The following is a 144,179-nucleotide window of genomic DNA, read 5'->3' on the forward strand; positions in this document are numbered from 1 at the left end:
CCTGCATTTTCCACCATTCTTTCCAAATTTTACAGAAAATATGATTGATTAATTACAGAACTAGTCGTGCGAATCGATGCAATGTTAACTTTTGGAGTTCCCCTGGGGGTTGTTTAATTTGGTTTTGGTGGCTTTCTTATGAATAATTTCTAATCATTTCTTTTAAATTTTCAAAATTCAAGCATGTACTTAATGGATTGTTTTGCTATTTTTGTCCCCAATATACTACAGCACTAAATCAACCAATGCATTTTTGCTTGTTTCGCACTGATACATACTTCAATACACTTATGCTTACAATTGTCACAGACAAGACAAGACAAATAACACTCACAATCACACCATTAGGGGGTTTAGAGTGTTCAACCAGCCTGTTCTATATGGTTTTTAGAAGATGGGGGAGATATATATATATATATATATATATACATATATATATATATATATATATATATATATATATACATATACATACATATATATATATACATAGATAGATATATATACACATACATACATACATACATACATATATATATACATATATATATATATATATATATATATATATATATATATATATATATATATATATATATATATATATATATTTATAAATTGAATAAAAGATGTTCAAAGCATTCTTGCACTACTCATTACCATTTCACCAGCTTTAAGTAGATACCCACATTGTGTTTATGTGCAAACTTCATTCATCCCTTGGCTTCAATATCTCACCAAGTGGGGAAGATAAACTACATTCAAGTATATGTTAACAAGATATAATTGAAATGTTAGGCGCCACTCTCATTCTCGAACATTTGACATGCTGATGGTGTGGTGGTAATTTGATTTAAGGAAACTTTGTACATATTTATTTTCTCAGTTGCCCTCGCCAAGCTCAAATTCCGAAAAGGATTTTCTCCCATTTGTTTCTCCTGTCTTTTTCTGGTTTTATTTTTCATTCCTCTCTTCCCTTTTGCCCTCTCCAAAAAGCCCACTCGCATGCAGACAGGATCACCAACCAATTTAAACAGCGAGGTTTTCGGCAGCCAAACGCTGGCCAACAGGAGTGCTGTGGTCTCTGCACTACTTTGTCTGTGGTCACACAATTAAGGACTTAGGTGTGGTGATAGGAGGAATGTGGGAATCGGATCCTGGCAGCCCACTCCCTACAAACTCACCGTTTCTTTCTTCCGCTCCACCACTAACTTCCTACAGTCATTTGTTCTTGTTCTAGGGCTCTCTTTTTTGCCCCCATTCACTTTTTGTCTGACAAATCTTCCTACGTATTTTGTTCTCCTTGCCTAACTTTCTTTCTGTGTGTATCCCAAAACAGAATTATCTGCATATAAAGTAGATGACAAAATTCCAATTCTCAATACTCTTGTGTGGATTAAGAAAACTCATTGTGTAAGGAATAGTAACAGCTTAATCAACAAGACACTAGTGTAAACAGTTAAATATTTTGCTAAACAATAGCATGTGTTATTTTCATTAAATCCTAATTATTAACACATCCCGGTGCAGAAAGCCACGTTAACACAATCTATAAACACACAATTCAGAGAGTATAGTGTAAATCTGTGGTCATCAACTACAACCAAATTTGTTTTGCTGGTTTTCTTCCCTTCCACCAAACGATGAATCGTAATACAAAAGTGGAAATTTTCAGTTGACCAAAAGTTACAGTATGTGTGTACTATACCATTGCAAAATGGACCTCATGCACACACCTGCAGATACACCCCCACACCCCCCATGGCTACTAACTTCAAGGCTAACTGGAGAGGAATGGCACTTTTTAATGCATCACCTGCCCTCTAGAAGCAATTCAAGAAAATACTCTCCACAAACAGCATTGCCATCCCACAGCAAGATCATGTTGGCATTTGACCCATAAAGTTTCCTCATTATCCCCGAGGCTGTCACCAACTTTTGATCCATATTCCATAAAAGTTTGCGATTTATCAGCTGCAATTAAATCAATTATCATCTCTGAAATCAGATTTTGACAAATTACCACAGTCGATGAGCAGGTGGTCTCGGGCCACTGGGGCATTCGGACAGGCAAAATGAGAGAGGGGACAGATAGAGTCATCCTTCATGGTAAGTGGGATGGTCCTGACGCCGACTGAGATAGACCCTGTGTTGTAATGGCCCTCTTTGCCTTGACTTCCACTGGCCTCAACAAACGTGTCGCCTGAGAAGCAGACCTGGGTCAATCAGCAAGTGAATAGTTTTGATCCTAAATGAAATGGCTGCCATTTCAAAATTACAAAATGATTAATGGAGCAAATTTATAAAATGTCTTTTCATTACTCATGCCACAAATTCAATTCATTTGTGTAAAAATAACACCTAAATGGACATTTGTGTTTCGAACCCTGTGTAGATGGGAGACCATCACCCTAACACGCTGTGGTTCTTCTATCATTGCATGTTGCAATCTTTTTGCAAGGAATCAGTTGGGTCAGACAAAGTCAAATCTTGTACCAAGCGAATCACAACATGACAAATTACTGGCAAGGACATTTTTGGAATAAAAACTACACCATCAGGTCATTTCTATTTAAAAACATTGGGCACTATTTTTGTGCCATGCACAAATCAAGGCCAGCGCAAGACTCTCCCAAGGGAAGGGGCATTTTAGACCAGGTCTTGATCATTCCATGGAAACACAGAAGCAAGCGCCTTAGATAGAGAGCAGGATGTGCTTTTCATATGTGTAAACACTGGCAACTATGTCACGTCAATAAGCAAGCCTTTCAATAATTGTTATTTGTCAACATATAATTGAATAACAATTCTGTAGTGTATGGGGGCCTCATAAGTGTTACCCTAGTTCCTCCAAATGACTCCCTACAGCCCTGGCCTAGCTATCTTTGCAGCTTGTTCAATGGTTTGCCTGATACAAACAAACCTAGATTACCCACCCGTGATTTTATGAACAATAACTACTGTAAATTGCAGGAAGCTGACAGACCCAAGGCTCCCCTGCTAACTGGGGAAAGCTATACGCCTTCTGTAATTTCACAGTCACCAGCTGCTGGGTGGTACATCCTCCCTACTCATTGTTGAATAGAAGCATTTTAAAAAGCGGAAGATAAATGAAACTACTTTACCTGTGGGGCAGAATGGGCATCTCACAATGCTTTTGATAAAAAAACAAGGGTGGCCAGTATCTTCATGCTGTTTCAATTCCTTTGTTGAGCCATGGGATGACTTACAGTACTATGTTCTCCCTCAGACGAGTTAAGAGCAAGTAAGTGAGTTTTATTGATTTGTATTACTTCCTAATGTTGCCTTGTGTAATGGCATCTACGCCCTAATAGTAAAGGATGCGTGCAAAGGGGATAGAAAAAAAAAAAAACCGAATACGTCTTGAGCTGAGTTTGACACATAGGAACAAGAAGAGGGAATTAAAGGCAAAGACTAAGACTTGAGGGCTGTGGTGGATTGTGGGCTCAGGCTCCTGCTGCCTCAGCAGTGAGCGGGTTGGTCTCGCCTGAGGTGATGTGTTTTCCTCAGGAAATATCTTCAGAGGCTTGTGGGTCAAAAGAGCCCAGCTTGACTCTTCTTATAGCTGTTAAAGTTGTGATGAGGACCTAAACTGGACCTCAAATAGAACCTTATTATGACATGGAACTCCTCTCATAGCAGAGTTTTGCATGTCATCAAGTGTTTATTGTGTGTGCTGAGTAAGATAAATAGATCAGACAAGTTGCGTATTAACATGTTAAAGCACATTTCCCTGTTTACATTCACACTCGTGAAACATCTGCTAATGTTTTGATGTTTTTCTGTCGTAACCACGATGTTGGAGATATATACTGAACATGCTCTCATTTTGGGCCAAAACATACATCTGCAGTAAAGAAATGCATTTCTAAACTTCCACACCATCAGAACAATTAAATTCCTTCAATTCTTGAGTTCTCAGATCTTTGACCCATCTGTCCAAAGTATTTATGGTCTATTTAGACCTCAGTTGAATTTAAATGGAGAAAAAACCTACTTCCATATTAAATAATAATAATTTGAAAAAGTCATATAACAAAAAACCTCTTCAACCACACATAAAAAAATAAATAAACACAAGCAAAGGTGTCCCCCAGCAGAACAACAGGATGTGCATGCATGCCCTCAACTTTTTAACTCGGAATCATAGAATAAATCAACATTTAATTAACCATCCTGGGTACAAACAATCACAAATCGGAAATCACGCGGTATAAGATTTGAAGCCCAATCTCAAAACTATGAGGAGAACATATGAACACATTTTCTTTCAACATATGACAACAATGTGAATGGTGATCTGACAGCAAAACGCATGAAGAAGCGTTGTTTCACAAGTGAAGGTACTATTTAATGTGTCACGTCTTTATCAAGCAAGTAATTGGAGATTCTTCTTGCACAGCTCTTAACAATGTAACAAGACAGACAATAGGAAATTATTAGGAACTCTAGCAAGAGGAAGTGGTGAGTTGATATGACCCAAACTATTAATCTCCTCAGGGACTTTAATGTGACTTTACACTGTAAGTGTTTCTCTATAAATATGCTTTGACCAGGAAACATATACAGATTTATCCAATCATGTTCTAAAAATACGTTCATGTAGACAATAGGAGGTGGAAGTTGCTCATTTAGGACAGACAGGAAGCGGTCTGGTTCAGTACCAGGTAGGGACCAAATCATCAAAAACAAATGTTTATTATATACTGTATGATACATTAAAGTTTTGTTTACTACTACTACTACCAGTACCACAACTTAACAACACCACTACTACTTCTACATTTTATAATCTGGTGCATTTTATATATGAAATAGATTTTAAGATAGGCCATTTATTGAAGGTGCTGCTTTATAATGGTGCATCTCATAGTGCGGAAAATATTTTTTTCACTCATTTGTTATGTGTTTGTGCATTGATGCCAACCTTTCTAACACAATGTAGCATATTATCATATAATTTTAACATTATTTGCATGTTCTTTCAGTCCGGTAACTCCTGGCTATCTCAGAAAGAGATTAAACAAGTCCAGACGAAAGCTTGATCGATGTGCGGCTGTGCTAAAAAGGAAGCAACAAGTGTGTAAGTATGCAGGGTGTGAGGAGGGAAAGGGGGCTGGGACAGTTATTTTGGAAGCAACTTGACGGAAATGTGTCCCAGCCACAGAGGATGCAGATAATGTTGTCAAGTTACAGAAACACACAATTGGTCAATTTACATCCATATAGGTTGTCGCCACATTCTGTGAAGCACATGAGGATTATGTTACCTCACATAATTTTATTAGTATTATTATCATTATTATAATCATTATGAACCTGGTACTGTGTGCAGAGATTGCTATTAGATCTAAAGTGTTTCTAAAGAAGAATGCGTTTTGATAAAATGTCGATGGGAAAATAAACAAGGAATACAGAACAGTGCAAAATTAAGGTAATCTTTTGAGGTTTTGTGAGGCCATATTTCATGTTACTTTGGTATTTTAAACATAGATGGTTGATTTTCCAAGTTGTAAGCTCATGTAAGCTTTCATTTGACTTGAGGAGAGGGATCATCAATCTCTACAAGAAGTCATAATTGGGGACGTTTTTTTTGTCTTCCATTTAAAAATACTCTTGGTTTCTCATTTCAGAAGTTAAAGGTCTTCACGTGTGGTCTCACCTAAAAGGAAAGAGTTAATATCACAGCTGGAAGGTGGTGAACTCTGTGGTAAGTGCCAAAGCAGAAACAAAAACTCCACCCACATCCACAGCCTTCACAACGTCTGTATATTTCACTCAACAACATGTTTTCATTCAGAGCAATTGAGGAAAAATGTTTCACATTCATCTTGTACATCGAAAAAGCCATGGAGAATGTTTGCTTGTAGACCAACCTTCACCAACCACCATTTCTTCATATCCAGCCTCACATCATGTCTTCTGGTCAAACCACAATGTTATCCCTGGGTGGTTAGTTACACTGGTCTCCTCCCACAATCGTTTGACCATTACAGGAGAAGACGCTGGTTTGAAATGCTTCCCATTTTAAAACATCAGTCTTCCACTTCACCTTCTTGTATACCACCCAAGGGTGAGGTATCTTCCAAACCGAATGGCCATGGCCAAATAATGAAGGTGACGTCACTGGAGAGAAAAGGGGGCCCTGCTCACAAATGTTCAAACTGTAGTCTAAGTTTTACCTGCCAGAATTTGACGAATGTGTGGAAGTACTTCCGTCCTAACCTTTTACTCTTTACAGGATGGTAACACTGATACACAGATAACACTGCATATTCTATATTTTATTTTGAATGCATGAATGGTACATGAGTCAGTCAGCAACTGGGTTTTGGTCAAGCTAATTTGAAATTCATATACAGTATTTTAGCACCAACTGGTTCTGTTCGAATTCACAAATTAATTCATTTTCCTCACGTGTAGCAGGAGGTGCTGGATCCTATCCCAGCCAACTATGGACACCGGGCAGGGGACACCCTGAATTGGTGGCCAGCCAATCGCAGGGCACAAGGAGACCATGTTTTTGGGATGTGGGAGGAAACCAAAGTACCCAGAGAAAATCCATGCAAGCCTGGGGGAAAACATACAAATTCCACACAGGACCTGGGATCAAACCGTCGACCTCAGAACTGTGAGTGCTGACGCGCTAACCACTCAGTCACTGGGCCGCCAGTAATTTGCACATATGTAAAAAAAGTATACACAAACACTGTTTATGGAGTGTGATGTCAAATGAAATCACATCCTGCAGTGGGAGCTTAATTTAATCACGGCATTCACTTGATAGTATTTTCAGTATGATTTGTGGTAAATAATTGTAGACTTTATAGAAATATCTAACAATGCATTTATAATGTGTGGTATGCTACCTATATCGGGATGAAGGAAGTCAATTAATTCATGAATACTTTAGCATGTTTACAGTAAATTGAGGGGAAGATGGCTATTGATTGAACCTTCTAATACAGCATCAACTGCCTCCCTCTAGATGGGAAACCTTCGTTTACCAAGAATAATGCCCCTGGAAAACATCATTTAATGATTATCGCCAATTCACAGACAATATTTATTCGTACTCGTGAATTATATTTTAATCAAAAAAGACACGACTTCGTCATCATCAGAATTGGAAAAGAAGCAAAGATTGTGTATAGTGTGTTGGTGATAAAAATCTGAATATCTCTATGCTCTGCTGTTGTGGCCAAAGAGGAAAGAAAATGTGAGACAGCAAAATAAAATGACCTCATCTTTGCAGTACCAAGATGGTCACCCCAATGGTGACCCAAACATACAGAGCATCTCACAAGTCAGCAATTCACAAAAGTAATTTTCTTCCATGAGCCACAAACAACAAGTGATAATGCAGAATCGGTGAAAAATTCTTCAAAAGTATCAGGAAAAAGCATTTTATCATCATTTTTGTCACCATGTAAGAAAACAAGCACAATATTTCATTGCTGCTTGACAGTAAAACTGGTTATTGAATTGTTTATAGCTCAGCAACCTCTTCCATGTAGACTGCTTTCCTATCAGGAACATGTGTGCTCATCAGGCTATTATGTCTACTTAGGGTGGTGAATTACCGGCACCCCATCAGCTAAGCAACGTCTGAATAGAATAAAATATGAATGCACTTTGCAGCTGATTTTATACCTCTTAAAAACCCATCCAGATAGATGACTGTGTGAAACATTTCTAAGGCCAACTAATGTTGGAAATATTGAGCTAAGTAATTGAGGCCGTTTCATCAATAAGCTCCGGAAGGATAGATCATTACAGCATATGTGATTAACACCCAAATTGAAGCGTAGCGTGGAAAGGCATGCAGATAAATGGGCTGAAATGAATTAAGTGAATGGCGCATCCACTGGTAGAATGTTGCTTCGTAGAAAATGCCAATCAAATTCATTTCAAATGATTGCTTGATACAAATTGCTGTTAAAATTGCCTCCCCTGCAGGATAGAAATGGTAAATCATCAAACTAAGAAACATTTTTCCTATTCAATCAAATCAGTTTATCTAAAATTCGTCACAGCAACATTCTGAATCATGTGTAGTTTGATTTTTTTCAGATCACAATGATAAACTTTGACAATGTTAACCACAACAGCAATTTTGTCAATGCTTTACACCTATCATTTCTGTCAGAATATCTGTCATTGTTCTCAGTTGCATCACATTTGAATTTGCAGGTAAGCTTATAAAGTCTCCAATGAATTGTATTAATTGTCATACATTTGAATTTGCAGGTAAGCTTATAAAGTCTCCAATGAGTTGTATTATTTGTCATATTTTGTACACTGTATTGAAAAGACAGGAAAGGAAAGAAAAATATGTACTCGTACAATCAGTGGCAATAAACGTTCTAATTTGCATGCCACTTGTGGCATCACTTGTCTTGGACAACATTAAATTGGGACGAAGTACCATGGGACTGGATAATGACAAGTCTTCTGTACCAAGTCATTTTAAAAAAAGTTAAATTATACAGACTTAGGGCAGAATAATAAGTAAATCACTCTATGCACATATGCATGTTGGCTTTTGTATGTGCTGAAAGGCGTACGCCATTTGTTCTCTTCTGGGCCCCTGGAGTAATCAGTCGTTCAACAGAGGTGGAGTCCGGCTAATTTTCCTCCCCTCCTTTTCCCCTGCTCATTCTCAAGACGGATGCTTGGGGTAATAAGGCTAATCAATACACTTCCTCATGGGGTTACCATGCCCCAAGACGCTATCATCATTTGTCATCAGGAATGCCACTTTTTCTTATCAGGCATCACCATCTTGTTTGCATGCTTGCCGCTGTCTGCATCATACAAAGGCACAACCTTCATGTAATATAAACATACAGTACCAAATGTAATTATGACAAAAGATGATTGAAACAATTCAAGTGTTACGCTGTATACACACCCTACAGCTTAGTTATACAAACTACATTTTGTATATCATGTCACCGAGAACAGTAACAGCATGCACGCTGAGAAGACCTCTAACAAAGAATAAACACACATCTACACAGTAAGGAAAAGAAACATGGGAGCTGTTGACAAGTTACACATGCACAGTAGTGTCATGATCCATACAGAGAAATTAATCAACAATGACAACAGCATCAGGGAGTTCTTTCTATCAAGCTCCACATGCTGTTATTTGCCCTGTAAGATTACCCCAGGGTCCCAGGGCAGCTAGCTGACAAGCCCCTCTTAATTAATTAAGTATCTCACCAATGGGAGCAGATCTCAAAGGTACTTTGCTACCCGATGTCAACATGTTGTGTGATTTTTTTTCTTTCTAAGATCATGGGCTACATTATACCATCTGAAAAATGTCTAAATCGGCATTGTATATACTGTACATCATTTGTTGTGTCGGGATGTCAGACAGGCAATGTTTTTTCAACCTACACATTGATTTTTTTGTTAAACAAAGCAATTCGCTCATTACATGACACCTTTTGTATTGTGCTATGTACATTATGGACCCTAAATTTTCTGATAAGGGTGATCCATGTGAAAAAAATGTAAGTCAGGAGTCTTGCCACAATCCTTCTGATGACTAGACAGGAACAGGATCCAGTTCATGCTGTAAAATTTCAGCAAGGACTTGTCTTTGATGGTTTTATTCCTCTGAGACATAGATGCCGATTGGCTGTGGGGGTGGTTCATCCCCACGAGGCAGCAGCAACGGGACATGGTGGGCGGTTGAGGGGAGTAGGGCGACACAATTGTTTGCTTCCAATAATGATCAGGGGAAACAAGTTGATATGGGCGCCTTTGATGGATGACTAATTTATCAGTAGCTGTCTTGTCTTAATGATAGCTAATGATGTTCTGGGTGCCTTGGCCTGGGCCAACTGTCCATCATTTATGTTGTTTTGGTTGTTGTTTTTCCTCACATTTATAATATGAAAAATAACAAACTTTGTCTCTTTATCTGTACTGTTTGTCATTTACCTGGATGCACGAATGACTTTAAAAAAATATAATTTTAATTACCCAATTTGGAAAAATATTTGATGACATTTTGTTTTAGCTATGTCATTTGAACTCTGAATGCCACTTGGAGAATATCCAACTATGCATGGGAACAAAAATGTTATCGCTATTTTTCATGTTTGGATATTTAAACTATATACTACTTGGGTTGAATAAGACCGCTAGAACAAAGTTTACTTCTAGACGTGCGATGATGACAGCTTTCTGTCGCAGTTGTCCCAAGACATCTCAGCTATTGTTCAATTAGCTTAGTTTTCGATTCCCCACTGGACAACAGGTGAAGTAAGAACAATTACTCAACATCCTCTCACATTCTACATAATATTCAGTTGATTTCTTGAACTTTGTGTTTTTGTATTAAATTAAACTCTCCAATGGATACATCAATGAATCACTCTATTGAAACGAATATTGTACATTGTAGTGGACGTAGTAGGGGAAATACACAGGACCAAAAACTTTTGGAAATTGAAAAACATCCCTCTCCTGCCTTTGAAATGAGTGCTGGCGATGAAAATATGTAATATAAATAAAGGAGTGGATGCTTTGAAAGCCAAAGCCTTCCTTCCTGGCCAAGTCCTGAATGGGGGGTGCACCTACTTCTGAGCCCTTGCTCTTGAATTCCCAAAGACAACTCTGTCATCAGGGTCCCAACTGTTATATTCAAACACGCAATGGCCGGGCCCAATTGGCCTGCCTACACTCTCGAGCTTTCCAGCTCTTTGTCACTTTCGCCCCCTCAACCGTTTAATGTTGGACAGAAGCCTTTAGTCAATGTATCTTGGTCTAAATACCCTCGGACACGTCCAATTATTTCACATGTGGCGTGTATGTGGTCAGGAAGTGATATGACTGAGATCCCTCCATATGCTAAGCAATGCTTCTAATACCACAACCTGACCGGCAGATGTGACGACAGGTGGCAACCCAACTATAAAATAAGAATTGCCATAGAAACCAGAGATTGACTCAGTCAGATATTAGAAGAAAAGTATGGCTCACTTTGTGGGTGTCAAATATTTCTTCATCCTAATATGAATTTAAAAATGTGTCTTGGTAGACTTAATAATGTTCTGATAATTTACACTGTCTGTTGTGTATTAATAATGATTAAAAGTTCATCTGTACTATTTATAGGGGTTGCAGTGCATGAGAGTTTATTGGAATATCGAATATTTTCTCTATCTTCAGTAAAGAAAATTTTATAGCAGACAGCTTCAATATAATACTGAGAATGTCTTTTCCACTGCTGCAGATATCATGTTTAATAGTAGAATGTCTTACTATACTCCATAATGCAAATTGTTTAGTGGGCAAATTTGTTGTAACATTCTTATGCCCAACATACAGTAGGTCAAGTTTGTTGATTTGAATTATGTGACCTCAATTTTTTTCCTGCAATTCAGGAAGGATGAGGGCATAGAGTGTTTCCGTAAAGAAAAGGCCAAGTACATGCGAAATCCCCCAAATTACTTTTGCATCACACAACTACCTCAAACCGGGACAGAAACTAGTCTCTGTTTCGGTTGTTGGTAGAAACTTGACTAACAATTTGTGGCAATTGGCCACAAAAACTGTTGTGGCAGTTTGTATTCATACTTTAATTTTGCAAAATATTTGTAATATGTAAATATGTGTTAACTTAATTTGTTAACATATTTTTCTTTTTTTAATCAATGCAAATATCATTAAATGTCTCTAATGTTATGGGGTAATTGTTATGTATTCAATATTCAAAGAGTACATTTTAAACAGACCATTAAAGAACAATGGTTGTCCTTTCATTCTCATGGGAATTAAAAATTGAAACATTTTTTAGGATTATGCCCCATACTAGATTTTTTTTAAAGTTTAATTACAGCTCCTGCATATAATATAAATTATAATCATAATTAATGCTATTTAGACAATGAGTTTTCTTTTCATGTTCCTATTAAAGGATCCTGAGTGCAATCGTGAGGCAGCAGACGTTCAGATGCCGTACCAAATCATATCATGTTATATTTGTTGGATTGATCAAACCCTACCACAACTTATACTTCGTCACTTTCATTCATTTTCTGAACCACTTATCCTCACAATTGTGCTGGCGCCTATCCCACCTAAGTACGGACACCAGGCGGGGGACACCCCAAATCAGTGGCCAGCCAATCGCTGGGCACCATGAGACGGACAACCATTCACACTCACACTCATACCTAGGTGCAATTTAAAGTGTTCAACCAGCCTACCATGCATAATTTTGTATGATGGAGGAAACCAGAACGCCTGGAGAAAACCCATGCAAGCTCATGGAGAACATGCAAACTCCACACAGTGAGGGTTAAACCTTCAACCCCAGAACTCTGAGGACGATGCGCTAACCCCTCGTCCACCGGGCTGCTCTTCAGTTTCATTGATAATCAAATAATAAGTAGGAAAATGTTTTTGAATAAAATGATTTGCAGTTGTCATTAATAGCTTATTGAATGTGCAGTATAAATGGTGCATGAGCCCCCACTTTTGAATGCCAAAAATAACATTGAAAAGTAAAACAAAAGAGACAAAAAAACTCAAAAGGCCTTTATAGCTTCCTCTAAGACGAAACCATTATAGTGAAACACAATGTATTTGGTTCTGAGTAAAAATGTGTGAGGAAGCGTGTGGTAATCAAGTGAAAGAAAAAAAAATGCTCTGTGAGAAACAGACGTAAAAAATGAACCAGGAAACGGCAGATCAAAGCCTCAGAGCCAGGCTCCTGTTTGTTTTTCACCTTACCCAGACCTCACAATAAAAGACGCTAGAGTCACACTACAGACAAAAAGGGCAAATGACGCAAGGAAGTGCTGAAATCGGTTACGTCCCATCCTGAAGATCCCATGCCACTATCCCCATGTTAGGAAAAAGGCGCCAGATAGTGTTTAACAGGAAAAAGGACAAGCAGCACAATAAATTCCACATCAGAGGAAACTTTCAATGGTCTGAGCCCCTGCATCGTTACGCACAGTGCATATGTGTTTATAAAATAACATTATCCTTTTGTTTAAATACATCAAACTCAGAAATGGGAACTATGAAATAATTGTATTTCTGTGTGACCATGTGTAGGGGCTGTGTGTGCATGTGTGTGTATGTATGTCATCAATAAAGGAAAAATTGCGTCAACACAATTCCAAGAAGTGGTACAGAGTGAGCTTACTCTGAAAAATAACAAAAAAAACTGCAAAACTTGGCAAATGTTTTTTTTTTCCTTAATACCTCAATCAAGTAAACACTGGATAGTTTGCTTTGATCTAAATAGGAAAATGAACAGAGAATGGAGTATGCAATGAAGTATACAAACATATTTTTCGGGACCTAAGTCACTCTGGAATAATGAAACACTAAATTATTAATCATCCAACAAGGCAAGCCCCCTTAAACCGGGCCCCCTAACGTGCAGATATCACCCCCCTAATGTCTACCCCTGATTAGGATATGCCTTTAATTATGTCACATAATTATGTTTTATAAACTGCTCAGGAGTTTAAGTTGCAGCCCTGGTCTATCTGTGAAAATAATTGTCGAGAAATAATGACTCACTTTTGGTGAAATTAGCTTCTGAATGTCAGCATCATTTTCTATTGTCCGTTCTCTGACTTAAACCAGTGAGGTTAGACAGCAATGTCTTTGTACTGAATTCCATTTGCCTCAGCAAGCATGTGAATTCCAGAATCAATAGTATCTTGGCTCCATTTGACTCTGACCTCAATCTTTTAATAGTCTTTTGATAAGGAGACAAATTAATTCTCCTTAATGGCGCACGGGGGTCAATGGACTTTGATCCCATTTAAGGTTTTCCATTTAGTGTTTGTGCGCATACGTGTGGTCACATTCATGTGTAGGCATATGTGTGGGTGGTTGCGTGAGTGCGTGGGTGTGCACATGTGTGCAAGTTTCGGTGTGTGAACAGTCTACCTTCCTAGGATCACTGAAATATTCCTCTTTATATTTTATTTATATCAACTATTATCTGCAAGATTAATTTAAAACTAAGGTTTATGTCAAAGATGATATATTTTGTCATTAATACAACATTGTGTATATATATATATATATATGTATATATATACATACATATATATATATATATATATATATATATATATATATATATATATTATGGCATATATTAGAGTACAATGTTGTATTAATGACAAAATATATCATCTTTGACATAAACCTTAGTTTTAAATTCATCTTGCAGATAATAGTTGATATAAACTCACTCAGCTTCTCTTGCTTATTTGCACATGCAGTTATAGAAATAGTACATGAATCTAGCTCATTTACATAGATATGTACGTATATTATATATATTTTATATATATATATATATATATATATATATATATATATATATATATATATATATATATATATATGTACATATCTATGTAGACGAGCTAGATTCATGTACTATTTCTATAACTGCAACATGCAAATAAGCAAGAGAAGAATATATATATATATATATATATATATATATATATATATATATATATATATATATATATATATATATATATATATACGTACATATCTATGTAGATGAGCTAGATTCATGTACTATTTCTATAACTGCGTGTGCAAAGAAGCAAGAGAAGCTGAGTGGGCTCGTAAGATGGATTGACTGGGAACTTATTGACATAGAAATAAATTCAAGTTTGTGGAAGCTTGCCTGACACGATATTGAAGCTGGCTCTCTGTGCCACTTGTCTTCACAGTCTCTTTTTATTGATCACATTCTCTCAGCCTTTTCCAAATGAACAGGGTTCATGAGTTCATTATTATAAGGATGGAGGTGTAATTGGCTTTTAGGTATATAAGAGGCAATTTGCACTAATCTTTCTTGTGAAGTGGGCCACAACGGTCCTGCAATTTAAGAGTTATCAAAACAGCCAATAACCTCAACAAACAGATATACTGTAAAACTAGTGATTTTTGAACACGTGTAATTATTGAAAATATGCAGTTTATATCTGACAATTTATGTTTATTGATGCAGTTATTGTCAGATGGACAGACGGACAGATGGATGGATGGATAGATGGAGTGTTGCCATCTGCAGACGAAAGTGGAGGACCACTGTCAGACCATATCCGCCGAAGCAGCCAAATTCAATTGGCCCTCAACAATGATAATCACTTCTTTCATTTTATGTTAAAAACATATATCGTTCAAAGTTGATAATATTGAGTTACTTCTTTTTTAAGTGATTATGTGCACTCAATGTGTATTCCAGTCCCCAAACGCTCCCCAGTGATAGCTCCATAGGTTCCGTTTGTGATGAAACGTGTTCATTTCAAGTACATGCCAATATGTTGCCAAAAGATGACCATTACAGAAGACCTATTTAAGTTTAACCATGGATCATTGGACACATTTTGGATGATTGGACAAATTTAAAAAATATACATATCCAGATTTTGCGTGACTCAGCTGCTATACTAGCACCGACAAAGGTTGCCAGAGCTTTGTCAAATTTTTATCACAGTTTATTGTTAAACTGACTTATTCCTGGTGCAGAAACGTATGGGCTCAATCATAACCTTTATTCTCCTAACTCATAACACCTGAGAATATGACTGCTAGAGAATATGTATATCGTCTTGTATAAGATTACGGAAGATAAAAAACTGGAAAAATAAAGAGCAAAGGTTGTAAGGAGAGGGAATGATGAGTGAAGTCCCAGGCAAGCCAGAGACTTCCTGTGATGAAAAGGTCAGTGGCACCTGTAAATCTGAGCAGTTACAAGAAAATCAGATCTTGGGCCTTAAATGGAACTATATTCTCTCCTCATCCTGCATGTTGTGAACACATAAGCAGTACTAAATCAATATTATTCATAAGTGTTTGCTCTATCAAAGTTTGATTCTCTAAGAAATATCGTCAAAAGCTGAAGGTAATCAAATAACTTTGCTAACTAAACTTATTTTTAATGAGAGAAAATTATACAATTTCAGACAATAAATATTCATACTCCTCAAGAACATGTAAAAAGCAGCAAAAAACACATCTTCAATTGCATGTGTGCATACGACTAATGAGTGTATGTGCACCGCCCGTGTAGATTTACTGCCTACTCCTACAGGACAGCTGCAGTGGGCAGGGTCAAGGCTGCTTCCTCTGCTTGAAACCCAAAAGGATCCAGACTGCAGATAGATACCTGGTCAAATATGACAGAAGCCCCGCCCCCTTTAATGTCCACATCACACTACCATATCAAAGTGATATGCAATATAACTTCAGAGGGACAGAACATTATATATACACATACACCATAATGCAGTACGTAGTATGTTTGGTCAAAACAAGAACTCGCTTGCTTAGAACACAATGGTGTCATGTTTGCTAAAGTAAAGTTCCCATCAAAGTTTGTTTTTCTTCATCAATAGAGACCCCTGCCCACTGACTTGAATGTCACTGGTGATTGCTGTGATAGTGTGGGGGCAAAAGGATGGTAGAATGTGCTACATTGAAGCAGGCAAGACTTTTCTATGATCTGTAGACAGAAAAAAAGATTTTTGTTTGATTGGCTGGAAACCAGTTCAAGGCCCTTAGTAAGCTGTCATAGGCTCCAGTAACTGCAACCCTTGAGAAAATAAGCAGTATGGAAGATGGATCTATGAATGAAACCCGATTTCACCACAAAAAAAGGCAAAACATCCAGGAAACCATATCGACTTGATACATATCATATACTAATCCTCAAGCGAATTAAAGATAAACAAAACTAATATGACAATGAGGACAAGAGGTGGGTGGCTGGCTGCTGTGGATGACACTACTATGGGAAACAAAAAAAAGACCTGATGATATAGTAACCCTAAACCAACAACAAGGGAACCATCAAATCTACTTTCCCTTGTATAGCAGTTTCTACTTTCAAAGTAGCCCATTGACAATTTTTCCTCATTCACCTAGTGATGATTCAGCATCAGGAGCCATTGGGCGTTCAACATTTGGATTCGGATACAACAATTCAACCACCGAGCGATTCCACCCCGTAACATATACCTAAAGGACAACCTAATTTTAATCTGAGTGTTTGAGGAAATCATAATTGAAGGTTGCTAGGTAGGTTCACAGGGAACAGCAGAGTATTCATTAACCTCACCCAGTATTAATGCCTATTTATTTTCATTGATGTACGACAGAGGACAGCTTGTTCTGCAGCTCTGAAAGATATTTAAAAAAGAATTTCAGGTGGTTATCTGGGGTAATCTTCGAAACTTTCAGGAATTTATTTGTCTGAGCGCTATGGTTTTTACCCACTACAATTGGTGATAGTTCTAGCTGCTAGTCTGCACCGCAGTGCCTAGTAACATACAGTAATCCTAAATTGTACTGCACATATCAGTGTCAGCATGCCTGTCATATGTGCACACAACTCTGGCCACTATTCTGTGACAGGAGCACATTGTTATTTTGGAAGTGGCATGTGTTTGTCTAATAGAGGCTCAGGTTTCTTGGGCTTCCAGCTCAAGTCTGCAAAGCAGCTATGATAAATGACAACCCCATAGACGTCCACTACCCCCACCCGCCAAGTCCTTCCCGTATATTTATGAGCATGGTTGATAACACCTGAAAGGGACTGACTTTGAAAATTATCGGACTGTTGAAGCGATGTACTCATGCAGCACTTTTTTGTCCACTTTGGCCCAGGCAAAAGAAATTTGTGGGATGTTACTTGCAAGTGAATATGAATATGAAATGTTCTGCATTATTTACTAATTGATAGAGCAGGTTAATTTCCTTGACAAAAGGTCAGACACTTTGATATTCAAGTGGTTAAGTTGGTGGATTGGACTTCGACATGCTGAATGTTTACAAATTTAGAACCTTACGCAGTCATGGGAATCTGGCCAATTAAGCACATTACTACTGCTTTATTCTAATAGAGAGTGATTTCATTTGCAGACGTCCACATTAAGCCCGATGAATATTCATGAAACCTCTTCTCCCAGTCTATCAAGTGCATATTAATTCAAGAAACGTGTGTCTGGATTGCAAAAATCGTGACCACATATCCGCCTTGCCTAATATGCAGATGAATGCTCTCTTCAGCCTTGCACGAGCCACAGAGGTACGTTTGATATTTCATTCATGTGAATGATGGTGAGGGGCTCAGAAAGAAAAATGAATGTTGAAAATAAACAAAAACTAGCCTCAATACCCAAGTGTGAACTCTCCAGAGGTTATGCATAATTATCCTGTAGTGCATCTTACCTACGTATCTCTCATCCCCTGTCAGCGCTCAACACACACCACCAGACACATAGGACCAGAGATACCAACACACGTACTCTTTTTCACCGTCTTTCTCTTTCTCTCTCTCCTCCTCCTCTCACTCTTTCTCACACACACATACCAAAGCTCCATCTTAACATGTAAAGCAGAGCATCAGCAAAGAGCTCTGTGGTCAACCACAGCTTCCGCTGGGGAGATATCTCCATCTTGTTTTTGACCCAGGTTACACAGGTGTTAATTGCCCTCCTGAGTTGGCAGAATTTTCAGGGTAAAAGGTGTTGCTATCCTTGATGGATCAGCACTGGAGCCACTAGTGACTCTTTACTTTCAACTTGATGTGGACTCTGCATACCGTGTGTCTCATTATAGCTAAGATGAAAATTATATTCGATTCAATTAGTTTCCTTTTGGGATGGTTGCCTCTTCAGGTTATTGCCAATGTAGGGTATCACATTGCTGACTTTCGGTTTGATTCCCACTCAATGCCTAATTCATAATAGCCCCGAGATTGATAGGTTTCCAGCCATTTACAGGGCACAATCAGGCAAACAACCATTGATAATCACACTCATACATAGGAGCAATTTAGAGGGTTCAAACAGCCTATCAGGCATTTTTTGGGGGGGGGAGGCGGGGTGGTTGTTAACCGGAGTCCCCAGAAAAAAACATACACCAGCCCGGAGAGAACATGCAAATTCAACACTGTAAAGTGAGGAATCCCACCATGGATTGAACCCTCGATCTCAGAACGGTGAGGCAGACGTGCTACCCACTTGTCGAAAACAAATTGACAATAAGCGAAGCTTTATCCTCAGGCATAAGTCAAGAATAAAATAAATCATCCCAAGTTAACAATAGGTAAAATACATGATCCGGTAGTGAAGGTTAAAAGTACTAATACAAAATAGTTGAAAAGCTATTGCATTAAAAAAATAAAAATAAAATAAAAAAAAGCCATGTAACCTTATGTATTCTTTGTGCTCACCTATTGTACATAACATCAAGAACAATAAGTGAACCTTTATGTAGTTGCCTAACAAAAACAACATTAATTTTCTGAAAACTATTGTCAAAATCAACTACAAATTATAGTGGAACTTTCCAAAGCTTTTAGATATCTTCAAGACTACACATAAAGATACAAGTATAGTGTAATGGCCTCGATGTCTGCGGCCTACACACTTAGATGGTTCCCTGGCCATTCTGGGTAATACTTGCACATGAGAGCACACTTCACTCATCCAGCAGAAAAAAAGCTCCTATGAGTTACAGGTAATAAAACAAATGAAAATGTACACTCACTCTTGGAATTGTGTGAATGGGGAAAAATGAATTATAACTTTAAACCGTATGTATCGTATCTAGTATTTGTCTTTTTGTTTTTTGTTTATCTATTCTTTTGCATATAATGCATTTCAAAGTCATTTTAATCTTATTACACACAACTACTCAGACAAACAAACAGTCCTCCTCTGACTTGTATGTTAAAAATGCTGGGTGGCAATTTGTTTAAGAGCAACTAGTTGTAAAAGCAATAATAAAATATAATTGAATTTGTTATATTATTTTTGTTACAATATTTTATTATTTACTGTGGTTTATGTTCGATCTTCATTCAAAAGTGTGTTAAGGATGAGATTTTAAAAAAATGCCTAGAGAAAATGGTAGTATTTCATTGAGATCATTTAACGACACAATACTGCCATCTAACGGGAAAAAAGGTTAAAAACACAAATACTATTCATACCTAGTCGTGTTACAAAATGTGATTTGTTCAGAAAATAGATAATGAATTTTGGCATAAGCATTGATCTAATTCACAAGTATGTGCACTCAGAAGAATGCTTTTCTGAGCATCAGTAAGACAAATATACCAACTAGTATTTATCCATATAAGACAAAAGAAGACACTCCCAAAAGGCCCAAAAATATATACACAAATGATTTATCTTTATCAATTATCTTTAGCAATATTGATGACAGTGTGTGGCAAATTTAACAGCAGGTTCACCCCCAGAGAACACTTTGGTCAGCGACTACTATAATATATATATATATATATATATATATATATATATATATATATATATATATATATATATATATATATATATATATATATATATATATATATATATATATATATATATATATATATATATATATATAATTTTGTATTAACATTAAAAATAAAAGTCAAAAACAGGAAATATTCAGTTTTGTTAATTTTTAGATTAAAAAATAATAATATAATGCTATTTTGACTAAAAACAAATTGGAATGAGTTTTTTTTTTCATTAAAACTGTTTTTTTTTTCTTGTTCAGACCACACCATTGTAGCAGATTCACCTGAAAATTCACATCCAGTTTAAAAAATAAAAGAATAAGCAGAGCTATAGGTTTTTTTTTTAGATTTATTCACTGCCTATTATTGGTCAATAGTATGTTATATGAAAACTATGTATTCTTATTTCAATTTGCAAAGGTAGAAATATTCCAACCAGGCTTCATCAGTATGCCAGTATAATGATGAAGTTATGATGGTAGCATATTTTATCAACTTCAATTATATGTATATTTGTTCTAGCATGTCATGGGAGAAAAAAAAGTCCCTTTTTTGTTTTAACTGGTCAGAAATTTTAACTAATTCTCTGACAACTTTTCCACTGAACATGGATATTTGACTCTATAACTTTTAATGGCAGTGAATGTTAATCATTCAAATAAAAATCTACCCTTTTCACACTACCTTTACTGAAGCATTGTTAGTAAACACATACAATCTTATTCTGCTAGTTTTGTATATCAGCGTGATGATTACACAAATTTAATTAGGGCAAAGCTTAAAAAAATACTGAAAATATATCTGTAGTCCTTCTGGAAGACTCAAGTACACACACAATTGGATAAAAAAAAACTCATGACAAATTAAAAAGGTGACACATCTGACCCACAATGTAGGTTGCGGGAAGGTCACCAACTCTCCCCTTATGTACAATCCTGTCTCTCCTTTTGGAAAAAAAATATTTTATTGACACTGTGATTAAATGTAGATTTGCAGCAATAAAACAGGTCAGAAGGTGAAAAATATATGAAGGTGTCATCTGAAAAATATCAAGGGGCTCATAAAAGCACATAGATGGCAGTTGCCACTCCCCTGGCTTGTATCATGACTTCCAATCCCCCCCATCAAGCTTTATATTTTTCTGTATACTTACAGAAAGTATGTGTAGCAATATAAATTAGCAGTATTCAATGGACAACTCAGATTTTCACAATGGTCAGTTTTTCTGCTATTTTACGTCATGTTACTTCTTGCAGGCTTTTCCATCTAGTGGGAGCGGCCTTCACTGCCAACGGGGTCCTTAGGGAGCGTGGCTGCCCATGTGGGACCCATTAAAGGGGGGTTGCAGTGGGTGAGAGAGTACAAAATGTGACGGTGGTAGGTCAAAACGCTTTGTGACCAAGGAGGGCTATCATTTATTGTAATTCAGGTCCTGTCAAGCTGAAGGAGAAGGAAAGTGAAGTAGCGTGGCGTGCCCCGGTTCTCATCTGTCTAGACCCCATTTAGCATTCGCCCCTCACAGTGCTTGCATGAAACAGGGGAAGGAATCACACTCTGTTTTCCAGATTTGACCGGGGAAAGATGTTGTACACACAGAATTATTTGTCAGCCACTCCCAGAATTAATTTTGCATTGACAAACAAATATGTACATTGATGTTGCGATCAATGGGCTACTCTGTGTGTGTGTGTGTGTGTTTGTGTGTGTGTATGTGTGTGTGTGTTTGTGTGTGTGTATGTGTGTGTGTGTATGTGTGTGTGTGTGTGTGTAGAATATAGCGGTTTGGTTTAGAACAGGGGTAGGGAACCTATGGCTCGGGAGCCACATGTGGCTCTTTTGATGGGTGCATCTGGCTCTTTGCTAACCTGTGACCTAAAATATGGAAATTTCTGGTGACAGAACTGAGTTATTACATCTAGAACTGCTTTGATCTTCATTTTTTTGCAGTAGACTCTTCTGGAATGCATCCTCTCATTGATGAGCAACAGCGTAAGATTCTTTTAAAAATTATTCATTTTTTCCACTTTAAAAGTGGTGAAATTACTAAAAAAAAATGAAAAGGCACTCGTTTACATGTATGTATTTTGACTTTTAAATTCGTAGTATGGCTCACAAGGAATAACATTGGAAAATATGAATTGTTTGTGGCTCTCTTTGTCAAAAAGGTTCCCGACCCCTGGTTTAGAATGTATGATGAAATGAATGAATTTCAACTACATGAGGAGGAAATTGAAAGGAGAAACCCCAAGGAAAAAACAAGAACTGTAAGAAGCTGAAATGTAATGAAGCCTGCAGAAGACATTTGTATCTTCATTCTAGGCCTATACATATATTTATAGAAGTGGCTTTCATTGTGAAGCTTTCTTTAGAAGCCACAATTCTTGTCAAATAGGAAGCACATACTTGATGGGTTAAGATAAAGTATCATCAAAGTGATCGAGTAAATACATTTGTTAAAATCTGAGAGTGATTAAATGTATACTCATGTTATACTATAATCACAATATTTGCCATTTCAAGAATTCCCACTAGAGGGTAGCATATCTTTCAATAAGAAAGTGGAAAGGCCTTAATTGTTCTGCTGTCATTCTCAGGCTGGGAACACCTTTTTCCCCTTTAAAGAAAAGGGGAGAATACTTACATGAAAAAATGAAATGTAGGCATTCAACATGCTGCACATTTTAAAATGACAAATTATGTTTCATAAAATAAATTTCAATTGCTGTTTCCACATGGCCTTAGACCATAATGGTTATGGTACAAGTTTTTAGTTGGATTTCTTTTGTATTTCAGATAGAAGCTTTCATCATTTTTATACGGGCCTCAAAGAGAAAGCAGTGAGCAATTAAAGTGTGTTGTTTTTTCCACATGGGGGCAGTGTTTATCCCTAAAAAAACCAAACAAACAAAACCTAGAACAAAAGATTACTTCATTAAATACAATTTTAGCGCAAAGCATTACAATAATTCAGTACGTGTCGAAATTTAGCATCACGACGGAAAGGCTTTGTCAAACTTTGTTTCCATCTTGTGATGCCTTCAAGCGTAATACATCACTGGTGTCGCATCCTTGTTGACCTCATTCTTCAGTCAAGGGAGGTTTGGGGGAAAACCAATAGACTTCCAACCAAAAATAAGCTTTCTCCTTCACTGGCTTTGAAATGGGATTTTAAAGACAAGAGGATGGCACAGACACACTCTCTAATTAGACTGTAGGCCATATAAGGCCTGAAGTTGCCTGCACACATGCACCATACACACACAAAACTCACACAAAAAATAAAAATTAAAAATGGTTAGAAATGTTTGTATCTATCCAGAGGGTAATATATACAGATTTGTCTAATGTTGTAATTCATTTTTCACAAATTGAAAGACTTGAATACTACTTCACTTTTTGCGTGTGTCTATAGTTTGTGTTTGAGTGAAAGGCTGGCTGTTTTTTTTTTAATTATTATTTTTATCTATGGGCTTTTTCAGTAAAGTGTCAATGATGAGCAAGGCAGCCCTTGCCATCTTTTCTCATGCTGATGTTCCACCCCACGACCCCCACAACCACAAGAGCTTGTATCAAAGATACAAAGGATGGCTTTACGCAGGCCTGTAACCCTCCGTCTCTGTCCAGTCTTTTTTTTTTTTTACAACAAACACATATACACACACACCCATATACATAAAGTCCCATTTGAGTGCCTAATCACAGTCTTTCTTGTCCTGTGCTCTGGTGAATTGATTCACTTGGTGACATGGACACAGAGTAACATCGTTCACTAAATACGAGAAGCTTTTCTGCATTTCTGTTTCCTTCACAACTTCCTCAATGAGTAAATTCAAACATTGCCTCTTTGTTGCATTATGATGTGAGGTTCACATGAAAAGACTGATTTGGCTGTGTTGTCGTGGTACACAGTGGCTGGATCGCATCATTATTTAGCAATGTTCAACTCTTAACAATGTGGGTATACATTAATGGGGACCAAGATTTTGACAGTATTTGATCAAATATCGATTTCAATTTTGTTGCATTGCTTTTAATGAATGAGTTCAGAAATGTATTCTAATACAAAACACATAAAGGGAAAATGTCCAGATAGAAATGAATTGAAAATAATGTTGCAGTTCCAGCATCATACTTATTACAATCAAGAGTAGACAAAAGTATAGTGTTTGGATATTATCATACATGCTTCAAAAGTCATTCAAAAATAAATGGAATGATTATTGTGCAATTTTGATCTCTTCCTTTATAAAATACAGTTTAGAAAATAAAGAGAAAATAGGCATTCTTAATTCCTGATTTGTCAAAAAGTAAGTACTAAGTAAGAAATTCAAAAACCCATTAATAGTGAGACATTTTGGGGTAGTTTTCTTTCTTTGCCTACACGTTTCCCTCTTCTTTTTGTACATGGCAGTTCACAAAAGAGAACGTATTTTGGTTGTAGCTGGAGGCTATTGTTGTCAAAAAGACAGACAGACACACACAGACACACACACACACATGCAAGCATGCAGTACAATCCCCAAATCTCCCTCTTCATTAAAATACATCAACACATGAAGCATAAAATTCTCCATCTAAGAGCAATTTAAAGGAATACTATGGCCCGTTTTAAAATCTCATTAGCAGGGCAGCTGCACGTTGCACCCCATGCTGATGACCGGGGCTGTCTTTTTGTTTTGGTTTGTGTACGAAGATCCCCAAACACAAACGTTAGCTCCTACCCGTAACCATTCCTTAATTTGAATAACTTAGCACCCTAAAAAGAAAAAAAAATGCATGAAAGAAAGAAAAGGAGATAAGAATAGGGAGGGGAAAAAACTGGGGAAAAAAAATCACCATTTCACCCGCCTAAAATTTGAGCCGAGTGAAATGCATGATCTTTATAATAAGGATGAGCAATATTCAGGCATGTAGATAAATGTTCCAGTCCAAGTGTCAAAATAAAGCAACAAAGCAAAAGAATAAACAACAACAAAAATTAATTTGACTCAAGTCTTTGTTCTAACTCGGGTTCACATTAATAACATCATGTCTCCAAATACCCTGATTAGGTTGTTAACTAGGTTATAGTGTTGCTTTTCCATCTGTAGTTATTCCCACAGAGATTATATTCATTGATGAATGATAATTATGACTGCATGGCATTTTTGAAAATTAATATGAAAAGTAAAATCCAGTGTTTATTAAACTACAATTTTACATTTCTATAACACATATTTGAGTTTGAGTACATTTAATTTCCTAACAAATCATTTATTCAAAAGTGTTTTTATGAACTTACATATTTATACCTTGAATTAGTAAATATCTTACCAGAAGAAAGAAATGAAATGTGGTGGCTCCTAATTTTCAGGGAGAGTAATTCTAAATCTATAGTATTACATTAGTCAGTCATTACTTATTTAGTTTATACATTGACATGTGCTGCTTGCTGTCAAAGAAAATATGTGAAACTGAGTGGTGTACACCCACACTACTGTCTTAGATCATTTACCTTATGATAATAATACACTCCTTGAGAATATGTTACAATGACAGAAATATGCATTCATATGATGGCCACTTTGTCACCACCTTGAATACACTTCATTCTGGCAGTGCCACTATGAATTTAGTGTTAAATTATCAGCGTTGAGAGGTGTTTGTATAATTAAGTAGAATTCTACAAATACAAAATACATAAGAACAGTCCCTAAGCTTGGAAGCTGTATTTTTAGGATCATATAAGGCAAGATGGAAAGGGACCCGAATAGCATTTTGGCACTTATAAACCCATCATTTTTTTCCGTTTTTTTTTTTTCTTCATACATCTTTTGTCCTTATTTTTTTATTTTGTTGATTGGTTTTCGGTCTTCTCTGTTAGCTTGTGGAAAAACCTACAGAATAACATGTGTTCAATTCAGTTATGACAAAATGCTGTCTGCCTTACTATAATAAATAATTTAACTAATTGCTTTCTAAAAATGATCCACTCAATTTGCAGTTAAAAAACATTTATTTTTATTCACAGTGCTCTAACATTAACAAAACAAATGGCAATCAAGCTTTCATGCATGCATTTTATTAGTTGAAAATGCACTGCCATGAATTAGCCGTCCCAATTTGACATGCTGCATATAAAATGAAAGAAAATGAAATATATTCAAAGCTATGTCAACCCTCCACCTGTTCCAAATGTACACCATGCACCAGATCTACTGATACAGCCTGATGGAGGGTATATGTGCCCCAGACAGGATATTGGCTTGGACATTTCCTTCTTCCACTCATCACGGCCCTGATCCGCCTCCCGTTCATATTCGCTGCAGAAGACAGAAAAGATAAAAATGTGAGTGAAGCTAACAGGCTGCTGGAATCACTTTCACTGTCCTGCTTTGGATTTTGAGACCGTTTCTGATTTGATCCTGAGACCTTGATTATTGTTGCAACCAGACAAGACATGATGTTCATCTCCATGTCTGAGGTGCAGCAAGAATTATGAAATATATTTTTCCTGCTCTATGCATGCTTGCTGATTTCCTATCTTAATACTATATGATTTAAAATTAAATTTAAATTAAATTTCATTAATATTCTGCATTTTAATAGGAATAATATGCAATGAATCAATACATTTTAATTGTTACTTATAAGGACCCATCCAAGCTATTTTGAATTCCCATTTCCAATGCCTGTATTGAATTTACTGACAATATAGTTGCCATATTGCATATTTTCAAATGTAGCTCATTGCTGTCAAGAGGTGAAGTCATTGTCAATCCTGTTTAAACAGCCATATGATATTTTGGAGTGTTTGAACAAAGCTCTTTTAAGTACAAATGATCTAAAAACATTTTAATTATGCTATAAATAACATTTGCAAAGTAATTCAACAGTGCATGATTATTTGCATTCAGTGTGCGTCGTTAAAATGCTTGGTTGTGCAACAATCATTTGACTTATGTGCGCATGCATGCCAGTGGATGTGCCTTCCACATGTGCAAGCATATAAGCAGCATGCATGCATGCATATTTCTTTTCATATGAATTCCTCTGTTGTCATGTGAGTAAGAAATAGCGTGCGAGGACACCATAAACAGTTGAACTGTTTTTTGTTTGATTTCTCCCAGGTTTTAACCAGCAAGTTTTAAAACTAATAGTGTGCAAATAAGTAACCCTTCCCAATTTCCCGCATAGCCCCTTGCTGTGACAGGCTGTTTGTACAGCTCTAACATAAAATGACCTCATTACTATGTAAAAGTGGATCCATATGTGCATGTTGTGCATCTGTATGTGAACTGACACATATTTTACAGTTACCCAAGCACAATTAAAATGTAAATCCTAATGACACAAAAGAAATTGTGCAACATATGCACTGATCAGATGTGGACAAACAACCATTCACGCCCACACTCGGGGCAATTTAGAGTGTCCAATCAGCCTACTATGCATGTCTTTGGAATGTAGGAGGACACCGTGGTATCCATAGGAAACCCACGCAGGCCCGGGGTGAACATGTAAACTCCACACAGGTGGACCGACTTGGATTTGAGCCCAAGTCCCCCACTGTGAGGCCGACGCACTAACCACTCATCCGCTGGGCCGTCCCGAAAATTGTTGTGTTGCCCAAAAATATACAATGATAAACAGACATTTATTAGGTGATGTAAATTGACAATATTATTACTCAAAATTATTGGGTGACTTAAATTGACAAGATTACTGGCTAAAGGGCCATTTTAGCAGCCTATTGTTCTTTCTTGAAGGCATTGGGAGGGTGGTTTTCACGGCACCCAATTCATACAATGAACCCAAAACCCACTGAGTCATAAGTCAAAAGTATAGACCAGATCTATTTTCTCTCGGTCAACGTCCAGGCGGACCAAGTCTGGCAGCATAGCACGCACCAAACAGGAATAGAAAGGCAGCAATATTTAAAGTATGCCACTGGTTATTTACTACTATTCCACAAAAGGCTATAGTGAGTGCAGGATTTCAATCCAACAAAACAAGACAACACCTTTTCTCCAATCAGGTGTCTTACAAGTGTAATTATTTGCAGTCAGGTAGTGCTTGTTTTTGCAGAAACATCGGTTAAACTGTTTGTCTTGGATCGGTTGCAACAAAAACCAGGACCCACAGTGGCCATTGAGGACTGGTTTGCTTTTATATATGAATAAAAATTGGTCGGTAGTTATCTCATATTTCATTTTTAGTTTCGAACTAGAATTTTCGTTTCGGTACGTCCAATAATACAAAGCATATGTAGACAATAGTGTGATTTGTGGTTGGGCAAATTCTTTTGCCATCTCCCATTTATTCAAACTCCTTATCCTGTCCCGTTAAATGCAGCCTATTGTAATTGCCTTATACACTGCAACTAAAATGAGGAAGTGTCTGGCAAAGTCAATCACCGGGCGCAAGCTATTTGCTCTTGGCGCAGATTATTTCAGGGAATGAGTCTCCAAAATGGGATCATTATGGAGTGGCCTTTATAATGAGGGAATGACAGAGTAGTAATCCAAATAGGCACAATGCTTTGTTAGTTAACTATTTCATTTATTTAATGTTCACCATTCAATCAGTTTGCCTTCCCACAGGATGAAGTAAAATGCTTTTGGTACATTTAAGGGATAATTAAAATGAAAGAAATGAACAGACGCATTGAAATAAATGTGAGGTTGTACAAGAAATTTTGAATTGATAGAATGAAGGGGAGTTACTATTTTCATAGTTGAGTTGTTAGATTTCATCAACTACCTGTGAGGATTTTGCTAGTTCTTAAAAAAATGAATATTTTCTTTTTGGTGATTCAAAATATTATCAACATAGCGCAATGTGGATTTAGACAACTTTAAAATTGACTGCGTGGTTTTTAAATGACAAACATAATGCAGAATACAAACTCTTGTTCAATTATCAGTGGCTATTGTCACATAATGAATCAACGTCTGTAGAAAAGGAGACAGTTGGAGCAGTGAAACGGCTTATTGCAGACATACAGTAGGTCCTCTTGTGTGACATAGTAGCCGTGCTCTCTGTAATCAAACAAAAGATCAGAAAAGCCCTACCCTTCTTATATGGGAGTTTCAGTTTAATGGCCCTTGTCTCTAACGGCACGTGGAAATTAGTACGGGTTGTACAAAGTACATTATTACTAATGTATAATTACACATATGGATGGAGTAGTATAAATATACAGAATTAGCCTGATTGCACACACATTCAGTTTATATTAAACTGCCGGAGGGTTAAATATGAATTTCTAATCTTTGACATTTTTTTTCTTTTAGTTCTGAAAGAAGCTGGAAGCATTCCCAGTTTCACGGTAGGCTGGAGCCCCAAGTGAAGACTTCACCCCTAGATGACCTTATTGAGTAATTGCTATGACATTATAGCTAAATCCTCTTTAAATAATGCAATGACTTTGATTTACTGTGAATTATGATCTTAAGAAAGTTGTCTTCTGGGATTTGTATCTTTTTTTAGTATGAGGGAAAAAAATCTTGAGAAGAAGAAAATCTTGAGCAATTAACAAGCACCATATGTGCAAATTGTGGTAGTTATTGAAATTCAATTGCAATTCAGGGTGTTACCCTCCTTGTGCCCGTAGTTTGATGGGATAGGCTCTAGCACCCCCTGCAACCCTTGTGAGGATAAGCGATATGGGAAATAAATGAATGAATAGGGCCACAACAACAATATTTATTCCCAAGAACGACAAGACACAAAACGGTATTTGAATTATGCAAAACTTTGCAGCTTTGAAACGTTATCGGATAAGCAAATGGGTTTTTGCACAATGTTTAGCAGGACATTTTTTGTCTTGATAAGTTACCTATCTTTATGATTTGTCTGATGTTCTGATGGGGCCCTTCACATTTCTGATGTTCTGTCAAGGTTTGAAAAAAATCAAACATGGATTTCAGGCACTTTCCCCTAGCACAGTCCTTGGCAGACCCTTCTCAGGAGTCAGCGTCAATTAGTGTCTCTTTTCCCAAACATACAAAACAGCCTGGTATTCAATTTTATTTATGCATAGTCCACTTGATAAGAAAAATATCTCTCTCATTGTCTCTCATAATCACACTCAAAGTAAACAAAAGTGAACACAAATTCAAAGTTTTGACGCAAGCAGAAGTCCTGGCGTATCCTAAGGCAAAAGGCCCACTGTGCCTTGAATCTAAGCCCAACAGATGTAAAATGACATTATTATGTGCTCAACATTTGCAAAGCAAAAACGTCAATACACTATGTGATATCATGCTAAATAAATAAAGCGATGAATAAAGTCCTTTGCAAAGACACGTCAAACAACAGATTTCTTTATGGCACCCTTGAGGGTGTTCCTCTTGTCAATATGTGTTGGTTTAGATGCTTTCTTTCGGGGGGGTCACCCATGGTGTGAGGGCAAAGGTACTACCTGAATATCACTCTCACTGTGAAAACTGAAATAACAGACACACATTGTCCCCCGGTGAACACTTCAGCCCTGTCGATGTCAATCAAGTCAACCACTGACAAGACACGCAAAAGGATTTCTACTTCAAACAAATTCTAAGGTGATCCTATATTGGAAAGATGCTTCTACATATCCCATGGGGGTGTTGTGAATCTAAAAATGCAATAGAACAACCATGACAAGAACAGCAGTAGGTTTAATATAAGTATTTTAATATAAGTAAATGACCACCCTTGTGAGGATAAGCAGAACAGTAAATGAATGAATGACAATCTCCAAATTATAACTTAGCGGATAGATATTAGTACTAGTATTCACTGGCTATGTTAACATGCTGAATTGACACAATTCGTTTTTTTTGTTTTTCCTTCATTCCATTTTAGAGAAACACTTTCTTGACGGTCGGATCGAGACGACTTGCATGAAGCAGAATTTTTTTAGTTTGGATCTATGCTACTTTCCTACGTGGTTTTAAATTCGATCTGGGTCACATTTTTCAGTGTGAGGCTTTGGTTAGAACTCTCAGGTCTCCCAAATTCATGAAGAATTTATGTCAGACAAAGAGTAGATAATGGGAGGATGACAAAGAAGGAAGTGTCTAGTGAAGGGAAAGCCAAGCAAGGCAAGTAATAATAATAATAATAATAATAATAATAATAATAATAATAATAATAATAATAATAATAATAATAATAATAATAATAATTAAAATAATAATAATAAAATAATAATAAAAATAATAATAAGAGACTTGAATGGGCCGGCAATTGCAAGATTTTCTTTCTGTCCATTTATATGCCCTATCTTCAAGAAATAGAAAGATGCCATTAAGTTGGTGCTCTCGCTTGAGAGCACTTGAAAAAGCAAAAGGTATCAAGGCTAACACGCTTAACACATAATGCTCTGTACAAACCCGGTCCTCAGAGACAAACAGAAGAAACTATATAAGCGTAGCGTCCTATGGGAATAGTGCTTTAATGGCCGAGAATCAGAGCAAACTAACCATACATTTATATGCGTGTGTACATGCATTTCTATCCATTCATACTATGAACTTAAAATATATTAAAACAATAAGGAATATTAGTGTAAATATTCAGTCTGTTATTTGTGTCAATAAACTTTAATTCAAAGTAATTTTAAGGTATGGTTTTCTTATCACAAGATGAAAAGCCAACAGATAAAAAGGTCCTCTAACATCAAGCGGTAGTGTTTCTATATGAGGAATGCTATTTCAAAGCATGTGTGCTTAATTTATAGTGAATGATTTATGAACGTTAAGTGAATGTTGGCATCAAGAACTGCCACATACTGAAAGTATTGCAAAGGTGATGTAAATTAAAAGTTAAGTGCATAAAAGGGCTCCGTTTTTCACAGCCTTGAATTAAAGGTCACTATGCCTCACTATTGCCGCACAACATTTAGACATGTCTTTAAATATATTTTTGTTCTCGGTGATGATGATGTGCATGTGTCATGAGGCGATGTGTCGTTGTGTTGATTGAGTCAATCCAGCAGTACTGCTGTGGTTGCAAAACAGCCTCCAGAATTAGTGTGCATAAACAGGCTTATAAAAGAAAGACTATTTGGCTGTTCATTTTCATCCCCTTAACAGTAAACAAGGCGGAACAGGCCCTGACATCCACAAATAAATAGAGACCCAACACACGCTAAGTCAGATACCAAGGCAGGTTGTTTGAGTTTAGGTCAATCCTGTTTAAATTATATTGGTCGGCTTTCGTTTTTTTTTTTATAACTCTCTTCTCAGAGCGTTTCTAACCAGGGAATCATGTATTATTCAATCTGAAATTGGAGCATTTGGTCTTTCTGTGTGTGTGTGCGCACAAATGTAGTTTGTGCAGCCATTTCACCTTAATAAAAGCAACAAACACTATGAGGATATAGTCGGGGTTCTTATATATTGAACTTTGTAAGTGTTTGTAAAAATCTTTGTACCCTATAATCTGAGAGAAGTTGGTGTTTGCATTAGATGTATATCTTGAAACGTGCAGGATGGAAATTATTACATTAATTCAATAAATTTGGTTAGATTTGAAATGGGTTAACCCCAATTATTGTTTAAAATATAGGTACAATAAAAGAAATTCTGTCCAGTATTTTTCATTGTTACCTCTCTCACTAGGTGAAACCAATGACAGTGGTTATGTATTATATGTCATATGTATGTCTTTTGTCTGTTTATGTTCAAGATAAATCAATAATAAAGAAACTGATTATTATAGAATTTGTGGGATGTTTGTAATATAAAACAGGAGAGGTGATTAGAATTTGTGGGATATGTTTGTGATATGAAACAGGAGAGGTGATTAGAATTTGTGGGATGTTTGTTGAGGTGATTAAGTTTTGAGGTCAATAGATCAAAGGCCACAGGAGCACATTTAATTTGGCTGCTTGGGCAGAGGTCCGTTCTCTCAGCATGTTCCTTCCCCTGTTTTTTTTTTCTGTTTTTTTAAATTAGGTACGTTAAAATGACTTCCTGATTACTGCCCATACTAGCTGGTGACATTCTGTAATTCTGAAGGAAATGTTCAAGGCATGCACCTTTAATTAAAGGCTGTACTTTGCAATGGAACTTGGGCTTTCTCTTCAGCAGCATAGTCAGTGTACCTTTTATCTGCTAAATTGTTTTATGTACATGTATAGTATGTGTGTTCAAGGACACACTGTGGCTGTGCTTGTACGCCTCTCTGAGCACAGAGTGGTCTGACAAATTTCAAACCACATGCAGCGTAGTTTGCACGGGCATGAAAATCTACTTAGCTGCTTTTTACGCCAGAAAGCACCTGCGCTGCCTGCAAAATATAAAGCCCTAAATGTCCTGTCATTTAGCTAAACAGTTCAACACATTCTGGAATGGGTTGTTAATACTTAAAACTATCATGTCTAGAATATGGCCCTGAAGGTCAACTATGTAGTAAATGAAATGAAATTGGTAACAAAGGGACATTTCCATAAGCAATTTAACAAATTGTTCATGATCCTTTGAGCTACGGTGATTTACAAAGTGTGGTGTTTCTATGTTGTAAATATGACACTCATAAGGATAACGGTGATTATCGGAATGGTGGACAGATTATTTATTAGGCAGCATTGAGACACCCATTTAAAAGACAGAAACAAGGACAATGCAGGCATCATGTCATTATGAGAAATCCCAGCCTGCCACTTCTAAAACTGCACAAAAACAAAGACTGGATTAAAAGCATGAAATGGTAAAGCAAAGTCAAGTACATTTGTTGGTGTAAGGCAACACACTCTCTGAGACCCCTCCTGTGACCTGCTCCCGGTTATTTATGATGTTGAAATTAATCTCACTTAGCACGATGGGCTCTCGAAGAGGCGCCCTCCTTCTTAGGCGGCCGCCAAGAGAGGGATGAGAGAGACTGAAAAGTGTTGAGAGAGAAAGAGAGAGAGAGAGCAGAGGCACGGAGGACTTATTCAAATCCTCCCTCACAGATTAGCGATCGCGCCTTGACAAGCGGCCCTATGAGTTATTATTTATTACATTTTTTTCGTTAATCGAATCTGTTTCCTAACCACGTGTCAGAGATTGGGTTGGGTGGTGTTGGTGAGGGTAATCCATTTAGAATTTAGAATGATGAGGCAGGAGACAAACTCGCCAGTGTGTCACAGATTTCTGGGGATGCAGAAAGTTAAATATGCTAATGAGGTTTAGAGGCTTTAAAGCTCCTGTCTACGCAATTGCTACTCTCTTGGCATTGTTTGCCCTAGATAAATAGAAGTTTTCATCATGGGCCCATGGGAGTATACATAAAGGCTTCTGATTCAACATGACAGCCCTTTTTTATATATTTCACCGTTAGGCAAAATTTTGGCTTTTCTGGAACCACAGTTTTTCAGAGAATTTTTTTAAAAAACATGTCTCTATTGGTGAGATGGTCTTCAATGTATTTTTTTCATTTTTCATGTAGCAGTTTGTGAATGGACACCTAAGTGTTGAACCTGCATGCCTTTGCCTCTATAGTTGTAGTTTCCCCAAATTGACATTTCTTTTTAAATATAATCCACCACATTGCTAACCTGATCTGGATCATGTAAATCAATTAGCACAAGCAATTTGCAGCTACGTCTGTTATACAGTTTGTTATTTAAAGACACTAATTTACACTTTCATAAAAATGTGTCTGTAAAAAACTACACGTGACATGCACTGTCTGAGGGAATCAACACAGCTCTTTTGGTGTAGCTTCCTCTTTGAAACAGTGGCTTACAAATACGCATAAACAAAGGATGCAAGTAAACACCAGTCACTATTGCTAACTTGTTCGTAACTGTAATTGAATGAGTAGGCTCAGCAAAGTATGAAATTGGACTATCCAACCACAAATAAAACATGCAAATTCACAGAGACAACTAATGGACAGATCATGATTCAAAGTTCTTTATGGAAAATTGGGACACCATATCACCCAGACTGATGAGGACAAAAACAACTAAATTTACAGCACTTAGTACAAAAGGCAGAATCTGTGATGGTATGCAGCGTTTTTAGAGCCAATGACATGGGTAACTTACACATCTGTGAGGGCCCCCATCTGAAAGGTACAAACGAGTTTTGGAGAAAATTATGATGGGCAGTCGTCCCGCAATGGATAGGCTACAACCTGAATTGGTTGCCAGCCAGTTGCTGGTGTGTTCTGGGTTAGGGTTTGGTGCCAAGTGTTCGATCGCAGGTGGGACCTCACTGTGTGGAGTTTGCATGTTTGCATGGGTTAACTCCGCGTACTCCGGTTTCCTCCCACATTCCAAAAACATGCATGGTGGGTTTTTGAACACTCCAATTTGTCCCTAGGGGTGAGTGTGAGCGTGAATCTTTTTCAGTCTCGTTGTGTCCTGCACTTGGCTTGCAAGCAATTCAGGCTGTACTCTATTTTCTGCCTGTTGTTGGCTGTGATAGGCTCCAGTGACCCTTATGAGAATAAGTGGCTCGGATAATGGATGAATGAGTTATTTTGATTGCACCATAATATGTACTATAATTCTCTATTTATCTACAATTACCACGGAGGACCTGAGAATCTTGCAGTGGCATTGTTAGCATTTTTTTTTTACAAAACACAACCCAAATTGAGCACTTTGAAGTAAAGTGCCACTCCAACTAGGACTTTCTTGATGTGACAAGACACTTTCTTGATATGCTCAATTAGTTTTCTATCCGTGTTGGAGCAATTTCTCACACAACATGCATTGTAGGCATTGTTCCATAAACAACATATATTAGCTATTGTTCCAATCAAAATGATTGCATTGCTTTGAAAAAAAAGAATGAATGAGGGCGCTGCGTGCAAAAAAAGCCTCCTACTTCATACATTATTTCGGTTACTGCCTCTGATGTCATAGCCTCAAGCAATTTAAACTTGGATTAAATCTTCTTTTTGCGCTTCTTTGGTTTATTTTACCAACAAAAGGACTAGGAGTTGTCCAATTTATTGAATTCAGTATAGTTTACTATGATGTGACAGTGGGACTGTAATCCACATTCCTAATGCACACCACGGTTTGGTTTGAAGTATTAACAATGTACCAAACAACTGCAATGTCAGAGAATTTCAGCCATTTCAACCAGACCAAAGCAGTCAAGTGTGAGGATGCCCATCATTTTATAGTGTTACACTTATATTTCATCATAGAAATGATTAAAATATTTTACAATTGAATCATTGACTTACTGAAATCCAAATACCTTGGCCTGTTTGCTGTGAACAGTTATAACGAGAGTGACATTGCAAATTTTAATCGGTTAGAAGAAGAAAAGAACAGTGTGGTCAGAGCATGTGTGTGAAAGCATGTGTGTTCACTTGCGAGTGAGTATAGCAAGCGTTCCATGCCGTAAATGAATAACAGGTGTTGGAGCCACGCCTGCATTTTCAGCTCCAGAGACAACAAAACCATGTAATAGTTACCATGTTGCAAATAATGCACAAAATATTGCTTTCTGAAGTAATTCATAGCCAGAAGTGCTTAGTGTAGCCAAAACCTTTATTAACATAACAATTGCAATATTTGAGAATTTACATTACTAGTTAAGTACAAGAAAAAGTACTCAAAGCAAAGTAAGTATGCAGTAAAAAGAATTCAAAGATACAAAGTAACTTTTAGGGTAGGACAGTGCTTGAAAGTGAATTTGTACAATTTTAACCGAAAAAAATGCATGTTTTCTTAGCGTGAACAACCAAGTTCCAACTTTTATCACACCACTGCAAATATTTGTGTTTTCACAGAAACATCCTTCTTCCTTCTATTCCTCATGTGTTGGTTTCTCTATCCATTTCTTTGCTGTTAACGTCTTTAAGAAGTGGATGCGCCATTTGGTCTTTCTTTGCCAACCAGCGCCCCAGCTTCACTGTTCATTTTTCCACCTTCCCCCACCTTCCTCACTGTCTTTTTCCTTCCTGTTTTGCTTGTGTTCCAGAGTAGAGAAGGCTCGCACAGTGTAGAACCCGGTGGCCTAAAAGTGAACACTTACGTAACTGCCAACTGTCTGCAATCATTAGGGGCAGCCCTTAAAAAAGACATGCTTCGCCGACAGCTGCGTCCCCTCGCCTTTGCCAGCCTTTCAGATCATATTTGCTTTAAAGGGCTCATCTGCATTATGTTTAACCCTACAGCACTGGGCGCGCATTGTAGACTAAAGGGAAAACGGACAGACGATGCACAATTTATGCTGTGTTCTACAATTGAAAGAATGTGATGATTATCAGAACAGATGTAATTAGTGTGTGACATTAAAGCAAATTAATGAACCTATTATGAAAGGACAAATACAACCTTAGTAGAATAATAAACAGATAAATGATTCTTGTTCTCATTTTTAGTTTAACCACATTTAAAAATTGACAACTGAGAAACTGTACTGTGTTATATGAAATTTAACAAGGATTTTTTTATGAAGAAATATATATGAATCAGTTATTGAACCTGAAATCCACAGTGACTTTTTTCCCCTCATTATTCCTCCAAAAGTAAATAAATATGTAACATAGTTTGTGAATTCAAGTTTGAGATATACTCTGGAGAGACTCATTTGTTTATATTATCTACTGACAATTGCCTGGCAGTTTCTGCTGAGACGTGAACATACAATATATTCCGTGCTTTCAGGACGACCTCTCCCAGTATGCTTAGTGACAGCTGGGTCAGGTCCCCACATATTGGGGACACAGCTGCCCTGCAGATATACGCTCACACACTCAAACCCACGCAAGTCCGGCAAACATGAGAGTGTAGCATCTGAAAAACCTTTAAAAAAAATACACACATAAATTCATGTGTGTGTGTATATATATATATATATATATATATATATATATATATATATATATATATATATATATATATATATATATATATATATATATATATATATATATATGTTTTCTCGTGGCAACTCCTGAGGGAATAACCCAAAATTTCAGTTTATTGTATTAAAAATATGCCCATATTTTTTGCTAGTGGATCAAATTTGATCTGTGATTTAACTCAGACTGAAAATATCAAACTTTTGCAGTATATGTGTAAGTTTCAGGTCAGATTCATGTTCGGAAAGGTTATGACGCATGGTGCAGTATAATTGCTGGAACGTGTTAAACTTTCTATTCACTGTGCCACTTTGTTGTACGTGTGATTGATAAAATATTTTTAGTTGTATTAAAACCCTGACTCAATGTCATCAGAGAACTTTTAAATGCTCATCATGCTTGTAGTGTTGTTTACTTACAGTGGGTTAGAAATGCACCTCTTAATATTGGGCAGTTATTCAAATGAACTCTCTTCCCCTCCTCATGACTGCAAAACGATTGATTGAAAAAAGGTTAAAGAAAGTGTTTTAATTGTATTAAATATACTTTTTTCAAATGTTTTTAATTAGAATTTCCACATAATTTGGACATATAAAATTCTTGAAGGGGCAGAGCAGATAAAGTAAAGTTCATCTGATTTTCCTCATTCTCACGTGATTACTTACATATATTTTAGTGCTGTACACAGTTTACATGTATAGTATTTTTTTAATTAAGTCCAATTATAAACTATATTTCAGTGTGGCTACACGTGTCAATTTCTTATCTAGAACAATCAGAAATATACTTTAAACCACTGAACCTTTGATAATAAAACACAAAATATGGCCCATTGTTGACATCGGCTCTATTTAAATGTCTATTCATTTAAGATTAGAACCGTAATACATTATATCTACCCATTGCATGCTCCAAATGATGAAGCAGAGAAGTGATGATACCCTTGGGCTTGAAATTTTATTTACCCGATGAAAAATATTGGAAAAGTTGTTTTTTTATGATTTCAGCTATTCAAATGAAAGAGTATGCACAAATAAGTCTGTCAGGCTTGCATAAATGCTCTCCTAACAGAGGCTCACAGGGCCATGAATCAACCATGAAGGATAATCAAATCACATGCAAATGTGTTTTATCTGCCGCTGATGCTTGATGCCCTGAAGGGCTTTTGTTGGTTGTAAGGGGCGGTGCTGGACATAATGAGGGGTCATGCTTGAGAAGGCCTTTGTAAACATAGTGAGTGAGACACCTTTACTGAGGTTGAATCTGTGGAATTGGTTATACAGTATAAGTGTTATGATATCACACACATGCAAACATTTGATATGGTAAGAGTGAAATGAAGAGCTTGAGTTTTTCTTCAAGGTTAAATAGAATTGCTGCCTGGATACTGTAAATGGCAATAGAACGTGTGCTTGAAGTGGTTATCAGAACTTACTGTTTTAAAAATAGTATCTTGTGGACATTAATGGATTTAAAATTATGGTATTTTCCTTTATAAAACAAAACAACATAAACTAAATAGCTTTTAGTCTTCATTGATACCAGGATAACAACAAAAACAATGCATGGAAACACTTTTCTCTCCATTTCAAGGTTCCCTTTTTTCTGGAATGTTATGTTCATTTGTACTGTAACGATGAATATTTTCCTTTTGTAGCTATACTCATTGGTAGGGTAAAGATAGGGGAAATATATTGTTCATTTTATTTTCTGCCTTCTTCCTGGTTTGCGTTTCGTTCAGTCTGATATATCGAATCCACTTTAGGCTCTGAAATGTTGTTTGAGACAGACTTTGGAAATGAGGCTTTATATTTTCTGAGGAATACTGTCTAATTGAGACAGAGATGATCCCAGAGGAATTGTGTTAAATCCGTTTCAGCTGCATTTCAAACTCATTTTGACTCTCTGAATATGCCGTCTCATTTAAAAAACGTCATATGGGACATTAATCGAACATATGGAAAGACAAGGCAAGGCTGATCATCCAGTGGAAAGCTGGCTACAACTTTAAACCTACAGTAATTCCATGCATTCTTTAGGCAGGGACCTTCTTGAATATATGAGAATTTTATTTGATGTTTCCATAAAGTTTATGACAAGCCTTGGTTTTTATCCACGAAACTGAGGCGGTTTTAATATAATGGACCAGAATCTTTATATCGGGGTAGGAAAAATTGCCTTTGGCCATTTGCAGTGTTTTTATCTAGCTGAGTAATGTAAAATCAAAGTTCATCAATGCATATATTGTGTATGCCCAACAGAAATATCAATGTAATGATCAAATGCATCCAAGGAAAACTAATTCAAAATAAACATGTTTAGATTTACAAATAAATAAAATATAATAGGCTCAACAGGTTTTCACTATAGTACATCTCAAACAACTATCAGGGTAAAAAAAGGGATGGACCCAAACCCAGGGAAACAAGGAGGCCAAGACGTCTGTAGGCACTTCTACTATGGTAGCAGCTGGAATTCACATACTACTAGGTAAGCCATTCCAAAATAGTCAATACTCCTTCTTAAAATAATAAAAGTCACGGCTTTAATGCTTGTGTTTGGTTTGGTTGGAAACAAAATGGCAACTGTTCTTTACTGTGGGATTACAACAAACAAGTCAATATAATAAAAATATTTAAGATGTAACACATCGGCAAGGAGACATTTAGCCTTGTCAATAAGTGGTGCAAAGATTCTGTACATTATTAGCTGGGAAAAGTACTGAAGAGAGATGTCCACCAAATATGAATGTTTGGATTTCATCAAATGTTGATGACGTCGTAAAGATAAGGCAGTTATCACACTACATGATTAATATGGTATATGAACAAGGACAATGACACACTATCTCTGAATATCTCATTCACTTTATATCAAATCCTTTATGATATATGATAATCGTGTGCTTACCTAATGCCAACTTTCAGTTGTGTAAATACAGGCGGAATAATGCAGTGAAAGCTGCAATGTAAAATGTTAATTTATGTAGGACTAGGGTAATTTTCATGTATACAGTTTAAATCAAGCAAATCAGTCTTCCGGAAGTGTGTTATCATTCACGGCATTGGAGAAAAATATCTACGACAACTCCACTGCGAGGAAAGGAGTAATACTTTATATATTTTAGCTAAGCCAAGCGGAATTGGCTGGCTATTTTTGCAAACATGGAGGAAGAAGATGAGAGATTTATCCTCTTATGATGACTGAAGGCTTGACATTTCCAATCTTCAAGGCTAATTGTATTACCGTACTTTATGTTTTCTACATGCATCTCAAAATTACATTTGGAAACTAAACGAATGTTATTTTGCATTCATCTTGACTTCTATTTTGGTGCCATGCCTCATTCTGGCTGCTAATTTTCTTTAAAATTACTCCTATAATGCATTACATTTTAACAGTGGATCGTGAACAAATCTTGAATTAATACCTTATATAGCCATACCCTTAAATAATTTATCGATTGTCGCAAAGGAAATGCAATAAGCATCTTTATGTATTGATTTCTTTTTGAAGCACAGGCAGAATTAATATTACCTCAAAATCATTTCCAGCACCCAATTATCCCGTGATCCATATCCAGAAGGTTCGGTGAGCGGCCTGGAAAAGAAATCTCTAATCAGGAACCTGGCAAACTGAATCATAAATGTGATGACACTTGCAGGTCAAAAGGTTTAGCTAAAAACGGGAAGTGCAACTGGCCGGATGAGAAACAGAAAAAAAATAATACACTAGCCTACCCATATGCACGTTCTATTCTAAATGCCACATTAAAATTCAGTTCAGAAAATAAATCACTGACATTTGCTATCTTCCCTGCCCTAATTAAGTGTGGTTCAACAGGCCAAGAGCTGTCACTAAATTGTCAGTAATTACCATTCTGAGCAACTCAACACAAGATGTTGTCGGGTCATTCCAAACAGTGCTGTCATTAAACCAGATTTGTTCCTATCACTTTAAGGGAGCACCTACAAAACCCAATAAAATTATATGGTATTTGCTATTATGTTTGTGATGGTTAATTTAAATTGTGATATAGTTTTTTTTCATTGCCTTTGATTACTCCACGTGCCTTGTTGAGTAACTGGTCAGGACCATTCAAATGATAGACAGTGGCAGCATGCATTTTTTCGATCTCAATGACGATATGAATGTGAGTGTCTGATCAAGGACAGTGCTTGCTAACCCATGGTTAATGTTAACTAACTAGTGGAGTTACCAACTATCACTTGAATATATAATATGATACATAATCGGACATAGGCTTTGTCGTCATCATTGACTCGACAAAAGCCTTATTGTCATCATACCCAGAAACTGCGTATGACGAAATTGGTAGTGCTTCTCCATAAGGTGCGTTTTCCCGGCAAAAGACCCAAATAAGTGATCATTTCGGACTCGTAATTTGGCATTCTGCCGTGATGGATACATCGCATCACCCCCCGAGTGGATTCATTTACCTCTCACTGTCTTTCACTTACCTTCCGTCAGCCAGTAGGAGGCAGATCACTGCCCAACGTCGATTCATATTACCTCACCCCGAAGTTATTACGCAGAAAGGATTGTGTGTCGTGTTACCGCAAGTTTAGAGTCCTGATGGATGTGGGAAAAAAACTGAGGGCAGCAGCTGGAACAGATTGTGACCAGGGTGGTATGGGTCCCCGGTGATGTTCCTGGCTCTGCTGAGGTATCGAGGGCTGGCAATGTCTTCCAGTGAGGGCAGAGAGCAGCTGACGATCTTCTGGGCAGTGTTAATCACTTTCTGCATGGCCTTTATGTCTGCTGCCGTGCTTCCAGCGTACCACACTATGATGCAGTATGCCAGGATGCTCTCCACGATGGCTCTATAGAAGGTTACCAGAAGCTTAGTGTTCAAGTAATGAAGAATGAAATTTGAAGAATGTAATTGTCCCATATTCAGGAAAAAAAAGTATGCATCCCTTATTGAGCGTATTGTCCTGTATTATCATGAACTGCAAAAATAAAAATTGTACAAAGAACAAATACTGTTGGAGTGCTTTTTAAGAATATACACTGGCAAAAGTGCAGTAAGGTCAGAACCCACCAAGGTTTAAACCCTTGATTTTAGGATTGTGTGGCAGATTAACCACCTGTGCCGTCACCCAAATTTCATTTTTTGACACATGGCACAAGATTTAATTGTTATCGCTACCTTGCCGAGACCGAGTTGACCCATCTAGTTGGGCACACACTATTTTTAAAGCTTATAGCTATACTTCATCCTCTTTGTGCTTCCTGTGGAAGAAAGTCAAGCCAGATCATACTAACAGAAGGATTGCCGTATGTCTGATCTGGATGAATTAAAAATAAATAAATAAATCACCTCTTTGATGCAAAAAAAAAGATCTACATGATGAGTGATGGTTATCGAGCCAGCCAGCTCTATAAGGTGTACATTTACAGGGAGTTAACAACCCTGCTATCTACAATAAATGATTCCTTCTTAACATTGTCTAGCTATCATGATGCGAATGTAATATGCATGACATGCCACTTTCTTTTTTCCCACCAGGCTATTTCATGTATTGTTAAAAGCTCTGAATTATTGGTTGATGGTACTTTTGACCTTTTGACCTAAACGTGCTAGTTTTTATTAAAGCCTAGACAGTCAATCAAAGTTAAGGATGCAGAAAAAAAACATCTTTACCATCTGACCTAAAAGTGTTAGTTTTGTTCAAGTCTTGACAGTTAAACCACATTTAGAAATTTACTCTTGACATAAACTATGAAGACAGGAAACCTGGCAAGGAAGGACACAATGATAGGTCAAGCTTGAGACAAAACCTTCAAATTGAATGCCTTACAGCGATTGAACATGCTGCCAATCAAAGTTTGGACAAAATTAAGATGGCAGTGAGTAATCGAAGGTGACTGCATCCTATAAAATCTTGTCACTGTGCTTTTCCACAGAACTGAAAACGTGAATCGCCATGGCATAAAATTGATCAAAGGTATAAAAGTTGTTACATCCTGACATCTCATTATACCTGACTGTTTTGGCCTGCATCAAACATTTTCCTAATGGGTGAAAAATGTTTGTTGTTTATTTAAATTTTTATTTTAATCAAATTATACAAGTCAAGAGATTCACATAAAAATAGTTGGCACTCATTGTAGATCAGGGGTGTCAGACTCGGGTTGGTTCGTGGGCCGCTTTAACGTCAACACGATTTCATGTGGGCCGGACCATTTTAGATATAATATTTAGATTTTTTTTAATAAATGGATTAAAAGAACTGGATTAAAAGCCCTGAATATTCTTTTTTTATAGATCTAAAACAATGTTTATTTGAGCTTTTTTAATATATTTTTAGATTTTACAAATTGATTTTTGAACTAAAAACACAGAAAAAATGATAAAAAAATTACAATTATTGATTTAAAAGGGGAAACTCAGGAAATTTAATAAATATCTATACTCTTCATTTTAATTTGTTCCTAAAACAGAAAGTCGGCACTCATGATTTACTTTCCCAGGCCACACAAAATGATGCGGCGAGCCAGATTTGGCCCCCGGGCCGCCACTTTGACACATGTGTTGTAGATTAAGATAGTAATAGAATTCAATAACATATATCTACCAGTAATGTGTGACCATTTAAAGAGAGTTAAAATACATCTTAAATGATTGATGTATTCTTGCCACAATCAAGAAAATCCATTTGCAAAGTAAATGAAAAACTCTCAAATTGAATCACCAGGGAAGTCGGGGCAATATTACCTTATGCTTGAGAAAGCATGTAGGCCATTCGCCATTAGATTCACCACGCACCCCGAGGTGAATATGCATTTTTTTTCTACACACACACACACACATCAAGCAAGCTCCACTGCATTTTTGCGGCACAAGTGCTACTTGTGCACTGAAGAAAATTAAATTAAATCTAACAATAATGATAAGATGATGAGTGAGTTTTGATTATTTATTTTCTAAATATTCCACTGAGGGAGAAATATGCCACTTTATAATGAACTCTGAAATTACATAAATTTTGAACCTACTAGTTTAGCATTAAGCATTCTTTCAGTCATTTCAATTCCAAAGATTGGAAGATATTCCGACAATTCATTTTTGTACTTGTTCAAATATTGTTGTTGACAAAAAACTGCCTCATAATTTTGGTCTCTGTTTGCTGTATTTTACAATGCTCATGTCCTAAAAAGTTTGAGTTGATTCAGAAAGCTTTTGTTTTTTTCTTTAATAATAACATAATCTAAACCCTGGTCTGCGATTAGTCAGCCACCAACCCGCCTACTGCCCACAGTTGTCTGGGATAGATTCCAGCAAACGCATGATTTTTATGAGGATAAGCAGTATGGAAAATGAATGTATGCCAGAGATTACATTTTTTTCTTGTTTTTATTTTTTATTTTTAACAAATTCAACTATAGAAGTTCTGTTTATCAAACATCGTACTACCCTTTTTTTTTTAAAATTAAAAAAGTACATTATTTAGCCAGGGGCAATTTATTTATTGTGTTCAACAAGCCTAGCATGCATGTTTTTGGGATGTGGAAGGAAACCGGCGTACCCGGAAAAAAACTCACACAGCCCGAGGAGAATATGCAAAATTGATTGGAATTGAAGCCTCAATCTCAAGACTGTGAGGCGGACATACCAACCACTCTAGCACCGGGGCGCCGAAAGGAAATATTATGGGAAAAACAAAAATCACATTCCTTGATACAAGCCATTTCATTTCCGTGTTATAAATCCGTGGTGAGATTAACAAAATTTGAATATGAATAGAAATATGTGGGCTAATTATAACCCCTTATTCCCCGCTCTTCAGTGTCATGCGACAAATGGTGAAATTTGAAAACTCTACCATAAAGGATGAGGAAGGAAAGAGGAAATATGATGGGAGAATAATTGAGCAAGAAGGGAGGAGTCAAAAGATCAATCCACGTTTTGGGATTATGTGTGTTCAGATAAAATCCTACATAATAACTCCCCCACCACTGATTTTGAGTTTGGACTTTCAATGTTTCACAGAATAAAGCTTTATGCCCCCAATACACACACAGATCAGCACACACAAACACGGTTATTTTCCTCCTTTCCCTATCCTGCATTAGCCGCAAGCCAACTTCACACCTAGTTCTGCTGCTACGGTGTCTAAATGCAATTAGCTCTTATCTCAATGAAGACCAAACTACCTTCATCATCAGGTTCACCATCATCACATCCATATTCATGTCCTTCCAATACCCGGGAGAGGAAAACTAAGGGCTCCAACTACACAAGAACATTGAGTACTTTTCAGAAGCAGGATTGTAGAATATCTATTGGGGTCACAGCATGGGAGAAAGAAGATGCCTCGACCAAAAGATATCCATCACAGGATTACAATGACAAATTCTGTCTCAAATCAAGGCCACTCATAAATTCTAAAGATGTGATTTGAAGTGTATTTAGCTTGTCCATCTGGCAGTTTTTTAATGTTCAGGGAAAAACAACAACTTTTATGAACAAATGATTATTCCCTCATTCAAATGCTCCTTTATTGTAGCCAAAATGGACAACAAAAGGCTTCAAACTCTGGTTGAAGAAAACAGTGACAGAAACAGCATAAGGACCCAAAAATTAAGATAAAACATAATAATTTTCAGCCTATTAGTCGGGAATAAATAAAAATCGGACATTGGAATGTCCACCTTAAAGGTGCTAATGCATATTAAATTTAGTCACTCTTAACCCAAATATGTCTAGTTTTTGCATGGGTAGTTTATATGAAATATCTGCTGATCCAACTGTAGCTTGAATTGACTTATTCCTGAACCTCAATACCAACTAAATTCTCCTGAAATAGTAAAATACAGACACGACCATTCCTTATTTACTCTGGTCAACTCACACAATTCTTAGAGTATACTGGATCTCTTTAGTATACATCACAGTTTTCCATTGTGTTAGCGACAGATCCCCACCATTCTGTAACGAATATTTCCTTCTTCAGCCACATCGGCTAACCACAAAACCACGTCTTCAACGGTTTGGTTGCCACTTCCACCTTCTTGTTCATACTGATTGCACTGAGTATCTATGTATGTGTGGTCGTATTTTCACTGTGATAGAGCAGATGTTTAGCAGGTTTGAGAACAATTGAACTCATATATTTACGGTTCAACTCATGAACTATTGGCAGAGCGGCCACTTTAACAAAATATTTCATATCTCACGGCTTTAAGGCAAATACGCTGAACCATTTCAAAGAATCGGCCTAATGCCCTTTTTCATGGATCTTTATTTGACTCCACCTTGAAAGTGAGACCTTTCTCACTTCTCTTTATGCTTCAGATTTTAGTCCCAGGGCATAAGATTCCTATCTGGTCACAATCAAGTTTACCAATCAGTTAATCTAATACGCCATAAGGGTTTTTTGTGCACACTTTCAGTGTTCTCTCTTTGTTTTGTCTGCTACACAAACTCTTTTAGCCTTTTCCACTGTACCAGCATACAGTATAAGCAAATGCCGCATCGCATGGTGGGCCCCCTAGTGGCCAAAGGGCATTCAGAAGTGTTATATGTTTTTGTAAGGATTTGCCTTACACACACACACACCGAAACTATTCTATCATCTAGAAAGCAAACTAAACAAGTAATGTCATGATCCAATAATTTAACAGACAGCCTTCATTCGTCTTGTATCATGAGATTTTCATGCTATAGTTTCTTCCAGTACTCTCGCACAAGGGTGCTCAATATGTCGATCACGATCTACAAGTCAATCGTGATCTACAGGTCGATCGCCAAGTTGTTATTGGTAGATCGTATGACAGTAAGATTTGATCCAGTCTATCAATTTCCTTTGAACAACGTCTCATTTGTACAGTGTCATAGCAATATGCCTAGCGGTACTCACATCGAAGGATTTGCGATACGTAATACTTCTATTTTATTTATTTATTTTTAAAAAATGAACATGCAAAACTGGCTGTTTATGCAATCATCAGGCTCTCGGACGATTTCTTATGTGTGGAGCCAGCAGCCTCGCCTAACATAAACGAACTATGACAGCTTCTCATTAAGTGATACATTGATCTTGAACATTTTAAACTTGTGCTGCCCATTGTGCTTCAATTTGGCACTCTTTGATAGTAATGGAAGCGAGCAACTCATTAGAGGCATGGTTATATGGTACGTGTGTTCTATGCTGTTATTCCATAATATCAAAATAGAAGCATTTAGAACCAATTAGGTATTTAGTCAATAAAGAATGTTCTAAAATAATTATCTAAGATTCATTAAAAAGACACCACTGTTAGTTGATCGTCACATTTGTATCAAAACAAACAGATGGAGCAAATAGAGCAAGAAATCAACAGCCGGATCGGTGCAGCGTCTGCAGTCATGCGCACACTGTATTAGTCTTTTATGGAGAAGGATAAAATCTTGTTTTAGCTTTATTCTATCTACTATCACCCATGTAATCGGTAGTTCTCATCTCATCTCGTTTTCTGAACCGCTTTATCGTCATTAGAGTCGCGGGGGGTGCTGGAGCCTATCCTGGCTGACTCCGGGCCAGAGGCGGGGGACACCCTGAATCGGTGGCCAGCTAATAGCAGGGCACAAGGAGACGGACAACCATGCACACTCACACCCATACCTACAGACAATTTAGAGTGTCCAATTAGCCTACCATGCATGTTTTTGAAATTTGGGAGGAAACCAGAGTACCCGGAGAAAACCCACGCAGGCCCTGGGAGAACATGCAAATTCCATGCATATACTGCATAAGCACATCGTTTGTTGCAGGTTCACCTGTCAAAAAGGTGAGGAGGCAATCAACGTTTTCCTTCTGCATTCAGCATTTGTTCAAAAGTGCTTTCATGTTCTAATCCTTTGAGTGCTGCTTCATGACAGCCTTCTAAATTTAGCAAGGAAACTGCTATTATTTTAATATTTTATTAAACTAGCCCTTAAAATCAACTGTGCTTTAGAGGAGCAAATCACCAGATTGCTGTCGGATGACTTCCACAATGAAATTCATTTAATTTTTAAAAAACAAATATATACATTATACATTGCGCATAAACACTTGGCCGCACCATTTTATCTATATAAAATATGTAAGTATATATATATATATATATATATATATATATATATATATATATATATATATATATATATATATATATATATATATATATATATATATATATATATATAAAAACCTCATCGCCTGCCAGCTCCCTTACACACACTGACACTGGGTTGCTGAACCTTTTAATGTCTATGTTAAAGCGTGTACTAGTACAGACAGTGCATGAGTTGAGCTAGAAAGTTAAAGTGAATTTGTACTCATCTAAACTTGTGCAAAGACTGGAACTGAGAGTGTTTTATGTATTTCAGAAGGGGGGGTGTCTGTTTTGTGTGGAAAAAGTCTGAGGGTGCAGCTGGGTTCCATGCATGTGACAGCAAACGTGTTCATGTCCTCTGTGGATGTGACAGAGAGAGGGAGGCGAGTACCTACAGAGATAGCATGGCAGAATGTGTGGAGGAGAATTCAGCCTGCTGACCCCACGGACGTGTTCTGTTATACATTCAACGCCTCCACCTACCTTGCAGCCCTATGCACTCAAAACTTCACCTGCCCGTGCTCCAGCCATTCGTTAAACTATGTTCTCACCAAGCACGGCCAGTCGCCTCTTAACAAAGGGTAGAGATAATTATAGATATATAAATGTTAAATTTAACAATAAGATATTTTATAATTTATCATTTGATAATTTAATAATGATACGAGTACGGGCGTTGAAGTTGCTGAGGAAAGGACTATGTCTACAATGCATGAACCACCACTGATCTTGTGTGTTTGTGTCCATCACCATGGGACACTAAAATAAGTGACCCAAACTTTCTTGGATTAAATGATTTTGAGGACATTTTAAGAGGAACGGTACAATTGCTACACCATTCCAACATTGATGCCCTAAATCCAAATGATTTTCAATGCTTGCACCATAAGGCCTTAAATCACAGAGACCTAACAGCAGCTTACCTCTGTGTCAGCCTGAGGCACAAAGTGACATCACCCACCCTGAATTTCTTACTTTGTAGCCTTTGCCAAATTCTGCCACTCCAAATCTCCTCCTAACCTGCCTCCTTATGGCTACAGCACTCAGAAGGCTTGGCCATCAAGTCACGCCATCTGCTTCAGTGGGACATGCGGTGGAAGAGAGGGTACATGCTTACAACATCATTCTTAAACAAATATTCTCTATATTTATAGCCCTCTCATTCCCACCAAAACTCCTTTCTTTTTAAAAATAAATATTCCCCATATATTTCAAGGAATTAAGTGTTGTATGAACTCCTTGTACCATGATAACCATTGGCAACTTTGGACATTGGGGGGATGAGGGTATTTGTGTGAGTAGTGTAAGTTTTAAGGTGGTCAGAGCAATTAAGTGGAGGGATTGTTATGTTGGCAACAGGATGTATGCAAAGCAGAGGTAATTAGTTGAGCTCTAGAAACATTAAACACTTTTCCAAGAAGGTGCATGGATTACTAAATAGACCCAACAGTTTTCTATTTGATGAGAACAATTACCAACTTTTTTGGACAGTCATTGCATGCAAGGTTTAAGTCCTTGAATCACAATTATATATATCTTTTAAATAAACTATCAGAATTATCAACTCGATGACATTTTTGACAATTAGTCAAATTTCGATCTTGTATTACAACTGGATATAACTGTTTGTCGTTTGGGTATCCACATGATACACAATTTCTTATCAGGCCGTCACAGTGTTCACTGTAAAGCACAAACTTGATGACATATTTTCAAGAAAAACGACAAAGTAAGACGCGCACATGCAGAGAGATTGTTTGGGGGTGGTTGGAAAAAAATACTGACACCTCAGACTCCACTTCACAGTCGGTGAAGGAAGAAAGTGAGCGAAGCACTAAGCCTTTCCTCCCTCCAGCCGCCTGCAAAGCGGAGATACTACCGTTCACATTTGGATGGACGCGTGGAACCCACTGTGCTGTGTGCTCACCTGCGTGTTTGTGCGTGCAGGTTTAAGGTGTCTAATGCAAATGTCTATCAAGTAAAAGCTTTCAGCTTGCAGCAGTTTGGCTGAGGTCAGAAGTCTTTCTAAGTTTTTTGTTAAAATATCAAAATAGTTTATCTTTTGATACTCTTTTATTCATTTTGCGCAGAGTATCCAACTGGTCGAATTGTTTACTTTGCATTCCGACAGCAAAGCCTAGATCATGTCATGAACAACTCACCGATAAATTTTTCTACGTTAAGAACTATTTTATAAAAAATGTTTTCTGTTGGTCTTTTTTTAATCTGTCAATATTAGAGTTGTGCTAGAAACCAGTTGCTAATTAGAACCAATTAGCCTACATTGTTTCGCAGTGGAGTATTTCAGTCAGTTGGGGCGGTCGTCATTGTATTATATGCTATAGTGTGTTGTAATGTGATTAGTGCAGTCAATTGTGTGTTTCAAAATTGTTTATGTTTTAATTGAAAACAAAAAAAATACATTATAAAAAATATCATATATAAGCATGACCGGGCCCAAATCAGTGAACACATTTAAACTTTTCTGTGGTGGACTGCTGAGTAAATTGTCTATATCTACTAGTATTAGCCCAGCTGGCTCCATTCAGTGTAATGACCATCATTAGTCATCCATTTGACAAACAATATACTACCTATTCTCTAAATTGTAACGTATTTAAATGATATGATGTGAAAGGGTAAGTTCATTTAAAGGAATTTGTTCTTTAACAAATGTTTTAAAATGTGTTTATAAGTACTATTGAGAAATGTAACTTGCATAATTAATGGATTTTTACATTTTTCAACAGGCAGGAGTATATTTACCCATATAGTGATTCTAAAGGGAAACATCAATACATAGCACTGAAGAGATAACTAAATAGAAAATCATTTAATCTTGTATTCGCACTGTTATGATTGCACCCCAAATGTTATGAGAATGAGGACTTTTGCTGCCAGCCATGTTGGCATACCCACTCTTGGGTGGCACCAATGGTTAAAAAATTGAAAGAGACTGATCCCTTTATAAAAGATAAGGCTATTCTCAGGAGGAACTTATTTTTTTATAGAGGTGTCACAAACAGCTGGAGTTTTTAGAGCTGGTTACAATTACAAATATATTTGCTCTTCGTTTATCACCTTTAATTGATTGTGCATTCCCACAATTAAAAAAAAGAAAACATTCCATCAAATAAGACATCCTACATATGAAGTTTAGAGTGCATGAAATTCACCTATTCCATCACCAGTGATTCCAGTAATCTTACCTGCTTTCATTTAATACATCTTTCATCCGTTATCCATTTATCCTTACCAGAGTCACAGGTGTGTAAGAGACAACCCCATCTTTGACAAAGAACAGAACGTGTCACGACCCTGAATAACCATTCACATATAAAAATAATTTAAAGTCTTTGATTAACTGAAATAACTTTTTTCTGAAATGTAAAAAAAAAACTTCATAATTATAAGGAAGATGCACTACACAGTCACCAACCGTTCTAGCTCTAAGTCCGATGGGAAATTTAAATAGCCGTCAAATAGGTTATGAGTGGACATGTTTTGAAATGCACACTAGGATTATTTCTATGAATTAGCTTCGAAACAATTTAGGTTGGAGCTGGCATGAAGAACAAAACAAACCTTTTCTAAAGCACAGGGGTGCATTTGAATGTAATACTGTATACTCAGAGAGCATTGAGGCAATAATAGCATAATCAAACTTAATGTTATCTTGTTTCCTCCTGAGTGTCAAAAGTGATGATAGTGAGAATTAAAATCCACTAACACAGAAAGTATCTCAACAGAAGGAAGAAACATTTTAGCCAAACATATTTTAATGAATACTCGAAGGAAAACAGCTGAAGTCAGTATGGGAACCAAATGGTTAACAAGGAGGAAGTCTGAGTGACTTGTCCAAATGTTCCTCTCATGACTTATGCACTTTCATGTTGCATTATATTTAATTATAGATCATACTGGGGCAGCCCCTACTACACAGCCCGCTTGCCTCACAGGTACAAACAGTTAAATTATTCAGCAGTGAACATGTCGGATAGGATGCAGAGTGGATACCGCTGGAGAGACTATACCCACTCTTATTCTACTCTCTTTCCCATCTTACTGCAGGAAACAAATGTCGATTCAATGATGTTAATGAAGTTATACCTAAAATACCTTATAGATTTTTTTAGGAAAAATTTAAGGAAACTGAAAAACAGCCACGGCAGTTGCATGCATTAACATGAATAAGTGAGTAACAATATTGATGCAACAAATTTTGAAGCATATGATTCTCCATTCATGGCCATTATTAAACAAACTGTTTAGTGTTCTGTACTTTAGGAAAGTGTGTGGTAAATGTAATCTATGTATGTCTTTAGCCAGCCTAAAACTACCATCTTATGTCATTTAAAATTCTGTATTGAAAAGAAGTTATAATTATTTGAATTATCTTTGTTTTATTTCATAAAGCTAGGGGAATACATTGTGTTCATAAAATAAAAGTCACAGAAATACTTGCTCTTGAAAAACAATAAAAGCAACAACAACATAAGACATGTTCTTAATTATACCAAATTTGTAGGGCATATTGTGTTCCTATGTTCTTTTTCTTTGTGAGTTTTTGTCTTCAACCCACAAACCAAAAACATGCGCACATTTGGTAATGTGAATGTCAGTTTGTGTTAGTTGTTTTAATAGGAAGTGACTGGCTCACTGTCCCTCGCGCAGGCCTACAGGGGAAGCAAGATTGCTAATGGATGGATGTTTACAGTGGATAAATTGTAATGTTCTTTGTAAATATCTTACGTTATGCCACGCACATACACGTGAGTATGTATGTGTGGGTTTGATATGTTTGTGTTTGTTTTCTTTTACAGGTCAGATGTAGTTGCCTTGCTTATAATTAAGTGGGATTTAATTTAAACCTAAGTAATGGTGGATAATATATTAAAGTTGATCAACTTTCATTTAATTATGATATGATGATATTTAAAATCACTGGTGTTATTTCAGTGAAGAATTGTTATAACATTTTACATCCGTAGATCAAAACACCTTACATCAAATATCAAAAAAGTTACCACCCATGATTGGATTTTAAAAAATGTATTTTATTTATGTATGTAATTCTTAAACTCAAAGGAAGAACTTTTCATGATGAAGTGGTTAAAAGTACAAAAAGCTCCAAAATGTAATCTTGACAGCAACTTTAAATTCGACTTTCATATTTCCAGCAGTTGTCAAACCCCTCCCACTCTAAAAAATAAAATAAATAAAAGATTATGGATCCAGGTCATGCATACAGTAGGTGGTCTAAAATCACATTTTCACCAACATTATATTTCCGTTAGTATGATTAAACCTGATCTGGCCTGAATTTCCCCCACAGGAAGCACAAAGAGGATGCAGGATAGCTATAAGCTTTAAAAATAGTGTGCACCCAACTAGATGAGACAACTCAGTATCGCGACAACTTAGTGGTAACAATGAAATCTATTGTCATTTGTCAAAAAATAAAATTTGGAAATAAAAAAAAGTAGCAGCACAGTGTGAGTGGTTAGCATGTCCTCTTCACTGTTCTGAAATGGTGGATTCCTACAATCCTGTGTGGATTTAACAAGTTCTCTCCATGCCTGCGTGGGTTTTCTCCGGGTAGTGGGGTTTCCTCCCACATCCCAAAAACATGCATGATAGGCTGGTTGAACATTCTAAAGTGTGAATGGTAGTTTGTCTTAGTGTGTCCTCCGATTGGCTGGCAAACCTTTTTAGGGTGCCCCCCACCTACGGCCCACAGTTATCTGGGATAGACTCCAGTACCCCTCAACACTTGTGAGGAGCTGTATTGAAATAGGATGAATGAATAAGACAGTCAGTAAAATGAAATGCAGTGATGAGGATAGATTGACAAACTAGCAAGAGAGAGGAAGAGACCAAGGAAAGGATGCATGGAACAAGAAGCATCCAAAATGAATTCCCTGAGATGGTCATGCATGGCTGGGCTGAATTGGCCTGGATCTGTAAGGTGAAAGCTGGGTGGGGGTTTCAGGGGCTTCTGCACGTCCAGCTGGACAGAAAGAGAGAGGCAGAAAGACGACACAGAGCAAGAGGCCCCCGAGGGTTGACAGGTGTAGGCCTCCACTCCAGCTGAGGCCTTAAAGCTGACCTGGATATTTGGATAATTCTCGCTATGGCGCACTCCCTCTTGTGCTTTCTGTTTGTTTACTGATTTAATGTGGAGCCTAAAATGTAGTCATTTTTAAGATTTTCAGTTGTGAACAAGTTGAAAGGATGAAGCTTTTTTTATATAATCCATATGATGCCATACAACAAAAATATATCGCAACGGAATGCAGGTAAAATAGCATTTTTTCTTAGTTGAGACAACAGTTGCGTTGGTCGTTTTGGGTTGACAGTAAAAAGACATCTGGACTTGATCGCTCCCTAAAATGTAATGAAATATAATCTCTTCCTCTATTTATATAAAAAAAAAATACATATTCAGTAGAGTTAGTCTAGATTAACAAAATAAACAAATAAAACCACACAGACTACAGCCATATTCATATCTCCATCTAAGAGAGTTTATTAACTCTTTTTTTAATGCAGAAATATTTTCACTAATTTAAGTGAATTGGATTTCGTCATCTTGTTGTACCATTGTTGTGATGAAATTATTGTATATATTTATTGTAGTACTTATTTCAAATTGGAATCCTCTTGTCTGACAGTCCTATTAAACATTGAAATACATTTATACAAAATAGGAGTCATTCATCTTTTCAATCAACTACAACATGAAACAACTGCATGAAATAAAATATTGGATTTTGCTTTTCTCCCTCTTTATGAGGTCACTCGGCCTGAGGAGTAACTGTGTGTTCCCCCACAAAAACGGCAAGAACACCTCAACAAAAGGTGGATCAGATTGACTGTGGCACAATTTTAAGTGTGAGTCGACTTAGGCTGATGGATCAGTCCTTCGATACCTGGCTATGACTGTCCACTACCGAAGCATCCTTGGGACAGACACTAAACCCCTTGTTTACCCCCAGTTGGCAGAGCCTTGTTTGGCAGCTTCACCATTGGTCGGATTGTGAATACATAAAAAGTGCTTTGTGATCCCTGTCTGTAAAACGTAGTACAGTATACTGTATACAAGTGTGAATGACTTGTTTATTAATAATATTAATTAGAGAGCACTGTTGTAATTAAATTTAGAATGAAGAAAAACCTATAAATCCAAGTAAATTGTCAGATGTGGTGAAAATAATACAAGCACAAACTTTTCGCCCTACTTAACAAGTGCTCGGAATTTCGATTCATAAAAACATTTATACAGCATTATGATAACGACAAACACAACAGTGTGCAGTTGATGTTTACCCACGCATAGCTCTACTTCTTTGAACTGTTGGCGTGCTCATGTTAACGTTCTCTATTTGACGCTGAGCTGAATAATTTTTAATATATGCTAGGAAAAGGCCATTTGGTCAGTTAAACACGAACACTACAACCAACATGCGATCTTGTGCATCCGTGCATGCTCCCACTCATGTCACACGCACAACACTTCAAATAAGCTTCTCACGCCCATGCACCTAACTCTCATTCTCATACTCATGAGGATATTATCAGTTGTGCTCAGCTGAGGCTCCAGGCTTGTCCGGTCCCTGTGGCGTAGCAGTGACCAGGGGAGGAAGAGCTTATCTGGGCTTCAGACCCCCTCCACTGGCCCTTTGCCTTGGCTACAGAAGCTGGGAGGCAGATGCCACGCAGGATCCCAGTGTGGGCTGTTAGTACTGTGGACAAAGTGTGTAGCATTTCATTCTTAAGGGAAAAGCTTTTGAACCTCATACTCCATCTTTGTGTTTATCTGTAAACGTGTAGAGGATGTATAAGACAGATTTTTGTAGGACTAAAGGGAAACAGGTCCCTCTGGATTAGGTGAGGACTCCATGAGAGATTGACTATGTCCAGTTATTTCCCTTAGATCTTCAATTAATGGCCCATGAAAGCACGATAAGGCATCATAATGATACCTGAAGGCTAACCATGAGTCATTTTGAATGCCTCCAACCTTCTTATTAGTTTCTAAGCAAACAATTTTATTCAAGCCTAATTCTAGCCTTAAATTCCTTAAAAATGCACAAGAGACAAAAAGAAATTGTGAGGAACTCCACATTTTAATTGATCTTCAGGTCTATTGCATGAGTAAAACGGCCAGTTCTTTTGTCCAGGTACTAAGGCTGATGCAATAAACTTGATGAGAGAACACATGTCTTAAGGTAGAGGAGAGTATTTAGGTTTGATGTTGTTTTATTATAGATAGGGAAATTCCTCCATTTTTATATGAACACTCAACCCTAACTCTCATCAGTACATTTCTCATGGATTCATTTCATAATCTTCATTCACAATAAAACATTTCGTCGTGTAAACAGAGTCCTTTTCTTTGCCCTAATACAAAGGCAAGAAGAGAGGTTTATTGGAATTGGCAACTAAAAATCTCCTGATGAGACTGGCAGCTAGTTAACATCTTCCTAAAGGTCCCTTTCGTCGGAGAGAATTAAGCTAAGTGTTCGCAAAACACCAATCTAAATATAGGGATGGAACATGAAACAGATTAACGCCACACAGTGATGGGTCTAGAAGACAGCAGCATGCGGCTTTCTTCCCTCTTTGACTGGCACAGCTTAGAACCCCACACATTGAATTCAGCAATAACTGTATGAGAGTATCTGTGTATGTGTCTACCTTGGAGCCTTACTGTGTATCTTCTAAGAGCCAGGGGTGAATACCAGTTCAGAGTTTGGGGCAAATCCATGGCGTTCACATGTCTGGCAAATGCCTAGGGCATGAGACGCAATGCGGTACAGGAAATGTGACGCCACTGTAGTTTTTTTCCCCCCAGTGTGAGCATCTTCCTTTTTGCCTGTTCAAGGGTATTAACGACTGCCATTTTAGCTTTAGGGGGAAACTATGTCGGACAGCTCTTACAAACAGCACTAAACAGTAAATATTTTTGACTTTCTAAACCTCTAGTTTGTTAAGCGAAGACTTGTCGCATTTTAAAATCGAATTTTTTCCTTTGATGTGCAATCACACACGCGCATGCCCGCCACTTGCACAATTACAAAGACACAATGCATTTGCTGAGATGGAGCGACTGCGGTGTGGTTGACCCATTTTGCAGAGGCAGGCTTTTGCTTTCATAACGATGGAGTGTGAAGGAGCGCATGTGTATGAATGCATATCCAGTACCTTGCAATGTAGTGATCTGGCACGGCAGGATTTTTAAATTTTGAAAAGTACTAAGCTTCTGTCTGGTTTAAATAAAACAAAAAAATCATGTCTGTTCTACAATTCCAACTCAAAATGGCATCATCCATAAGCCCAGAAGTTGACTGCTGAGAAATCTTCCAAGCCTCATTATGTTCAAGTCAAATTGTTGGTTTGGATGTTATAAAGGCAATTTTATGTACTGATTTGACCATGTTCCTCAAGCAGTTATTAAGTGTTTGCCAACAACGGTGGAGCGGTGTCGCTGACACTCCATTTCATGTCATGATAGCATGTTGTCTTATTCCTGTCAGCTCCCGTTAAGGCAGGAAACAAATGTAACGGGAGCTTCGCCTTGGAGCTATAACAATCGGGGAGTCTGCCACGTAGGAAGAGGAAAAGGTAAGGGAGGTCACGGTGATGGGGGGTTGCAAGTGCCACAAAAATCAGGGAGAGGCTGCCGACCCTTGCAGTGCATCATGGCAGCAGTCAAGTGAATGTGAAAACAAAAGAAAGCTTTGCGGAATATTGATTTAACGCCGCAGCCGGAGCAGGGGAGGGCAGCAAGATGTACGCTCCAGATTACATGCGCTCTATTTCCCACCCATATAGAACCTTGAGTTCCTCAGCTCTCCATGCTCCAGAGAACCAGATGGAGACAGTGAGAGGAGGTAGTTTCATCGGGTTTTGTGGGATCCACCTAGTATGTAGAAACCAATGGAGGATGGAATAAAAATATACAAGAAATGTAAAATAACAATCCTATTTTTATTTAGAAAATAAAATATAATGGAACAGGGCGGTCCGGTGAACAAGTGGTTAGGTCATTGTCGGGACCTTCCTGTGTGGACTTTGCATGTTCTCCCTGGGCTTGCATGGGTTTTCTCGCACATCCCAAAAACATGCAGGGTTGTCTGATTGAACACTCTAAATTGCCCCTATGTATGAGTATGAATTATTGTCTGTTTCCTTACGCCATGCAATTGGCTGGCCACCAAATTAGGGTGTCCTCTGGCTGGTGCCCAAAGTCAGCTGGGATAGGCTCCAGCACCCCCCACGACCTTTGTGAGGATAAGCGGTTCAGATAATAAATGAACATCTCCTTGGCATTCAAATCTATTGCTGGGGCCTTTCAATGAGCGCCCCTCCGTCTAAATAATGAATGGCTTCAGATGTCATTAGCATCAAACAAAGATTAGGGTAGTTTAGTTTGGTCTAGCTAACAATGATTGAGGATAACACATTTTGGTCACACAAACCTTTTGCATTTTATTCAATGGCCACTTAGGTGATTGAATGGCTTTTTTTGTCATCAGTTTTTAGAAATTAAATGAATGTACTTTAGTGGTATATTACGTGTGCATCTCTCTCATCTCATTTTCTGAACCGCTTTATTCTTACTTGGGTCACGGGGGGTGCTGGAGCCTATCCCAGCTGACTTCGGGCCAGAGGCAAGGGGCACCCTGAACTGGTAGCCAGCCAATCGCAGGGCACAAGGAGACAAACAACCATTCACGCTCACACTCATACCTAGGGGCAATTTAGAGTGTCCAACCAGCCTACCATGCATTCCAGGCCACCCTATTACTGGTGCAGTCATCTATAAATTATAGTTCACAAACGTCGCCGGTATAAATAAACAATGTTCACACGCAACCAATAAAATTGCGAATTGGCTGTGCAGAGAAACAATAAAATATGACACCTCATAACCCACTTAATCCTGTTTTAAACGTGTGCTACTTGCAGAATTGTGATGCTTCCACATTTTAATCATCAGTAATGTCTACATTCAGTGGTGGCAAAGTGCAGTCCTCGAGAGCCCCTGCTACTTGCAGAATTGTGATGCTTCCACATTTTAATGATTAGTAATGTCTACATTCAGGGGTGGCAAAGTGCGGTCCTCGAGAGCCCCTATCCAGTCTGTTTTCCATATCTCCCTCCTCTACCACACCTGAATCAAATGATCAACTCATCAGCAAGCTGTCCAGAAGCTTGATACTGATCTAGATTATTTGATTCAGGTGTGCTGGTGGAGGGAGATATGGAAAACAAACCGGATAGGGGCTCTCGACGACCGGACTGAAAGAGAGGCAAAGAATTATTATATAGAGAGAATTATTCCCCCCTCCCCAAAAATATTTGGTTTCTTTTTTGATTGAGTGCACCCATCATCTGCTCCTATCAACACGCCCCATCTCCTGCAGCCGTCGAATGGAAATGATGAACAGAAGAGGCGCACTCCCTTCCTTCCCTTTGTGGTGTGCGGCCAAGTGAGGAGGCGCCTCGGCTGGCGTCCTGGGCCAATGGCGTCCGATTGCAGCGCGGTCGCAGTGTGCGCGCCTGGCCAATGACGCGCGCCCCCCTGCTCACATGACGCCTTTCTATATGTTGCCTCTCCTCTCAGCACTCAATAGCCAATAGCCCGGGCATCGTTGCTGACTTGACACCGGCCAAATCGGACGACCTTCATCTCCTTGTGACAATGTTTTTTCTTTCTTTTAAAAATAATAACAATAAAAATCTGTCACACGAAGATGCGCGCCGGCCACGTGATGACTCTCACTGCCGAGGAAGGACGCACTTTTTCCGCCAGCAGACGAGCGGAGACACGGGGGCGAGACATAAACGCCCATAAGTTGCTGCGATGAATCGTAAGTCAAACATTTCTTCTTTATAATAGTGTTCATCTATAATTAACTGAACAATAACTGGCCTTTATCAGCAATTTAGTACCTTACTCAAGATTTTTCCTTTAGATTTACTTTTTTTTTGCACCAATGCATAGGCACTCCTAGGAATTAAACATATTGTAATAGTTGTAAACAATTTTAAATGTTTTTAGCACGTGGTCATGTCACCTCTCTTTGTGCACCCACATGATTTTCCCCTTTCTTTCTTTGTGATATATGCAGGGTGGTGGGGGTGGGAGGGTGTCTGTCTCCTCAGCCCCATAGCATGAAATATAGATAAAAAGCACGCGGTAAACTCGATGACCCGAGCTTGGCTGTCTGTCTGGCTGGCTGTGCACCCGCTTCACAAGGCTCAATGAGGACAATTAGGGAGGGGGCTGGGGTGGCCAGAGGGGGAAAAATGAGTTCTTAAAGGACTCCATAAACAGGGCTGTACTTCACTTCAACCCTCGGGGCAGAATAAGAGGGGACAGTCCATAACCTCGTCTGGCAGGTCCAAACCACTAGACTACTTCAGTAAACGGCTCTATGAATGCATAAAAATTGAAACCTACTTTTTTTCTGATGGAGGGCAAAAAAATGTGAGATACATTTTCGGTAAGAACACGCTTGACTGACTTCAGTCCGTTTCCCAGCAGCGCAACATTCCCTTCACCCCCACCGTCACCAGTACCGCACCCTAGAGAGGTCATGTCACTCCCAGAACCTCTTTATTGATGTGAAATTGGTGGGGTCACACCTCTGTGCGGTGGGGGTGTAGAATTGATGTACACTTTAAAGTCTAGACTAAAAATGCATCCCTGAATGTGCATTTTTTCCCCTGCACGATCACAGGGAATGGCATGCAGGACTAAAGCCATTTTGATCTTTTTAAAGGCGTCATATGGTTTTAATTAAGACCTATAAAACGTGTCTGACCTATTCTTTAAGGCACAGCTGAGGGGTTAGAAAAAAAGGGGGTGGCATATTTAAAAAGGAAAGCAACACAGAATGTCACTTAGCCGAAGAACTTATCAAATTTTTATGAATCTACTTGTTCACTTCCCCCTTCTGGTCCCTCCCTTTCTTGATGCCGATGGTAAGTAGGCAACCCTTCTTTGTCGGAGTAAATCCCCCACCGCTACCACCACCCAAATGCCATCATCCTCAACCTACAGTTACTCCAACCATCAGGCACCAAAAGGCAAAACCTAATGATCACAGGATGATGCAGTCCACCGGAAACTTACGCAATTCTTTAATTTTACCCTTTTCTATTCTTTTTATATCCTCCAGCTGGCCCCTGGCTCATATCCTTGTCTGTACTTGTGGCACGCCATGTTTTTTAGGAGTTGCAGCTCATGTGGTAGGGATGTGCATTTTATACACCATACTGTTACTCTTGTGTAGACTACAGTAGAATTGCAGAAATAGGGACTAAGTTGTACCACTAATAGGTACATTTTGTGAAAAAATTGACACCCCTAAAATGATATACTTTTGACCATTTACAGCAAACTATATTTTAATGCAAAAAAAAACAACTTAGTACATTAAACTTAGCTAGAATTTAAATGCACATCTACATTTCTGATGCTGAATATGAAGAATGCCCGTGGCAGTGCAAACTGATATTGAAAGATTAAACATTGCACAATAAAGTATATGGGTTACATACTTGTGAGTTGGTCGATGTTGATGGGAAGTCTTAACTGTCCCGAAAGCTCCGGCTATAACGCCAACACAAACTCAGGCTTGTAGATAGATTTAGCTATGTTATGTTCAGCTGTTGTTTATTTCACTGGTTATGAGTTTAGTCACAGTTTAGAAAACCTATTGTGAGTCAAAGCATCTGCAATAATATTCTCACCAGCTTCCTGTCTATCACAAATCCCTGCTTGTTTGGACCAAAAGATTTTAGACAAAATTGAGATGTGATATTCCTAGCAGGTACTGCATTTTAGATTTATTTACAAATTTCTTCAAATCAAGGTTCAGTGAAATGGGGTCAAGTATTAGAGAAAGTGAATACAAAGTGAGTATTTTTTCAGGCAGAACTTCTACCTTCTACAGCAAGCCATAGAACTATGGTTGAACGGACGGTATTCTTAATGTCTTAATATTATAAATGGCATCTTTTACTGTATGTTTTTTTTAAACCAATCAAGTTTTTTTCATAATAGCTTCCACCATAAAACAAAAACCTCTAAATACATTATTTCTCAAATGCCTAACCACGATTAGTATATGGGGGTCCACTTTACATAAATGTTAGATGGAGGACGGCTGAGTCACACACACAGCTGCAGCAGACATTTACAAGGAAACATCAAAGACTTCTGTGTGTGAGTGCATGTGCATTTTTAAGCGCATGCTAGTTTCTCTGAGTGATATTCTACTTGGTACCAGTTGTTATTGTTTTATTTATTCATATTATTTTGTCCAATAGATTTTATGTCACCATTGCAGTCTTTTCTATTTTCATGGACCACTAAATATGAAATATGTCACAAACATCCAGAATAAAACCAAAATGTAGGCTAGATTTGAGCATTTTAGTAGTTTTTCAATAAGAGCTTTAATCGCTGACTCCCACACTGCCACTTCGCTCTGGTGGCTTTCAGCTGGGGGGCTGAAAGTTGTCTCTGAAGTTGCGCAGAACGAAATACCCATTATAGTAATGGATGGCTGTATCAAAAATGCACCAACACACATTCATTTTGACTTCAAGTGCAAACTCCCCCATGAAAAGGGCACATCTTTAAATTTTGGAAATCGATTACTTATTTGGCTGATTTTTAATTTGGATGCTAATTAGACAGAATATATTTAACGAAAAATTGTAGTAAATTCAATCATGCATAATACTAGAGCTGTCACTATTGAATATTTTTAGAATCACTTATTAAATAATTTCATTAATAAATCAAATAATCGGGTTCGTAATTCATTCTTCTTCTGTGCTGCTCATCCTCACCACTCTTCCACAGTGTCACCCTAAGTTTATATTAAAACATGAAATGGCCGCATCAGGCTGCATTACAATTATTTCCTAAGTAGAGATAAAATACACCCCCCTTTAAACTCATTTTGATTCACTTACTGGCCTTAGTAAAGTGTCAGATCTTTATAACTATTAAAATTAGTTATGGAATTTTTAACAGAGGACTACAGAAATCCATTATTTGTTATTAAGAGTTCAAGTAGAAGCATTTCTATGGTAAATAAAGGCTCAAAACTATGAATAAAATATGTTAATAGTTGTAGGTTCATTTAATAATTTATTTATTGTCAATAAATCAATTAATTGTGACAGCTCTTCATAGCTACAATTACACATACATGATCGATAAACTCCATTCCCACCTGATAGTCAGCTTTGATAACCTTGAGCACTCCCACGACCTTTGTGATGATAAGCAACAGAACAAAACACATGCAACACAGTCTCTGTTGTAGCTGTCAAAAAAACAAAACAAAATACATTGATGCACAATGACAAACATTGACAGTTTTAGTAAACATGTTTGTCAGAAGATTATTTCCATCCTCAGTTTCCAAAACAGTGTGATCATGTAGCATATGGCAAGTATAGAAAAATATGCACCAGGATCCAATCGCAATGCCGACATTTATATTTGTGAGCTTGCTACGAGCTGACTTGTGTGTCGTGGCGTCAAGGAGATTGAGGGTTGGGGATATCTCTTCCTCTGCTGCGACCCTTTGAAGGGGGAAGTAATAAAAAGTTCAATGGGTGCAACAAGCTGTTCTTCCCTCCTACACTTTGAGGCGTTCGATGAATAGGAGGCCCCTCCATAACGTAGGGGAAAAAGAAGAACATTTTATTGAAGCCTTAGTATGTGGGGGGATGCTCTTGCAACTTACAGACACTTGGTGTGAAAAAGTCTAATGCAAATCAGCAATGTTGGATTTGGAAACAAAAAAAAAAACAGTTCCCCCTTCCATTGCAAAAATAGTTAAGACTTACATGAAAATAAAATACACAACCACTCAATTTAAGTAACTGAAATGTAAACAGTCCTGTTAAATCCTCCATGAAGTAAAATAGTCATTCCAATGGTATTGGTACAACCTGCATGGTAATGACTTTGAAGCACAAAGACACAGATTAGGATTTTCAATAACCAGATTTATGCGTGAAGGGGTGAAGTCATGGTCACTGCAGTCATTCAATTATCACCATGCCCTTTCCTGGGAAAAGTCCCCAGCCGTGAAGAGGTTAATTGTTTTGGAATCTTCATCCGTGGGGAGAAAACGGGCAAATGGAACGGCATTTGAGGGTTGGATAATTGGACCGACTATGGATTACTGCAACCGTCCCAAAAGAAAAAGTTGGAGGCGGAAACGCAAGGAAACGATGTGAAAGAGCTGCGTTGTGTGAACTCACCACAGGAGTTGCCTGGTCCTCACAGGGAGAGGGAGCAGTCCATTCCTGTTTACCTCACAAAATGACCCTTGATCCCTCACATGCCCCTCATTGCTCCAGGTGCAAGGTCTCACTGCTCTGTGGCTCCCACACAGACAAGCAAGTTAATTTTTCACACTGTGAGCACAGGAGGATAAAAACGCAGATCTTTCCACAAAATTTTGTTACCTGATTATTTGTTAATGCCTTTACCATCTGCTATTCATTCATACGTTCGTCTTATCTTTTAACGCTAGCAACTTAAAATATTCTCTTTCTTCTCCAAAATGTTGGCTCTTCTAGGAAATCTTCTAAAAAGGGGTTGAAAAACCTGGCGATTTGACACCGTGCAATAATCACAGATGTGCTAATCAGAAACATGTCCTGTATAATTACTGCAGTGTTTGATAACAGTAACGCAAATCACCTCAGGCCATTAGTGAAAGTTTCCTCACACTATTAAGAAGTGTTAATAAATTTCTAGAAGACGTGGAAGGAGCAAGCCCTTTGTAAGGCCCACTGCTTAAATCACTGTGAGGTTAATGAACTAATCTTCATACTTGCTTCTACCATCTGGGGGAAGGAGACGAGGCAGATGCTAACCGCTCTACACTGTTGCATTACGCATGGAGGAACATGGCAGCGCCATACAGTTTGATGAGCTCATTTAACTTTTGGCCTGTGGTTAGTTGCATTTATGCCCTTCTTTGTTCACTCATCTTGATTGAAAACGGCTAATAATCTTCATCTCAATCAGTATCAAAACATACAGCTTTATTGAAGGTCAAAGGGTGGCCTGGAATGTCAACGAACATATTTCAAAGTCGGTGAAAGAAGATTTAAATTTTCATTAATAATAACATTGTTTTCTGTTTCAAAATATTTTGTATTAATGAGTTAAGTGGATTTTGCGCAATCTTTCGTAAACCTGGCAATATTATTATCATGGTAGAATTGTAAAAAAAAAATGGGATAATGCTTTCTTCAGTTTTTTTCTGGAAAAATATAAAATCTCATCCTGCAGCATACATTCCTGAGAAAACCTATCAAATATTATTGTTTCTTCAATAACAATAAATCTATTCTGATTTTACAATAGAGTGCAATATGCCAATTTACTGAGTAAAAAATAAAACAGTTATATGAAAACAAATGAAAAAACGGCTTGGTCATAATCACACCATGCCTGTTGAAATCAGATAAAGAAGTAAAGCTCTAATGGGAAGCTTACTGGGGCCCCAGAGCAGTTTGACTTGATGACCATCTCTTATTGGCACACTGGTTTACAAATATATACAAGACAAAAAGTGAACAGCAGCTCTTAAGGAGAACATCTAAGTGGTATGAGTGGTTAATAGGGATCATAATAATCCCAGTTGGACTCATGTGAGCGGTAAATGAAGCTATTACACAAAAGCTTCTTTTTCCCTCTTTGGAAACGGCCTTTCCCATTTTTTTCACTTTAGATCATTTAAAGAAAATGAAATCTTCTGCTTTTTGACAAAGTGTCAGACTATCTCAGATTACCTCTCAGTACTGTAATCAGAGGTGGAAGGGTATTGGTGGGAGGGCTGGAATGGGACAATACAGCTGGCAGGTTGGATAGAAAGAATTTGCTGATTTGTATGATAGCAGCATATTTTTCAGATTGTCCTAGCAAAACTTTGTGATTTAAATGAGGAGTTTTACCAAGAAACCAGCAAAGTGCCGGATTAGACTCGTTTCTCCTCTGAATGCCATCCCGTGGTCTCAACTTTTCTTGAGCTGACGCAGGCACCATTTGAGCTTTTTCTATCAGGACCAAACTTGTACAACATTTAAGTGGCAGTGGAAATAAAAAGAAGCCATCTCTTTACTTCCATGTCAGCAAATTCCTCCCTCCAACTTCACTCAAACACTTGTCTCTTCTTCCTCAATAATGTTGTTTCTAAAAATACAACTGTCTCGTCCTTGTACCAATTGGACATTTTGTGAGCATTTCTTTTTATTGCAATACTACCTCATACCTCAAGATGTAGGGCATTTAACAAAATACTTTACACCACATAGCACAAAAGGAAAGGGAACAATCCATCCTTCAGCTGATACATATTTGTCTCATATGGCTATTGTGTGTCAAAGTAAATACAACCCTGAAATGGTTTATCTAATAATTGTACCTAAAATAACTGGGCTTTAAGGGTGAGAAGTCATATAATTTAAGCCAAAAAGGGTATAAATGATTAGTCGAGTACATCTTTAGTTAGCCGTAGTTTCAGAACCCCAAGTGACATCAGCTTTTCCTCTTTCTGAGTCTTTTATCCTTGAAAACATCTCATAAACCAACTGATACATATTTGGGGTTTTATCGTCGATGCGGGACCATCGAGCATAATGAAGTTCTGTTTCTCAGCGGGAACAGGGAGGCCTCATGATTACCAGCGCTTCTCTCATTTCTCTCATCATCTCCTATCTAATTGAAGACAATATAATGAGACAATAGGGTCTCGCTCATCATTCTGCATCAATGGCGCGCTCTATGGAACGTGCCGGTTTGTTAAAATGACAGGGGGATCGTTAGACGTATCGGTACTTGAATTCACTCGAGTTTGTTTAATTTGACCTGAGAAGCCGGACAATTATGTGACATTTTCCAAGCGACTGCTCATTAAGGGCAGCTTCTCCACTTCATGACTGCCCGCCCTTATAAACACTGGATGTGTCTGGGTCATATGTTGGGTGGGGTACAGTGAGGGTGAAAAGGGGGTGTTGTGGGAATACATTTGGTGGCGGTCCGTCTCGGGAGGAGTTGTCTCAGATGATTAGGAAAGCTGTGTGGGGAGGGTTCTCCAGTGCATGGCCCCCTTCACCTCCCTAATATGCCCTGAATAGACCCCCCTCCGTTGTGCGTTTGTTGTGGGGTTTGATGGGAGAGGGGTGGGATTATGTCTGGCCTTGGTTTAGGAGTGTTTGTCATCTGCCCCCTCGAGGCCCGCATTGGTTCCTTTGTCTGGGTGTCAGGCATGGGTACAATGTCATAGTACACAATGTGTTTTAACAATAAGGGCATCTTGGGTGAGGAACCTACATAGGATTTCATGTTTGCGTTTGTGCCATTGAATTTGTTTAGTGGCTGGGAATGAGTAGTGGCTATACACTTACAACATACTTGCTTTAGTGTTTTAAACCTCCTTGCTTATGATTCTATTGTTATTTGTTTTAATTAATATCTGCAATAAAGCAATGATCTCTGATCCTTCCCACACATGACATCACTGGATATATATAGATTCTTATAGAAGTAATTGAGCCACCAATAAAAATTACTTGGAATCATTATACATTTATTTGTACAGTTTTATGTGATTGATTTGGTAGAATTTTCCCACAATTGACTAATTATAACATTAGTCTTTTGGCTTCAGTTTTACTGTAGTTGAATTAGATCTCACTCAGAGTAAGGAGAAATAATGTCACTTGAAGAGCTACTCCAAGTAGATGAGTTGGGATGACACACCAAATTATCTAAATTTGTCTTCAAATAGTCCCATGATCATTCCATTTTTATTTTCTTAGTACATCAATTTATTTATTCAAATATATTTCTTTGGTTGGGGGATTAAGCCGTAAGAGTGTAGACTGACACATCAGTTGGAACGAGTCATTACTATTTTGAACGGGGCTGTAAATCTCACCTGATCAAAGGAGATTATTTTTTCCTCATCTTTTGGACTGGAGATGCTTTTTGTAGGTTAGGTCTTCCACGCACACACGCAGACACATAATGTATGCAAATCATCTATCAAATTGAGTCTGTTTTTCGGCTGGTACAAGAAAGCAAATCCATTGTGAATGATCTTTGTGTGGGCATGAAGCCTTGAAGCCTTGCATCATGTCTGCCAGGTTCTCCCCGAGGACGTTTCAACCTCCTTTACATTCACACTCACACACGCCATATATTGTTTTGCTTCGCATCCCAGCAGAAGTCTGTCTTCATGTGTCCTATTGATTAATGAAGGAGGCTCAGCGGGGGAGTCCGAGGAAGGCGGGAGTCTAGATCAAGGCTGAGCTGCATCACTGGGAGTTGCACACGCAAGCACGCACACGCATGTTCACGCTCACACACTGTCTGTCATGTTCCCTCTGCGTCTGTTACTGCAGGCAGCCATGACATATTTGGACAGATTTTGAGAGACATGTTGCGCACACGCCCATACTGCTGACACATGTTCTTATTTTTATTTATTTATTTTAATGGTTTTAGTAACCAGATTTTAACATTAGTTTGGATAATGATGTGGGTCGCTATGGGATCTGTGCTTTACTTTGCATGTATGGTTTTGGTACGAACAAACAAAAGAACTTCTAGATTGTTTTGTCAAAGTCAAATCACCTTTAAATGGTTCTAAGAGAACATTTGCAAGACAAGGTTCACGAAGGTAGCCGAGGAAAATATATTTTAATTTGGTTTGTTTCAACTACTACTATTTCCACCTTCCATACATCCCTTGTGATGTTCATGTCTGCCTTCCTCGCTGCTTAACAGCATCATCCAAGCATGGTAGAAGGCTAGAAAATGGAGTGGTACAGTGTGTGGGGGGTTGTCAGTGTACTGAGGGGGTTTGGGATTTTTAAACAAAGGATCACTGTTTTAGCCTGGTTGTGGCTTTTTGGGTGGGTCTTTACCCGGCTGGTGCGGTGCGGGTTGGCGGCGGGCGCAGTGAAGCTGGAAAAAGAGTGTGACTGAGGAGGTTTTATCATTAAAATGAATGAATGAGAGGAGCAAGCTGTCTGTTTTGTGCACAAAAATAAAGAGGACCAACAGTGCAATTCATTTTCCCCTGTTTTCTTTTCTTTCAAGCACACTAGCAAAGCTGAGATAGTCTGCCAGTGTGTGTGTGAAATTGTGCATTGTCTACTGGCCATTATAAAGAAGTTTCTCAACCTTTGCAGCTGTATGATACAAATGACAACAGCCTTGTGTGTGCCTGTAACGGCAGCTGTCACAGCTGTGAGCAAATTCATTAGACAGACCATTTGCACCCACATATACATGCTTGTATGCAGCAAAGCCCTGTCAATTTACAAGACAGTGGCACAGCGGTAATCGTTCTTCTTAGTGACACAATAATTGTCAATTGTATAAGAACATGATGGAGTCTGCAGTCAGTAGCAAGTCCGTGGAGGCTTGCAAACGATGGTCAACAAGGGAATTTTATTGAGAAAAAAAGTCTATCGTATTGTTACTTTTTGAGTCTGCTATATACCTAACCTTAACTTGAACTTCATTCTTTGTTACACTGAGCAAACCTTTTTTCTCTACTCAAACACACGAGTGATTTCCTAGCTTTACTTCTGGTTTTAAAAAAAAGCTATTAAACATTTGGATCAAATACAAGACATTAAACCAAAAATTCTTTGGCATTATCCACACATTCTGTTGTGGGTCATGAACTATCACCTTCACCACTTATCTTGTTCATACATTTTTATGCACTGTGGGGAGATTAACTTGAAGTGGCAATAACTGGAGTCTCAAAGGACTTTAAAAGATTATATTCATTTTTTTGTTTCCAGTCTCTGATAAAGTGTGTATAATGGGCAGACTAAATCCTGCTTCCCTTTTTTGCTCTATTCTCTTTTAGGTCATAAGCCACCATAAGAGGTAGAAACAAGAACGTGTGCATACAACACAGAAAAGGAAGAAGGGAAGCTCCAGAGCACAACACGGTGAGGAAAAAAAACAAGTGATGAAAGAGGGTTTAGACAGCTCGATTTGCCCCAGGCTCATGCATTATCTCGGGTCGGCGTGTGTCTTCTAGTGCCCTTCTTACAGTTTGTCCCGTTTCATACCACCACTGTGATATGGTGTTTCCTTGTACATGTGTCTGTTTGGCATTAAATTTCAACTCCCATGTCAAGACTTTAATTTCCTTTTTGATGCGCCTGCTTCGTCTTTTGTCATTGCACTTTTGTTGCTTATTGTTTTTTTACTGTTTGGTAAGTTTGCTATATATAAAGTATAATCCCAGTGAATCAATATGGTATTATTTCAGAATGAAATTGATGATCAATCCCCGACATAATACTCTTAAAAAAAATGTGAAAAGAGCTACTGTTTGTCTGAGTGAGTCTTCCCTCTTTCTCTGACTCTCTCTCTCTCTCTCTTTGTGTGCAGCACGAAATAATTTTCTCTCATGCAAGACAAACATGGAGAAGGGGATAGTTAAAGAGGAGAGGTGGTGAACAGTGCTTATTCTTATGGGAACACACCCTCTGGTCACCAGCTATGATGACTGCCTCGCCGTCCAAGATTTTACAATTTTGGACACCGCAATGAAAACAGCACTTAGGTATATGGTCAAATTTATTCATTTATTGTTTTTATAGGAACATGGATTGTATTATTTCTGTCTGCAGTCAGGCATTAATGGAAAACATAATTTAAGTTACAGTATAATTAAATTTCGATAAGGCCACATAACTCCCAACAATAACCATGTGCTGTATCATCATCATTTAACTTTAGCACAGTGGATTTTATTAAGCAATTGAGTTTCAGCTGTTTGCTTTTGCAATACATCCAAGGATAGTGTTCTACTATTATTTTTCTGTCTTCTGCTGCTCTTTTTTTCCCTGTCACACCTCCGTTCTGTTCTTTCTTTAGCAGTTAAAGCTTCATGGTTTCCTCACTTTGGCTGCCCACATTCACAAGAACCTCCTTTATGTTTTCATATAAATTGTGCCTGCCATCTACTAGAAAAAAGAGTTTTAGTTCCAACTTCCATGGCCTTTTCAAAACAGGAAACAAGAGCTTGGTGGTCCAGGAACCGCTTCACAGGACCCTTTTTTTTTTCTTTTAAACATATCTTCACACCTGATTTGCCTTTTTCCCCCCTCACTTTTTTCACTTTTATTGTTGGAGGATGCACCATGTATGAACAAATTGCAACCAAAGTTGTTTCATACAAGCTTAAGGGCATCCAAGACGCTTGAAACCTGGATGAAAAAAAGTAGATTGGCGTTCTTTTTGCAAGCGTAGGCAGTGCTTAACGCCACACTTTGTCACATGGTGTCATATTTCAAAAGACGACTACAGGACATGACAACCAAGTGACTCACTCAGTCAAGTCCAATTGATTCACCGTAGGACAACGGAACAGAGCGAGTCATTGTTACTTTCATGCTTGCGCCAAGAGGACAAGCGGAAGATGGGCAGCAGTTTACTCCACCAAGGGGCACGTTTGTAATTGACAATGAAGAACATACTTATGGAGGTGTTTACAGTGGTGTTGCATCTGCATCCGGATTTTTTACTAAATATAAATGGCCACAAAGGTTGGGACTGTTTGTGCAATTTCATTTATTCATTTTCCGAACGGTTTATCCTCCTCACAATGGTCACATAACCAACTATGGGCACCAGGCGGGGGACACCCAATCACAGTTTGAAAATATATATTTAACAACTTGAAGTATAATTAGTTCTTTTTTAAATTTTGTTTATTTTTTATGTTTTTTTTCAGAGAGTGAAGTGATAACCGGCAACAAACAGCTTCAGCCAAAATCGAATGCATAACCTCCCTGCTTGCCATTAGAGGAAAAAAATTTCATGCCATGTACTACCAAATCTACAGCATATGGTGAGAAATTCTGATTTGTTCAACAAAGCACTAAAAGAAATTATTATGCTTATACCATTCATTCCAGTAATTATCCTTTTTACAGCATTTTATATATTCATTCTTTTGATTTGAGCATCCCAACCTTGGCACACTTCAAGCAAATGGTTTGATTTTTAGTACATGAACCACACTGAGTGTAAGTGAAAAGGGGCTGTAGAGTGGTGTGTCTATGAATCGTTAAAACAGTGGCCGTTTTAGCATTCATTTTTTATCAGTGACTGGAAGAATGAAAAGAGTAAGAGGCAGCCCCCAACACCCCCTATCCCCCACCCCCCCCCCCCCCCCCCCCCCCCCCTCCAAGCCTTTCCGTCAAGCCTCCTGAGAGGAGACAAAGGCTTGCATTGACTGCTTCGTGTCGATAAGACCTATCATTAGTCTGCCGGTGGTGGGATTACCAACACACACTAAAATGCTTTTGCACGCATATACACACTGCACTTGCGTCCCTATTAGTCACTCTATCCCCCTACCACACACACACTTTTATTTTACATTCTGAAGCTTGAATATATTTCTCTGCGGAAGTAGTGAGGGAGCTGACTAGATTTGTATCGAACAGTCATTGATGACTTATTTTAAATGACAACACACTATAACGATACACCCCGATTTGCAAAAGCATCCAAACAGCAGCGTGACATTTATGTGCGACATGCATTACAATTGTGCATATTTGCTTTTCTTATGTCATTCTTTTAATATTAATAAAGTTAATATCATTCTGGTCAGTTTATTTAGACTTTTGTAAGTAAAAATAGATTTTTAGCCACACTGATTGTCACCAAAGGCAGTTTATTCCCATTATATATCGCTCTTACTTAAGTGCAGCAAAAATATGTATTTGTACCAACAAGTCAAAATCTGTGCTTCCTAAACAGATGATGAACCGTGGCGTGTGTTCTCATTGTCTCTCATTAGCACGGCCCCCAGAGATTATATGAGTTTACTTACCTTCGCTTGATCGGAGCGTGCAACCAAGCACAGGGTCATTATCCTCCCTATTTGCTACAAATAGCTTTCAGTAGCATTCAAAACAAAAATACAACAGCACAATTAAGCCATTGATCTGTGGTGGATAGTACATTGGAATCATTATGAAGGGCTTGGACAGGGTTAATGGACTTTTTTCTTTTAGTTTAGCCTTTCCATTGTGAGTCGGATGCTTAAAGTATGTGTTGCGCTAATGGTTAGTTGTTGATTTTGGATGCCCTTATTTTTATATCATGGGCTCAAAATGTTTTTCAATTGAAAAATAACAATCCCTGAGACAAGTGGGAAGATCAAAGGATGGATCGAATACTAATACATCTTCATGTCTTTATTGCCTCATTTACACTGAGGTTCTGCAGAATAATCATCAATAAAGGCCCGCCAACATGTTTTTTTTTCAATTTACATAGACAAGTAAATAAATAATGGCAATGTGCCATCCTGACGTGTTATTTCATAGTCATCTAGCTTTGTGTGATTTAGAGGGTTTAAAAAAATTAAATGAGCTCACAGCTGTGTATTTTGTGCAAATGCAACATTTGTTGGCCTGAAACCATCAGTACAAGTGGAGGTGCTTATATTATAGTAATTATGGACATTAAATTAAGCAGAAAGGGATTCCCTTCCCATCCAATTTTTTACTGCAAGTTAATGTTTGGGCGGCACTTTGTGTAACTGGTTAGCACATCCGCCTCACAGTACTGAGATTGAGGGTTCAATCCCCGGTAGCTTCCGACCTTCCCATGTTTACAAATTTTAAAACTTTATGCTCACAACAAAAGCAGATTAAAAATTAACAGTAACAGTCATTTTTTCTCTCAATTGTAAATTATATTTCAATGCTAAGAAAGTGATTACTTTCCACAGAAAGGATCCAGCAATACTTTCAACTCTAAAATGATCTGGTGAGAGTTGAACTCATAACCCTCATTAAGTTTGTTTTACTTAGCTCATTCTCGCCATTGATTAAGCCCTGTGATTAAAAATGTATTGAAGATTTCTAGCAGGGTTATTACCACCCTCCCCTTGCTGTGATATGAGAAAATGGTTATGGGATAACCTGAAATAATCATTCAGTATCCTATCCAAGATTTTTTTGGTGCAAATTGAGAGCTGACAAAGGAGCACAAATGCAAAGCAAGTGACCGCTTTAGTATGAGAATTTTGATTATGACATGTACTATGAAAAAATTCCCACCAGTGAAATCCAAAGCAGGAGGTTAATTCTGATCATCAGCATTTTTATGATTAACACAATGTGTGCTATAACAAGTTCAAACATCTGTTCATTCGTAACGCAGCTCATTTGGCTGGCAGCTCATTTGTTTTTCACCAAATTGAAACATGCTGCTAATCCCATAATCTCTGCCTATGTTTGCATCAGAAAATTGCAGAATATTAAAGTAAGAACAACTTTTTGTAACTTAGAAATTGTAGTAAACTTCAGGCACAGTAAATTAGTGGTGACCAAATCCAGCTCACAGCTCTAATCTTAATTCTGGAAGACTGAGGCAATGGCTATTTGTTTATAATTTCATTTTATATCTTTCTTTTGCCTCTGCTTGCATTCCTTGAAGTCAAGTAATGGCTACTAGTGATTTTTTAGGGGATGAAACACTAATATTCAGTCTACATAATGATTGCGGTGTCTGTGAAGAATAAATATCAAGTAGAAAACTATAAATATCATCTTTAAAAAAACGAGATCAGCTGTAAGAATCACAAAGAATTTCTCCAGTGGCAGGTTTCCTGTGCCTACCCCTCTCATTTAGAACATCAAAGCAAAATTTAAACAATTGAGGCAATTTTTCATCCAACGAAGGTCAACTATTGTTCTCTTTCTGTGAGGAACACTTAAGAAATATATTTCCCTGACAAGGTCCTTTGTAGAAAACTACCTTTCAACCATTTTAGAGAGATTTCTGTTTTCTTTAGCAACTGCATTTATAGAATGTTGCCTTAATTTCTTTGAATTACCAAGTAAATTTATTACAGTGTTAGTGTGCCGCACAGGTTTCAACAGCACATTGTGTAGACCTGCTTTAAATGACAAAAGACAGACCCTGTAAAGAAAAGTGCATTGCTTTTACATCCTTGAGCCTTAGCATCTGCATGCAAATTTGTACTTTAAGATCAGGGCCTCATGTGTAGACACACACTAGGATATTTTTAAAAAGAAGCCATTGCAGACAGAACACAAAATCATGACTTTTGTCAAATGCTTGGCAAGAACTAGTTTCTTGCAGCAAAGGATATGGTGGGAAAATCCCTGAAGAAACTTTGCCAAGTATTGTGTTCAAAGTGGCTTAAAATACATTTTTAAATATTATATTCAACTGGAATTTGATTATGGTTAGCAGCCACAAATGAGCATCGAACAAACTTAGAATTGGAGACAAGTTAGATCTTTTCAGTGGACACCCCTTTAATTATGGGTAAGTTGTTTCAAGCTTGCTGTCTATCTTTTCTCTCTTCTCTCTGTTTTGTTTGAAAACATATCAACACTTTTGCAGTCAGTGACAGGCTGTATATAAGACGCAGAACAAAGGAGCCAACGGCATAATTTTAGATATTTTGGCCAGCAATGCTGAGCTCACAGAAACTTAAATGATGTACTATTTAAACGAGAAAAAAAAATAGATGAAACAATGTACAAATGTGGTCTCTAGACCACCCACAATGTTTATAGGTTGTGAGTGGACTTGTTGGGCATATAAAAAACAGTGCTTGACTCACATAAGGAGATGAAGGGCAATAATGAAGAGTTATTCCATCTAATTATGTTACTAATCCTCCAAGAATTTGTGATACACATTACCATAATGAAATTGTTAGGTAATTATATCAAAAGAAAGGCCCAAGCTTGTCATATGTGTCTTGCATCCCTGCTTGTAAGTATGGAGTCAATAACATTGTTATTGTGTGAAATATCCCAGGACACCCAAAATGTTCTTTTATTTTTAATCATGTTTTTTTTTCTGTTTAGGTCCAGACATGACAGAGGCATACACACACATTCGCCACCCTTGTGTTTGTCTGCGGTCTAACACAAGCATACCACCCCCACCGTCTCTGCGTTTGTCACTGCATGCCACACTTAGGCCCATGCCATTTTAAGTATGAGTAAAAATATGACAACAATGCTTTGGATGTGCTTTATTTTGCTCATTATCTTGTTAATAACATATTTTTAATACATTTGTCAAATTGCACCAAATTGGACAGTGATTAAAGACACATCCTTTATAACAGTTGGTGATGATGGTCATGTAAAGCTACTTACATTTTATTTTCCATTAAAATAAAGTGAATTTACAATCAATTTGTATAAACACATGTGTCCAAAAGCACCATTGGGCTTCAAGTTTCACAAGTATAATAGCTGGACCACATATGCAACAAACTTCTTCACATGAAGCTCCCCCCCATCCAAATCTTACCAGTGCCCTTCCCAAACTTCAGCGTCCTGCATTCCACCCCCTAACGGGACCAAATTACAAAGTAAAGTGTGTAACCTTCTTCCTTTGTACACTGTTGATAGTTTTTGTTTTTAGCAGGAGGTTAACGATACAGTTATCTGATTATACATTAATTCCATCGTCAAAAGACAGAGCCACTGCATTAAAAATACTGGATTCATAATAAGCATTGGCCGTCATATTTCATATGCCTCAGTTGCGTTGGCTTTAGGTGAGTGTTGCTCGTTTGCTCGCCAGTCCTGACAGGATTCAAGAGCATGATTGTCGGCTATTAAAGCCCTTGAGAATCAGAGAATATGGGACTTGCTCGGCTTTTGGAAGAGTCTATTGATGCGCCCATTTTAACGCACAATGTAAATGGTGCGGGAGGGATTGTGTCAGAGACTCGAGGGTGCTTCGGCCGGGTGACGGTAATGACAAGGAACGTAATTATTTGGGGCCCTGAGGAGTCTCTCATGCATTTTGGTGTGTGAATGTCAGAGGAAGGGAGGGATTAAGTGAGGGTGAGGTACTCTTACTCTTCCGAGAGCCTAGTGGCTATTATTCACTTCTTTCTATTCTTCTCCAGTTTACACCTCTCTCATTTGGCATGGACTGTTGTCATGGAATCTCTCATGATGTACAGTGGTACCTCGACATACGATCTTAATCCGTTCCGGGACTGAGCTCGTATGACAAGTTTCTCGTAACTCGAGGTAACGTTTCCCATTGAAATGAATGGGAAACAAATTAATTCGTTCCAACTCTCTGAAAAAAACACCAAAAACAGGATATTGGATTGAAAAAAATGTTTTATTTCTTATAATTCGCCATATATTGACAAAGTAATAAATAACGAGTGGTTTAATAGAAATAAAGTGTTTAATCTAACTAAAATTGGGCGGATTTCGCCGAGGGGAGAGAGAGACGCACAAAAGGGGCGGGGGGTTCGGTTTGTTTTCAACATGACGCACTCGTAAACAGAACAAACACTCCACCCTCACGTTCGCTATCCATGGGCTGTTTGCTGTCGTACTATTCCCTTCAAAATATTCCGAAAATGATGCACACAAATGTCCTCACAATCGGAGAACGCACGACCACTTGCCAACGAGCAGCAAGCAGTCTTATCAGCGATCGCCCCGCTGCTCATCTTCTTCTTCTTCTTCTTCTTTTTCACCTCAGGCGCCTGAGGATTACCCTCAGCAGCGCTAGGGCTGCCACTGGAACACGGATAAGTTCATCCAGGGAGTTGCCCAAGCCGCGATGGTAGCGTTCGGTCATTAAGGCCGGACAGCGGAGCCATAAGTGTTCAGACGACTCTGTTTCCTCGTCGCACAGGCGGCAGCGATCCGAGTCGGATTTCTCATGGGAGCTTACAGGGGCGCTGGCTAGCGGCTCCTTTTAGCTTGTAGCATCTGTGTTCGCATCCCCGGGGATGCTGTTGCGAGCACGAGTATACTTCATTACCCAGAAAGCCCTCTTTTCCCCGCGCATGGGCGTTGTGCGTTTCCTGGTCTGAATAGCTCATCCGGTGCTCGTAAATATTGTTATACGTACACGAAAGATATGCAAAAAAAAATGCCATGGCCACCTGGCTTGGTCGCATAACGAAATTTTGACCGCATCACGGGCGAATTATTCGATCGAAATTTCCCCCGTAAGACGAGCATTCCGTATGACGAACGGTCGTATGACGAGGTACCACTGTATTCTCAAAAATAGTCTCCTAAATGGTGAAAACATTTATCTTATTTTCCAAAAGTGACATTATATTAATGATGGTTAATAAATAACATGGTTTACAATTTGTATCTGCCTCAAAATCGGGGGGAAATGATAAATGTAAGATTCTTTATTTCAGTATTGAAGAAATAGCACTGGTATTGCCAAAATCTAAATGCATAACATTAAATTAATTTTACTATAAATGCTCCATATATAGCAGCGGGACAGTTCCCACATTTACCTTATAATTCTTAAATTGGTGCATTCAACTTTTGTGTGAAGTAGCGTGTTCTGTCGTGCATGTTATTGGATAGTGACTAGATCAAGGCATACTTCTGATAATGGTTACATGGACAACATTATGAAAAAAAGAGGGCAGTGGTTCTGTTTTAAATAGCCTATGTACTCTACAGGTGTCTTATGCAATGGCAGATCATAAAATATGTATTTGCATTATTGTACTATGCAGTGTTACGCACTGTATAGTAAGTACTGTGTAGCGACAAAGATTGAATCAAGGCAAATGGAAAGGCCACCAAAACAAGTTTCCAATTAGAGTCGTTATTTACATGTTGTGCGCAAGATTCAGACAGGGATGTGTACAGATTCATTTACCGGTATGTCTGTATATGTGTAATTGCAGGCCAGCAGATGAACACAGGCAACTTTCCAGCAAGACACAGGAAGTTAAGACATACACACACGCGCCCACACTTACAAAGCCAGAGAAGCATAAAAAGGTGAGTCAGGCAACCAAAGAGATCACATTGCCGTTTGATATCAGCAGACAAACAGGAGACCGGTCTGCATCTGCAGGCAGTGAGAAGTACCCTCGCCAGGAATGTCCTCCCACTTGTGAGACACACATAGATGCAACTGTGAGCTTTCCTCTTAAACGTGACTATCAGAGATTGATCTTCAAATTGTCTCGGTAATTATCACAAAATTGATCAGTTTTAGAACAGCAGAACTAAAATGATAGGTAAAAAAAAGTAAGATCATCACTAAATCATGCCAATTCTAATTTGGATGAGCAACTTTTCAAGAGATACCAGCATCTAGTATATACTATATCTTAACTGATAGTGATTACAGGCAGTTGTTTGTTACTTAGGAGTAATTTGCATAAACTTGCTTTTGAAGACTTAAAAGATAACATCATCAATCAGAAAACCTTACGTTATAAATTATGCTGACTTTTTAAATCCTATGCACAATGCTAATTGTAAAAAAGTGCATATTTTCATGCTTCTGAACATTCGTATTTTATCATACAAATTATTGCTTGTGCTTTTTTTAAAGATGACTCAGTGGTTAAATGTCAGCGATGTCCATGCCATTAAGGCCAATGAGTTTGAAGGCTGGACACCCTCAAACCCCGCCCACACGTTCCCCTGTCTCTTCTTATTCCGCTCTTGCTTCCACTCAGACTTTGCCTTCATCAGCCATCATCCGTCTCCCACACATCCAGGCAGGTTTGAGGGCTGATGTGTGCGCAGACCTTGTCATTCACATTAGGGCAACATTGTCAGCTCAGGGCCCTTCCTTCTTTCCCTCTCTCTCTTCATGGCCCAGATCTTTCTTCCTGTCACCATCATCCCGGGGCCAGAGAAGACCTTATAAAGCAACATCCTTCTCATCCACTTCTGTCAATTCCAACACTGTCATTCAAATTCTGATTTGTGAAGGAGCACAGAAACTGTGTTTCTAACATCCCTTGCAGCAATGCCTGTGTTTCTTTTGTCCAAATTTAGTGTGGCAGTAACATGCAACTATTTTTATTCTTAGTGGGGATTTTATTTTATTCTTGTGTGTGCACGGAGACAAAAATTTAAAATGCAGGAACATCAGGCAACTCTAACAACAGACTATCTGAATATTTTCAATGATTGTTCTGTCATCAAACAAAATACAATTATTTTGTTTTCAATTAGCTAATAAACTTAGGAACTGGCTGTTCTTTAAAGCTCCCTAATTGCAAAGTTCTCGGCTAGGCTCATCTTGATTTAATCTGTGTGATTAAAACCATTACCTGGTTTCTGATGATGATGCTTGGAAGAGCAACAACACACCAAAGCGTAGTAAAACATTTCACGCAAGTCCTTGTACTGTTTTACATTTTGAAGAACATATTTGACAATTATAGTGAATGCATAGTCTATAGTTACATCCGGACCTTTACAAAAGGCACTCAACACACGACAGTGCCTCTATAGAAACCACACCACACCCAAAAACCACCATGACTAAGCAGGTTCAAGACGACGACATCCTCCCCTCTTCTGTTATTTTAAATGAAATAAAGCCCTTCTGTCCATGCTGGCCACTGACACTATTGTTAGTGTCATAATGAAAAGGTGTTTTTTGAGTAATGTGCACACAGCAGTTGGTGATAGTTCAGAAGCCACTGTTGACATTGCTGGCATTTAACAATGAGAGAGGTGAAAACATGTTTTTGGGCTTGCACTAGGGAACATTCAACGCTGTCGGTGAGTTTGTCTTTATTGAAAAAACCATCGACCGTTGATTGTACCCCATAGCAGGCTGTTACAACAAGAAGTAAAATCAGGAGCTCCCACGAGACCGCTGGCAATGATCTCCTGACACTTATCTCCAAGCAAGATAAAGACATCTTTTTTTCAACAAAAACAAACAAAGGTCACAATCAACATTCATTGCTGTCGGTGGGTTTAACTTTATAGAAGAGCTCACTGAACGATGAATGCAACTGTGTCCCAGATTCCAGCCAACCATCACAACGAATAATGTCACGATATGCTGATGACGCCATTGTTTATGTGTGCCTTCCTCGCTCCAAGCCTCTTACAAAAAAAACAGGCAAACATGGCCTGCACGAACTGACAGGAAGTTCAGATTGCATCTCGATCATACTGGCATTGCTGGGGGGGTTGGAAAGGAGAAAGGAGGATGCCTAATACATTTGTGGAGAAATTATCTCTAAAAGAAAAAGAATGTATGTATTTACATTTGACACACAAAATAAATGTTATTGGTTAAAGGAAACAATTATAACCAAGTAGGGGGGCTCTCTATTAACTAACATACATTGTGTTTGTATTAACAACTTTTATTACAACCTTTCACTCTTTCTCCTGATGGCTTGTCTCCTAGAATTTATTTTATAATTATTTTAAAAATCCAGAGTATATATAGTAAGGCTTTTTTCTTTAAAAAATCGACATAGTATAGTAAGGCTAAGAAAGTCGGAGAATAAATCTGACTTCTGGTTCTTCTAGTTATTGCTGTGGTCCAGTGGCAAAAATATTGGTTCAGAACTTGAGGTGGGAATCAGGAGTGAGTTCAATTCCACTCTTTGCAATTCACAAATTGTTTATTGAGGTAATGAAAAGGATAAATATAACTTCCAATCACTTCATTTCAGAAGTCACTGTGGTCCAGTTGCAAAGACAAACGATCAGAACTTCTGGTGGACTCAAGTTCAAATCAGGAGTGAGTTCAATTCCACTCTTTGCAATTCTCAAATTGTTTATTGAGGTAATGAAAAGGATAGATATAACTTCCAATCACATCATTTCAGAAGTCACTGTGGTCCAGTGGCAAAGACAAATGGTCAGAACTTCAGGTGGACTCAAGTTCAAATCAGGAGTGAGTTCAATTCCACTCTTTGCAATTCTCAAATTGTTTATTGAGGTAATGAAAAGGATAGATATAACTTCCAATCACAACATTTCAGAAGTCACTGTGGTCCAGTGGCAAAGACAATGGGTCAGAACTTCAGGTGGACTCAAGTTCAAATCAGGAGTGAGTTCAATTCCACTCTTTGCAATTCTCAAATTGTTTATTGAGGTAATGAAAAGGATAGATATAACTTCCAATCACATCATTTCAGAAGTCACTGTGGTCCAGTGGCAAAGACAATGGGTTGAAGTTGGACACAAGTTCAAATCTGGAGTGAGTTCAATTCCACTCTTTGCAATTCTCAAATTGTTTATTGAGGTAATGAAAAGGATAAATATAACTTCCAATCACATCATTTCAGAAGTCACTGTGGTCCAGTGGCAAAGACAATGGGTCAGAACTTCAGGTGGACTCAAGTTCAAATCAGGAGTGAGTTCAATTCCTCTCTTTGCAATTCTCAAATTGTTTATTTAGGTAATGAAAAGGATAAATATAACTTCCAATCATGTATAGGCGGGGCGCCTCGTGGTGTAGTGGGTAAGTCACCTGCCTGCGACGTGGGTGTCGAGGGTTCACGTCCCGGTGTTGCCAGTCAACGACTGTATGGTGTCGGCAGTCGGCCGAAGGCCGACTGTCGAACACCACCAGGAACCCCCCTCCCAACTGTCTTCCGGTCAGCCGAAGGCTGACCGGAAATATTGTTTTGCTGAAAAAAATGACTAAGTCTTTATTTGAATGAAAAAAGGATTACCGATTTACTGAACTACTAGTGTAGTGATTAGTCAAACGAGAGCAGGATTCGAACCCCATCTCCCACATGGCAGTCAAATCCACTAACTTGAGGTCTGTCTGACCCATTGTCTTTGCCACTGGACCACAGTGACTCCTGAAATGAGATGATTGGAAGTTATATTTATCATTTTCATCACCTCAATAAACAATTTGAGATTTGCAAAGAGTGGACTTGAACTCACTCCAGATTTGAACTTGTGTCCAACTTCAATTTCAACCCATTGTTCTTGCCACAGGACCACAGTGTCTTCTGAAATGTTTTTTTAAGAAAAAAAGGCTTCCTCTACTATGTCGTTTTTTAAAAAAAAAAAAGCCATGCTATACTATGTCGTTTTTTAGGAAAAAAAGCCTTACTATACTATGTCGTTTTTTAAAGGAAAAAAGCCATACTATACTATGTCGTTTTTTAGGGGGGAAAGCCATACTATACTATGTCGTTTTTTAGGGAAAAAGCCTTCCTCTACTATGTCATTTTTCAAGAAAAAAAGCCATGCTATACTATGTCGTTTTTTTAGGGGAAAAAAGCCATACTATACTATGTCGTTTTTTAGGAAAAAAAGCCTTACTATACTATGTCGTTTTTTAAGAAAAAAAGCCTTACTATACATGGTCTTTTTTAAACAAAAAAGCCTTACTATACATGGTCTTTTTTTGTAAATAAAAAGCCTTACTATACTATGTCGTTTTTAAAGACAAAAAAGCCTTACTATACTGTGTCGTTTTTAAAGAAAATAAGCCTTACTATACTATGTCGTCTTTAAAGAAAAAAGCCTATACTATGTTGTTTTTTAAGAAAAAAGCCTTACTATACTATGTCGTTTTTTACGAAAAAAAAGCCTTACAATACTATGTCGTTTTTTTAAAGAAAAAAGCCTTACAATACTAGTCATTTTTTAAGAAAAAAAGCCTTACTATACTATGTCGTCTTTTAAGAAAAACGCTTTACTGTACATTTTTTTTTAATTAAAAAGCCTTACTATACATGGTCATTTTTTAATAAAAACCCTTAATATACATGGTCATTTTTAAAGAAAAAAGCCTGACTATATATACATAGTATTTATTTTTTAAACAAATAAAAGCTTTACTTTACATAGACCACTTTTTTTAAAAGAAAAAGCCTTACGATGTCCAGCCATTCAAGTCATTTTGCATGCCAGCTTTACGTTTGTACCAAATCTCGGGGTATTCTTTGCTCTGTTATGAAGCACGTCTAATAAGATGAATAAATATTTGACATTATCGTCGACAAGGAAAAAGAGTGTCGCCAAACTTTCGTCAAAACATATATATAGACAAAAAAATACACAGTCCTAAAATTACCTGCTAGCATTACATCATTTGTTTGGGGATTGGATTCATATCTATTGCCTAAAAAAACAAGATGTTGGCTGTCAGAATTTAAAAATTAAAAGACAAGACACAGGCCCACCCACACTATTAAAAATGAGTTGAAGTTTCACATTATTAGGGGAAATTGGACAGTCACAATTCTGATTTTAAAGTGAGAATTCTCATTTTCTATTCTGTTTACACTGTAATACAGGTAGATAAAGATGCCTGCTTGTAACACAATGGCAATTGCCTCTTTCAAGATACAAATACTGTACCACGTCACTTCTTCTTTGGCCAGTAGGGGGACCTAATAAAAAAGATTTTTAAAAAGCACTCATCTCCAGCTCTCATGTTTTGCTTTATACAAATTGAAAAATTGCAAGATGAACAATAAAAACATGATGGAAAGAGTACAAGAGTATAAATGGTGTAACAGAGAAAATACATCTTATTTACAATCCAGGTCATGACCAGAAAAAAAAGAAAAAGTCAGCAATGATTGAAGATATACTGTGATTCAAATAATTAAAAAAATAAAAGTATCAGTATGATGGAAATCCAGAAAGTAACTGCTGGAATAGAAACCATCGATTGCTGGATTTCTTAGCAGGTAATGCTGCTGCCATGAATACAAATTTGTAAAATAAAATACACAAACGAGCACAACATTCATTATTTTGCCCAGGCAATCTACCTAGTAGCAGTTAGTTACACTAATAAACAGTAGTGGGATAAGAGTAGAAAAGAATTAAAGTCAAATCATACAATCAGTTCATTTCATATTTCATCCAGTGTTACAACTACGTAAAGGGCAACTATGTTTTGACAGATCTTAACTGAAAAAAGCATTTCCTACAATTGTGGAGACACTAACAATAAGACTACTGTAAATCAGGAAAACACATATCAATAATATCAATTAAGATTTAAAGAAAAACAACATAGATTTACACAATTTAATAATATATTTACATAATTGGAAGAGGTACAATACTAAGAATGATGTGTTAAAAAAATTAAAAAATTAAAAAAGTCACAGATTTGCCTAAATTAGAAGAAATGCTAATTATATTTTCAGAATGATTGTTGGACATTGTTTCGTGGTTGACGTTCCTACATATCTAATGGGCTTAAAAACAAGTATAGAACTACCCTTGCTTTAAGTGCTATACCATCAACCTTTTCTCCATGATTAAATGCAAACAATTCACTCAAAAGTTTAAAAATAAAAATCTTGTCTGTACTTGGTATGAGCAATGAATCATTCAGATACAACATGGATGGGCCTATCTATTAAGGTTCCGCTGGTAACGTGACAGTAATCACTTGTCTTCTTCAAATAAATAAATACATACCTTAATGCTTTCATTCTAGGTCCAGGGAACAGGTTGAGTTGGAAAATGATTTTTCATTTTTTTTGTTCAGGAAGTGTGATATTTTTTCACTACTTAGTGTCTGATATCTGCTGGCCTCAGCTGGCGCTCACCTTCCGCCAGAAATATCTGCATGGCCCTGTAGAGTAGGTGGACACCCAGCTCTCGCTTTTTCTTCAGAGGCCAATTTGACACCACACCATAGAAATCCCCACGCTTGACATTGGTGAGCATCTTCAGCCCTGTCCCATCGATGAAGAGAGGGAAGAAAGGTGACAAACTGGATTTCATAACTTACTACTTGATGGTGTTTATAAAGTAATTTTTGACATGAAAATAACCCTGACCGTCACCAAAACTAAAGCGTCATTCTAGAAATTTGTGTGGACCCTTCTGAAATTTCACAAAATACAGAGATCACTGCATGGAATAACAATATATTTTTTTTAAGTATAAGATTTGGTATTATTGTTATTATTTTCGGAAATCTTGTTGGTTAACCAAATATATTTGGGTCGATTCCTTAAACCTTACACATGTAAAATACACGATAACTATGTAGATAGGTCATAGTTGAAATCAGTAACAGATTTTTACAGAAATAATAAAAACAAACATAAATTAAACAAACGGTTGATTACATCACTCATTAAAAAGACAACAGGTTATAAAAAAGTATTTTACTTACCGATGGCCTCCACCATGCAGGCTTCTCTTGTGTATGCTTCAACTGGAATGACGTTCTGAAAGCAATGTAGTGAAATAACCCCCTGCTCAGCGCTCCAAACCTGAAGTATTTGCTGCACTTTAGAGCACAGTTTCTGTCAAAGTTTAAAAAAAATATTGCATTAGTAAAATATTTACTCAATATTTATCAACAATGTGAACGTGTTAGCAGCTTCTTTTTGAAGCTTTTAATATACCTATGATAACCATGAGTTTGGTATCTTAAGCACTTTTAGCCAATCACCATTTTTCTTTTATAAAATTAGTGATATAAAAGAAATAAGGAGAAAGATTGTCCCACTTTAGTGTGTGGGCTGCAACAGTTGCTGACTGATTAACCCAGCAATACTTGGAGTATGCATGGTCTTCCCGGCTTGCGTGGGTTTTATCCAGGTCCTCCGATTTCCTCCCACATCTCAAAACCATGCGCGGTATGCAGAGTGAAAACTCTAAATTGGCCATAGGTGAGTGTGAGCGCGAATGGTTGTCCGTCGCCATGTGCCTTGTGATTGGCTGGCCATCGATTACATCCACCGCGACCCTTGTGAGAAAAAGCGATATGGAAAATGAATGAATCAACTTACTTTTGAGGTTTTATCCCCTTTGTAGTACTCCAAGGCCTCATAAAGATGACTGTAGGGACGGGAACGTTTTCCTTTTCCCACATAAAAAATAGCATGAACAAATGTCTGGAAGCATTCTTGTGGCGTCATGCTGTGACTCCGGAATGGAAGATTTCTTGTTACTCTGACAAACAGAATTGCACAGAAAACACCTTTTAATTTTGTTATCTTATTACATACTTTAGTCAGACACACCTAAAATAAAAACTCCACGGCTAAGTATCAAGAAGTTGTAAAATACTAGTAAGAAAATTATGTATAAAATACTAGTAAGAAAATTATGTAATGATTTGTCTTGAGCTTTTCCAATGTGGAATGATTTTGTCCATCGTAGACAAAAGATGGGCAATTGTGGGGAGTAGAGTCACAGAAGCTAAAATAAATACATTTGTCATATCTAATTTAAACAGGAGGTATCTATGACAGATAGGACTTCACCTTGGGTCAAGCAGCAGGTAATTAAAGCTGGACTTGATATTGCCCTCCCTCCACTTTTTGTTCTGATCTGGTTGGTCAAATTGTTGGCACAAGGCCTGCTCTTCACCCTGACACTCAGGCAACTTGAAAGTTTGAAGGACCAGATTTAGTTCTGGGCTGTAAGATAAATGTGCTACAGAAAAAGAGGGAAACAAGATTAAGTTGGACCAAACATCTTAAATGAAACTGTCAATTCTATATTTGGACAATTTGCATACCAGTTTTTGGCTGTTCCACTTGATCTTTATGCTGTGATGGTTTTGATTTTAATTGCTGCAACAAGGAACACAGCCTTCGAATGTAGACTGGCCTGGTTCGACGGCTAATGGGGCCTGGACTCTCCCCCACCTCTAAGAGCCTCCGTCTGAGCTCCTTATCAGTCATTCCTTCAATCTCCATCGAAAATACCCTCTTAACTTCATTGGTCTTCTTGTTCATGGGGCTTGCTGGTGGGTTCTGATTCTCTTTGTCGTTTTGCATCTTGGTCTGCATGGCACGCCAGTCATAGAGGATCGTGTCTTCACTAGTGGAGCTGCTCATACTGGAGTCGCGAGAGGAATTACTTGACGGAGGAATGTGGGCCTCAATCAGTTTGTAGCCCTGTTCCATATCAGTGTAAAGGTACTCCACTGGTTCATCTGCATCCTCAATGTGAGGACGTCCCCCAGGGGTGTAAGAAAGGTTGGCCAGATCCTTTGACCTATGGTTACTTGATAGTCTACTCATGCTGTATCTAGGACGGCACGGAGTGCCTGGGGTGCATGGAATATCTGACTCTGCCATTGATCGCCTTGGGGAAAAATAGCTGGAGCTGGATGAAGACGAGACAGATACGACCTGAGAAGAAGAGTTTCCCGTGATCCACAAATCCTCCTTTGGTAGGCAAGGTGCTTCGATGGGATCAATTGCCTTTTCTGTTGCCTCGTCTGTACTTGTCACATCATCTGTCAAAAAATCCCCATCTTTAACAAATTCCACCTCCTGTCCATGAATGGCCTGTATAACCTCTGCAAGATTTCTTTCATATGAATCCACCGAGGAATCTTGATTTGCCTCTAAGATAACTGTGTCACAAAGAGTCTGTGACTCAACAAATGCTTCACTAATGCTTTTGGGGAGGATGAAGGTATCGATTTGGCTTGAGTTTACACATGAACCTGCCCCGAGTATGTTGGTCTGAGTGTCTGGGGAGTATTTGTGTAAGGCGTCTGGCCCTGTAGTTCTTTCTGAATTGGACCATGTGAAGCATAAAGGACGCGGTGAACTGTAAGCGCTGTTTTTTTGCTGGGCTCTAGGAGTTATGTCCCGAGTTTGCACTGGTTTGGAAAATGTCTCCTCGAATAGGTAAGAAGTAGAGAAGATATCCTTGGGGGGGTTGCTAGTTCTTAATGAGTAATGACTCTTTCTTGAATCAGTCCTGTCGGTTATAAAAGGACTGAGTATAAATGGTTCTTCAATTTCAGGTGGAATACCTGGCTGAATATCTTCTAATGGGTGGTCTGCCTCACTAACAGTAATTGCAGCAGGATCTGCAAAACCCTTAACCATGTTAGTGCTTGGATAATTATCCTCAACCACACTCTTTTTATCCATTTTACAAACATTAACTAGTGCCCCACTTTGCGTTTTTGGGACATCTCCATCCCCAGATTTGGTAGCTTCTTCAGATAGAGGCAGTCGTGTAGGAGAGATGGAAATCTCCATTGCACTTGTGTAATGGTCACTTTCACAACTATTGTAACTACTGTTGCCACCACTGCTACTGCTCGCCTCCCTAGGATCTGCTGGGCATTCGTCTAAACGCCCTTTAATTTCGTTTACATAGTCTCCCCCTTTTTTATCGCTGTCTGACAAAGTACCGTGACTAATAACAGTTTTGTCCATGTTTTCATCTGAGCTTTCAGTACTTTCCCGGGAGAAGACAAAGACATGGTCAGGTGAAGTGACGTCTATTCCCTGCTGGGGTAAAACAGTTGCTATACGTTCAGAATCCAGAAATCCAGAATACTCAGATAGGTCGAAAGTCATCCAGCCATTATCTGGTTTATCATGAACTGTTGGCTTCTTTTGGGGAAATTCCGGGCTGAAAACAGGAAAATATTTGTCGTCATCACAAAAACCGACACTTTTACGATTTGCCTCTCCGGAAAAAAATGTTGAAAGTGGGTCATGGTTGATGAATGTATTTTGTCCATTTGCTCTGAGGAGGTTCGGTGTACCTCCTGTTGACAGGATGACATCATCATCCGAAAAAATATCATTCTCCTTTGGAAAATGTATAGTGGAACCAAATGTAGACATACGTGTGCTTGATAAAAGGGAGGCATCTTTAGATGTGCACGGTAGGAAGGTACTAGTGTTAATATTATGTTGCGATGCAGTGTACCCTTCAAAGGGTCTGCTATAAATTGCTTCCTTGCTAATTGTCCTTCCATTTATGTCCGAGCAGTTAAAAAATGATGACAGCCGTGTACTGCTTAAAGGGGCCTCATCAAGGTCACTTATTGCAGATGACTGGGAAGTGAAACTGTAGCCGGATTCAGGATAGCCAGATGTGTCTGTGAGATCAGAATGTATTGCTATGGAGAGATAAAAGAAAAAGCAGATGCATATCACAGTTAGAGCATTGAGGAGGACCGTAACCCTGTAAAGTACCTGGTGATATTACCATGTGTTGACATAGTATGTGATTATTTTTTACAGTATTTCCACTTTTTCTCCTAATATTCATAGAGATCTGCTATATATTTTAAATACGACTGACATTGGCATGACTAAATGCCACTATACCAGTAGGCCTGAATTTGAAAGCTAGAAAATGGTTTCTCTTTAAATGAATCACCAATCAACTCAGCAGAACCTCATTGGATGGATTATCTCATCTCATCTCATTTTCTGAACCGCTTTATCCTTACTAGGCTCTCACACTCATACCTAGGAGCAACTTAAAGTGTCCAATCAGCCTACAATGCATGTCTTTGGAATGTGGGAGGGAACCGAAATACCCAGAGAAAACCGACGAAGGCCCAGGGAGAACATGCAAACTCCACACAGGTGTATTGACCTGGATTTGAACTCAGGTCCCCCCACTGTGTGGCCGACGCGGTAATCACTCATCCACCGGGCCGCCCTTGGATGGATTATCATTTATTTTAATGAACTATTTTGTGTGCTAAAGTGTATGTGTAAAAAAAAAAAAAAAAAATCTCACAGTATTTTAATTGAGCCTTGACTTTTTCTTCTGACTCCTCAGAGCTGGACTGATACTCCATTAAAAGCTGAGCACACCTTCTGTTGTCTTCCTGTTCTGCAAGGAACTGCGGCGTATTTCCTTCCTGTGTGGGTGAACAAGTGTTTTAAGATAAATTTGCATAGATTTTTAAACTCCTACGGGTAGATCTTCTTACGTTATCTTTTATATTCGGATTCCCACCATGCATCAGGAGAAGTTTCAGATTTTGATAGCATCCCCAAATTGCAGCAATGTGAAGTGGAGTTAGGCCATCCAATGATCTGCAGGGGAAAAAAATAGATTTTGTATGTTCAAGGCTGTGGATTAACTTTTAGTTCGGAATATTATTATTCAGTGTTATTCATTGTGAACGTGTTTAGACATTAAAACGCCAGTGCAACATCTAACAACTGTTTATTCTACAACATATAAAGGTTTGTAAAATAGAAATATATTAATTCATTGACTAATGAAATAGTATTAGATGTTTATTCAGCTAATCAAGTTGATGTGAAAGCCACGATAGAATATCAGGGTTTTTTTGTAAATTTCAATTATGTATGATGTTATGCAGCGTGTCACTTACTTAACATTTGGGTCAGCACCATGTTGCAATAGCATTTTTAAACTTCGCATATTTTTTTCAGTCTCTTTGCCCACTGCCAAATGTATTGCAGCCACTCCTTTTCTCCCCACAAGGTCAGGTATTGCACCCTGGGACAGAAGTAGCTGCACAGATCTGCAGAGAAACACATTATTATCAAACCTTGTTATAATGTATACATTTTTAGATAAACAAAATAAAAACAAACAAACGATCGACCTTAAATGACACCTGGACGTTTTTACTTACCGAAAAATACTCCACATTGTTATATATGCTCCTTTGTTGTTGTTTTTTGTTTTGTTTTTCTAAATTAGTGTGTGTGTGTGTTTTTGGGTGCGTTTTTTTCAGTCAAATCATTTCAGACACGGAGCATCACCAACAAAATGCATATTTTATTTGGAGTGAGTATCGTATGTACGCACCTACCTTGCCATCAATCTTATTAAACGTCACACAAAGAGTAATTAAACGAAAGACACGAAAACGTGAAACATGATCAAGCCACGATCAATCACAGATAAGGGGGGAGGACAAAGCAAAACAAAACAAAACAGTACGTGTACATCACCTCGGTTCTCCATTGATCACTGCAGAACATAGTTGACTCTCCAGTCTACACTTCTTCCGATCCATGCCCAAATTCGTTCAGAACATAATAATATTCACAATTCTTGGCAACGTCACGAGTGGACTATTTCCATTCGTGCAGCAACATGTTCGAGAAAAACAACTGCAGCTAGCAGGCTAAACCATAATGCGGAAAGTTAGCTTTTGGCATTTTTTTTCCAGCATGATGAAGCACGATTGTTTTCATATTCAGTCATTAGCTGTATAAATGTGTTCGATTACATGATTTAAGTTGACTTACGCCTCAAAAGTCGATATGGCGATTTCATTGTCTACTATGATTAAACTTCCCTCCAAAGGAAAAGTCCCCTCCCTCTGGATGACGATGGCAGATGCCCCGCCCATATAGAACTCATATTTTAAGATAGATGTGACAAATTGGAGTTGGCGGCGTCAGTATGCTAGCGGCCATTATAAGACGGTGTGCTTCTTATACCAGTGAAATTGGGTGAGCGATTTTCTCCATATATTTATGTCTTCCTTAAAGTCGAGTATCATAAACAGTAAAAATAATAATAATAATAAAACTGTGATTTTTTTTTAATCAGATGATTAAGAAGGGCGGCTCACCTCTGTCTTAGGCTTCAGCACCCTCCGCGACCCTAATGAGGATAAAGCGGTTCAGAAAATGAGATGAGATGAGATTAAGAGGGGTGGTTCGGCTGTTTGAGTGGTTAGCACGTCAGCCTCATAGTCCTGGGGTCCTGGGTTCAAATCCAGGCCGATCCACCTGTGTGAAGTTTGCATGTTCTCCATGGGCCTGTGTGGGTTTTCTCAGGGTACTCTGGTTTCCTCCCACATTCCATAAACATACATGGTAGGCTGATTGGACACTCTAAAATACCCCTAGGTATGAGTGTGACAGTGAAGGGTTCCCTGTCTCTCCGTGCCCTGCGATCGGCTGGCCGTCGATTCAGGGTGTCCCCCGCCTCTGGCCCGAAGTCGACTGGAATAGGCCCCAGCGAGCCTAGTGAGGATAAAGCGGATCAGAACATGAATGGATGAATCAATAAGACTAAAACTTTCCTGTTTCACTTTATTCACAAATACAAAAGTAATTTTGTAATATGCCAGGATGATGAAAAAGATAATTTCTTCAAGAATTTTATATTATTTACTGCAAGGTCAAAAGTTAACCAGCATTTAATGCTAGAATCATGGCCCCAGGAGGCATGGGGTATGGAGTGGTTAGGATGTCTGCTGTATAGTTCTGAGGTCAAGGGTTCATTCCTGGGCACTGTTCTTCCTGTGTGGAGTCCCCAGCACACCTGTGACCTTAGTGATGATAAGCACTGTGTATAGAAAATGGATGCATTGTGTGCAGAAGTTAAAAATAACTGCAAAAATGTTTTTCCAATTTAAAAACAAAATAAAACAAAAATGGCTTAGGCCTCATTGACAGAATATGAATGTGCACCAAACAGATCCATTCATTTTAAGGCCAATAAATACAAATTGGTACTTGAAATGGCAGATTTTCAGGAATTTACCACAATAGACATTTTTAGCACAGATAAGTAAAAAAAATGGCAGAATTATGACCAAAAGACAGAAAAAAGTATTAAGCCAATTAGAACGAGTGGCAGGCTGGGGTTGAGTGATCCAGCATGGTTAGGAGGAGTGAGTTTGCATTCCTCGTATGGCGGAAGGCAAGCTGAGTAAGCCATCACATGAGCAATATAGTTCTGTTCCTGGACTCCATGGAAAAGATGTGACATTGGACCTTTGGCAAAGATGGCCACATCCTCGATGCCATGGGTCTCTGAATCAAGAGGTACTGTGGCCTGTTGACGGTACTCATCGCCCACTGAAGAAAAAAAGGAAAAAAATAACGAGCCTTTGGAAGTTTCTGAGGCACCCTCAGAGAGTTGTTAAACCAGCCCTCTGTGGTAAAAATCAAATTACATGTGTACAAGGTGCTGGAGCCTATCCCAGCTGACTTCGGGCCAGAGGCGGGGGACACCCTGAATCGATGGCCAGCCAATCGCAGCAGTGTAAATTGATTTTGAGAATAGGAGGAATACTGCAAAATCGTTCAATATATATGTAAAAATCTGAACACCTTCATACATTGTTTTAACAATATGCAACCACCGGACATATACAAGTAATAAGGTATTGCTTTTTGTAAGTAGGCTATCAGTTTTGTATTCAGTTAAGTGACACAAATATGGCGGTGGAATCATGCCAAAACAAAACAAAAACTGCACTGAACAGCTAGGGCTGGCATGTACTGTCACAAGATGGTGCTACTGTGTTGTTTTGGAGCTACAGTACAAAAGACATGCAGGCAGGCCACTTACTTGCAATTGTCGCATTTACATCTGCCCGAGTTCCGTTGCCAAATTGGTAACCTGGACCATTTGCATATCCAGCCATAGTAAATCTCCTTGAGTCGTCAGCTAACCCCCGGGAAACACCTGAACATCACATGATGATGATTTTTTTTTATCAGAAAGCAGTTTTCCCTCAATTCCTGAGCAATTTTAAATTCCTTTTCAAATTCATCACCCAATACATCGTTTCCTCTTGCTGAATGTCCTCCGAAGGAAAATACGTGTGAGTGGTCCGCAGTGACTATTGACAGGGTATCCAGCTCATTTGTGAGTTGAGCCGCTCGTCCAATGGCTCGATCAAACTCAATTGCCTCAGTGAGAGCTCTTTTGGCCCTCCCGTCATGGTGGCCGTGGTCTATTCTCCCCCTTGAAAATTGAATGTTTTTGTTAATTGCTACTCCTTGCCAATTGTTAAACCATTTTGTTTGATCAGAGAAATAATGTAATAGTATGGTGTGCCGCAAACTTGTGTCTTCCAATAACATAGACTTATAATTCCTGTTAAGTTGTATTCACACCAAGAAAATCAATTGTTCGCTTTCTTTCGTACTGACCTAAAATATATATATATATTTATCTGGACTTTTTTTGGTGTCGTTCCTTTTCCCGCTGCAATTCTAACAATCAGCCCGGGATTTGACAAACCCGTGCATGTGCAAACATCGTTCAATCATAGGACAAATGGTCTAAGCAGAGTAACACAGTGAAATATGAAAGTAAACCATTATAGAGTTCCAGTTTGCAACATTCATTTTGATGTGGTTTAACCAACGACAAGGGTTTGCGGTACATATGAGGAATCAGTGAACATGATTTAGCGTAACAATTACAGTCTGAAAATTGGTTATGACCTAATATAGTATTTAATATCTTTAATAGGCCATATGTGGAATGTTATATGACCAAACCAGGAAACCGGTTTGTAGGATTCCTGTGTGCAGAGCATCAATGAAGATAACTACGGGCTGAAAGAAAGATGGTGAACCCAGACTTGGTAGAATATTGGGGTTTTTTTTTCGTATTGCTGGCATCTTCGGACAAAAGTTAAAAATGTGAAAATAATTCATGTAGACCTTGCGTCTCAACCTCCTTTCCGGGGGGCAATTAAGGCCCGTCAGACAATACATTGCCTCCTGCTCCTCAACATTATAGTAGTTCAAGTCTTGTGGGGGGGGTTTGCACGTTTTTGGCATGTTTGATAAATGATATTTAAAAAAATCTCGTATAAAAATGAACTGCTAATGGTTGGGGCGGACAATTTCCCTACAAAATTTGGGGGAATGACTTGATTGTTCTTCACTGTCAAGTTTGTCCGATATACAGGACAATACAACTATGATCTAAATTACACTATATCTATTTTGACATTTTGAAAAAAAAAAATATATATATACTTATCTTCCACAAAAAGGAAGTAGCCTTTTGGGTTTTTGCTGAGAATTTTAATAGCTTTCTCTGTCATTTCGGTGAGCGATGGGTCATCTAGTGGATTACGCTCCATCTCATAGCGGCAATCTTTGGGCTCAAAAAGACCTAAAGAAATTGAGAAGAATAAAATTTAATGGAAAAAATGTCAGCTTGTAAATATTTGATGTTTTGGTAATGTGCTCACCCATTAGGAAGTCTGTTTTTACATGATCCACTTCATCAAATTGTTTTTTGTTCCAAACGTATTTAGCATTCTGTTAACCATGAGCACGTACATCAAAACAAATACATTATGTTGTTGATTATAAATTTTGAACATGTTAACCCAGGTAATGTCAATTTAATGATAATTTACCGTTTTATTGGCCAGCCATTCATCAATAAGGTTTCGTTTATCATCTCGATCTCCTTTAAAACTGGGATATTCTGGGTCTTGCATCTCCTTGGGAATCATGTACTGTCGGCCACCCCCAAGTATAACCTTGAGAAGGTACAATTTAGCGGTGCATTGTTGCATTGCTTTGGCTTTTCTCAAGTAAATGATAAAGTTCATGTAATGGTAATTTACTGAGAATATATTCATTCATTCATTCATTTTCAACAACGATTATCCTTGTCAAGGTCGCAGGATACTAAGAATATTCAAGTGAACATATTAAAGTTTTGATTTTGAAAACTTACATTTATCTCAACATTGTAAACAAGCTGGTGTGCAATGTCTCGACAACCATTTTCGCGGGCCTCATCGGTGAGATCCGAGTCTGCGTACCAACCTCGGTTCGCAGTGTGAGCATAGTTTGCACCTGGAGATGCATGCTGCACTCGGGTTGTAGTAACAATCCCTACTGATTTCCCTGAAAAAAAATACATTTATGCACTGGGTGTCACCTGAAATATGTAAGCAATTACTGTATGACGATATTCAGGAATACACACCCCGGTTTTGAAGTAGCATAATATTTAATCCAGAATTAGATTAAACATTTAGTACTTCCTGCACATTGTGTATTATAAATAGTAGTGACCCAAATTATTTTATTTGCATGCCCGACCAGATATGATGACAGTAATTTAATTTCTGCAAAATTATATCCTGGTATACTGTAGGCCTATATTTTATAGTGTTGCATGTGTATAATTTGAGTGATGAGATGACAAGATTCTGTCTCCGTTCGGCATTCTTTTTCCTGCTCAGGGTAATACAGGGTAATTATCTCAGAATTCTAGTCCATCTCTTTTTATAAAATATATAAATTCAGCCACATATAAATGGGATGTCATTGTCTTTAGTTTTTTTTTCTTGTATGGTTTGCTATGGGTTGTTGTCTAAATGTACATGAAGCCAGTGAGACAGTAAATTATAATGAGTCATAGATCTATTTGAAATTGACTGATAATGACAAAAAGTTGTCTAAAACTGTTACCTGCTTGCTTGGCTCGATATAGCACAGATTTGACTTCATTCCCAAAGGTGAGACTGCAGTTGTACCTTGGAGTGGCAGCGGTGACACCAAGAGTGCCATAGTTGGCCTTCACTCCACATAAGTATGCCGTGGCTGTGCCAGCACTATCTGGCATTTGTTGGTCGACATTATATGTCTGCAAGGCCGAACACAACAACAAAATGTGACTTTGTCACGTTGATTTTTGAAACTAAGTTTAATAAGTAGTGCAGGTTTAAACTGAATGTCGAAAAATATCAATATCACCACGAATTTACTAGAAGCGTGAGAGTTATTTTCCTCTGGCTGATTATAATAGCATGAGATTTTTGCAATGAATCATGATTAAAAAGGGAAGGAAAATTGTCCCCTAGCTCAAAACCAGGGGTGTCAAACTGGTCCTCAAAGGGCCCTCGGCGGAATCGGTTTGACACATGTGCTCTAAACAATGTTTGTAGCCTGAGCATTGTTATGCTCACCAACCTTAGACAATGCCAAATGAGGGAAGGTATCCATGACCAGACTGGTCTCTTCTCCAGACTGTTTTTCTGTTTGCCCTTTAAGAATGCGGGCAGCAGTAACAGTCGTTACTCCCATGCCTGGGAAGAGGTGGAAAATCTAAATGTTAGACAATTTTATCAACTACAAGAAAAAACTGCCATTGAACATAATCAATTATTATTATTCCTTCTGATGACAAGCCATGTTTGTATCTGATAGCTCAAGATTGTTTGTTGTGACCTCAGACCACGTGTTCCTGATAATATAGTAAGTTCAAAGTCCAGTTCAAACAAGGGAATGTATATAGTTCATTTGTATTCCTCATATGACTACCTCAGTCTCATTGAGTGTACTCTCTTGACCTCAACGATTTTCGTTATACACAAGGCTGTCAGAGGTTTTCTGAGCAAACTGACACAAAAGAGCTCATTATTAATGCCTCTTGGGGCATTCTAGCTCAAACTTATTTGATCACTTCATTTAAGAACTACACTACCATGGTGATTAAACTTTCACTTCCTTGATCCGATGGCTTATAATTACCTCACTAATTTAAAGAGGATGGTTAATTAGGGAGAAAATGTATTTGCTCAACTCTACTCACCGTCCCCCAGGAAGAGGATGATGTTCTTGGCTTTGTGGACATTTGGCTGAATGTTGAGGGCAGTGTGAAGTGATTGCCTTGCTTTGTTGTTCCAGTAAGTAGCATGGAGTTCTTCTTCTTCAAAAGGAAATAAATAGTGAGTATTAATATAATCCATAGTTGGACTTGGAATGTATTGTAATATTTGGACTATAAAGTGCACTGGACTATGAGGAACACCCACCAAATTGGTCAAGGAAATATATATATATATATATATATATATATATATATATATATATATATATATATATATATATATATATATATATATATATATATATATGTGTGTGTGTGTGTATATACGTCTATGTATAGTATATATAGAGTCCAGTGTGGCTTATATAGGAACAAATACAGTATATATATACATTACACAGTCTCATACAGACACAAAGAGAGGGAGAGAGGTCAAGTGAACCATTAGAAAATGAAGAAATCTTTACCGTTAACAGAGACACTCCTTTGGATTGAAATGAAAAACAGTAATCCACACAAAATAGATCTCGGTTTCCCGTCCATGATGTTCACTTTATCTGCATTTGAAAATATTGCTCATAGGAAAACACACCTCTGGGCTTTTATAGCTACCGCTAAGGGACAAAGGGCACATAGTATTTGCCACAGCAGCCATAGGGGGATATGAAAACGTATGTATGGGAATTTAAATTTTTCTCCACTATTATAAACAGATGAAATTTAATTTCTGTTATGCTGCAGACCTACCTAAGTACTTGATTACATAAACAATGATAGAGAACATCCAAGCTCAGGTAGCATTATTAATGAGTAAGGCATCATTGATGTTTTTTTTAATATAGCAAACATTTGGCAAAAACTGTATAAAAATACATTTTGTATACAAAATACATTCATGTACAATGAAAAAAGATAAGTGACAGCAACTTGGACAACAGAAAATTTAACTCTGGCGCCTCAGCAAACGAAACAATCCTAAAGATATACAGTACCATTATAAATTCTTAAAATACTAACGTTTAGTACTTGAAATCGCAAGATTTGCTCTGGGTTTAGAGTCCAGTCATCTATACAGTGTCAAGATAAAGCTTCTACAAACTGAACAACCTCCCTGTTGCCTTCATGTTGTTTTGTAAAAATGTAAAAATGAGAGTTGGACAGAAACCCGTCCATCACATCCAATCCAATCCAATACCCACATATGGCCCTCCATATTTTGGTTAATCTTGTTTGTGAAATACCACGATTGGTTGCATAGTTGCTTGAATTTTAAAATGAGAGCGCACTATATATATTTACGCTATGTTTTAATTGCCAAAATGTCAACTGGAAGGATACTTGGTGTTGCACTATTATATGTATACATATTATATGTACTATGTGTGTCAAATCTGTGTCTGGATGTCATCTGGAGAGCCAAAGGAAGCCAATTAGTCCAAATATTAGGTTTGAGGGTGTTGTCACACATGCAGCGGATGTATGAGAATGAGGGGGAGGCGGACAGTTGGTGTAGGGTTCCAAACAGGCAGCGTAGGCCATAACATGAGCCACATAATTCTGTTCTTTCACTCCATGGAAGAGGTGAGCCATGGGGCCTTTGGCATAAATGGCAACATCCTCACCGCCATGTGTCTCAGCGTCAAGAGGGACAGCGGCTTGCTGCATGTACTCCTCATCATCTGGCAATTAAAAGAAAAGGGAGGAGAATGTAACTGAGCTCTAACCTCATGAAACCACCACCACCACAAAAAAATGCTTAAAACACCATAAAACGTTCGGCCTTGAGTCAAGATCTAGCTTTTTCCAGTAAGAAAACAAACTGCTTAACCTTTTAACCATAATTGTGAGGCTTATTTGCCAGGGCAAGTGTAATTGATTCCAGCACGATTCATTCAATCTTTTAGCACATATCTTGATGCCAGTGAGAGAAATCTAGCATGGATCATTTTTAACGCAACACATATTTTTAGACACGCATCACAGCTGTCTTCACCTGTGGCCTGCATACTATATACAGTATATATTTTTAAAGCATATTCATAAAGCTTCTAATAAGGTGTTTCTTTTACTAAGTGTTGTTATAAGGGTTCTCCAGACCTGTCCATTTATAGAAATCAATCCCTCAATTGTACTATTCACAAGTTACCCCAGATATACCACGTGTTGCACTAGTCAAAATAGATGGTTTGACTATGGTTTTGTTTAGATAAACAAAACGTAGGGCTAGTAAAGCTAATTCATCCCGAGAAAGACAAATATACATAGCCCATATAACGCAACGACTGAGTTAAATGGTGGTGAACAGAAGAAGGAAAAATGGATCAGTGCTTGTATAGTGTTCAACAGTTCTACAGAAGAAAATCAAGAAACAAAACCAGAGTTTAGGTACATCCAAGGGCATGCAAAATTAGTTGCTCAAATCTCAGATTATTCTTATTCTTACCTTAACACATTTTTGCATAGTTTGTCAACTCTAATTATTAAAATGTTATAATCAGACAAGATAATCTCTGTAAAGATAATTGAGCCTCTTTTATTGACTGGGTCAAAATCTTTTAATGCTACCTGGCACTGTATAAATGAGTGATTTTGAGACTTTTTTTTTACTGTTCTGTCTTTTAAATTGAAAGTAATTTACAACTCATAAAACCATTTTTATAGCTTTGGCGCTAAACCAAACCAAGGACAGCCTTTGAAGATCAATCAGCATTTCATGACCCAACAAGAGACTGGGCACAACTAGCATCCATGGCAGAGTTATGGGGCAAAAACCACTGCTGGAACGTTGTCGGATATTCACATTTGTTTGATGGTCTTAAACATGAAGTTAAGCTACGGAAAATAAGTTGGCATATGCTTTTTCCAAGTGATTCACAAAGATGAGTTTGAGAAGAAACAGAACATGGCACAGGGAATCCTGCAAATATTATAGCTAAACTTCTGTGTCCTAGTGATTAAAAGCAAACTATAATTAAATCAATATACTCAAGCATGTAGAAATTCTGCATCTGAAAGTTATTATCATGTCCTTACAGTAATCCACCATGGTGATGTTCCCTCTGGTTCCATTTATATGTACATAACCAGGGCCATTTGCGTACAGGATGCTGGTAAAAGGCATTTGGTCATCTGCTTTTTTTGGTGCAAGCCCTGGATCAAAAAAAGATGGTAAATTACAATAATAATATATTGGTTAAAGAGAACATGACTTTAAATTACTCATACCAAAAATTGGGTTTCCTCGGGGTGTGTTGCCACCAAAAGTGAAGACATGTGAGTGGTCAGCCGTGACAACAGTCAATGTATCAGATTCTCTAGTAAGCTGTGACGCTCGTTCAATTGCTCGGTCAAACATCACAGCCTCCGTTAGTGCGAGTTTGGCGATGCCATCATGGTGTCCATGATCAATTCTTCCTCGTATTGAGAAAGAAGAGAAAAAAATGTTACAGTTGTTGATGATTTTGTACCAATATTTTCTTGTTCTGTCTGTAATTTTACAGTCACGTTATGGCTATAGAATAAATAAAAAGTACAGTTTTCCTACGGGGAATTGAATTCTCCCAAATTTCTGGGTAAAACAAAGAATTAAATTTTCTAGGAAACTTAGAGTTTGTGACAAGGTGACATGAGATATTAATGGAATGATATATGGAATAATTAGATTTTTCACATTTCTTCTCTCTATGGCGCAATGTATTCTTTTTCTGTATACGGGTATATTGCTTTGACTTTATCTTAACAAATCCTTCTGCTACTAATATAAAATACTCATCTTCCACAAAAAGAAAATAGCCTTTTGGATTCTTGCTGAGTATTTGAATGGCTTTCTCCGTCATTTCAACAATAGAAGGATCACGGGTGGTATTTCGAAAAACCTCAAATCTCATATCCTTTGGCTCAAACAGACCTGGGTAGAAGGTGGGATAGAAAATGCAGTTGAGAATAGTCTTTTAAATAATCCATCATGCACACACATTTTAGACCCTGAAAGAATAATACAGCAACAAAAAGGGTGAGCTCATTCGGAGTGATATGTTTGCATTTCGAAAAAGGTTTAAGTGGTGGAAACATGAGACACTAAAGGGAGTGGTAGGAAAAACATCTTGTAAATAGAGTAATTGCTAACAGGTGACTATCGCAAGGTTAGCTGCAAATGGCAAGTTGTTCACAGGCGAGAACAATGAGAGTTTTAATTAAATTGTTCGAGCTATGTTGACATTTTAGCAACACTTTTATAACAAATGTATTTGATATGAACAACTTGTGATCTGTACTGCAAGCCACCGAGCAATGAATCTTTAAATAGTTATGGGTAAGTGACAATTATCCATTTTCTGCTTGTACAAATGCAAAATACAGCTTTGAGTTTCACAAAATGGTGATGTAACACAACATGCTTTTGATGAACTCACTGGTTACAGAATAAGTAAATACTTACGTAGCCTTTTCATCAACATTTATATGAAATTGCTTTGAAAGTATCTCAAACAGAAAGTGAGCGATATGATGATTGCACGGTGCATTCAGAAAAAACATGTCCGTGAGTTCTTATCAAAATTGTTAGGAGTTAATGACAGACAGCCATTAATTTATTTATTTTTATGAGGACTTCCTATAACTGTTAAGATGACATTTGATGATAAGATGGAATTGCCATTATAAGCAACTAGATAAGCTGGAAATAGACATGCAATTATTATTCTATTATAATACAGTACTATAACTTTACATATGAATTAGCACATTAAAATTTAATCACCCATGAGCCGGTCAGTAGTTTTAATGTTTATTTTGTCAAACTCCGTCCTGTGCCAAACATAGTGTGAGTTCTTGTTCTGAAAGAAAAAATAGATTGCACATAAATATAGAACAATATCTAATCTCATGTATTTGAGTTTTATTTTTAAAGATTTTGAAAATGAACCTACTGGTTTGGCTTTCAACCAGACATCTATAAGGTTCCTCCGGTCTTTGCGGTCTCCCTTACGAGAGTTAGAAGTTGGATACTCAGGGTCGGAGGTGCCTTTTGGTGTCATGTACATCCTTCCACCCCCCAAGATCACCTTAAAGAGACACCAAGAGTCATTATATATTATCCTCCACTTGTTGAACAATTCTGTTGAATTTTTACATTGTCAGTCCTCCATTGTCCTATTCTCTATGTCTCAAATGCTGCATTTAGAATCAGAAAAATGCTATTTAATATAACATGTTTAAATGCTATTTTATGTACTCATGCACAACAAACATGCAGTATAAATGCCATGTTAATGAAACTTCTACTTGAAAGATGCTAATGACAACCATTGTCAAACAGGATCAACTGTCTTAGTCCAAAAGAAACCTCATAATTATTTTTACAATAAACAGTGGGTTTGATATTTAGCCACGTGGATTATTGCTATTCTGCTCTATGGTCATACATGGAAAAACCAGGGCAAAGAAACCAACATTTGACTGTAATTTGTCATGTAGAGGAGGGCAGAACTTGGCACACTAATGGACCATGAATGAGGCTTGCTGGATGACGTTGGTCAAAGGCGTAGAGAGAGAGGATTAGCTGAGTCCATCGGATGCTTTGAGGGGGAAAACATTGAATAACCATCCGTTGTACTCTGGCTTTAGATCAGAGGGTAGAAATGTCAACTGAGCAAGACTTCACGAGCTGACTGAGCGCTGTCCACAAGTACTTTTCTCAATATTCTTTTCAAATCGTATGGAGTCAAGAAGAGCAGTGGCAACGTGTGTAATGCCCTGTAAGCCATTAAACAATCACTTCAGAATTATTACTTTTTTGCACATCGTCCAGCCTGTGCGGCTCCAATGTTCAGATCATTTAATCTGGCCAAAGTCCTTGCATGCATACTATACTTTATGAAAAAGAACCATAAAATAATAAACATCCCCTCATTCACAAGCAGTAAACTATGTACGAAGTATATTCTATAATGTGAATGTGCTAAGATAAATCATTACACTAAAGTAAGAATAAATATGCCTGTGGAATCTTATGCCTTCATCCAGTGAATTGTGCACTTTTCCTAAATATTTGATAAAATAACAGAGATGATCTTACGTCAATGTCAACGTTGGTAACTAGTTGAGTGGCGATGTCTACACAGCCTTGATGACGTGCACTACTTGGAAGATCTGCATCACTGTACCAGCTACGGCTGACTGAGTGTGCATAGGCAGCAGCTGGTGATGCATGCTGGACTCGAGTTGTAGTCACAATACCAACTGATTTACCTGGAAAGTGAAGACATGACATGATTTGTTCATGTTCAAAAATTACAAATTATATTTTTCTTTTCTTCATGGCCTGGTACTCGAGTGTATCTTTTAATCATTATGAATTTTATGAATGAATACTGACTGAATCTTGGGTAAGATAAGCTGTATTGGTCTCAAAGGCGATTTGAAGAAGGCTGGCTATTGGGGGGTGTTAGCGATATTCATGCCTTCAAGCCTCACATCTCTCTTTCCGACACGTTTCTGCGTGCCCACGAAATCACCAAAACTAGTTTAGAAATTGCCCTTCGCTAGTCACTCACTTTTGTGCCGAGCAGAAAAATGGTGTCCAGAGATAACGAGTCAATCAGTATTAGTGATAGGTACAAAAAGTATGTACACAGTCAATAAAATTTGATATGAAAAAGGCACTAAATTACAGTACAATATTAATGCTCTGTAGTAACAATCCGACATCTAACTTTTTTATATAAGCAATGCAATCCTTTTCTAGGAATGTTTACCTAAAAAATATAACATCATATACTTTCAGACCCTTTAAAGATTTGATAACCACTCCATAATGATTTCCTACTTTGTAATCAGAACATTGAACTATAATTGTTGCTAGTCCAGTAACAAGCTTATCAGATGGGTTTTTTTGTCATCGTGTTATACAGATAAGAATCATATCACTTGAATATGTTGACCTTTGTTCCAATACAGAGCACCGTCATTTCTTTTATATAGCATTTACCTTTGGCTTTTGCACGTCGCAGTACTGAGTAGACCTCATTGCCGAAAGTGGTATTACATTCATAGGCCACTGCGTTGCCGCTCAGTCCAACAGTTTTGGCGTTGGCTTTCACTCCACAGTGGTAGGCTGTAGCTGTGCTTGCACTGTCTGCCACCTGCTTGTCTACACTGTAGGTCTGGTGAGAGAAAATATGAATTAAATATTCATTCATTCCTTTTCTGAACCGCTTAACCTCACAAGGGTCGCTGGGGCTGCTGAACGCTTATCCTCACAAGGGTGGCGGGGGCTGCTGGACCCTATCCCAGGTCACAACAGGGACCAGGCAGGGGACATCCAGAATCACCAGCCAATTGGAGGGCACAAAGAGACAAACAACCATTCACGCTTACACTCATACCAATGGGCAATCTAGAGTGTCCAATCAGCCTACCATGCATGTCTTTGGAATGTGGGAGGAAACCGGAGTACCCGGAAAAAAAACCCACACAGGCCCGGAGAGAAAGTAGTATCTTTTTTTTTTAACTGAAAATATATAGAATACATAAAAATAATAGGCTATAGTTGGCTGAAATAGGCAAAAAAGGTGTTTTTTTTTTAAACGTTAATATTATTTTGGCCAATCAAAGGCATGTATCTCAGATATTCCCACCCACTTGTACTTGTAATTGTATGAATAAAAACAGGAATGTAGTGTTAATATGTTGGTTTATTGTCACCTTAGAAAGTGCCACATATGGAAAAGTGTCCATTGCCAGTACTGTCTCCTCCCCTGCATTTCCTTCCATTTGACCTTCAAGAATCCGAGCTGCTGACACAGTGGACACACCCATCCCTGAAAGATAATGATTGACAGGTTACTGTGCTTCTGCTGGATATTGTTTAGATTCCTTTACTAATCTCTCCACCAATGGCCGCTTTGTTTAAATTGGAATAGAAAAACATCAATGCTTTGCATTATAGAAAACAAATAACCAGGAAAAATAGATGAACTGCATTGCTGGCGGCAGGCTGAACACTCTTAATTCTCTCTATATATAGGTGGAATTGTGAGCTGTGTGAAAGGTTGTTTGGCAACCATTTCACAGTGTACTCCGCTTCCTGCCCATGGCTTGCTGCAATGGGCTCAGGCAAATCTGAGACCCTTGTGAGGACAATCAATACAGAAGATGAATCAATTAATGAATTAATGCAAGTAAGTAGAGATACAGAATTTTAAATATCTGATTATGGCCTATGGTCTAAAAAGAATTGTGCATTTGTGCATTGTTTGTATTTTTAAAGATCTGTTTCTTGTCCTTGCCTTTTAACCACCCAAGGTGTAAATTATTTATTTTTATTCATTACACAGACTTTGTTAACGTCTTCTTTTTGTATATTATTGTATGTTAATGACCTCACTGACCCTTTAAAGTTTCAAAGGGTATTCTCTACTTGCAAGCATCCAAAATCTTAACCAGACACATTCCCCCTTGTTTGAAAAGAAAAATATTAGTTTGAAGGGTTCAAGCTATTCCTGTCAAATTGTGTTTTTAAAAAAATATTTAACCATCTTCCAAGAAAACAGACTCAATGCCATCAAAATCAACAAAAACTGCAAATGGACCTGCACATTTAAGTCTGTGGTTTTCACACAGAGCAGCACTTGGCAAGCATTACGACCCCTGTTTAAAGAATAACTCCCATGTCAACATGTGCAATTTTCCACCAATTTTACACCTCTGTGCAACATCACTGAATGTTTTGCCAAGTACAGTATATTTTGCGTTTAGCTCTTGTTTTTTGTAGTTTTTTCCTTAAACAATTATAGATATACATGGGGTTACATTATTTTCTTTGGTTATGAATTAACTGTCAAATATATTGGCAGTGAAGATAATCACTTTACTTTTACTGTATACTCTACCAGAGTTATTGGCATGTCCGTCAAACAGATCTGAGATCGAGGGTTCACTCCTTCCTGTGTGGAGTTTGCATGATCTCCCTGGGCTTACGTGCTTTTATCTCCCACAGCCCCAAAACCTGCATGGGAGGCTGGTTAAACACTCTAAATTTCCCCTAGGTATGAGAGTGGGTGTGAATGGTTGTCCATCTCCTTGTGCTTGGCTGGCGACCAATTCAGGGTGACCTGCTGACCATTCTTGGCTGGGATACACTCCAGCATCCCTCTCGACCTTTATTAGGACAAACGATATGGAAAATGAATGAATATTCATCAATGTTGCATTAACTTATACTTTGTTTATCAACTCCAATGGCACTGAATGAGTTAACCTCACCAAATTTACATTTGTCTGACAGTTTTTTTTATTATTTGAACTATAATTACAATTGAATGTCTGCTTCTGAGTACAGACTACTTTAATATTACGCACAGATGGAACCTAACGTAAAAATATAAGCGAGAGGGGACTCTAAAGATGGAAAGACATGGTATAGACTTTGAAGAAGATGGAAAATCTGATCAAATTGGATCTGATAGACACATATTGGCCATCATCAATACCACCATTAAGAATTTCCAAAGAAACCACTGGTGTACAAAGTAACAGATGTCATATGGGTTCACCATGGAAAATAGTAGTACATGATGACAGAAACATTATAACAGTTGAAAAGAAAGACCCCAACATCTGTTAATAATATCAGCACTAACCTCCATGGAGTAAGAATGATCACAATCTCCTATATACAGAAAACATCATGAACTGACATACCAAGTGTGGTACAGAATATACAATATAATGAAAGAAGTATTAAGAAGAAGAATTCTGATGGGAACCAACTACAGTAAACAACAAAGCATTGCAATCTGAAAAGTGTAGCAGCCTGTACTAGCACTTTTTATCTATTTCCTTTTTTAAATTTTACAGTCCACTACTATATGTTACTTGGTCATCAACAATTTAAGGAAAACTAACATCATTAAATACACTGTTCCAAATTTAATGGAAAAAAAATCCCCCACTGGTTCTAGTCATCTCTTCAGTTGCATTGACTAAAGAGGTCACATCTTGCAGATCTAATCTGACAACCCTCGCTGCACTCATTGGCATTGCGATGCAAATTGTAACTCCATATCCTTAACTCCTACCAACAAATGGTTCTCATCCCTGACTGACGTAATAAGTAATATATCAAACTGTGACTTCAGCCACAGGAAAAGTTAGGTTTTAGGATTAAAATTACCCAACTCCTTTCCTTTTTCCTTCTAATAACTGGTTTATATGACAGACATAAAGAATAATATGGGTAGACAATTATGTACACTAAGACTGAGCTGTCAAATTTATTTTATACATTAAATATACATATTGAACCTCAACTACAATATTTGGAAAAGGGTCGTTTTTCCTCCAGCATGACAGTTCCCCTGTGCATACAGCAAGGTCCATAAAGATAGGCATGGATGAGTTTAATGTTGAGGAATTTGAGAGCTCTGAGACTCAACCCCATCGAATATATTTGAAATGAACAAGAACATTGGATGTGAGAAAGAATTCTATGTACAGAAATAGTCATCTCTGACCAAACCGATCCTATTTCACATTGATGTACTGCAAATTGTTTCCACAAATGCATTTTAAATTGTAGTTTGTGTTCTTGTAGCATATTGAAAACTTGAAAAGGATATCCAAACTCCTCTTTGGTTTAGTTGTTGATCCAATGCTCAAGTGCTTCCTTTCTTTTGTCTGAATCCAAAAGATGTAAATAACATTTAGATGCAAGTAGGTGGGTTAGTCATTATTCACGTTCCACCTTTTTATTCGCTCCATCAAGAATGATATCTATTGGAATTAATTCAATTAATCAGGGGACTGTAACAGTCAACCTCAGATTGCTTTGCACAATCTGTTACAAATGGTTGATCCAGACTTTCAATTTCCCACTAAGTACATGAATATGGCCCTCATATTCCAGTCTCATCCACTCAGTCCAATTTGACTGAGTACTTATCAACTATGCACCAATACACATAATCCTGCATCAAAATTTGCAAACTCTTGCTTTTTTTGCAATCCATAATGCTATATTTTGAATCCGCCTTTAAAAAGAACCGCATTGCCTGTGTGATAGAAAATGCTCTAGTAATAGGAAGAATACCATCTCCGAGGAACAAGATGATGTTTTTGGCCTGGTGCTCCAGGGGGCGGAGTCTCAATGCAGCATCCAACGTCTCCTTGGCCTTGGCATCCCAGTAGGCCGGTTCTCTTTCATGGTCGTAATAGGCTGTGAAGATGACCGAGAATGTGATACATGCATGTGTGTAGAACATTGGGATGGATTTCAACACAATTTGAGAGGACATCAGGAGTAGTAGTGTTACACCTGTCGAGTCTGGTGTGCTAACACACAGGTTGGCCTTGCTATACTTTTTTAACTAAATAATTTTTACTGATGTTTGTTTTATCCTGCTCAGATTCCGTAGATTGTAAATGGAAACCAATTAAGAAGCTACAATGTTTTCTATCCATTAAAAGATGATCAATAAAAAAGAGAATTACTAACAATAAACCTGCCTCTGGTTTCCATACTTTTACCCATCTGCAGGTTTGCTGACTTTCCTCTCTGTTTATACACCTGAGTTTATGCATTCTGCTCTGATGCAAAGACTGTCCTCAAGGAAATTTCCATGTTGAGTTTACCTGTACTTGCACACACAATGCCAGAAATAGTCCAACCACAGAGACCAATAGTATCCCTGTTGACTCCTCACCTTGGCTCTTCACAGCAGTCCAATTTGTTGCCAGCAACATAGTTCCCAGAAGAATTAGTGGGAGATTCTGAGGCCAACAATGTGGCGCCTGCATCCCTGGTGTGATGTGAACAGGAGGCTGGACACGACCGGTTTTCAGAGGAAAATGCCAAAACCAAAAAGGCAGAAACGCTTGTAGAGGGAGACCTGCCTTTTTAAAGCCTTGCTGGGTGTGTAGTAAGGAAGGGCCCTCGCCAGCTCATAGGCTCTGAGAGAATATCAGAGAGGGAGGAACTAGAGAGTAAGAGAGAGAGAGAAAAGAAGTGAGAGACCACACAGGAGTACTTTAGCATGACAGCCCCTCTCCTCATTCGTTTATATTGTTTTAAAGGAATTAGTACTTCAATGCAGTTCACCTTCACAAATGTGAATGCTATAAACTTGAATCTGCCCTTGATGCTGTTAAGGTCTATGAGCAGCTTGCAACCGGCTTAAATGAAAAATGGGTAGGAGAAAAAAGTGCTACACAGTTTTTGTTGGCCTCCACAACATGACAAATTCTAAGCATTTATTTTTTCCATTTCTTTCCCCTCCGTCTTCAATTGACAGTCCAAGCTATACTAGAGAACGATTAGGCCTTGATGTATTCTGCTTCATATGAGAGGAGAATTGTTTTCTGGCTTTGCATTTAAATGTTTAGCATTTTAAGACATGAGTTATCGGAGATTGCATAAAACGGTAAAAAGAAGAAGGTTTTTCTCCTGCACGAGCATAAGAGTTAATATGTGAAATGGGGTGATTTTCAGCTCTTGTTCAACTGGGCTAGAGGTATCACATTTCAGGCAAACGACTCTCACCTCATGAATTTCATTATAGCGTCACTTCTTTTTGCCAGCCGCTCAGTCTTTGCCAATATGGCTTTATGGTAAGTCAAGTGCTTAATCAAAAGTGCTTGAAACTACTAAACAGCTGCAATTTGGGTGAGAGATGCCAACACTACACTACATGAGCAGGGAATAACACTTATAACAAAATGAAGTAACTAGTAAAGGCACGATCCTCTGCCCATTCGTCATTGCCTAGGCCCGGGGAGAAAGTTTAGATCATGCCAGCAAGGTGGAATTAGCTCCTTGCAAGATGAGTGCAAATAGCTGTTGGCTGTTTACACCGTAGCTCATCAATCAAGGCCAAGGTGGATAAAGATGGTTATTATAGCAAGTGTTAGAACTTGTTGAATGACAACAGCATTGGGAATTTTATCCAGTAGATTTCCAGCATTCAAAGCAATATAATTTATCTTTTTTTTTCAGTCTACCAAACTAAATCCCAATGGTTGACTTTCAGCTTATCCTCAATAATGATGGAAAATGCAGAATTCAATTTTTTTTCTTGTTACCTGTATTAAATTGAACACACAACAAAACAAGACATTAAATAAAATAATAATAATATCATTTTTATAAATCACTTTTTAATGTAATGACTCTAAAGTTTCAAAAGGCTGTGATAAATAGCACAGAATTTAAGAAATTCAATTTAATTTAAAAGGGAGATTAGGGCCAAAAATCTAAATTTTTAAAATTAAACACAACTTTGAAATTGTGAGATTTTTTTAAATGAAAAATTGTACTTTGTTTCAGTAAAGATCTTTAAACAATAAAAACAGCATGCAACACCAAAGCAAACAAAAGAAACTGAAAAAAATGCACATTATCTAGGTTCTCAAAGTATGGCGCATGTTTTTCATTTAGCACCCACAATATCAGAAATTATTTTTATCATTTACCTACAAGGATCAATTTTGCAATAAAACTGTTTTATTGCCCCGAATATAATCACCAGAAGCCTCTGGTGTATATAGATAATAACCTTAATATGAGACAATGTTGGTTTAATTACAAGCTTTTGCAGACTGCAGTCTGTAGGACCTTCTTTTTGAGATGGACCTTTACAAGTGATAGATATTTTTTCACAATCTGAAATAAAATCACTTAGCAACTATTATTTATTTATTCATAAATGTTTTGAGGGATAGTCAAATGCAAGTCAACCCTATCTGTAAGAGTGAGCCTGGACACCCTGTGGAGAAAACTCATTTCGGCCATTTGTACTCAGGATCTTATTCTTTCTGTCATGACCCATAGCTTGTGATCGTAGGTGGGGGTAGGGACGCAGATTGACCAGTAAATGGAGAACTTCACATTTTGGCTCAACCCTGTCTTCACCACGACGGACCGATGCGGAGTGCGCATCGCTGCAGAGACCGCATCGATCCGCCGGTCGATCTCCCATATAGATATTCTGTCCATAAAAGTTAGGAAAATAATTGGTGACAATCCTTACTGGACACACCCAAAAGTTTTTTTATTGCTTTAGTTTTAGGCAAAGCTATTATAATGGGTTTTTTAAATTGTAAAAGTACTGTCATAGAATACTAACAAAAATTTAATTCTGATTGGGTATCAAGTAAGAGAAAAGGTGATGGAGTCCTAAAAAATGATATAATGATACTGTGTATATGTTAAATAGGCATGTTGCTAAAGGTAAACACAATGATGTGGGGACACTGAACTGCAGTAGAAAAAAGAGCGAGAGATTTTGAATCATTACACACATCTGTGCTGTACTTGACTGCCTCATATTATTTGCCTCACTCCTTCACCACTAAGCTCTCTGCTTAGCGTAGATCTATCCACATCAAAGACCCTCATTAAAGAGCTTTCACATTCGTAGGGAGATTCTGGAAGCAGAGGAAGGCCGGGGGGAGACAGGCAGGTGGCGTATCATTGGGGAATGTGGATGAACTGCACCTTTCTTACATATTACCGATGGGGAAAAAAGTCTAAATGCCACTGTTCAAATGTGAAGTTTTTCTAATGTAAAGAAATGGGACAAATGTAAATCATTCGGAAATTGTTTTGTCAATGGCTCTATTGAAAGACACCTAAGAAAAAAATATTTGTGGAAGAGGAAGAAAATGGGGGTTACACGTGTGTTCAAATTTACTTGCAAACATGCAAAAACTCCACACTGTGAGGACCCATCTGGGATCGAACCCTCAACCTCAGAACTGTGAGGCTAACCACTCGACCAACATGCCGCCCCATTAGGAATCATTTTACATTTATGTAAGTAAGCGGTAATTTAGTATTGGGGGAACAAATGGAGTAAGACAATGTAAATAAAAGGTTTCTTTTTCTCCTCTCAGTCTTAGTCCAAATAAATGAAAGTAAAACTCAAGTACAATCATTTGTCGAGTGTAAATTTGGATTCCAGTGCCTGTTCTACTAGGCTTCTATTTACCCTCCTGAGTGCATGCCAAAGCTGGTTTCCTGCATGGCCACCCAGTCTTGAGGATCATGCTGAGGGAGGAACATTGTGTCAAGTGGTCAGGAGACTACACACTCTGGCGCTTGAGGTCAGACAAGCGCTTATTTACATGTTGGAGGCTTGCTGAAATTTGGTGGGCCATAGTCCAAAATCATCCTCGACCATGTCCACCAGGTGCTAACCATACCTACTGAGATGAGTTCAGTTGGATCTGACATTTGATTTCCCTATTGAGGATCACAATCTATTTCATAGCATTTCACCTGGGCACAAAACAAACCTATTCATAGGCTAAGTACGTCGTGACCTACACCAGACCACCTATGATTTGTGTGTACTCGAGTGTCAACTAAATAGATCATATTGGCACCAGGGATGAAGCCATAATTTCAATGGTGCCAGGTGAAAAATCTTGGGCCCAAGTCAAATTAAATTATCAAAAGATCATCCTCTTAAATTCTGAACATTTCCTTTCCATTGTGACGAAAGAACCCTCCAACTAATTTGTCAAACCATGGTTTTGCTTTCTACTAATTATTTTGAAAAGTAAGAGACCCAAATGACAATTGGTCTGTGCTCATTGGAGCAAGAGAGCTCACTGCAGTTTCCTTTTACACGGCTCAAGAACATGTTCCGCAACTGAGTCATTCCATATTTAGAGCTCACAATCAAAGGCTTGCATCTTCGCGTTCTGGGGCTGTCTCAGTTGCATAATATTTTAATGGATATCAGAAGCCAGGTCAAAGAAATGAGGCTGAGGTCAAGATGAACCATATGAAGAACACACAATGGAATGTTCTATCATGGGCCAATACACAACTGGTTTCTGAACAAGCCTGTCAGCTTCTGCTAATCCAATGAACATATCATTTTGAGACATCTTCTCCATTGCAAAGGGATGCTACTCCAAGTATGTACAGAAAAGAAGAAGGAGTGGTGAGAAAAAAATATTCATCCCATTTACCATTTTGGGCCCTATGAGTAATATGCTTGTTTTAAACTTTTGCTGTGATGGAAATGTGCAGGAAAAATACACAGAGCTATTGTGGATTAAACTCTATTTTGAGTTTGCGGTTAGGTTTTATGTAAGTAATGTAGGTAAGTAGGTTACACTGTCTGTTATATTTATTTTATTTTAACTTAATGACATGTTCAAATGTGTGTGCCTTGTGTGTGTGCAGGGGTGCTGACAACATTTTCCATCGGTCCTCTGACTCTTGCTGGCTGCATGCCTTCAATTAACCTCCCTAGAAACCCGAACAGACTTAACTGGAAAAGCAATCAGGTAAAGGACAAATATTTTTCCTGAAAATGTTAGGCATGATGATTTGATGGACAGTATTGGCTTACTCTTAATCTTGAAATAGAGACTAGAAAATGTTTATTAATCCCATTTTGAGCAAAATTGTCAGTAAACTTAAAAAGAAATGCTACACTTGAGGTCTAAATCTTGAATACATGAGGCATATTTACCATTTAAGCCTTTTAATTACAATAGTTCCACCCTTGTGAGGATAAGTGCTATGGAAAATGGATGAATGAATGAGTTCCACCCCCTCAAAGTAAAGTACCAATTTCACACAGATCCTGTATAAATATAGTATATCCAGATGGCTTTGTGGCCTACTGTCTTTGGGTGGAAAAGAGTCAATGTCAATAGTATATGTTCCCCACCTGAATCCAGAGCCAGGAAGAAATAAACAGAGAAACCCCTCCCCACCCGACCACCCCCAACCTCCACACATGACGTAAAATCTTCTTGTAATTGCATGTAAAAATAACAACAATGATAATAATAAAATAAATCATTGTTTAAACCAGGATGCACAGTTTGGCCTTCCTTCACATTTGTGAGGTGCTAACCAATAAATGAGCTTCCTAACCGGGTATTGTTGGAGGCTGATGATTCGGATTGAAGTTTTCAGCATAGTGTCGTATCAAAACAGTTAGTATTAATTATGTCACGCAGGGCGCAAAATTAGCCAGGACTGCCTCTGATTATAGTTGTGACCATTTAATTGCACTAAATCTATTCACAATTCTGGCATCAAGGATTTGATCCCAGGTCCCTCACTGTGTGGAGTTTGCATGTTTTCCCCAGGCTTGCGTGGGTTTTCTCAGGGTGCTCTGGTTTCCTCCTACATCCCAAAAACGTGCAGGGTAGGCTGGTTGGACACTCTAAAATTGCCCCTAGGTGTGAGTGTGAGTGTGAATGGTTGTCCGTCTACTTCTGCCCTGCGATTGGCTGGCCATCGATTCCGGGTGATCCTTACCTGATGCCCATAGTTAGCTGGGATTGGCTCCAGCACCCCCGTGACTCTTGTAAGGATAAGTGGTTGAAAAAATGAAGGATATTCATCTCAATACCCCTGTGACAGTAATCACACCTAACTTGAGGTGCGTTTTTCATCGTTACTTTTCGGCAGCAACATATTTGGATGGTCCCATTGAACCCTACCAAATAAATCGTGTTTAGTGCGCAAGTCATCAGTGTTCAAGAAAATCCTACACAAATGATGAAACCTCGTATTCGCACAACCGCAATGTAGTAATTTTTGATCCGTAGTGTAGAAACCTTTGAGAGTTTCACACTGCTCAAAGGGTAGACTAGTTGATAGAGTTGTGGGTGTTGTACAATAATGCAAAGGTAACAATTGTTGTGAACTGTAACTGTAAATCAGGTCAAATAAGTCTTGATTATAAAATGTGCAAAGTGCGACACTTAGTGGTAAGAGAGCGTATTACGTGTTCGGCATTGCAGATTTTGCTTTCTCGTGGGCGTGTTCATTATTTACAGACAATGGTTACGGCAGTAAGGTATAGCGTGCCATTCTGTAAAAAAATGCTATCAATGAATCCACATAAAGTGAGTTTTAAACTCCAATAAAGATAATCGTACATTTCATGAAGATGGATAAATAGATTATTCGTCTCGTTACCATTCAGCGTTGAAGTACTACAGTGAGAGACACACACGAGGCGGAACGTTTTGTTTTATACAGGGAACTAACATTTCTACCCGGTTCTATTTTGAGTGAGAACACGGACCATTAAGATGGTAGTTTTTGTGCTTTAGAAAAAAAAATCTGCACTTTCTAAACAGCGAAAATGGCGGTACCTGGTATGTTTACTTTCGTAACTTTATCTCTTACACATTTCTAATATACTCCTATGTATGTAAGCCTTTGCAGAGGTTTCTGACTTAGACTAGTCGTAAAAGGGAGACAGCCACAGACTCAAGTATTGTAGTAATGCATTTGAAAACTATTCTGTATATATTGTATTTTTGAATGGATTTGACTTATCCTTGCAACGTTCCAGAACTGTTTCACTTCTCTAATGTAATATTTTGTTGCAACACTGAGTTCCTTCAAATTTTTCCTTTTAAAACAGGTCCAAATAAGGATACCATTAGAGCTGGATGCAAGAAATGCGGATATCGTAAGTATGCATTGGATCTAGTTCTCTATTCATCTCTTTTAGCAGGTATTTGTGCCTGTATAAGTCAAGTTTATTTCCAATCTTATCACTAAACCTGAAGCTAAAACAATCCATCTCTTTATTTTTTTTGGTCTAATAGCAACTGTCAATGCCTTTGCTGTTCATTTGTTGTGCATACCATTCTTATACTTTGGAATGATTGTCCAAACTATTTTATTTTATTTTATAGCGGGCCACTTGACCTTTGAGTGCAGAAATTTTGTCAGAGTTGACCCCCAGAAAGACATTGTTCTGGATGTAAGTAGCACAAGCACAGAGGAAAGTGAGGAGGAAGCGTTGGGTCGAAGCGGACAAAGTCGTCGAGGTGAGAGATCACATCCATTACAGAAAAACAGCAGTTTTCATATGTACATGGCAATGATTAATTGGTTATGTAGGTACACGTTATTCTTGGGTCGGCTCATAAAAGGTCCCATAATTTCTCATCTGTAAAAGGAACACCAGAAACTGTGGGTGCAGTACAATAGAAATTAAAAAAAAACATTGACACATGTCACCAGTAGTCTGTAACCTGTTTCTGACTGGCTTTCTCTTTTTTAGACCCTTCTGATGATGGCCGTAGAAAAGAGAGGCACAAGCAGAAGAAAAACAAAGAAAAGAAATTGAGGAAGAGGTAAATTATTTCCACAGTGTTAAAAAAAAAGTTGTTATCTTATTTCATGATTACAAAAAACTCCTTGTTGATAGTGACCTCACGAATTATAGAAGGGTTTCATCCAGATAAAGATTCAATTTTGCAAAAAAAAATTTATGACAGTGAGCACAACTTCTTTTAGATTAATGCTAGTTGTCAAACATTTTGTGATGGACATTATTTCCACTTCAAGGAGTGCAATGTATTTGTTAGATTTTGTACTGTACAACTACTTAGGCAGGCATCTTTCCTGTACTTGTTTTCTTCTAGATTAAAAATAATAATAATAGCATCTTAGTTGTAAGAGAAACAAACACATGCATTCATTTTTGACTTTGTAATAATTTGCATTCCACTGACTCTTTTTGTTAAAATTTCTAGATATTCTTCACCGTCAAGTGATGAACAAGCTACCAGGAAGAAAAAGAAACGTAGCAGGTCCATCTCTGCATCTGATGATGAGTTGCAAAGTAAGAAAAAAAAGCTGAAAAGCCACAAGAAGAAAAGCAAGAAGAACAAACGGGAGCATGGGAAGCATAAGAAGAGACAGGTGAAGAGTAAAAAGGAAAGCTCCTCTTCCTCCTCCAGCTCTAGTGAGTCAGACAATGACTGAACTGACTCTAGTTTTTTTGTTTTTTTTTTCGTTTTTCATTCCATTAGCTTTCTCAATAAAACTTAAACCGTACCATAAACTGGTCGAATGTACTGTTGCTTGGAGGTTTAAGAGTAGAAAGTGGTCCAGCTACACTGCAAAGGAGCAGTCTGTCTTCTATTTTGATCTTGGAAACATTTTAAGTTACCTAGGAAAAGTGTGTAAAGCATAAGAGAAACATTCTTATAAAATTAGAACAATCATATGCAACAGGGTTCTTTTTACCTGATTGGGAGCCTTTTTACTCAAATGCCTCCATTTTGAAGTTGTTGTTGCTTGTATGATACTTCTATAATCAATAAACAAGCAACCTTTTTAAACTAAACAGCACTACCATTTGAGTAATAACTGATGTTCAGTTCTTATCTCACATTTCCATCTTTTGGAGTTTGTGAAATACTACGTGAATTTTTTTTATTGAGACAAAATACACTGAGAAGCTTTGCAAAATGTAATTTCTGTAAATTTGTATCAGAATGCTGGGGTTTTTTTTAGGACAAAATAGTAATTATAATATTAAATCTCATATTCCTGAGTGACTCAGTCATTCATGATCTTCATCTAAATTATCATCGTAGATACAAAACCCTAAACCACTTTTCATTTTAGTGATAGGAGATAGCAACAATCACATAATATTTGGACTAAATATAAGGACTAAAGTTCCGACGGTGGAACAGAAAATATTTTCCAGCAGATGGCAGCAACGTGCAGTAATGAAGCCTTAACTAGTTACATTGCCAAAGTATGAAGACCCATTTGAATAGTTTATCTGGCTTAAACAGTTTGCCAAATCAACATTTAAAAAAAATAATAAGATTGTCCTTATCATTTTTGTTCTTTTCTCTTTATTTTCTGTACATTTCAACCAGGCTTCTTGAGTGTGTCTAGCAACAACAGGCTTGAGTAATTGCATTCATTTGTCAACTAATTGTTTTTTGACACCAAGTGGTAACAATTTGAACATCCCTTCTTTTTCTGTACATTTTAAAACAATAGGGAATATTAAGTGGTTATCACATTGGCCTAACAGTTCCTATATCAAGGATTCACTCCCTGGTGGGTTCTGGCCTTCCTATGTATGCTTGTTCTCCCTGTGCCTGTGTGGGTTTTCTCCAGGTACTCCGGTTTCCTCCCACATTCCAAAAACATACATGGTAGGCTGATTGAACCCTCAAATTGTCTTCTTGTTACTTTCAATTGGCTGTAAAACAATTCATGGTGTATCCTGCTTCATCAGTACTTGATTGCGCTGACTAAATTCAGCAAAGGTTCAATTAATAAAAGAATGAAGATAATGCGGAAATGGAGGTTATTCATTGGTGCAAATGTTAAACTTTCACATATTAACTCTTGTTGTGTGCACTGTGTATTGTCAACTCTAAATGATGTGCCTTAGACTCGAATTTGGACATGAAACCGGTAGGACACCAATCCCAATTAGGGAGTAACTATTACCTTGCACTGCCGATGTACCTAATATTGAAGGAATGATTGATTGTATGTGTTTCTTTATTATCTCCACCAAGGCATTGACATCCAATCAAAATAATTAGGGATACGTGATAATAAGAAATTACCATTTTTGAAAAAAAGTTTAGATATTAAGTCTGTTCAGAGGGTATGTATGTTGTACACATTGAAGTGGCCATTAGCATTATGACTATCAATTCATGCATTTTGTTTATGTACTACTTTCAAATCTTCATTAAATGAACTTTTTTATTGGAGAAAACTTCATAATGGCCCATATGGTAGGAGAACATGAACTGGGGCCCAAGTAGAACTGTTCATGGACCCACACTGAGCAAAACATGTGCTGTTTGTGCAACAACAACTAGTTCCCTTCAGCCCATTGGCTTTTATTGAGCCTTTTGGGCTGCACAGGGAAGAAAAGAGCAAATGACTCCCTGGAGGCATTTGCATGAAAATGAGATTTTCAAAGTCCCTTTGAAGAGAATTTAACAGCAGCAGTGCAGCAACGCAGGCTCCATGCAAACATAGGTTTTTTTTTATTTATCTGTCAAATTCCTGACCAGAATGGCAAAGCCATTAACATTATGTGCTAATTCCATTATGATTATGTTTTCAAATAGCTCAAAAGCACCTTTACGGAAAACATACCGTGGGGACACCTTTGTCGTTTCAAGGATATTCCAATACACAGGAGTGAAACATCTGCCAACTTGTAATGTGAAATGTGTGCATCTGGTAGATAATAACACTACATCTCTATTCACTTATGTGACTTTCAACATTCACCTATCCAAAACAAAATTTCCATTGAAGGACTCAGAAAAAAATGATCTCATTGACATTTAACTAGGACCCACAAAAAACATTCTATAGAGGATTTCAAATCAACTCAATTTCAAACTTCTGCTCACTCCTCTTGGAATACATTTCGGGAAAGGTCCACCAACAAAGCACACGCTGAATTTATTTGAGTTATTTGACTCCATGGTCAACATTCTAGGACCCACAAAAACTCCCCATCAGCTCCCATTCACTTAGAACTCCAACCCACAAAGCTCCATGAGCTCCCATTGACACTCAACTAGGTCAAATATTAAGGAAAGCTCCAAATGTAATCAAGTCAGCCCACGAACAGGGCAAAATATGCTCAACAACCAAGAAAAGACAATTTTCCTCGAGTCAACCTTTTGCAGTCTACTATGCTCTGCGTTCCTGAAAGTCCGGAGACAAATAAAGATAAAGTATGCGCTATTTCTATGAAGCCACGTTTTCTTTTCTTTTTTGTATATTCACAACAAAAAGACCAGTGGTAAGCAAGTATGAAAATCTTGCAGAATTTTAAGCAGACTCACAGGCTTTAGTTAAGACAAAATCAATCTTAGGCTTGATCAAACCACCTTGTCCACCCTGTCCCAACAACAGAATCAATGTTTAACTTGTAAAGCTTTGCTGATGTGCTTTAAATTGTCCTTACTTGAGGACATGTGCAGGATGGACATTTGCTACCAATTTAGGTTATACATCTTAGATTTCATTTTTTTCTCTCTTAAAAACAGCACAAAAGTAATGAATAACCTCTAGAATAAATAGACTGTAGTCCATATGTCTCAAGTCATACAAAAATGAGGCTGTAATAAATACCACACAGGTTCACAGGAAGTGTGTTCAACATACTCCCAAAACCCGCAAGTAAAGATAATAAGAGGCCAAATGGGGTGAGGATATTCTTCAGAAAGCCATTTTTGGTTATTGGGGTTTTGTTAGAGTCGATATTGTCCCTAAAGTGTTCTGTTTTACACTGCGGCTTGTTTATATGAATTAAACCACCTTTAATGGGGAGCTCAAATGGGGACGAGATTCAGGATCTCATTGGATCATAGTCTGTATGACCACTTAAAAGTTACCTGTTGACCTCATTGTTTATAGAGACGTTGGTTGTAATTACAAGGAAAAGAGTCAATTAGAATCACAGGCTAGGGCTTAAGCCTGAATATTGCATCTTAAAGTATATTTGTGATATGAACCAATATGGCAAAGGCATATTGCAACACGCATAGCAAAGCTTGTCAAACTCCTTTTTTATGATTACAGATGAATAAAAAACAGAAAATAATGTTTGTCTAACTAGTTATATTTATTACGACCTACTTCAAAACACAATGAATTGATAATTATTAATTATCTACATATTTATATTTGAAACTAAACATATTGCAGTATTTGTTCTGTATCACTTGGTAACACGAGATATTGGTAATATTTCCCATCTCTAGCCTTTATGAAATAAGATGGCAATCAAGCAATTCATGGTGTACCCTGCCTACTGTACATTATTGGCTGGGATTCCATCCGTTTCAAGGCTGCCGGGTGAGGTAACAGTTTGTTTCTGGTAAAGTCAGAATAAGTTGGTTTCTTCACTGAAAAATGGTTTAGGTCAATCCTGGGGAAACACTAGGGGAAATAGTGATTCAACGAGAAAATGCAAAGAGCAACGAGAAACAGAGATGACCTTAAATCAAGACAAATTACATCTTTGTTTGAACCTGTACCATTCTGAAGTTGCCCACACAAGGACTAGCAGACAATTACATGAAGTACCAGTCATATATAATTTAAGGCTTCTTATCCATAGGAAAGCATGATGCTAAAATCTTAACACCACACCCATTAATGACTCAAAGTGAAGAAACCGGAAACTCATCTCGATGTCTGACTCCCACCCAAACTGATTAAGATATAATTTGGGAGCTGCCCTTTCAAAACATTTAATGCCAAGTCATAAGGAAGGTTTTTTTCCCCAGGCATGACAGATGAATAATAGCATGTAAGATCAAGGGGTCAATCCTAGGTTTCAGTTAACCCCTAGGTTTCAGCTTCCTGCATGTTCTCCCTGTGTGCCTATGTTTTCCTCCCACTTTCCAAACATGCAAAAAATATTATCTGTAGTGATGACCGTGAGGGTGAAGGGTTTTTTGTCTAGTGCATATGTGGCTAGCAGTAAATTTTCGGTCTACCTCACCTTGGCAATAGTCAGTTGGTATAGGCTGCATCACCCTGTAAGGATAAATATTTATGACATAGCTCAGTGAACATAAATCTTAGTTTTATTTTATTTTGTTTTTTAATAATTTAATGTGTTTATCGTAGAAAACATGAGGATTCATGTTTTCTTAGGATTTAATGACTATTTAACAAAACATGCAATATGAAAACAAACATTTTCTATTTTATTTTTAACTGAATAGTCATTGCTGCCCCTAAAACATCTCGTTGTGTACCGTTGGGGCATTATTTATTTTAATATAAAAATGGTTTTCACTTTAAGTACAAAAAAACTAAATGAGGAAGGTTTGACAAATTAACTGATATACAGCATTAGACTCAGGTGCTGAAGAACAGCTCCCTCACTGTCCATATGATGGAAAGTCAAAACTTTTTGTCCCTGTGTAAATACTGTGTTTTACGTATGGTTTATTATAAGTCAAACTTTTTATTGGTAAAAAAGGCTTGTTTTGTGAAAATATTTGTTAACAATTTTACCTCTTTGATTATTTGAAGAAACACCAATTTGGTGGTTGGGGGTGGGAGTATATTGCGGGGGGTCAAAGTGTTGAGTTCTTTAGAAGTTTGAATAAATCTGGGCTCAGATCCAAAGTTGCAAATTGTAATTACATAGATCTCATTATATTTCTGGCTATGTTTCACAAACCTAATTGAATCTGTTCCTGAATGGAACGATATGTACTTTAGTGGGCCTGTTCATTCAGTTTTGGTTGTCAAGCAATGTTGTTTTATTTGGACCAACCACCGTCCTTCCTCCTAATAAGATGACTTAATAAATGTATGGAAAGTCCTTCCACATTGAAATAAAATGGTGATTACATTTGTAATAACAGACAAGGTAACACAATAGGTTGCCAGCTGAATGTCATGGTATCAAACTTGGAGTCCCTTGGTCACATACCACATTGTTAACTCTTCACTCATGGACTACAAAAATAAAAATGACCAAGGATTTCCATCTTGTTAAGGAAGTGACATTGATGTCCTTGTGAAATCTCCTTGTGTAATCAAGGACATCATGCTTGTAGGTCATGTTGGATGCTGTTATATAGAATAACACGTGTGGATTCAATGTCTAATTATATTGATGTATTAGTATGATGGTCAAACAGAAATGAACAGCAATGCGAAAACATGATCCAACCATTAGCACTCTCAAATAACATCTTTTCCTGTGCAAGTAAAAAATCATGGAGCTCCAGCTTGCAGCACTCGTGCTCATGTTGATATGGTTAATTCAAATACAAGGGTTTGTGAGACATTAGGGTAGGGGAATCAGAAGGTATTGATGCAATGTCAATTTTATGGCTACCTGACGCATACTTCATTTTACTTTGGTGTTCAGTAATAGCATGTTTTTTTGCAGGAATAGTGAAGAGAAATATTTCTTATTAATCACATGTATTTGTTCATTGCTTTCAAATAGATGGGTTATTGGCTGTCTTTTGATTTGGAGACAGGACATCTGTGGAATATATGGTCCTTTGTTCAAAAAACAGCCAAAACCCTACTTATTTGGAAGCAAAGAAAGAATAAATGTGATTATAAGAAATATTTCTCTTCAGTAGCTACTGTAATTAGATAGCAGCGCCACATCCTGGTGGCTCAGTTTGCCAAGCAAATTAGCATCCCTTGTAAAGTCTTTTATTGTAAAATATGCGCCCAACAACACTAAAGATGATGTCATCTGAAGTGGACACATACACGCACACACCCAAACACACGCACACACTACATAAGTACGTCCATGTGGCTTTTATGTTAATTTAAGCGTTTAAAAAGATTGACGCACATATGTGCAAAATGAACAACAAGCTGAAAAGATACAAAGTTTTAAAACCCCCATCCTTTAAGACAATAGTCACTGAAAGTTACATTCTTAGGATATTCATTCATTCATTCATTTTCTGAACACCTTTATCCTCATAAGGGTCGTGGGGGGTGCTGGAGAAAATCCATGCTTACTTTCGGGCACAAGGCGGGGGATACACCCTCAATTGGTGGCCAGCCAATTTTCTTAGGGTATACTAGGTATAATATATATGTTCAATCTTGAAATGCCATTGGGCCACCTTCGTCCGCATACAAAGGTTTACCTTTATTTGAGGCTGGTTAAGAGCAGCATGGTGCTTATTAAAGTCAGTGAATCACACAACTACAAACAGAGGTACATCCTCTTGACTAATCTGATTTAAACAAATAAGAGGAAGTAAAAGATCAAGGTGTTAGTGTTCTTTACCACATGTGCAGACAAGTGTTTACTGTAACAACTGTCTCCACAAGTTACTTACAGTAAATGTGAAAAAGCATCAGCCTACTAATGTGTGCTTTTTATGTCAGTTACACCAAGACAATGACTATGAAGTTGCCAATAAAAAGCGCATTATATTTTGTTACTTTACTCCACCATCTAAAACCTTGAGAGGAATGTAGCGACTCATTTGTTTATTGATTTTAATCCACGTTTGGCCTCATTATCGACTTGTAAAGGTGTGAAGGTGTGCAAGTAGGCTTAACGTCATACTTGATGATGCTCAAGCAGGTTTCAATAGCTCCTTGGCTCTCGGAAACCTGTCTGTTATAAAGTGTTGCAATCATTTACAAAAGCAATTTGTCAGCATTGGCCTACATAAGTACTAGATTATCTTTATAGTCTATAATTCTTTTCTTCTCACCACTTGTTGTACAACGAACATTCACCTTGTTTCAATTAGTTTCTGCATGGTTGAGTCACACCATTTTATATCACTCAAAGACGAATGGTAAAGTCAATTACATTAATTACAATTACAAAGCCTGAGATAGGTATCCATCCATATATATTCCTATCACACATGCTATCACAAAGGGGGGAAAGAATTGCAGCTCTACAGATTTTCCTGAGGCTACTGGGGTAGTGGACACAAAACAAGGCAGTGCATAAAAATGAATGGTAAAAAAGCAAAGGAAATGAGGGGGGGAATGTAACAAATGGGGGGAAATAGCCATTGACATATTGCACCAGTCTAAGAAGAGTATCATTGTTTGAATCTTTTTTGTTTGCAACAGCAGGGGGAGGCTTCCAGCAAGGTCTGAGACATATCATGTGCTTCAGTTAAAGCACTGAAAGAGCAAATCTAGGGCCAGAACTTGGCCTGAACAGCTCCAGAAAACTTTGAAGTCAAACAAAGCCACCTCATCGATCACAGACTCAAAGGCCCCTTATTCCCTTCTCTAACACTCTCGCTTTTCACTCTCAGGAGCTCTTTGTTCACAATGAAGTTTTTATAAAGGCATTCAGTTTACCTAGAAAAAGAAATCAAAACAAGATCTGAGATTAATCGGATGACGTAAAAACATTTCAATGTAAAACACTGTGAGCATGAAGTAATTTACACAAAAACCGTGCTCAGCATCTTACCATTGGTTTTAAGTGTGTTTGAAAACTCTCAATTAAATTATAGTTGAGATTAGAGCAAGGGGGAATTTTGAAGCTGGTCACAAAGTGAAAGTTTGGAATGGGAAAATCACAAAATCTAGTTTTAACAGTGATTAAATTGAGGCATTTAATATTTCAAAACTTCCCAGTATTACTGCAGGTATTGAAAAGGCCTCCCCCTTTGCTTTCCCAATGAAGTTGGAAATGGAATTGACAAAAATGACTTGGTAAAATGAGCCATTAAGGTTTATAAGCAACTAATAAGACACCAAACAATGACTAACAGGAATGTACATTATTCAGTTTACTTTTATGGCTTACTGGAGATGGGAGCCACGCATGGTTTTATAAGTTAAACCGAGAAGAGAACAGTGAATGAAATTTCTCACTGCCTCAAATGAGGGTTCGACAGATGTTCATTACAATGAAAATGACAGGCCCTATAAAAAGTGTCTTAAGTTATAAGTTGGGTGGTTGTGGCATTACAAACTGAAAAGAAAATCACATCTCGCCATGTGATTGTACTCATAAAAAAACAATTGTGAGCAACCTTTGACTACAAACCCTATTGTTTTGTTAGTGATTAGATTTTAATCTCAGTTAATTGTACAATCTGTACAGGTGATTACATTCCGCAAAGAATTTGTTCTTTGAACTTGGTGGCGAGATAGCAGCTGCCTCTACATTGTGATGTCAGAATAAATTTACGAAACTGCACACTCATCTATGAGGGGAACCTTTTCCAACGCAATTTGGAAGTGCCTTCCCAAACTTAACAACCTGTGGTCTGTTAAATGAAGGTCAGATGATGACAGCACCAAAGCTAAGCTTGCCGACCTGGCTGATATTCAAGAAGGAAAACTAACTTGATGACTCTGATGTTTAGAATATTTGCAGACATTGAGAAAGGAAAGAGAGAGGTTGAATGGAAGGAAAAGTACAAAATAGCGGAACAGTATATGCCTTCATAGAGCACTCTTCACACACACAGCCCTTTTTTTGTAGCAATCTTACAAACGTTAATTACCAATGTCATGTTTTGGTGAACCCAAAGCCCTATAATTGTTCTTGTGCTATCAGTCTACTGTTTTCCAGCCCTCCCTGCCCTGAACTCCCATTTCCCCACGCCCCAGCGTCTTATGCTGCTCTCCTCAGTGCTCGTTCAGTGTTTGTGATCCCCCAGCCTCCCCCATTTCCGCCTGTTGCAGAGTTGTGGGTGGGAGAGCTCAGCCAAGGGTCACTGGTGTACTCTTGCAAAGCTCCATCCCTGTGCACCTCTTTTATTTGCTTCATCTCTCGCCACAATTGCCCTCAAAGACCGTATTCCCTCTCAGTCACCCCAAAGTCAGTGAGGACACGAGCCGACCTGATCCTAGTGTGAAACAACTAACTGGCGGAAAATGACAATGTTGTTTAAATGATATCTTACCTTAATGATATCAACACTCATTATCCCAAATTTGGGTAGAGCTTTATTAAATAAGTTGCTCACAAAGAGGTTTGAGGAAAATAAAACCTATAACAAAACCTGCTCACTTTATATCTGTGTGGCCAAATATTTGGGATAGATCTGTATCTTGTAAACTATTGTAAAGTATTCCTATTGATTTTGGTATAATATAATACTGTATGTAAATTGTACAAAACTATGACAATTCTTGTTACAATGTGTAAGAATAATAAAAGTTCCCATTTTATTCTAAAACATTACCCTTTTACAACCAACAGTCATTACATTTCTGAATATCTCTTGTTACAAACCAGAACATGATATGACACCAAAGCTGACAGGAAACAAAAAAAAATGAAAAACAACAACTACAAAAATAAAATATATTACACAAATTAGATTACCTGAATACACAAATTCACAAAGTATTGATTTAATACTTGGAGCACACTCTATTTTGATCCCCAAACCGATCAAATTAAAATGTTTGTCTTCTGCTCACCCAAAAAACCCAAAATGAAAAAGAAATCTTAGCAACACATACAAATAAACACACAGACACTCTTGTCTGCTTGTAGACTGCACGGGGTTCTCCCCATAACTTATCTAGTATGCGTGTTTGTGTGCGTGTGAGTGATGAGGGGTAATCAGTGCCGTAATGGCTTACATCTGTTAAACAGAGACTTCCAAACCTACAAAAATCTTCTGCTAATGTGAGGAACTGAGGTTTTACAGCTACTTTATGCTATAACATTTCAAGTGCTGTAGTTATTTTATTTATTCAGAAATTACCCATGGCCTAAAAGAAGCTGTCAAACTGCTTTGTATGGCCTATTCTGTCAGATCACATTCTCCTGAACCATAATTACATACCGACTGGCAACAAAGATAACGTACCGTAATGGGTTCGTTAACACTGCAACTTCAAGTTTAATGTTGTGCTTGATAAGGTTAGGGTACGTGCCTTATCCTTCATCTCATCTGGCTGCGCTAGTCATTTTGAAAACCATGTTTAAGATTTTAAGATCATGAAAAAAAGATTGACATAAACGCACGTAGCACAACATTAATAGCTCCAAATACCTAGAGTACATGTGAGCAAAGTTACATTACTCTCACTTTTATGTGCTTTTTTTGTTTTTAAGTTACAGTATATTTTTAACATAATAAAGATAATTATAATACTAAAACTATAAGTAGGCGGCCCGGCAGATGAGTGTTAGTGTGTCGGCTGGGATAAGCTCCAGCTCCCCCTGCGACCCTAGTGAGGATAAGGCGGTTCAGATAATGGATGAAAAAAAGTGATTTGCCTTGCGAGAGTGAATCACTGACATGTTTTGCTTTTATCCAACTCTAAAGGCATATTTACCCCTATTTAGATCTTTTTATTTCTGTGAATACAAACCAGCAGACTCTAGTCCAGACTAACCAGTCGGAATCAGACCTGGTAAGGTTGGAATTCCCCAGCAGATACCTTTTATATATAATAATGACTATACAGACCATATAGTAAATAAAACACTTGAAAAAAAATCACTTCTTATATGATCTTATAAATTATGTCAAATAATTATTTGTGAAGAAAATGTTGATCGAATTTGCAATTTGTCATGTTATTGTAAAGAGGAAAACAGTGTCATCTAGTTGGACACCGCCCATGGTGCTAAGTCACTGCTTTGTAAGCTTACATTAGTTGAACATTTGTAGAACATTATTTCAGTCACCATGTGCTTCGCTGAAATCTTGAAAACTCAACTGCTGCTTCATCATATCATACTGAGCGTGTGCTTTTATCTAACAGGTATCCGCAATTAATTTCAGACAAATCACCATAACTAGTGTGTATTGCATTTATAAGCACGCCATTACACTGAGTAATTTATGTCCTGCTGCATTAGCTTTGAGCGTCATCTTCAAGTTGTAAAGGTAAATGGATATATTAGACGGTACTCTGCACCCGTGCGCCTTCTTGAAACACAGTCACCATCCAACAGCAATTAAACCAAACCAGTAAAAAATGTCCATGCGCTTTGTCTTAAAACTGCGTAGCTTTACATTTGTCATCAGTGTTTAGAAATTCATAGTCAGATGGAGTCGATGAGGTTTCTGCTAAAACAAGCACCACCTGACTGTGAACAGCTAAATGTAAGACATCAGGTTGGTGGAAAGATGCTCTCCTGTTTGAGGACAACTGCTTTGGGAGGACTTAATTGGGTGTTTACTGTATGATAAACCAACAGCATAGACAATTGGTGTTCAGTGCATATTCTTCCAAATGTGGATTACAGATGACTGACCGAGATCCACCATTCATTGTTGGTGAACAATGCACATCTTTTAATATATAGAGAGATCTGACATGCACCTACATAAATTAAGATATTTTTTCCCTGTTATTGTCTTTTTATTTTACAATATTTTTTGCTCATACTACTACATTGAGATACACTATATTGTCTGAACAGTAGCATGTTGTTCAACATTTTATTTTCAAATTATATAGAGTTTTTTATTTATAAGTGGAAAAAACTGCCCCATTGTCTTATATTTAAATGTTGCTATTCTCTTCCTTGGAAATGAAGCATGTGCTATAAGCTGATTGTGTGGGTGAGGTTAATGCCTAGACAACAATGATCCAAACTGAACACTGACCCTTATCACATAAAAACACACACAAGCACTGCACTTGGAGCAGCAGCAATCTCATACGTCACTGTGACGCCATTCGACTGTCCTTTATGTGTGATTGAAAGGCATTGTGGGCCTGATGTATGAGCTCTGGGACCAACACCTTAAATTATTCTATGGTGTGGCCATCCAAAGTGTGAAAGTTTAGGGTTTTTTCACAAAGTTGTAATGTTTTAAAAGTGCTATATAGATTTAGCATGAACCGACATAAAGTTTGTATTTCTTTTCGTTTCATTTTTTTTAGAACTGGCACTTGATCTCACGCAAATAACAGGAAAATAATCTTTCACACTCACATCTAAGACACGTTCAAATCCAAGTAGTTGCTGATGTCGGCAGATCCTTCATTTAGGCTCCCCCCCCCAAAATGTGTTATGTTCAAGTGTTTTTTCATGTATTTGCAAAGAAATAATAAAATTAATTATGAAAATGACTTTGCTAACCAAAAACAATTTCTGATGTAGATCACGAAGAACTTTAGTCTTCCATCAGTGCAAATGTGTGAGTTAGCAATTGTTCATATTCCTGAATCATGACACTCCCCAACACTGGTCTTGCATCCATTTACCTCAGCATTCTCTGGGGAAGGACTCTGGATAGCAAGGCTTGGGATTTATATGGGGTGGCTTGACTATCATTCATCCATGCTCATTCAAGATCAGTAGCCTTTTAGAGGTTAATTGCTCTAGCTAATTGCTCTACCTCCCTTTTGCTAATGAGGGTGCCCTGCTTGATGATGTCACCAAAATGCCTCTCAGACTACTTTGGTGATGGCTTTTCACTTCAGAAGGGCACAGCAATGTCTAATCTGCTTCAATGTGGCACAGTAGCTACAATGAAAAAATATTATTGAGACACATAATTAATTCTCTTTAAAATAAATAGGAACAAAAGGAATGGTGTGGAGTAGGAAATTGTGTAACCCATTAAGTGATAGAGTGCTGAAAAACAATTACGCTCAGCAAACCTTTTGTAAATCAAAACATGCAAAAAAAAGGTGCTGCATGTTCTTCAATTGAAATAAGTACTGATACTCGTTTGCCTTTTACGATGGCCATAAAAAGGGAGGAATACTGCATAAGGGCTTCACGTTTTCTCTTTAGTGATGTCAATGGGTTCGTCAATTACCACATGGTCAGTAGAAGAGTCCAACACTACAGCCTTGAAAACCTGGGAGTCCGTCCATATATGGCTTGTATGTACAGCTGCTCTGACTGAATGTAAACATTCAAATTGGGATTGAAATGTAAATTCCATATCTATGTTGCATTGATTACAAAACATGTACGTGAAGCAATAGATTCATGGTGTCATATTCTGTGTCATTTATTTTATCCTAAGCTTTATTTACATTATAGGGCAATCTTTCAGTGTTGGAAAATTAGTTTCTGTCAAATGTATTAAAACACTGCAGTACCAAAGATTCAAGATAAAGACATTTTTATTGACGGTCCAATCTTTGTTGATAGTAATTACCTATTACTTATTTCATAGACAAATGCCATCTCCTCCTATTTGTGTTGGTAAAATTCCTTTTTTTTTCTTTTTTTCCCTCAAAATAATATCATACACGAGCGCTTTAAACACCTAATTTGTACCTATGTTACAACCTACTGGCTCGTTTCAAATAAATCTGATTTGCAACTTTTAGCAGATCTAAAGAATAGACAATATTAAATAGGATAGGTCTAAAGTTTAATGTGCACACACACATGTAATCTGAGCTCATGAGAGTGCCCCCAAAAATCTCTTCATTTCCTTTTTCCTTGCTTTCACACTTTGAAGTCCATCATGCTGACACATCCTTTCTAGCTTAGATAGGGTGGGTTCTTATTGTTTTTCATATTAAACGTAAAGTATATATATACATATACAAAATGTTTCCTGATCTAAACCCGATTGAGTACCTGTGGAGAAATCTGAACAAACAAGTCCAACATCAAGACTTTGAAACAGGTCAATCTTTAAGAATGGAAAAAGATCATCTGTTTGTCAGAAACCTTTTCATTCAGTGCCTCGAAGACTTGCTGAAGTCCCCAATAGTTGTGGAGGCCATACAAAATACTAGCCATTGCAGCTTTGTCCGAGGTGTATTCACTTTTGCGTCAACCAGTTTAATATAATTAATCATTTTCTCATCTAGACTATATCAACAAACAAAGTTTTATGGTACAAGTCGTGTAAGCATTGTATAAAACTCATTTGCTGTGTTTTAAAATTGTAAAAACTACTGTATTAATTGAGATTTTAATTAAAATCAAAGAGGGATTACTCAGTTGTGATGTGTACTGTGTATTAATTCAAATGAAAATATGTTATGTCAATACTATATCATGTTTGGTTTTTATTTCGGCATCTGCTTTATCATTACTGACATAATTTGTTATATAGGAATAACTCTAACTTGTTTTTGTGAGCTGTAATCGCTAATAATAAAATGATAACATGTTGCATAACTGCCCCGATCTTCTCCTTCTGACACACCTGTCTAATATGTGAGATGATATTGGAAAAGATTTTACATCAACAAATTGTCTCCTATTATGCAAACTTGCTCTTTTTCACCAGTCATTGTATATGCAGGACAAATGATCTGATGATATGAGAGACATGTCTGCCAACCCATGCAAAACCATCAGTGTGTACAGTAGGATCTGTTACGCACCACCACAGCTCCCCAATGCACAACTACAGAAACAGTCATTTGATCTGCCACCTCTCCCCACTCTGCAGATTTATGCACATAAATCATTTCCTACACCGTGTTTAGGGAGATTTATAGCAATAATAGGCCATCTTTGCCATTCCCATCCTGTTCCTTCAGTGCAGTCCTTGGGAAAAACCTCACAGGTCTTAACATTTGGTCACATCTGGGTTTCAGTTGCACTGTTACCTTTTCCTAACCTCACAGCTCCTAAACCTAATCATATGTTTCCATGGAGTTACCTGCCCAATCTAATCTTTGAGAACTTTGAAACTGTGGCAGGCCGGTGTGTAACAATGTTTTGGAACATGTCTTACCCCTCTTTGATCATGTTGCTGTTACAGGGTGGGTCCACTGGTAAAACATTAAGACTGCTTGTAGAATAATATTGCCAATGTCACATTGAGTAGCTGTCAGGGCTCTTTTTGTGTCAAATGCATCACTAAATATGGACTAGTAAAATGCTTGTCGGCTTTCCGTCTACCACTAAAGCTCCTTTCTGCTTGCTCTTCTACAAAACTGGCTTGCTGAAGGCATAACAGCAGAGCCAGCATTCATTGCTCTGTTGTGCGATTTCTGAACTAAAACGAAAGTTGATGCTAACCCTTTGGTTCTTCTAATCTAAAATTTGACATGCTGCCCTTCACAAAGTCACATAAAACTGTTTTTGACTTTATTTTTATTAATAGTCACTGTAAATAAAAAGACACCCACTCCTGTAGCATTGTCTTATATGATGTTAATAAATACTTTTCAACAATTAAATTGGAAGAAAAGCACCTAGAGTAAGTTAAAAAGTAATAAGGAAATATAGTGTTGTGAATAACAATGCAAATAACTTTAGGTATGATTTTGTTTTAAATGATGTTTATGAAAAATAAGAATTCATACAACTGCTATTGGGAGTTACAAATTAAAATTGATGGTTTTTAGATTCATTGTCCGATATATATATATTTTTTCATGTGATTTCATTTGCATGCACTGCAAAAGTGACATCTTGTGAATCATGTTGGCTTTATATTGTGCTGTACTATACTATATTAAACAGCAGCACATTTATACCTGTGATTGAGTCAGGGTCCTTGTCACAGACTGGACTTTTTCGCCCCTTTTTTTTCTTTTTTTACACCAGCCACTTGGTACATTTTTGATGATTTAATGTCAATATTTTGGGAACGTTACCACAAAATACTTATCTCAATATATGTCGGTGCTTGAATATTTTTTGGGGGGGTTCCTGAACTTTAAAATTAACTTCGGATTTGTGTTACAAAGACTTGCTGTTTCCGGTGATGCCATTGTATTCTATATGAGATAAGAGAAGGGAAATCTAGCCATGCTTCTGGAGCTTCATCATGTATTTTTTTTTTAAATAGAATTGAAGAAAGAAAGCTTGGACAGCCACTTCCTCTGGTTGTCAGTTTGTCTGGCTTAACACTTATCATTATATACCCAAATTTAATATAAACACTGTTTTACATTCATACAGAACCCAGCATTGTATATTTTCTACTTAAATACCATTAAATGTTCAAATTTGATTACCACATGGATCACTTATCACATTTTGGGATTATCTTTAGGCAAGGCAGGTCAAATATATTTTTGTAGCACAATTCAACAAAAGGTAAATTAAAAACAATTGGAACATCAATTAGAAATATATAGTAAGACTAAAATGAATGAAAAGCAAAAGTCCTGTATCTTGAAATTTCAGCTATATGGGCATTTATGAATAAACTCAAACATCTGGTTACGGTGCCTGCTGGAGGCCTCTCTGGTGAGGTTTTCCCGGAATATCCCACTGGGAGGAGACCCCAAGGATAACCCAGGACACGTGGTGTCTCCTGACTGCCCTGGGAAAGGATGGGGATCCCCTTGGAGGAGCTGGACCAAGACACTGGGGAATGTGAAGTCTAGGCTTCCTTTCTGAATTTTCTGCCTCAACCTAAAGAAAACGTGGAAGAAGGATGGAGGGCACTCATGTTATGTTTCATTTTTCAGACAGAGCCTATTAAATCACAGAAAAGAGCAACTCATTTATATTAAGAGGACGGTGAACGAAAACTTGAGGCATAAAAAAAATCTGAAAAAACATTTGCCCATAGTAATTATGTCAGATAATTAAAAAAAAAAAAGTTAAAACACTGTACAGACCCCGCCACTGCATATGTACCGCACTTTGTACAAGTACACCTAAATAGCAGGTCTACAATTCTGGCAAACTCTAAGAAAACTCAAGAGTTTTTTCTTAAGGACAACACCCTTGCCAGGGTTGCTTCTCTCAAAACAGGGGGATTCTAATCTGACTGAACAGTTTGTACAAATATTGTCATGGCAGTCAGTTGGATTAATTCAAGCCCTTGGCGGCCTTGAGACTGGCATGGCAGCCTCTGCATCTTGTATGGGTATGAAACAGAAACATTCCCTTTCCTTTTTAAATGATGACACTGACATGATAACAAGGAACCTTTTAACCTTCTCATCAATTCTTTTCATCCAAAATATCTGTTTGCGCAGCACAGACAGTTAATCTGCAACAGCTCTGCACTTTCACCAAGCTCAGTCCAAAACTAACATTTTGAAATAAGAAGCACAAATTACTATCAAAATATAAGGCCACTTTAAAATAAACCCAGCTGATTTTACATTTACTGAAATATTAGTTCATCTGAGGCCCGGTCCACATTTTCAAACCACACTCTCTTTTTTTCTGTTTTCTCCCCACTTTTTTCAGGTAGACATCACCAATGTTTAGTTTTTGGTGAATGGCAGAGATAATGTTTCCTCTCCTCAAAAGATCAAAATAATCCATAAATACACCACATTCTGGGTATTCAGCAACAATCCTAATATACTAACCAATCTAATTACATGTACCATATTCTTAACCTATTTCCATCAGAAAAGAATGTAATATCACAGATCAAGCTTGTCCTCCTTGCAGTATTATAAAATTAACAGATATTCAAATGTAATATGTATGAATGATTGTCTATCTCTATGTGTGCCCTATGACTGACAAACGACCAGTTTAGGGTGTAGTCCGCCTTTAGTCATCTGGGATAGGCTCCAGTATCCCATGACCTTGACAAGGATAAGTGTTATTGAAAATGAATCAATGGATTAAATGTGATCATAGAATTCTCCAGAATGGCTCTGTAACTGGTGAAAATGTTACCTTTGTATAGAGTAGGGGACGGAATAGTTAGAAAATAAGATTAAATATTAATGACTGATCATTTCCATGTCGCCTTTGTATGAAAGAAAACAAGTCAAGCTTTGTGTATTTACTTGTTGCCTGGCTACATCCATTACAGCATCCGAGGTGATCCCCATTTTTAATAGTCCCCCCTTTTCTGCACAAAGTTAAGGAAACATTTTGCATTGTGCAGACCCCTTGACTTGATGAGAAACATAGAGTGCCCACCATGGTTGTGATCATTAAATTAAATGTATGTGAATTTCCTAAAGTGTTTTCATTGTCCTTGTGTTTATTTCAGTGAATGGAAGTGGAAGTTCTGAATAAAACAGGAAAAGAAGAGTTTGCTTAACTATTTTTGTGTTGTAATCTTTGCTGTACTATTAGCAAAGATATGACTGTTCATCTGCATCATTTTATGAATGGCCATTTTTGCTTGCAATATCTAATAATGATGCCTATCTAAATGTTTAATTATACTATATTCTTTAATGTTCGAGGGTTCAATAACAGCTGACTTCTGACCTTCCGGTGTGTCCTGCGATTGGCGGGTCACCGATTCAGGGTACCCCCCACCTGGTGCCCATACTTTACTGGCATAGGCTAAAACACTCCGCGCGACCCTTCGGAGCACATGTTGACCTCCAGCTATACTTTATGTAAAAAATGCAATTTTTGATGTGGTCTTTTGCCTTGCTGCAAAATTACTGATCCTGAGAAAGCCACATCCAATGTGGCTGATGCTACAGTATATACGCTATTGAAACTATTATATTTGTGATTTTGCAGCAACACAAAAGGCAGAGCTAAAACTTTTAATTGAAATATTCTAGTTAGATTTCGTAGCACATTTTATCTGAAGCTAAATTTCATTTCACGTTGGTGTTTAAAACCCAGCAACAACACTCCTAAAGAGGGGGGGGGGCTATGATAGAATGATGTTAGGCCTACAATTTTGGTGGCACATGTCTACAGTTATCCAGCTCATTTCTTCCTTACAAACCCTTCCACCCCTGCTGTGAAACGTCACCCTGAGCCAAACTAGGGAGGGGAATTACTTCAGCCTTGCTTAAGGCCACAGTGTTGTATACTGCATCGGGCTGAAATCATGCCAGACTTTAATCTGCCTGGTAGCAAGGGCCTTCCTTATCCCATTGAACTTCACATTCCTATACAATTTAACTTTACTCTTTTTTTTTTTACTCTGAGACCTCCATCTGTTGACAATCATCTGCCCTTCAAACCTCAGATTCGCAGATTCAGATACTATTCACTGATTAATTACACCTACTAGTAATTTCTATAAGGTACTGGTGGTGGTTACAAATTTGATCTTTCATATAACTTCTCTTTCAATGAGAATTACCTGTGGTTTGATGGCACATGTTTCATGGATATATCATGAGACTTTGAATCACCATATTTTAATTTCAAGTACTAAATGAAATACTCATACTACTGTTTGCTAACCCATTGGCATGAGCAATTACTGGTCTACAGACTACAGCCAACAGGTTAGCCATAAAATAAAACAGAGAAAAAGAGGATAGTGTAGTCATAAAACTCACTAAATAATTTTGTACAATTGTTTAGGGCAAGGCATCATCAAGGGATCCTTGGCATAGATCATCTGTGTTGGGAACACAGACTTTCCAATATCCTGAACAAAAACAAATCAAAACAAAGCCAGAGCGGCAGCAATACTCCAGCAGGCACATTGGAAAACACCACTAGAAACAGTTGCCTCATGGAATTCAAATGGAAACTCAGCCGGATACAACTTGAAGATCTGCCCAGGACTCCCTTACTCCCATGCAGGAAAACACCAACCCTGTGTTTGGATTCTGTCTTGCGGCTAATGCTCCAGTGGGAAGTACAGTTCCTTCAATCCGCTCATTACGTTCAAATGTTTGGGTTAATTATTTGTTACAGTTTAAGACATGTCTTCCCCCTCAACTGCTCCCACAGCGATTTAAACAGCAATAATGAAGTGGTGCCTGACTTTTATCAGTTTGATAATAGTCTGTTAAAATCCTCTCTGCAAGGGATTTAATGCTCAGTATTCTGTCAAACCAGATGATTCAAGAGATTTACCAGTTTTTTCTGGGATCAGTGAATATGGTTTAATCTTCTGGTTTGTATCTTGTGGAGTAAATTGCAGCAAATGAGTTAATTCGTTACAAATGCATTAAAGCCGAATTTGCCCTGGCATTTACATGGGCAATCTATTAGGTGGCTGTGAGGGTTGGAAGTCAAGCAAAATGCAGTGTGTGTAGGCTTGTGCTTCCTCTTCCTGGTGTAATTACACAATTGTTTCTCAAGGACACCGTGATAATAAATGCCGGTTGAATACAAACCATATCCTGTTTTTTCTTTTCCTAAATATATCTAATACATATCATTTTTGGTCTGTCTGCTAACTTCCTACGTGTTTTCATCACTTTTAGGCTGGTCAATGGCTATTGATTAATCCTTGCTATAACTTTGATTTATGATGCTATACAAGGGGAATCAGCGTTTATTTGCTATTTTAATTATAATGGAGACAGCAGTATTTAATTACAAAAGACTGGACAAGCGCAGTGTGTGAACCTACTATTTTATTGGCTACTTTTTACCTCTTTCAAGTGTATCAGGGCTTCTGTGGAGTACGCATGTGACTGACGTCACCTTTGCCTTATAATGGCTTGCAAGCAGTGTATTTTTTGTGCTTAAACATTAAATTTTATGTTATGGTTTCTGCAAATTTGTTATTTGTATATTCCGATTCTTTGAACAACCATCTTTGACATGAAAGCCATTTATACTAGCTCTTGTCTTTTCCCTTAAACTTGTGTATATTCCAGTGGCACCCAGCCATGGTGCGCTCTCCCTGAGAAGTTTTATGAAAGGAGACAAGAGTCCTGACAAAAATTTCCTTCCTTAAAAGGTGCATGGAACAAGTTACGAGGTTGTGAAATGTCTGTAGATGCTAAAGATAGTCTACGGTTGGTCATTGCCCTGATGAGGTTTTTGGATCGCACACATTATTTCAGAAACCATAAGTTGGCCACGTACACTCATACCCACCCACTGTTTACTTCTGACAACAAAACAAGTACTTGCATCAGATTTTTACAGACAACTGTTTTTTTGTTGAAAACAATTAGATTCTGGTTCTTAAGGCAGATTCATCGCAGAGGTCTACAGGGATATCTCAGGCAATTAGCACTCGTTTTCAACACCATAATGAAAGTCACATTCTAACTCTCTAACTGGAACAATTATGCTTGCTGAATTCAAGTTGACCATTGGCTCTTGTCAACGGTCAAGGTTGCCAGGCTTCAGCCAGGCTGCTTTGTGTGGCAAAGGAAAAAGTAGGTGACACGAAAGGACATAGACCAGACATTCTCTTTTCAGGACAGTCATTTCCGCCTTCTTTCAAGGATGTTGTTTTGGAATTTAAACACAGTTTGTGCGTTGCAACTGCTGCAGTAAAGCAGTATTTGGCAAAATAGCTCCAAAGACCACTTTAAATACATCTTAAGCTTGCCTTTCTCTAATTGTTTGCAACAAGTTAACTGGAGATGTAGGGTAGATATTAGGCTTGTATTGGCCAATAATTGTTAAAACATTGGGGGAATCACTTAATTTGGGAAAAAAAATAACATTGATACACCAGCCTGTTATACTTTTCATGATAATTTGTTGTGACCCGGATACTGCACTTGGCTAAGTATACATGAAATGCCATGCATGTGGCCCCCGATCCAAAATGAATTTGACAACCCTTTTTCAGGCATATAGTGTGTGTTACTCTGTCTTGGATGTGCTCACTTTTTACAGGCCAGCTTTAACGGACAGGATGCTTACCACCTAATAAGCTATGATAAAGGATTCCTCACTTGTCTTCAGACAGTACCTCCTTTCTGACTCAGAGTACCAGTAAAGCACCGCTTCTCAAGCTTTAGTCAATTTTTTTTTCAAAAGTGTGTCATCCATTGATATATCCATTCTATCTGTGTTTAAGAAGGGTTGGGGCAGTATTCAGCGAACAGGTGTGGCAGCCAGGGCGATATCCATTCCTTTATTTTTTGCTGCAAATGAAATTATCTAGTTTTTGAGACAGATGCACTCTATAGTGCAGAATTTACAGTACTTTGCATTATTTTTAAGGATTCCAATTTGACTGGTTGTGATCATGGTTCTTTATACTTCCCAGTTATGAGTCAAATTATGTTGATAATGCATATGTCTTTGTCTATGTATTTTCTTTTTTAGGCTACCATAAAGTTTGAGATTTCACAATATTTTTATATTTACCATTGTCATTCCATTGCTTTCAGGGGAGAAATGTATGAACTTCATAATTAGTTGTTAATAAGGGCAGAGTGGATCACTGGTGGCGTAGTTGTACCCCAATACAGTGTGAGTAGGTTTGATCTTGATTAAATTAAAGGTAGAAAAGTGTGATAGAAGTATTTACTGTTGGTGTTTTATACACAAAACTAATGTTATAGAAAAAAAAAATCATGGAATGGCATTGAATAGAAATGGCACTCTCCATATTTCAGCAAATAGAGTTTTAGTGCAGCAGTTTGCTGATGACGACTTGTAATTGTCTCAACTTGCTGTGCATGTTAAGATCATACTGAACACAAAGTCCTCGTGTTTGGTTTCAGGAAACCAAGAACTTACCACTCCCTGTGAAAAGGCGACCACTATCTCCAACCTTTTCCTGTGGGTTTGTACAGCAAGACCACTAAGTAATAACCCCGCAACTGTTTGGCTAGTACAGTTATAAAAGAGGAAAGTTTGAAGGAGGAACTGTCTTTGTTTAAAAAAAAAAAAAAAAAAAAAAAAAAAAATTACCCAAGCAAAGAAAATAAATGTAAAAGGCCCACATTCTCTATATTTTAAGAAATAGCTGCTGTATGTTTTGTACCTGGAATCCAGTGTAAATCACCTTATCACCTAACCTCATCAAGTTTAAGCTATTGGTTGGTGATTCATTATTCATGCATGTAAAATCCCAGTCCCTTTGCAAATGCTAATGTTGCAGTTGATGCCATCACCTTTTGGTTTCTGGGATTTAAAATACATTTGCATTTGGGAGTTAAATGGGCTTTGTTTTCAGATTTTTTTTCTTCTATTGCTCAACAGGCATCACCAGAGTATCCAGCTGTAAAAGGCAGGATGACACACAAAAACAAGTACGTGAAAAATGGAGGGGAAACGAGATTGACCAAGATAAAAAATAATTACATTTTGACAAAAACACACAGTAGCCATCAGCATACAATATAGCAGGGGTAGGGAACCTATGGCTCGGGAGCCACATGTGGCTCTCTGGATGGGTGCATCTGGCTCTTTGCTAACCTGTGAGCTAAAATATGGAACCCGCTGGTGACAGAACTGAGATACTACGTCCAGTGCTGCTTTAGTCTTCTTTTTTTGCATTAGACTCTGCTAGAATGCATACTCTCATTGATTAGCAACTGCATAAGAATGTTGTCAAAAGTATTCTTTTTTTCCACTTTAAAAGTGGTGAAATTACTAAAATAAAAGACACCCATTTACACGTATTTTGACTTTTAAATTCGGAGTATGGCTCTCAAGGAATAACATTAGAAAATATGAATTGTTTATGGCTCTCTTCGTCTAAAAGGTTCCCGACCCCTGCAATATAGTATCCACAATGCATGCAATAACAGCATCCATTGGGCCGATTTTTCTTTGGCCAGAAGACAATAGTTAGTAAGTAAATGAATGGCTGTAGTGGCTGTCCACCCAACTACTATAAATGTTGTTATGCATTTGAGGGGGAAAAATAATAATAAACTTGAATGCTGAAGATTTTCCCTCGCAATATGACAATCTCCACGAGGATACATCCAACTAAACAAAAGACAAAGTTGCCTTTGTTTTGAAATTCTCTAGCATTTTTGTGTTTGTTTTGCCCTTCCCCATTAAGAGAGTCATGGCCCATTTTGGAAAAGGCAATCAAGATAGCTGTGATAAAGGGAGTGTGAACAATGTTCTTGGGAGTTAATGAACACATGGCAGGGAAGAGTAGGTAAGTACTTTACCGACGCCCCTGGGATTCTTTTGAAAGTGTTATCTTTAGTCAGTAGTATTCTAGATTGAAAATAAAGTATATCTATCATAACACTGATGCATCTGATTTGTTTGGGGAAAAAAATATACAGAACATGCAATATTTTACAAAGCATCACATTTTAAAATGGCTTTTAACGGTAAACTTTGATACCTAACTTACAGTTACCAATAACACAAGTTTTACATTATAACAAGTCATGTAATTGTCCATTTAAAAACACAGTTTTCCAAGTAGAATTGGACCAAATTCCTACAAAACATAATTACAATAAATGAATAGAAACCTACCCTACTGATTCAGGAAAGCATGATTATTCATTTAGTACTTCATTTATTCATTGGTCATTATTTTAGAACTGTTCCATCTCAGCATTGTATTTTGATGTTCTTCCACAACCCTTCAATTAAAATGGGCAATTCTGTCTCTTGAAACCTGCACAGAAACCAGCCTAAATACACATTTTAAACACGGAAAAATACTTGACAACATTGCAGTCACGGTCCAGTTAGAACATAATGAATTGTATGTATTGTTTGTTGTGTGACTTTTATATTTTGTGTTCATCATGTAGTATAAGTTATACAAATGGTTTTTTTACATTTATGTTAAAACAAATATACACAGCAGTGTATATGGATACCATTTCTGGGGTGTTTCTTTTTTAAATAACATACAGTTATCTCTTTTGTTTCTAAAAATCATATTTGTGAGACAATTAATGATTTCTTTTCAATTCCATCAAAGTAGTTCAAATAGAAAATTATATTGAAGTCACTGTTAGAAATTAACAAGACAGGAAAAGGAAAAGGGTGGCAAGAATGGAACCAAAGCAAAGTCAAATTCCAATCAGAAGTGAAAGTAAATAGCTGAGAAAACACAATTGAGTTGAAAGTCATTAAGTCATAACATGGTGGTATAAAGTGATGGTTTATGCTCTGCAATCCAGAAGTATATTATCTCAGAGATATAATGGCTTTTCCTTAATGACACAAAGGCTTTTATCCAGTGCCAAATTGCACTAGCCTGGTGCCCTTGGGGTGTTTCTTCCTACTTGTAGCACCAATATTGAGTTTCCCGTCCATTTTTT

General features: G+C 37.7%; 5 protein-coding genes and 1 long non-coding RNA gene across 6 annotated transcripts; 3 read left to right on the plus strand and 3 right to left on the minus strand.

Moving 5' to 3' along the window:
- The first annotated feature begins 60,549 nt into the window (after positions 1-60,549).
- On the plus strand, positions 60,550-73,156 carry LOC144079008 (uncharacterized). Its single transcript, XR_013301381.1, has 4 exons — positions 60,550-61,125; positions 71,194-71,278; positions 71,727-71,901; positions 73,075-73,156. It is a non-coding gene; the product is annotated as an uncharacterized LOC144079008 (long non-coding RNA).
- A 9-nt stretch (positions 73,157-73,165) lies between these two features.
- Positions 73,166-81,369, plus strand: LOC144079027 (uncharacterized). Its single transcript, XM_077607557.1, has 3 exons — positions 73,166-73,191; positions 80,053-80,287; positions 80,712-81,369. The coding sequence occupies exons 1-3, from the start codon at positions 73,166-73,168 to the stop codon at positions 80,895-80,897; spliced, it is 447 nt and encodes a 148-aa protein (XP_077463683.1). The 3' UTR covers positions 80,898-81,369.
- A 3,536-nt stretch (positions 81,370-84,905) lies between these two features.
- On the minus strand, positions 84,906-93,168 carry LOC144079126 (uncharacterized). Its single transcript, XM_077607691.1, has 9 exons — positions 92,803-93,168; positions 92,214-92,366; positions 91,803-91,908; positions 91,607-91,730; positions 88,614-90,974; positions 88,357-88,528; positions 87,880-88,042; positions 87,258-87,390; positions 84,906-86,811 (listed from the first exon to the last, which is right to left on the minus strand). Exons 1-9 carry the CDS (start codon positions 92,865-92,867, stop codon positions 86,645-86,647), a joined length of 3,444 nt encoding a protein of 1,147 aa, XP_077463817.1. The 5' UTR covers positions 92,868-93,168; the 3' UTR covers positions 84,906-86,644.
- A 769-nt stretch (positions 93,169-93,937) lies between these two features.
- Positions 93,938-99,937, minus strand: LOC144079127 (alkaline phosphatase-like). The gene is made up of 11 exons (XM_077607692.1): positions 99,658-99,937; positions 99,173-99,289; positions 98,551-98,666; positions 98,050-98,224; positions 97,307-97,479; positions 96,981-97,106; positions 96,810-96,879; positions 96,592-96,730; positions 95,373-95,563; positions 95,165-95,281; positions 93,938-94,668 (listed from the first exon to the last, which is right to left on the minus strand). The coding sequence occupies exons 1-11, from the start codon at positions 99,731-99,733 to the stop codon at positions 94,397-94,399; spliced, it is 1,572 nt and encodes a 523-aa protein (XP_077463818.1). The 5' UTR covers positions 99,734-99,937; the 3' UTR covers positions 93,938-94,396.
- A 163-nt stretch (positions 99,938-100,100) lies between these two features.
- Positions 100,101-117,192, minus strand: LOC144079182 (intestinal-type alkaline phosphatase-like). The gene is made up of 12 exons (XM_077607783.1): positions 117,101-117,192; positions 110,893-111,165; positions 110,280-110,405; positions 106,895-107,010; positions 106,179-106,353; positions 105,267-105,439; positions 104,119-104,253; positions 103,950-104,025; positions 102,963-103,097; positions 102,416-102,607; positions 102,224-102,340; positions 100,101-100,869 (listed from the first exon to the last, which is right to left on the minus strand). Exons 2-12 carry the CDS (start codon positions 110,984-110,986, stop codon positions 100,595-100,597), a joined length of 1,614 nt encoding a protein of 537 aa, XP_077463909.1. The 5' UTR covers positions 110,987-111,165; positions 117,101-117,192; the 3' UTR covers positions 100,101-100,594.
- On the plus strand, positions 117,055-119,523 carry srek1ip1 (SREK1-interacting protein 1). Its single transcript, XM_077607784.1, has 5 exons — positions 117,055-117,322; positions 117,595-117,642; positions 117,872-118,006; positions 118,243-118,315; positions 118,718-119,523. The coding sequence occupies exons 1-5, from the start codon at positions 117,310-117,312 to the stop codon at positions 118,947-118,949; spliced, it is 501 nt and encodes a 166-aa protein (XP_077463910.1). The 5' UTR covers positions 117,055-117,309; the 3' UTR covers positions 118,950-119,523.
- The last annotated feature ends 24,656 nt before the right edge of the window (positions 119,524-144,179 follow it).

Source organism: Stigmatopora argus, chromosome 8, assembly GCF_051989625.1.
Source record: "Stigmatopora argus isolate UIUO_Sarg chromosome 8, RoL_Sarg_1.0, whole genome shotgun sequence".
NCBI lineage: Eukaryota > Metazoa > Chordata > Actinopteri > Syngnathiformes > Syngnathidae > Stigmatopora > Stigmatopora argus.

Excerpts from the sequence above, each read along its gene's own strand:
- LOC144079027 (XM_077607557.1), top strand. The coding sequence starts at position 73,166 with ATGTACTACCAAATCTACAGCATATG. Across the intron at positions 73,192-80,052 it reads TACCAAATCTACAGCATATG|GCCAGCAGATGAACACAGGC; the intron begins GTGAGAAATTCT and ends GTGTAATTGCAG. Across the intron at positions 80,288-80,711 it reads AGACACACATAGATGCAACT|ATGACTCAGTGGTTAAATGT; the intron begins GTGAGCTTTCCT and ends CTTTTTTTAAAG.
- LOC144079127 (XM_077607692.1), bottom strand. The coding sequence starts at position 99,733 with ATGGACGGGAAACCGAGATCTATTTTGTGTGGATTACTGTTTTTCATT. Across the intron at positions 97,107-97,306 it reads TTTACAATGTTGAGATAAAT|GTTATACTTGGGGGTGGCCG; the intron begins GTAAGTTTTCAA and ends TACCTTCTCAAG. Across the intron at positions 96,731-96,809 it reads AAAAACAGACTTCCTAATGG|GTCTTTTTGAGCCCAAAGAT; the intron begins GTGAGCACATTA and ends CAATTTCTTTAG.
- LOC144079182 (XM_077607783.1), bottom strand. The coding sequence starts at position 110,986 with ATGCAGGCGCCACATTGTTGGCCTCAGAATCTCCCACTAATTCTTCTG. Across the intron at positions 104,254-105,266 it reads TTACCAACGTTGACATTGAC|GTGATCTTGGGGGGTGGAAG; the intron begins GTAAGATCATCT and ends TGTCTCTTTAAG. Across the intron at positions 102,341-102,415 it reads CCGAGGAAACCCAATTTTTG|GGCTTGCACCAAAAAAAGCA; the intron begins GTATGAGTAATT and ends TTTTTGATCCAG.
- LOC144079126 (XM_077607691.1), bottom strand. The coding sequence starts at position 92,867 with ATGGATCGGAAGAAGTGTAGACTGGAGAGTCAACTATGTTCTGCAGTG. Across the intron at positions 91,909-92,213 it reads GGTGCTGACCCAAATGTTAA|ATCATTGGATGGCCTAACTC; the intron begins GTAAGTGACACG and ends TTTCCCCTGCAG. Across the intron at positions 87,391-87,879 it reads AAGGGGATAAAACCTCAAAA|AAACTGTGCTCTAAAGTGCA; the intron begins GTAAGTTGATTC and ends AAACTTTGACAG.
- srek1ip1 (XM_077607784.1), top strand. Across the intron at positions 117,643-117,871 it reads ATGCAAGAAATGCGGATATC|CGGGCCACTTGACCTTTGAG; the intron begins GTAAGTATGCAT and ends TTTATTTTATAG. Across the intron at positions 118,316-118,717 it reads GAAAAGAAATTGAGGAAGAG|ATATTCTTCACCGTCAAGTG; the intron begins GTAAATTATTTC and ends TAAAATTTCTAG.